General features: G+C 40.1%; 2 protein-coding genes across 3 annotated transcripts; one reads left to right on the top strand and one right to left on the bottom strand.

Moving 5' to 3' along the window:
• Positions 1 to 13,612: 13,612 nt before the first annotated feature.
• On the top strand, positions 13,613 to 18,438 carry LOC131685603 (scaffold attachment factor B2). Its single transcript, XM_058969455.1, has 8 exons — positions 13,613 to 13,859; positions 13,987 to 14,151; positions 14,216 to 14,372; positions 14,761 to 14,842; positions 14,899 to 14,927; positions 15,318 to 16,329; positions 17,260 to 17,388; positions 17,461 to 18,438. Exons 1-8 carry the CDS (start codon positions 13,734 to 13,736, stop codon positions 18,086 to 18,088), a joined length of 2,328 nt encoding a protein of 775 aa, XP_058825438.1. The 5' UTR covers positions 13,613 to 13,733; the 3' UTR covers positions 18,089 to 18,438.
• Positions 18,439 to 33,734: 15,296 nt separating this feature from the next.
• On the bottom strand, positions 33,735 to 119,816 carry LOC131685601 (E3 ubiquitin-protein ligase TRIP12). Of its 2 annotated transcripts, none has more exons than XM_058969454.1 (11): positions 118,987 to 119,816; positions 69,424 to 71,293; positions 65,959 to 69,348; positions 65,483 to 65,889; positions 65,085 to 65,424; positions 64,662 to 65,023; positions 37,014 to 37,310; positions 36,276 to 36,935; positions 36,019 to 36,207; positions 35,757 to 35,958; positions 33,735 to 35,696 (listed from the first exon to the last, which is right to left on the bottom strand). In XM_058969454.1, the coding sequence occupies exons 2-11, from the start codon at positions 70,970 to 70,972 to the stop codon at positions 35,233 to 35,235; spliced, it is 7,860 nt and encodes a 2,619-aa protein (XP_058825437.1). In that variant the 5' UTR covers positions 70,973 to 71,293; positions 118,987 to 119,816; the 3' UTR covers positions 33,735 to 35,232. The 2 variants fall into 2 exon arrangements, with proteins under 2 accessions (XP_058825437.1, XP_058825436.1); XM_058969453.1 differs by lacking the exon at positions 118,987 to 119,816 and adding an exon at positions 111,000 to 111,222.
• Between the last annotated feature and the right edge of the window lie 6,127 nt (positions 119,817 to 125,943).

Genomic DNA, 125,943 nt, shown 5'->3' with positions numbered 1-125,943 from the left:
TTTACAAAATAATTCCTCCAGGAGTCGCCCATTACTTCTTAAAAATAAATCGTTATGTGGTTTGTATAGGAAATTTAACAAAGAAAAAAAGTCTCGAAAACCACGAAACGATCTGATGCTTGAGAAAAAAGTTATTAAGCAGAAACCGATTGATGCTCTGACGATTGATAAAATATTCATTTTTTCTAGCACCACTGCTGTTGGTTGTCCAATTATACGCAATTTTGTTGTAATCCTCTGTTAACGTATCTAAATCATTTATCTATACTATTTAGCCACTTCGCAAGGTTTTGAGGGATAAATTGAGGCTCCTTTTGTACATAATAAGAGAAAGTTAAAATTTTTGTATATAATAAAACCGTCAGAAGCAGTGATGCTATGAAAAGTGAAATTTTCATCAATCTTCAGGTCATCAATTGGTTTTTGGTTAATAACTTTTTCCACTAGCATCAGATCGTTTTGCAGTATTCTAAACGTTGTTTCCTTGACAAATTTTCTATAATAATCAGACATCTGTTTATTTTTAGGAGATAACGGGCGACTCTTGCAAGAATTAATTTGCAAAAGACAATTTTCCCATATAAAATCCCATGTAAACTTTAAACCGTGGGCGCAAAAATATAGTTTCACCGATCGAGCTAAAAATTTGCAGAGTTGTTCTGGGAGCTAAATGGGACCCAAAAAGTTACTCGGAGCGAAGTTTTATTTTTTTCATATAACCATGTCCCACTCTAATGATCATGTCTACTTTATAGTTATTGTACATAAACGCTCGAATATTTCGATATTTTCATAAAATTCGGAGAAAAGATGCACGCGCCCTTTCATTTGCATTGGGTTTATATGCGCCCATTTGCTGAGCCCTATTAAAAAGTATACTGTCAAGCTAGCCCATTTACCCAGCCCAACCCAGCAAGACAAAGTCAGTTAGCCCATTTACCGCGCCCTTCTGAAAATTGTGTTCACGGTTTAGCCCTTTCGCAAATGGTGGTTGCTGAAAGGCGAAATCACGACTGGAATGCAAATTGGCGTAAGCATTTTTTTAGTTTCTACCCACTAAAAGTACATAGGAATTAAATTCTTTGTTATATTGTCATAAGGTTTAACCAAAGATGCTTCAGGGAAAACATGATCATAAAGTAATTTATACCTACAATAAAAACTGCATTTAGAAAAGCATCGCCGAATATTGAAACTGATTTTTCTCCATTTGAGTACATTGTGACTTAGGCCCTAATGAAAAATCTGTGTCGACTTATTTAGTTACCATTTTCAATATCTTCCACGTATCCTATATTGGAGATGTGTATACTACAGATACTTTTGTGCGCCATATTGCTCTGGAGGTTTTTGTTATACGTATATCGGTTTACGCTGCTCCAAAAACCTGTAGCTTAACATGATCAAAAATCCTCGTCTTACAATATTGCGGCGATAGCTCAAATAGATAAAGGGACAGTCCACTTAATGTCAACGAAGCTTACTCCAGAAGATTGCGTGTAACAAAATAAAACTTCATCAATCTATAGAATTGAAATGTGAACGGGAAGAAATTTTTTTCTCCACCTAATATTTTATGCATCTCTAGATCTAACATATGCATGTCACCATAACCTGTATATATAGGGGATGGGCGTAGCGTAGTTGGTAAATCGATTGCCTTGTACGCAGCGCACCTGGGTTCGAGTCCCGACCCCGCACATAGGGTTAGAAGAGATTTTTCTAACCCGAAGAGGCGAATGACCTTAAGGTTAAAACCTCTATAATCCAAATAATAAAAACCTGTTTTAATCCACCTAGAGGTGCAATTGTGCCTTTCTCATTTCTCCAAACTATGATTTAATAGCTGGTTCGTACAATATAACATTATGGAAATGTCTTTCATTCTTATTACACTTGGTAAGTATATATAAGAGCACCTTTTTGCATTCATCGCGGTATCGGTTTGAATCGGAGTTTTCTATGTGATCGCACTCCACAACCCGTAACTCCGGAGCCGGAAGTCGGATGGAGATGAAATTTAATATCAGTTTCCGGGGACGCAACACCTTTCATTTGAGACTAAGTTGATCAAATCGGTCTAGCCATTTTCGAGAAACCAATATAACCGTTATTCTGAATTGGGATGCTTCCGGATCCGTCGATGGTGGCCAGTGTGGCCAAAAAGACTTTGAACGACTGTTGGTGACCTAGATCTACAAATTCAACAGTTGTGTTTACATTTTGGAAAAAAATTCACCTTTTTACATTCATCGCAGAATTCGTTAGCATCGGGATTTGCTGCATGATCGTACGTATCACCCTGTAATGCAAGAACCAGAACTCGGATCCACACAAAATTCAACAGCAGCTGATGGATCTTTCATTTAAAATCAAGTTTGTCAAAATCGGTTCAGAAAATTCCGAGAAACCGATGTGGACAAATCAACAAATTTTGTTTTGTAACCATACACTTCAACTCGTAATCCGGAACAAAATGTCGGTTGAAAACGAAATTCAATAGAAACCTATGGGAATATTATACCTTTCATTTGAATCTTAGTTTGTAAAAATCGGTTCAGCCATCTCCGAGAAACCGATGTGGACATTTTGTTAACAAATCCGCACATACACATACATACATACATACATACATACACACATACATACACACAGATATTTTGCGATCTCGGCGAACTGAGTCGAATGTTATAGGAGACTGGGCCCTCCGGGCCTCGGTTAGAAAGTCGGTTTTTGGGGCAATTGCATAACCTTTCTATATGAGAAAGGCAAAAGAATAATATTTAATTAACTTAATCAGCATGAGTTCAATGTTATCTTCATGTAATTATATTTTGAAATGTTGGTGGAATGGGTTTGAAAGTGGAGGGAATGGGGGGTTAGTAGAGTGGGAGTGGAGGATGAGTCAGAAATACTTCATCTTATTTCGGTATACGCGGTGGATGAAGGAAATGCGGGCGTGAGGGCAAGGCTGGCAATAATCGGTTTTTTTCCTCATCGCTAAAAATGAGGCTCACTTACTGATGGACTTCACGCCCATCACTGAGCAATAGAAAATAACGATCATAGAGGGATAGAATTAATACATCGCTCACGCATCGCTTGTCGTGCCATCAGTAGATGAGTTGTAAATGTATGGCTCAGTGATAGAAAGATGAGCGATGCTATAAGATACTATTTTTGAGCATCTGATGTAGATCTGATTCTCATAATGATGGAATTTTATTATAGAATGAGATGTATGTACAATGGATGACGAAAAGAGAAGGGAAATAGATGTTTACCGCCATTTTCAAATTTAAGATGGCGACTTCGAGTTACGCAAAATCGCCAACAATCCTATTAATATGAATATTTTTGGAAAGGGGTTGATGAGTACACGACGGAAATCGACGTTTGGTGTCGTTTTGAAATTCAAGATGGCGACTTCCGGTTACGTAAAATCATCAACAACCCCATCAATATGGGTATTTTTGGAATGCGGTTGATGAGTACATGACGGAAATCGATGTTTAGTGTCGTTTTGAAATTCAAGATGACGACTTCTGGTTACGTAAAATCGTCAACAACCCCATCAATATGGGTATTTTTGGAATGGGGTTGATGAGTACACGACGGAAATCAAAGTTTGGTGTCGTTTTGAAATTCAAGATGGCGACTTCCGGTTACGTAAAATCATCAATAACCCCATCAATATGGGTATTTTTGGAATGGGGTTGATGAGTACACGACGGAAATCGAAGTTTAGTGTCGTTTTGAAATTCAAGATGGCGACTTCCGGTTGCGTAAAATCGTCAACAACCCCATCAATATGGGTATTTTTGGAATGCGGTTGATGAGTACACGGCGGAAATCAAAGTTTGGTGTCGTTTTGAAATTAAAGATGGCGACTTCCGGTTACGTAAAATCGTCAACAACCCCATCAATATGAACGGAAATCAAAGTTTGGTGTCGTTTTGAAATTCAAGATGGCGACTTCCGGTTACGTAAAATCATCAATAACCCCATCAATATGGGTATTTTTGGAATGCGGTTGATGAGTACACGACGGAAATCGATGTTTGGTGTCGTTTTGAAATTCAAGATGGCGACTTCCGGTTACGTAAAATCGTCAACAACCCCATCAATATGGGTATTTTTGGAATGCGGTTGATGAGTACATGACGGAAATCGATGTTTAGTGTCGTTTTGAAATTCAAGATGACGACTTCTGGTTACGTAAAATCGTCAACAACCCCATCAATATGGGTATTTTTGGAATGGGGTTGATGAGTACACGACGGAAATCAAAGTTTGGTGTCGTTTTGAAATTCAAGATGGCGACTTCCGGTTACGTAAAATCATCAATAACCCCATCAATATGGGTATTTTTGGAATGGGGTTGATGAGTACACGACGGAAATCGAAGTTTAGTGTCGTTTTGAAATTCAAGATGGCGACTTCCGGTTGCGTAAAATCGTCAACAACCCCATCAATATGGGTATTTTTGGAATGCGGTTGATGAGTACACGGCGGAAATCAAAGTTTGGTGTCGTTTTGAAATTAAAGATGGCGACTTCCGGTTGCGTAAAATCGTCAACAACCCCATCAATATGAACGGAAATCAAAGTTTGGTGTCGTTTTGAAATTCAAGATGGCGACTTCCGGTTACGTAAAATCATCAATAACCCCATCAATATGGGTATTTTTGGAATGCGGTTGATGAGTACACGACGGAAATCGATGTTTGGTGTCGTTTTGAAATTCAAGATGGCGACTTCCGGTTACGTAAAATCATCAATAACCCCATCAATATGGGTATTTTTGGAATGGGGTTGATGAGTACACGACGGAAATCGAAGTTTAGTGTCGTTTTGAAATTCAAGATGGCGACTTCCGGTTGCGTAAAATCGTCAACAACCCCATCAATATGGGTATTTTTGGAATGCGGTTGATGAGTACACGGCGGAAATCAAAGTTTGGTGTCGTTTTGAAATTAAAGATGGCGACTTCCGGTTGCGTAAAATCGTCAACAACCCCATCAATATGAACGGAAATCAAAGTTTGGTGTCGTTTTGAAATTCAAGATGGCGACTTCCGGTTACGTAAAATCATCAATAACCCCATCAATATGGGTATTTTTGGAATGCGGTTGATGAGTACACGACGGAAATCAAAGTTTGGTGTCGTTTTGAAATTCAAGATGGCGACTTCCGGTTGCGTAAAATCGTCAACAACCCCATCAATATGGGTATTTTTGGAATGCGGTTGATGAGTACACGACGGAAATCAAAGTTTGGTGTCGTTTTGAAATTCAAGATGGCGACTTCCGGTTACGTAAAATCATCAATAACCCCATCAATATGGGTATTTTTGGAATGCGGTTGATGAGTACACGACGGAAATCGATGTTTGGTGTCGTTTTGAAATTCAAGATGGCGACTTCCGGTTACGTAAAATCGTCAACAACCCCATCAATATGGGCATTTTTGGAATGCGGTTGATGAGTACATGACGGAAATCGATGTTTAGTGTCGTTTTGAAATTCAAGATGGCGACTTCCGGTTACGTAAAATCGTCAACAACCCCATCAATATGGGTATTTTTGGAATGCGGTTGATGAGTACACGACGGAAATCAAAGTTTGGTGTCGTTTTGAAATTCAAGATGGCGACTTCCGGTTACGTAAAATCATCAATAACCCCATCAATATGGGTATTATGGAATGCGGTTGATGAGTACACGACGGAAATCGATGTTTAGTGGCCATTTTCAAATTCAGATGGCGACTTCCGGTTACGTAAAATCGTCAACAACCCCATCAATATGGGTATTTTTGGAATGGGGTTGATGAGTACACGACGGATATCGATGTTCGGTGTCGTTTAGAAATTCAAGATGGCGACTTCCTAACCGGAAAATTCTCTATAACTTCATCAATATGGGTATTTTTGGAATGCGAATGATGAGTACACGACAGAAATCGAAGTTTGATGTCGTTTTGAAATTCAAGATGGCGACTTCCGGTTACGTGAAATCGTCAACAACCCCATCAACATGGGTATTTTTGGAATGCGGTTGATGAGTACACGACGGAAATCAATGTTTTGTGTCGTTTTGAAATTCAAAATGGCGACTTCCGGTTTCGCAACCTAAGATTCGGATTTATTTTGAAATTCAAGATGCAGTGAAGGCCCGATTTTATCAGCCCCAAATTTTGTCTACCCCCGGTTTTATCAGCATTTTGACCCGATTGTCAGCCTTATACAGTGTTGGGTAAAACATGTGTAACAAATACCGAGCTTTATTAGATCGCGTCAGTAAACTTAATCGTTCTTGAACCGAACCGAAGCAAAGTAAAGCTGCACAATTGGTGGTTCACAGTTCTAATTTGATTCCATATCGTTATATGGGCAAAAAATTCGATAACGACGGCACACTGAAAAAAATTATGCGAAGTGCATTTTTTCTTTGGACAAAACAAGTGTAACTTTTCCTTTGGCTATCTTTCTTTTCTTGTCTTAAAGATGCAAAATATGCAAAAATAAAAAAAGATCATTTTTTTAAATTTTGCGCAGGAATGGGGCAAAAAATAGATCATTTTTTTAAAATTTTGCACTGGAATACCCTCTTTAGAGAAATTTATACCAAATAATCAGAATAGTTTATAGAGGGTGCATCTTGGAACTATTGAAGAATATTTCAACATCTTTGGTTAATTAAAAGGATAGAAAAAAATGTGTCCCAATTTGTCCAATACATGTAATTTTCGATATCGGGGTATGTTACCCTCGATATAGCGTCACTCGATATAACGTACTTATTTTTTAATTTATTTTTCAGGTCCCAATTTCTCATCAATTACGCATGTATTCCATATTTTAAGAATTCAATATGTTACACACAATCTTAAAACGTATTAATTAGGCTTCTAATGAGCACGTTCGCAATTGGTTACTTCAGTGAAAGCTAAAAGAGCGATTTTTTTTCCAATTTCATTTGCGTATGATCGTAATTTATTAAAACCAACCACGTATCTCAATAAATAATACAAGATCAGTAAGTTCTAACTGAAAACTCAAATGAATAATATCAGATACAATCGCTTCCTGAATCTCCCGAATTCGGTTCTTCGGACTACAGAATCTTTTTATCATTCTCAACATTTGGGTCATCAAATTACTTCAACCACATGATCTACGAATCATATTGAAAGTAATGCGGACACATTTAACTCCGATTTCGGATATTCCTGAATTCAGTTCGCTGGACTCATGATTGTTTTGTCTGTTTTGCATTGATTTTGCCATCATGTGATGCATGAAATGACGTACCCTAGGAATCCAGTGATTTTTATCAAAATTTTACTGCTGGTTTTTGAAACTTCTGAATCTGGTTACTAGAATCGAAAAGTGTTTTTGAGTCCTATTATGTGTCACATCAAATTAATAAGAGTGAGAGATCATAATTTTAGTTACTGTGTACGTTTTACGACCGGTTTGGGGTATTTAGGAAACCGGTTAGCGGACTGAAATATGTTTTCAAAAATTCTTGAATCGTGGATACAAGTGGATCTTTATAGTCCATTATAATGATATAAGTTCATGTATTGCTTTTATTTGATGAGGTGCAAGCGGTGGGAATATTAATAAACACTTTACAAACCCAGAAATAATAATAATGACTAATGATTTAATTATTAGGAAATGAGTCAAAATAAGAAAATTTTCAATAAAGTTAATTCTTATAACTGGGGGTGGGTGTAGCGTAGTTGTTAAATCGATTGCCTTGTAAGCAGCGCACCTGGGTTCGACTCCCGACTCCGCACATAGGGTTAGAAATTTCTCATATGAGATTTTTCAGACCCGAAGAAGCGAATGACCTTAAGGTTAAAATACCTATAATCGAAATAAAAAAAAATATTGTAAGTAAGAAAAGTAATTGTGACATCTTTTTCATGGAATCACTATAATATTCTTAAGAGAAAAGTTGTTTCACACTGCTAGGTGGGAAAGATTTTCAAAATTAGTTACTCGTTATCAAAATTCTACAAAATAAAGTACCATAGATAATATTTCTGTGAGAATTTTGCATGCTTCGATATAACGTACAATTTTTAATCCGAGATGTATATCGAAGTTTAACTGTGTCCCCATTTCATCGGTCTAAAATAAACACAGCGGCTGATAAAACAAGTATTCGCTGTAGTGACTCTTAATGCTCAACATTTTTGGAATGGAGTCGATGAGTGTACGACTGAAATCGCTGTCTGATGCCATTTTGAAATTCAAGACTGCGGTTTTGCTTAAATCATATTCTTTCATTTGTAATAAACCGAAGCTGTTTTAATCCTGCTCTATTTCCTTGTCTCATAATTATTTCTTATTACTTTATTCTTAAGTTTTTTATGCAAAAGAAATTGTTTTAGAGTTGTAGACCATTTTTCTTAACCGGAAGTCGCCATCTTGAATTTCTAAACGACACCAAACATCGATTTCCGTCGTGTACTCACCAGCCCCATTCCAAAAATACCCATATTGATGGGGTTATAGAGGATTTTCAGTAACCGGAAGTCGCCATCTTGAATTTCAAAACGATACCAAATATCGATTTCCGTCGTGTACTTGTCAACCGCATTCCAAAAATACCCATACTGATGGAGTAATATGTAGAGGATATTGCGTAACAGGAAGTCGCCATCTTGAATTTCAAAACGACACCAAACGTCGATTTCCGTCGTGTACTCATCAACCCCTTTCCAAAAATATTCATATTAATAGGATTGTTGGCGATTTTGCGTAACTCGAAGTCGCCATCTTAAATTTGAAAATGGCGGTAAACATCTATTTCCCTTCTCTTTTCGTCATCCATTGTACATACATCTCATTCTATAATAAAATTCCATCATTATGAGAATCAGATCTACATCAGATGCTCAAAAATAGTATCTTATAACATCGCTCATCTTTCTATCACTGAGCCATACATTTACAACTCATCTACTGATGGCACGACAAGCGATGCGTGAGCGATGTATTAATTCTATCTCTCTATGATCGTTATTTTCTATCGTTCAGTGATGGGCGGGAAGTCCATCAGTAAGTGAGCCTCATTTTAGGGTTGAAGGAATCAGTCGATTATATCTGCTCTTGGAGGTGATCGAAATCGGAAAACGAGCCTCAGTATTGATTTTTTGCCACCCTTGCGTGAGGGTGGTCCAAGGGGAGGGGAGTGATGAAGGAGGGAGGTGTAAGGGCAAGGCGGGGGGGGGGGAGAGGGGCGGCGACGCAATACTCAACTACATATTTTGCCTTCCATTTGAGACTTGGTTTGAGAAAATCGGTTCAGTCATCACCGAAGAACCGATGTGACTTTAATTGTGGAATATGCCCGGAATTCCGGAATCGTCGATAGTGGACAATATATTCAGAGAATGTTTGATTGGCAATCAGTGATCTAGATCTGCGATTAGAAGTAATTTGGTGACCATTTCAATAGTTTTTAGCCTCTGAGGTATTACGATTGTACCGATTTATATGGAAAATTCCAGTGTATGCTTACCAACACCCCTGTAACTCCAGAAGGACCGAATGAAATTCAGCAGCAGTCAATGGTATTACTGTATCTTTCATTTGAAATCAAGTTTGTGAAAATCGGTAGAGAATTCGTTGGGGAATGAGTGTGATATTAGCTTAGGAACTTGGCGGGTTCCCCGGGGGCGTCATGAACCGTCATAGGTGGCCAATGTGGTCAACGCTGCTTTCATTGATCATTAGTGATCCAGACCCGCAAACTAGAGTAATGTTACATCAATTTTAATATGTTTTACATCATTTGAACATCATGGTGGTACCAGTTTATATGGGAATTTGCTGTGTGACCGCACTCTTCAACCCGTAACTCCGGAACCGGAAGTCGGATCAACTAAAAATTCAATAGCAGCTTATGGAAGCGTTATACCTTTCACATGAAACTAAGTTTGCGAAAATCGGTTCAGCCATCTCTGAGAAAATTGTGTGAGTTTAAATGACACACACACATACAAACACATACATACACACACAGACATTTGCCGATCTCGACGAACTGAATCGAATGGTGTATGACACTCGGCCCTCGTTTCAAAAGCCGATTTTTACAGTGATGGCATAGCCTTTCTTTATATGAGAAAGGCAAAAAATAAAAATAAAAATCTGTATAGTTCTTGAATAGTATGTTGTCCAAATGTGTATGGAAAACAGCATATTTTGGTATGGTGACTGTTCTTAACCCTTTCATGCTCAACTTTTTTCTAGTGCATGTAGGGTTTCAAAACTATTTTTCCTTGAAAACGGTTGGGTCAAGAAACACGAAAAGCCTATTTTCATAAAGATAGGTGCTTCCATGGCAGTGCTAGAAGCTGGTTAATTTTTACCTTGTAATGCTCAATGCAATTCTCCTAGAATAATTACAATAGTCCAATTACGTAGAAAACGTAGCCAACGACAGTCTAAATTGATAAGTTTTATCAGTTTTCAATATTGCACCATAACGAAGATATATGAAAAAATCATTTTCCGTCGTCAACGTAAACTATCCCTGGCAGCACTGCTCCATCGGAATCCAATCAGACTAATTGCAATAACTTCAGTTCTAGAGCTGATCCTTGTAACTGTTAATACTCAAATTAAAGGAAATAATCACATTAATGAGCATTACTTGTTTTTGTGAGCAAATCTCGCCTCAATCAAAAGTTATAGCTGTTTAAAAACGTTGTTGTCCACAAACAACATGGGCATGAATGGGTTAACGACCCGTTGTTTGTACGGTCGAGCATGGAAAAACGACACTGGTTCCCAGTAAACTAAAAGGCGGCTAGGCGGGTTAAACTAGATGCTAGCGATCGGTAGACTATTGAAACGTTGTTCTAGGCTATCCGCCGTAACTTGCAGTTTACTGTAAAAGTAGTGTGGGTTATGTTCGATAGGTTCAATCACATTCGCCCGAAAGTCATTTACCCGAATGACGTTCGCCCGAAAACCATTTACCAGAATGGACCATTTACCCGAATGTCATTAACCCGAATAAACCATTTACCCGAATGCCATCAACCCGAATGGACCACTCGCCCGAATGTCATTAACCCGAATACCACATTCACTCAAGCATAATATAAAATCGTTAATTGTCTAGATTAGTGACTTTAGTGATAGAATCCGAGCGGGAAATGTGAAATCTTTAGCCAAAGTTTGATAAACTGAACAATAACAAGTGAGCTTATACAGCGAAGCTAGTGTGATGCGGCTTGGCCGCATATCCGAGGCCAAGGATCCGAAGCGGCGCAAAGCCGCTGAGGTTCCGTTGGACGAGGCGTTGATCCACCCGTCGCCGGAGTTATAAGCAAACCATCCCTTGTTTGCCCGGTTTACTCAAACATAGAGTCTATGTAGATTACGACTGGTATATGGTGCTGGAAGAACGAAGTCGGCTGTCTCAGTCTAGATAATCAAAACAAGGGTTTCTTACTACCCTAGTAAGAAACCCTTGTTTTGATTATCTAGACTGAGACAGCCGACTTCGTTCTTCCATAGAGGCTATAGCTAGTTTAAAGCAGACTGAGCAGCAGCGAAGTCGGACAGTGCACCAGAAAGCGATGTGGCGTAGCCACATTAGTCAACCGTACACTGACCAATGTGGCTATGCGACATCGTTTTGAGGTGTACTATCCGACGTTACTGAGGTTCTGTTGCCAACGCTACAAATGCTCTTCAGGTGCAAACTGATGCATATAGGACGCAGTTGTCAGCTCGAGCGGTGAAATCTTGTGATAAACCGGACAAAATAATAAGAAGTCTTTCGGAAACACCATCGATCGAGATAAATATATATTAAGATGCTCCGTTAACGAATTGAATCAATTAAATTAGTATTTTTTTCCTTTTTTATTTCGACTATGTTAGTCACGTTTTCTTTTTTACATTTTAACGACATTCAATTAGCTAAAGATTACATATTTGTATTTGGTTATATTATGTATATTGGACCAAATATTTATCGAATACAATGGAAAACTATATATAGCTTAACGACCCAATTCACCCAATTTTGCCATTTAACATCGATATTCGATTCGCAAAGAAGACATAGATCTAGGGGCAGATCACTCTAGGAATGCATAACAAATTTGCATCAACTTAGAAAAAATGCATTTAATTTCTATTTTTACATCAACATTGCACTCCCTCGCAGAAAAGATTACTTAACAATCGTCCTACGCTGATCCACTTTGTTCGATGTTTTGTTGAATGTAGGGCTGTTTTTTGTAGGGTTTTGACGTCTTACACGCAACGCAAAATACATTGCACGCAACGCAAAATGCATTACGAATTTCTATTTTGATGGAAAGAAATGCATTTGCTGATTTTTAAAAATGCATCACAAGTGATCTGCCCCTAGACATAGATACTTATAATTCAATTGACCGATTGATATGCTGAGGAAAACAAATCGTCAATAACATCAGTCGAAACAAAAACGTCGGTTGAAATGCAACCCATTTCGTCCGTTAACGATGTAGCTGTCCATTATCAATTTTGTACGAGGTTGTTTTTTTATCACTTTTCCGTGTTGGATGGTAAACTTTGATCGAAAATCGCACGGATCTACAAAAATTTTCCTAATGCACTGTATTGCCAGAAGATGGTATGCTTTTCCGGGTGGTTCAACATTGAGTTTCATTGGGTTTTTACTGGTTATATCGTACATGATGAATTCAAGCAGAGCAACGAGAATAGGGAAAGAGACGAAGAGTGAAAATCAGTCAAAACGGCAACACTCTCTTTATGATGATTTTAACACTATAATTTTGGCAACCGCTTTCACCGGCAGCACTTTAAATGACTCCTATTATATTTTGAAAACAAACCGTACGTCGATCGTTGGATTTGTTTATCAAAAGATGTGCATTTCGAAACAAAGAGATGAAATAATTCTAAAGCTTGTTTTTACTCATACATATACTCTAGCATGCACCTTACAATCACGAAAACTCAAATTTCTTGATTAGATGTACAATACTTATCTCCTCTAACTCAGGCATGAGTAATGTTTATTTACATTGCACGAGTGGTCTGCCCAATAAGGTATTTTTGGCTTCACACTATTCGTCTCTTTCCCTATTCTCTTTGGAGCAGAGTATCGAATCCCTCATTTCTCTCGACACTCCTAGTAGCTGGTAAGCAGTTGCTAATATCTGATAAATTTATTAATAATCCTATTTGAGTTGAGAACGTAAATGTGCACGAGCAGGGTAGGTGAGAGTTGTGAAACTTGAGGTTGAAGGAACTACTCGTCAAAGTTGACCCTACTGACGAGTTGTCAAAATTGACTATGGACAGATTACTTGTCAAAGTGGAGTCAAATACAAATTTGTATTTGGTGGAGTGCACATTTGAAAACGCAACTACCTGCCAAAAGCTGAATTACAAGAATATAATTGAATGAAGACTGGGTACTTTTGATTCGTATTATTGGATATTTTATTTTAACCGTGTATATTAAGGGCTGCAAGCTGCAGGATTGCCAACATCATCAAAATTGGATAATCACAAAGAAGTTCTCTCTGGATAATCAAATCACCCGAAAAACGAATCCACTGTCATTTTGGTTTCACTACTTGAAGCGGTAGGTTGTGTAAAGTCGTTTTGTCCGTGTGAATATAGTAGGAAGAAATTACACGCATTCCAACTTTTGTGGTTCTAAACTAAAAGTGAATCATGTCGGACACGATGGAAAAACGAAAGATTCATGAACTGCGAGTCGTGGATCTCAAGCAGGAACTGGAAAAACGTGGCAAAGATGGAAATGGAGTGAAAAATGTGCTGCTCGAGAGACTGACTCAGGTAAGCGCAGACATTTTGATTTTTCTACAGCTGGTCGCCATATTGAATTGTTCGGTGAATCCGAAAATTTCCTCGCTCGGAGTGAAAAATGCCAATCACCTATATGGTCAAATTTTCGTTACATTAGGCTCTGAAGGATGAAAAACACAATCCTGAAACGTACGAGTTCGAGATTGCGATCACGGGAAAAACTCCTGCCAAGAAGGCTAAACCCGGAACTGGAAATGATGCCGATGCAAATGGCACCGACGACGCAGACGTGGTGATAGTGGAGGATGATATAAAAAAGGAGGTAAGCGAAATAATTGGTTTGTGTTAGGAAGAAAATGAGATAAACCAAGCGCATGTGTTCTTAGAAGGAGGAGCCGAAAAGCGAGCCTAAATCTGCGGCGACTACTAATGGCAAAGAGGACGCAAAGGAAGCGGACAATGAAGACTCGCTCAACTTGACCATCGGCGAAGAGGATGAGAAATTGCTTCACGACGATAGCAACATCGAGAGCGATAAGAAAGGTGAGGAATTAAAATTATCTTCGTTACGATGTCTGATCGATTAGAAAGTTTTAATGAAAGGGGTTTCACGCAAATAGGTTTTTTAGGGTACAAAAATTAGCGACGGCGTTAGCATAATTTGTTATGAATATTTGGGCGATGGGCTGAGAATTGATCTTTTTTTGAATATCGATAAGCTTTACTGTAGTTAATAAGGTTAAGTAGTTCGTTTTACAAGTAGACGAAACTAAATAGGATAGAATTTATGATGATAACTACACAACTGGTTGAGAAGCTTTAACTGGCTTTGTTGATGTCCAGAAATGTTTGGTTCATTCTGAATTTAAAGAAAACGTCTCGATGCAACGATTTTTTTTTATTTTTACATTAACGGTTTCCTTTGTTTCAGGAGCTGATGCTGAGAAAGGAACGGAAAATAAAAAATCTGAGGTTAAATCCACCAATGACGATAAAAAGGGTGACACTAAGAGGTAATTTTGAACTTGAAAAAAAAGTTGCGGATGAATTAATCGTTTTTCTTTTTCAGCGACAAGACGGCAACATCGAAGGATCAAGGTAATTTCTAACCATAACAATCTCAAAAAAGGTATATACGCTAAGTTACATACCGAGGCAGCTAAAGCTGTGTTTTGATGTTAAAAAAATGAGATTTTTATTTCGACGCTGTGTCAGACACTGCTTAATGTCGAATCAAAACTGTTTTCAAGTAGTGTGTAATTTAAAGTGCTAGTGGTAGTGTAATTTCATATCTTTCCATTTTTTCGGAAAACGGTTCAAGCGGAGCAGAAGAATTTCGTCGTAAATTGCCTGAAACAAAACGAATGAACTGTAGCGCGACAGTGACAAGACCAAAAACAAATCCTACAAATTTTGCCACTATCAAAAATAATGTATAATGTTTGTCTATATTTCTCGTTCGTTTGGATCCGGAATTTGTGTTTGCAGAGAGTGGCGGCAAGTCATCATCCAGTTCTGCAAAACCCATCGATTCCAAGTCAAAAACATCGCCGAGTTCAAGCGAAAAGTCCCCCTCAACGGTGTCCCGCAATCTCTGGGTATCAGGACTGTCATCGTTGACCCGGGCGACCGATCTGAAGTTGATTTTCTCTAAGTACGGTAAAGTGATCGGAGCAAAGGTGGTCACGAATACTCGTACCCCGGGAAGTCGCTGCTATGGTTACGTGACGATGGCATCAGCAAAAGACGCAACGGAGTGTATTACTAATCTACATCGAACCGAATTACATGGGGGTATGATCTCGGTCGAGCGAGCAAAGTCGGATCTAGGGCCAGCCAAACCCGCCGGAAGTAGCGGCGATGCCAAGACGTCACCAACAAAAGCAACCACCACTTTGGAGGGAGTTGCTGATAGTGGCAAAGTCAAGGAAAAAGACGAAAAGAAGAAGGACGACGACAACGGCAGATCGAATGGCGGCGACCGTCACAGGTCACATCACAGAAGCAGATCTCAGTACCGTGGCAGATCGCCTGCGCGAGGAAGGTCTCCGAATCGCGGTAAATCGCAGATTCGTGGAAGGAGTCAATTTAGAGATGAAAAAGCTAAAGATGACACTGAAAATGACAAAAATGCTATTGCTAAGAAAGACGAGCCACGTGATCGCCGTGAACGAGATGGAGATCGTCGAGATCCACAGCGCAGTCGCGATAGGGAGCGTGAGGTTCTATCCTTACAGAAAATACGCGAAGAACGCGACCGTCAACGGCTGCGGGAAAAGGAACGCCAGCTGCGTGAGGAGGACCGACGACGCCGGGAGATGCGTGCTCGCCAGCGCGAGGAAGAAGCGATGCTGCGACGCGAACGGGAGAAGCTAGCCATTGAACGGGCTCGCATTGAAAAGGAAAAGGCCGATCTGCTGCGTATTGAACGCGAGCGCCAGAAGCTGGAACGCGAGAAGATTGAACTCGAACGTCTGGAACTGAAGCGCCAGCAAAGGAAGTACGGTTGAAATTTATCTCTTTAAGATTAATCCATTTTCTTTCTCTATATATTTTACACGGCATTCAAACGCGAAGTCGGAATATGTGTACGCATCTGCTAAACTATCGATTGGTTTTGCAGTATACACTACGGCAAGCTTGTAGATTTTTATTTTTATGTTCCGTTTTGTTAAAATTCTGCCGGTTTCCTGAAAACGAAGTAAATCTTGCTGTGACAAAATATCTCCTGCTGGATCCATTAGATTTGCAGTAGTAGCTGTCAACAAATTAAAGGATCAACGAGTGTAACATCGCCTATAAGTACTATGGATTGACTGAACGAGTTGGACGACCGCGAGATGAGCATCGATTTGACGTGCCGTGTAGCTGATCATTATTGGCAAAGTTGTAGTGGTCAATTAACACATACATGATCAATAGAAGCAGTTTGTTATAAAGCTGTATAAATCCGACTAGCCGTTTTGGTAAATTCAACCTCTACCCAAAACGAACGGACGAATTGCATGTTCTCAGAGGACAACAGCAGCTATTTCGATGAACCCCTTGAAGACATCACGACTACTCTATACCACCTGCTGGAACGCATGCAGTAATGCCACATCCCACATATCAATTGGTTGTAGCAGGAGATATTTTGTCATCTAGTAGATTCATCGCTCATAGAATGTCGATCTGCAGAGTTAGGTAGAAACAAAAATGTTGTTAGGTGATTTATAGCCGAAACAAATTAGTCGTTGTCACGGTTCCAATGATTTTTAAAGCTATCAGGCAAAAACTATTGGTTCCAACCAGTCGTTCTACTCCTTCAGAAAACGTACAAGTTTTGGAAAATTCCCCACTCGAAAATTTACCAATTGAGACACTAATCGATTTCATGTTTTATTTGAAACTTTTCCTTTTGCTTTGTGAACGAATACATAAATCATAGGATTGAAGAGGCTAAACGGAACCTAAAGCGGCCATCCACAGACCATGCGCACTTTGATGAAGATCGAAAACGTTCGGCAACATCGGGACGGTTCGAAGCACCTCCGCCACCGTCAATTTCAGCTTCAGGGTGAGTAGTTTTTTTTTGCATTGATCGCATCAGTCAATAAAATAAAAAATTTCCCGTTCTGTCCTGTTCTAGTCGTGGATCCTACCCAGCAACTGGGGACAAAAAGCGTCCGGATGACTACCCCTCGAAACGGGATGATTACAAATCGCGCGATGACTACAAACCACGCGCGGTTGACGATTTTCGTCGAGCGGATAATTTCAAGCGTAACGGAGGTGGTGTGATCGATGATTATAAACGAGATCTTGATAGAGCGTTACCGGCGATAGACAGCCGCTATCAGGACCAGCGCACCAGCAGTTCCGGTAATGTTGGCGACTATCGTGGAAACGTTGGTCCTCGTGACGATCGAGATCGAAACGGGCCGACCCAGAAGTCACGCTATTTGGAGGCGGTTGACAGCCGTTACAATGACCGCTCCGGAGGCGGTGGTGGTGGTGGTAGTGGACCATGGCACAACAACGCCGCACCCCTTCAGATGAGCATGGCAGCGGCAATCAACAATGATGGCTGGCGTATGGATAATGGCCAGGACAGGTACGATCGCACCTACAATGAAAGGAAAGCTCCGCAAATGAACGCCGGCCCATTTATGGATCCCATCCGACAAAGTCAGTTCATGGGAGGTGGCGGCGGTGGACGTCCACAAGATCGGTACAACGCTGCTGTATCGGGACGCTTTGACAGTGGACGATACTAATAAGGAATACACTGCAACAGTGTATATTGAATCATGCTAATGCGTACCATGAGTAGTATGCTTGGCCGTTAGAACTGGACCTGAATAGTTCGCGCACGAACATACTTTAGCTTCAGTTCAAAGTAGTATAAGTTATATACAAAGCTAGGTCGAGAATGTGATGGTATTGGAAATTGCAACAGTACGGCTTGCTTAAAACGAGGAAATCCACAATAATTGTAGTCATCTACGATCATTACTATGGCCTCTCGACTGTCATTGATGTGTTGTTTGATTGATGTAATATTTCCCTTTAGTCATAATTATCATACTAAGACATGGTAGAAATTAATACAAGAGTAACAATAGAATATTGTTTGTGGTCATTGAGAGAAAGCCAAATCCAAAACTAATCAAATTTATTTGCAGCGTATATCTCTAGAAGACACAATAGATGGTCGGATTTCAGTTTGTTGTTCGCGAGAAGGATGGTGGTTACAGGGTTAACTGTAAATACCTATCGCTGTGTGTTATATTTCAATTTCTGCGTATTAGTCGCACTGCCGCTTCAATCTTCTGTCCCATGTTCCAATTCACTGAGTTGAGAGAAATACGATGAAAGTTAAAAACATGTTCGTTTGTCTAAAACAAAACTATATGTACTACTAGCAATCCGATCATTGTATTTCCATTAATAGGAATTTATTTCTGATGATCTATCGCGAAAAGCACTTTTAGCATTGTGAAATTCTTTTTTTTTGGCGTTGAAATTCCTTAGTCAGACGATTATGCTTGGAATATTGCAATATCAACAACCTATTTCTGCAACCTATGCCGGGATGTTATGCACCTCAGAGCAAATAAGATAGGGGAAACAAACGCTCTTTCCACTTTTCATGCGAACCACCGCTCTTCTCTATCACAATAAACCTCTTCACTCCGATGCGTGTGGCTCCCACACGTGTATTCTACTCCATGGCTGCAGACCAGAGAGTAGAAATAAAGAGGCTCTTTAGTGTGTATCTTGGTCCCACGCGCACGTAAGTAGAGAAGGCAACCATAAAACATTTTTAAAACGTTCTTCCGATCTAGCTTTATCTGAATTGTTGTTCAATGTGCTGAGCCCAACGGTCGAAGTCGGTGATACGGTATTTGTTGAACAGCGCTACCCCGTTGTTTTCCTCTTGTTTGTCTTCGGTGTGTTTGACCTTTTTCTTGCTGTTCCTGTATACGGTGATTGTTTCAGCGATATTTGTTGCATTCATCTCTCACTTGTTCTGTTTCTTGTACTGAAGTGTATCCTTCGCCTTGTAGTTACCAGCAGTCATCGTCGCATAGTTGCTTGACAGCGGAGGGAATTCGTCTACCTTTTCTAATAATTCATATCGGTTTTGTGTTCGCACTGGGTTCATTTCTCGAGCTTCTAAGTATGTCAAGTTTGTCTTAGCCATAATTAGTTTGATATTTGCCTTGTCCATTCTGGGCAAATCGCGTCCGTCGTTCGATGTTAATTTACAGATTTACAGTAGAGGCATTTAGAGGTTGTTACAATCGTCGCATTCCGTGTCGTCGTGCTGTAGTGAACAATCAGCGCATCTTTTCTTCGATCTGCGCGACTCTTCTTAAAGAATGGGCTTCTTAAAGAATGGTTGAACCTTGTTATAATGCTTATTCTGTTACTTGGGGTTTTTTGATTATCGACGTAACGGTTAAATCGGTATACATTGAGAATCGGGACTTCGCACTGCATATTGTCTCTGATTTCTTCCGTAGTCATTTCGACTGGTACACCTGCTACCACTCCTGTGACCGACACAAAGCAACGCGGAATATAGAATTAGTAGTTGAATCTTTCATTGTACTGTCTCTTTGTAGTTAGTTTGTTCGCCACTGCAAACAAAATCACGAATACCAGTAGCTTTTTCCGACCGAGCGGTCTCATGATGTTTACGATATTTTTGTATTCCTTTGTCTTCGATAGTATTTTCCCCAATGATAGTTTGTTGATCCGCATTTCTCCATTTTTATCGTCTACCAGCTTCGCAATAAGTCTGTACGGTGCAGCATCATTTGCGCGGTATTCGTAGGTTTCGAACGCGGTATTCGTAGGTTTTTCCATCTTCCGGATCCTCTGGTATTCCAATGTTGGGTGGGTCCTTTATCGTAATTTCGGTTAGGTCATACGCCTCCAATAACATTTCTTCGTAAAAAATGGTGACAATTCTACTTCCAAATAACTAAATCTCGTCAAATTCACGTGGTGTAAAACAAAACGATGTTATAACCTCCACAGTCTACGGTCGAATGATTTTGTTATTCGCGAGTGGAAAAAAATTGGATGCAGTAGGTTTGTTCCAGTACATGGAAGATACTCCCTGTTGCTCCGGAGCAAAAAATTCTTGCTCCTTTTCACTCCGGTTTGCCACCACAAGAAGAAAAGAGAGAAGAAGATAGTACAGGAACGATTTTCTCCCTGTTTGCTCCGGAGTACTTCCAGTTTCTCCTGGTACTGGAACAAACCTAGTGTTCGCCTACTGCTATGAAAGATTATAATCCGTAAACAGCTACAGTGCCGCCAGTATCGAAGTCTAAAGGGATTCGGCCTATTACACCGTCACAGATAAACTGTCCAAGAAAAATTCGTATGCACGTGTACAGCGATTTTGCACTAACGCAATTATATCTTTTAAAGAACAGAGAAAATGTTGCAATATTGATATGCCCTTTTCAGATTAAGTTTTAAACCATCTTCATATCGATATAGTTTTAGTGTGTAGCTATAAGATAACAGGAAGTGGAGTGTTCCACCATATTCATTCTCTTCGGTTACGATCGGGCACGGGTACGGATGGTTTTACGAGTGAAAAACACATCAGCTAAAAATTTTTCAGATTAATATCTAAAACACATTCCAATAGACAATCGTCGAACTAAGTTAATTTAGTTTCAAAGTGAAGTATTGAACAATAAAACAAAACCGCAGGAGAGGAAAATGAGTGCAAGTGACGGTGCCCCTGATGGGGTACCGATAATACAAAATGGCGGATATGGAAATAAAGAAACTAACATTCAGGGCAGTTCAAGCAATGGCGGCAACAAAATGGCCGAAAATTTCCAATACAAGCAGTGTGATAATGGACCGTATAAAGTGGTGGTAGAAAAAATGCACGAGGAAAAGATGGCGGAAAACGATGCACGAGTTGGCGGAATCAATAAAGTGGCAGTAGGCCTGCTGTTGAAACAAAATGGTTTCACAAAAGCAGTGATGGACGTCAAAAAGATTGGACGAGCAAAGGTGATCGTGTTCTTCAGCAACTGGAAGTATGCAAACAGGCTAGTGACGTGTCAAAACCTGATCCTGAAACGGTTCAAGGCGTATATACCGAAGAATTTTGTAACCGTCAAAGGAGTCATTGCAGGGATCCCAGAGGAACTACAACACGATGAGCTGGTCAACGATATTGAAACGGACAAGGAGATTTTAGAAGTATTTCGACTACAGCGCACCACAGCCACAGGAAAAAAAATACCGATTAGAAAGCTTGGAATAGTATTCCGAAGCAATAAGCTTCCAGGATACATTCGAATTTACTCAGTCATAACGAAGGTTGAACCGTATGTCATGCTTACGATACGGACATATCGCCGCGAATTGCAAAAGCCGAAAACGTTGTGGACACTGTGGAGAAACGCATGAAGAGCAGATCCAGGACCGGGATTGTCCAAATCAAACGAAATGTGTGCACTGCAAAGATAATCACAAATCAACAGACGTCGAGTGTCCCGAACGAAGCAAGCAGAATGATATGAAAAAACTAATGACGACAAAAAATCTTACCTTTCAAGAAGCTCGAGACGAATTTCGAGCAGCTGTGAGCAATGGATACAACATTCTGGAAAAAGCAGACGAGTTCCCATCGGTCTATGAGAGTTTTGCGAACATGTTGAAGAATTCCTGCAATACTGATGAAAGAATACAGTCAACCGCAAGACAAAACAAGCAAAACGGTAGAACCAAAAGGTAGGAACTTAGGAGCAATTAAAAAGTTACTACCGAAAAATAAAAAACCGGAAACCAGCAATGCAAAAGGTGTTGACCAGGGACTGGAGAATACACTATACTCTAGCAAGAAAAGGAAGACAGAAAACGAAAAAAAGCAGAGCAGGAAAAAACACCTACAGAACCCCAGATAATAACAATAGAACAACTCCTAGAGCTTAGGAGAAGATGGGAAGACAAAATGAAGGAAATTGCACAGCAAAAAGAAAAGCTGCAGTCAACGGTTGGTAAAACGTTTCAAACACTGTCGCAAGTCATTGAAGCAAAAGACGACAACGGGTATTTTATCGTCATGGAAGTAGTCAAGCAATTAGCAATTACTCTGGGGTATAACGTACAGAACGGAATACCTAATACCGATATCGAAAATGGCGACATTCAAGATATTACAGAGTAACATACAAAGCCTCACAAAGAATAAAAACCGGACCTAGTGGGCCGGAAACCGGTAGTAATAGCGGGAGACTTTAACGCTTGGGCAGTGGAGTGGGGCAGCCGCTGTACAAATAGCAGGGGTCAAGCGCTAATGAAAGCGCTTGCGAAACTCGATACTGTGCTAGCTAATAATGGCTCCGCTAGTACATTCCGTAGAAACGGAGTGGAGGCGTGGATTGATGTGACCTTTGCCAGCCCGAGTCTGGCTCCAGGCATGGAATGGAGGGTAGACGAAGGCTACACCCATAGCGATCATTTAGCAATCCGCTTTAAGATCAACTATGGTGTGCAGCATCCGAGGGCGGGAGATCCCTGTCAGGTACGCGGGTGGAAGTCCAATCAATTCGACAGCGAAGCTTTCACCGCGGCCCTGGGACTGGAGGCCAACACCGACAGTCTAAGCGGGGATGCGCTGGTAGCTGTTCTATCACTCGCGTGCGACGCCACTATGCCGAGAAAAACTGCCAAGAAACGGTAGATGCCCGGTATACTGGTGGAGTGCCGAGATTGCAGCTCTACGGTCAGCCTGTCTCAGAGCTAGACGTAGGATGCAAAGAGCTCGCACCGAGGATGCAAGAGAGAACCGCCGTGAAGTGTTTCGAGCTGCGAAATTGGCCCTTAACAAGGCTATTAAGAGCAGCAAGAGAGCGTGTTTCCACAACCTGTGTGAGAGTGCCAACGCGAATCCGTGGGGTGACGCCTACCGGATTGTGATGGCCAAGACCAAAGGGGGCTCCTCACCCCCAGAACGGTTTCCGGACCGGTTGGCAACGATTATCGAAGTACTCTTCCCGTCTCGAGCCACAAGCCCCTGGACACCTGCACTACGAGACAGTGCGGGCACGGTCGAAATGGTGGCTCCAGTGACGAATGAAGAACTACTCGCAGTGGCTAAATCCCTAGCAATGAACAAAGCTCCAGGGCTGGATGGAGTTTCAAACAACGCTCTCAAGGCAGCGATCATAGCGAACCCGAACATGTTCAGGCTAGCTATGCAGAGATGCCTTGACGAGTGCCGTTTCCCCGATAGATGGAAAAGGCAGAAACTGGTGCTGTTGCCGAAGCCCGGGAAGCCGCCAGGCGACCCATCGGCGTACAGACCAATCTGTCTGATAGACACGACCGGCAAACTGCTTGAGAGGATCATCCTCAACAGGCTCACCCCGTACGCGGAAGGTACGGACGGTCTGTCAAGCAACCAGTTTGGCTTTCGGAAGGGTAAGTCCACAGTGGACGCTCTCAACGCAGTGATAAATACTGCCGAGATAGCGATCCAACGAAAAAGGCGAGGTATTCGATACTGTGCGTTAGTGACACTTGACGTGAAGAACGCATTCAACAGCGCAAGCTGGGATGCCATCGCGCTCTCGTTACACCGGCTTAGCCTACCGGTGGGTCTGTACCGGATCCTGGAAAGTTACTTCCTGAACCGCGTACTGCTATACGAGACCGATGCCGGTCAGAAAAGGGTTCCGATTACCGCCGGAGTCCCGCAGGGCTCGATCCTAGGCCCGGTGCTATGGAACCTCATGTATGACGGGGTTCTGAGATTGAAGTTCCCTCCTGGGGTCAAGATCGTCGGCTTGGCCGACGACGTAACCTTGGAGGTCTACGGGGAGTCAATTCCTGAGGTAGAACTAACCGCAGAACACGCGATTAGCACGGTGGAGGAATGGATGAGCGCGAGAGGCCTGGAGCTCGCTCATCATAAGACGGAGGTAGTTATCGTCAACAACCGCAAGTCGGCACAACATGCAGTTATCCATGTGGGAGAAGTGGCGATCACTTCACAGCGAAGTCTGAAGTCTCACGGAGTCATTATAGACGACAAGCTGACCATCGGCAGCCATGTCGACTATACGTTGTAACCCGTCAGGGTAACAATTTAGCACTGGGTGGAAATATACCTTTTTTTACGTATACACTCCGTAGAGTGTATTGTTTACGTAAAATTATGCTCACCACTGTTCCATATGATCGTTCGCTTTTTACGTTAAATTTTGTTTATATTTTTGTTTGTGAACGATTTTGTTAGATCAGATAGGTGTAGTAATTTTTGTTAAATATTTGTATATTAATAACATAGGGTTTAGTCAGGTAACCGCTCTCCTCTCGCTGCGAAAAGTGTGCGGACTATGCTGTACCATAGCGATGACAGCTATGCGGGATGTGCGTTTTTTTGGTGTTGGTGATAGTGGAGTGCGGAAGGCGGCCATCGAGTTAGAAAGTGACGAACCACGAAGTTAAACAGACGTCCGTGAACAAGTTTTTTCGGGACAGTTTCCCGCCACGTTTAACCAGTGAGGTGAAGTGCGCGCGTGCGACAGATAAAAAAACCCGTCGAAAAGTGCCGGCTCGTGGTTCGGGCACAGTAGTAAGTGTGGTGCTGGATCGCCGTCGGGGGAAGCTAATTACCAAGGAGCTTTCGCTTCCCCGGCTAACCGCAAAGGATCCAGACGCACCAATCCGCCCTCGCTGGGAAGGATAAGCCGAACGAGCCTTGCTCTCCTTCCCAGCTAATAGCCAAGAAGGGCGAAGCAGGGTGGACAACGGCTCCCCCTGGGAAGAACACTGCGGTGTCTTCCGGGATTCTTTGCGGGGAGCAAAGAATCCGGTGATTCGTCACCACCGTCGCTAGGGAGGTTCCGACAAAGGAGCAAAGCTCACCTCCCTAGCTAATTGTTAAGGACCGCTGCCGGAGCAGCCAACGTAAACAAGGAGAACTCGGCCGTTGCTGTCCCGGCCGGTCGGGAAAAAACCTCCGCCTTCCCGCCATCGCCAGCAGCAGTGTATCTACAATCGACCAGCAGTGAAGGGAGAGTTGGTGGAAATAAACACGGTAAAATTAAATTTATTTATTTGTGTTCTATTAGTTTGTAGTGTTACGAAAATCCGAAATTCCGGTAGAAGCACCTAGGCCGCCCTGAAAGGAAGGGTCCGCCGGGCAATTAAGAACCCGAGTAGTGGGCAAACCCCTACTTACAACGTGCAAGAGAGCGTCGACTGCTGTTGCGACACTATCGAGAATGATGTCCAACAGCTCAAAGGTGTGCGCCAGTAGACGTAGGTTACTGGCAGGCGTTGCCGTATCTATCCTCAGGTACGGCGGCCCGTCATGGTCAAGAGCACTGAGGGTAACCAGTTACCTACAGAAACTGGAGAGCACCTACCGCGTGATGTGCCTCAGAGTGATATCTGCCTACCGCACGGTATCACACGATGCATCCTGCGTGATAGCGAGCATGATGCCAGTCGGGCTGGTCATTCGGGAAGATGAGGAGTGCTTTGAGCTACGTGGAAATAGGGGAGCCCGCGAGCGCACCAGGGTGACCTCGGTCGCCAGATGGCAGCGTGAGTGGGACAACTCCTCGAAAGGTAGGTGGACCCACCGGCTGATACCTAGCATATCGAGCTGGGTGGGAAGACCCCATGGGGAAGTTCACTTCCACCTGACACAATTCCTGTCAGGCCATGGCTGTTTCCGTCAGTACCGCCACAGGTTTGGGCACGCGGAGGTCCCAGTCTGCCCGGACTGCCCAGGTGTAGATGAAACTGCCGAACACATACTGTTCGTATGTCATCGGTTCGACGTCGAAAGAAGAGCAATGCTTGACGTCTGTGGCTGGGACACAACCCCTGATACCCTTATTCAGCGGATGTGTCAATCGGTGGAGAAGTGGAACGCAGTCTCGGCTGCAACCATCCAGATTGCCAGTAGGCTACAGGGAATCTGGCGAACCGAGCAACAGACGACGGGCACGGCTAACTAGTGATGGGTTAGCTGGAGCGAAAAAGGCCAAGCGCAAAAAAGAGAATGAATGGTCTGTTCATGCCGAGGCAGGTTGGCGCAGCGAATGGCAACCGCGTAAGGGGTAAACCCAGCCACCCCGAAGCAAGACAGAAGAGTGAGTGTATAGGCGTATACAAGGGTGGCAATAATCGGTTTTTTTCCTCATCGCTAAAAATGAGGCTCACTTACTGATGGACTTCCCGCCCATCACTGAACGATAGAAAATAACGATCATAGAGGGATAGAATTAATACATCGCACACGCATCGCTTGTCGTGCCATCAGTAGATGAGTTGTAAATGTATGGCTCAGTGATAGAAAGATGAGCGATGTTATAAGATACTATTTTTGAGCATCTGATGTAGATATGATTCTCATAATGATGGAGTTTTATTATAGAATGAGATGTATGTACAATGGATGACGAAAAGAGAAGGGAAATAGATGTTTACCGCCATTTTCAAATTCAAGATGGCGACTTCCAGTTACGCAAAATCGCCAACAATCCTATTAATATGAATATTTTTGGAATGGGGTTGATGAGTACACGACGGAAATCGAAGTTTGGTGTCGTTTTGAAATTCAAGATGGCGACTTCCGGTTACGCAAAATCCTCTATAATCCCATCAATATGGGTATTTTTGGAATGCGGTTGATGAGTACACGACGGAAATCGATGTTTGGTGTCGTTTTGAAATTCAAGATGGCGACTTCCGGTTACGCTAAATCCTCTATAATCCCATCAATATGGGTATTTTTGGAATGGGGTTGATGAGTACACGACGGAAATCGATGTTTTGTGTCGTTTTGAAATTCAAGATGGCGACTTCCGGTTACGTAAAATCGTCAACAGCCCCATCAATATGGGTATTTTTGGAATGGGGTTGATGAGTACACGACGGAAATCGATGTTTGGTGTCGTTTTGAAATTCAAGATGGCGACTTCCGGTTGCGTAAAATCGTCAACAACCCCATCAATATGGGTATTTTAGGAATGCGGTTGATGAGTACACGACGGAAATCGATGTTTAGTGGCCATTTTGAAATTCAAGATGGCGACTTCCGGTTACGTAAAATCGTCAACAACCCCATCAATATGGGTATTTTTGGAATGGGGTTGATGAGTACACGACGGAAATCGATGTTTGGTGTCGTTTTGAAATTCAAGATGGCGACTTCCGGTTGCGTAAAATCGTCAACAACCCCATCAATATGGGTATTTTAGGAATGCGGTTGATGAGTACACGACGGAAATCGATGATTAGTGGCCATTTTGAAATTCAAGATGGTGACTTCCGGTTACGTAAAATCGTCAACAACCCCATCAATATGGGTATTTTTGAAATGGGGTTGATGAGTACACGACGGAAATCGATGTTTGGTGTCGTTTTGAGATTCAAGATGGCGATTTCCGGTTGCGTAAAATCGTCAACAACCCCATCAATATGGGTATTTTTGGAATGGGGTTGATGAGTACACGACGGAAATCAATGGTTAGTGTCGTTTTGAAATTCAAGATGGCGACTTCCGGTTACGTAAAATCGTCAACAACCCCATCAATATGGGTATTTTTGGAATGGGGTTGATGAGTACATGACGGATATCGATGTTTGGTGTCGTTTTGAAATTCAAGATGGCGACCTCCGGTTACGCAAAATCCTCTATAACTTCATCAATATTGGTATTTTTGGAATGCGGTTGATGAGTACACGACGGAAATCGATGTTTGGTGTCGTTTTGAAATTCAAGATGGCGACATCCGGTTACGTGAAATCGTCAACAACCCCATCAACATGGGTATTTTTGGAATGCGGTTGATGAGAACACGACGGAAATCGATGTTTTGTGTCGTTTTGAAATTCAAAATTGCGACTTCCGGTTTTGCAACCTAAGATTCGGATTTATTTTGAAATTCAAGATGCAGTGAAGGCCCGATTTTATCAGCCCCAAATTTTGTCTACCTCCGGTTTTATCAGCGTTCTGACCCGATTGTCAGCCTTATACAGTGTTGGGTGAAACATGTGTAACAAATACCGAACTTTATTAGATCGCGTCAGTTAACTTAATCGTTCTTGAACCGAACCGAAGCAAAGTAAAGCTGCACAATTGGTGCTTCAGAGTTCTAATTTGATTCCATATCGTTATATGGGCAAAAAATTCGTTAACGACGGCACACTGAAAAAAATTATGCGAAGTGCATTTTTTCTTTGGACAAAACAAGTGTAACTGTTCCTTTCCGTTTGGGTTTTTTTGTGAAATAGTACAAAAACATACGGAAAAGATTATGTTTCACAACAAAAAGTTTTAAACAAATGTTATTCTGCCATCATGACGCTAATAACACATACAATTCCTTAAAAACTACAAATAGTTATAATATTAATTATAATTATAGTTATGACATTAAAGTACATGTTTGCACATGTTTTACCCAACACTGTATAGAAAAAATTATGAGCTCTAAGAGCCTAACTAGATTAAATTCAAGTAAACCTTTTTCTGAATCTTTCTTTTCTTGTTTTAAAGATGCAAAATATGCAAAAATAAAAAGATCATTTTTTTAAATTTTGCACTGGAATACCCCCTTTAGAGAAATGTATACCAAATAATCAGAATCGGTTATATGGTTAATGAAAAGGATAGAAAAAATGTGTCCCAATTTGTCCAATACAGGTAATTTTCGATATCGGGGTATGTTACCCTCGATATAGCGTCACTCGATATAACGTACTTATTTTATAATTTATTTTTCAGGTCCCAATTTCTCATCAATTACGCATGTATTCCATATTTTAAGAATTCAATATGTTACACACAATCTTAAAACGTATTAATTTGGCTTCTAATGAGCATGTTCGCAATTGGTTACTTCAGTGAAAGCTAAAAGAGCGATTTTTTCCAATTTCATTTGCGTATGATCGTAATTTATTAAAACCAACCACGTATCTCAATAAATAATACAAGATCAGTAAGTTCTAACTGAAAACTCAAATGAATAATATCAGATACAATCGCTTCCTGAATCTCCCGAATTCGGTTTTTCGGACTACAGAATCTTTTTATCATTCTCAACATTTGGGTCATCAAATTACTTCAACCACATGATCTACGAATCATATTGAAAGTAATGCGGACACATTTAACTCCGATTTCGGATATTCCTGAATTCAGTTCGCTGGACTCATGATTGTTTTGTCTGTTTTGCATTGATTTTGCCATGATGTGACGCATGAAATGACGTACCCTAGGAATCCAGCGATTTTTATCAAAATTTTACTGCTGGTTTTTGAAACTCCTGAATCTGGTTACTAGAATCGAAAAGTGTTTTCGAATCCTATTATGTGCCACATCAAATTAATAAGCGTGAGAGATCATAATTTTAGTTACTGTGTACGTTTTACGACCGGTTTGGGGTATTTAAGAAACCGGTTAGCGGACTGAAATATATTTTCAAAATTTCTTGAATCGTGGATACAAGTGGATCTTTATAGTTTATTCTAATGATATAAGTTCATGTATTGCTTTTACTTGATGAGGTGCAAGCGGTGGGAATATTAAGAAACACTTTACAAACTCAGACATAATAATAATGACTAATGATTTAATTATTAGGAAATGAGTCAAAATAAGAAAATTTTCAATAAAGATTAACTTATAACTGGGGGTGGGCGTAGCGTAGTTGGTAAATCGATTCTCTTGTAAGCAGCGCACCTGGGTTCGATTCTCGACTCCGCACATAGGGTTAGAAATTTCTAATATGAGAATTTTCAAACCCGAAGAAGCGAATGACCTTAAGGTTAAAATCTCTATAATCAAAATAAAAAAAAATATTGTAAGTAAGAAATGTAATTGTGACATCTTTTTCATGGAACCACTATAATATTCTTAAGAGAAAAGCTGTTTCACACTGCTAGGTGGGTAAGATTTTCAAAATTAGTTACTCGTTATCAAAATTCTACAAAATAAAGTACCATAGATAACAATTCTGTGAGAATTTTGCATGCTTCGATATAACGTACAATTTTTAAACCGAGATGTATATCGAAGTTTAACTGTGTCCCCATTTCGTCGGTCTAAAATAAACACAGCGGCTGATAAAACAAATATTCGCTGTAGTGACTCTTAATGCTCAACATTTTTGGAATGGAGTCAATGAGTGTACGACAGAAATCGCTGTCTGGCGCCATTTTGAAATTCAAGATTGCGGTTTTGCTTAAATCATATTCTTTATTTATTTCCTTTTAGTTCCTTGTCTCATAATTATTTCTTATTACTCTATTCTTAAGTTTTTTATGCAAAAGAAATTGTTTTAGAGTTGTAGACCATTTTTCTTAACCAGAAGTCGCCATCTTGAATTTCTAAACGACACCAAACATCGATTTCCGTCGTGTACTCACCAGCCCCATTCCAAAAATACCCATATTGATGGGATTATAGAGGATTTTGCGTAATCGGAAGTCGCCATCTTGAATTTCAAAACGACACCAAACATCGATTTCCGTCGTGTACTCCTCAACCGCATTCCGAAAATACCCATATTGAAGGGGTTGTTGACGATTTTACGTAACCGGAAGTCGCCATCTTAAATTTCAAAACGACACCAAACATCGATTTCCGTCGTGTACTCATCAACCCCATTCCAAAAATACCCATATTGATGGGATTATAGAGGATTTTACGTAACCGGAAGTCGCCATCTTCAATTTCAAAACGACACCAAACTTCGATTTCCGTCGTGTACTCATTAACCCCATTCCAAAAATACCCATATTGATGGGATTATAGAAGATTTAGCGTAACCGGAAGTCGCCATCTTGAATTTCAAAACGACACCAAACATCGATTTCCGTCGTGTACTCATCAACCCCATTCCAAAAATACCCATATTGATGGGATTATAGAGGATTTAGCGTAACCGGAAGTCGCCATCTTGAATTTCAAAACGACACCAAACATCGATTTCCGTCGTGTACTCATCAACCCCATTCCAAAAATACCCATATTGATGGGATTATAGAGGATTTTACGTAACCGGAAGTCGCCATCTTCAATTTCAAAACGACACCAAACTTCGATTTCCGTCGTCTACTCATCAACCGCATTCCAAAAATACCCATATTGATGGGATTATAAAGGATTTAGCGTAACCGGAAGTCGCCATCTTGAATTTCAAAACGACACCAAACATCGATTTCCGTCGTGTACTCATCAACCGCATTCCAAAAATACCCATATTGATGGGATTATAGAGGATTTTGCGTAACCGGAAGTCGCCATCTTGAATTTCAAAACGACACCAAACATCGATTTCCGTCGTGTACTCATCAACCCCATTCCAAAAATATTCATATTAATAGGATTGTTGGCGATTTTGCGTAACTGGAAGTCGCCATCTTGAATTTGAAAATGGCGGTAAACATCTATTTCCCTTCTCTTTTCGTCATCCATTGTACATACATCTCATTCTATAATAAAACTCCATCATTATGAGAATCATATCTACATCAGATGCTCAAAAATAGTATCTTATAACATCGCTCATCTTTCTATCACTGAGCCATACATTTACAACTCATCTACTGATGGCACGACAAGCGATGCGTGTGCGATGTATTAATTCTATCCCTCTATGATCGTTATTTTCTATCGTTCAGTGATGGGCGGGAAGTCCATCAGTAAGTGAGCCTCACTTTAGGGTTGAAGGAATCAGTCGATTATATCTGCTCTTGGAGCCGATCGAAATCGGAAAACGAGCCTCAGTATTGATTTTTTCCCACCCTTGGGCGTATAAGAGGACTGCCTCATGCCAAGACGGGAGGGTCGTAGCGTAGTATGTTGGAACTAAGCTATCGATGCCTCATGGCGTGGCAGAGGAGTGAAAGGGTGAGCATCCAAGTCAGTCTCACACTGCATGTTAAGGGTGAGCATAAAAGTCAGCCTCACAGGTTGGTAGAGGCTAGCATAAAAGTCAGCCTAGCAAGGAATGAAAAAGGTGAGCACACAAGTCAGCCTCGCATGGAACGTAAAAGGTGAGCACAAAAGTGAGCCTCATGTGGGAGTGTTTGAGAGTGAATCAAAGTGCGATTGAAAGAGCACCCAAGTAAGCCTCATACAGGATGTATGAACGCGTGAGTGAGAGTGAATGAGTACATTTAGTACAGCCATCCCCCCAGAAGTAATACCGAGAGGTAGTTCCTGGGAGGAATGATGGCGGAGCCCAATGGAGTTTAGTCGGTATTAATGGCTGGTCACCATTCGAGTCCGACACGCCCCCAGTGCACCCCGTGCGGTAGATTGGACCCTACCAATAGCACGCGTACTGGGCTAGGACATAAAGGTCTTCTCCATTGTAAAAAAAATACCAAGTACCTCACCCGCAAAGGAATTACTCAACCTAGAACAATGGAATCGCATCATTCAAAAAAAGAAAGCCAGGTCAGCTCCAGGAACAGACCAGCTTACTTATGAGATCCTGAGGAACCTGAACACAGGGACTAAGAAAAAAATTGTTCATGAAATTAATACATACTACACCGCTGGAAACTTGCCGGAACGATTCAAGGAGATTAAAATAAAACCAATTGCAAAGCCTGGTCGGGAAACAACAGTAGTATCATCATACAGACCGATAGCATGCCTGCCGACGGTTGTTAAATCAGCAAACACAGCAGTACTACATCGAATACAACAACACGAAAAGAACGAACAGCTCCAACCGGCATTGTCGTTCGGATTCAGACAAGGAAAATCCACAGAGGACAGTCTGGAGTTCGTTACAAATCACCTAATGGCAGCAAAAAGAAACAACATGATCAGCGTAGCAGTTTTCTTCGACTTTTCTAACGCCTTCAATGCTGTTGACATAGACATTCTTATTGTAACTTTGACCAGAATGAAATTTGCAGAGGACATCAGAGTATGGACCGAGAATTTCCTCAAAAATCGACAGCTAGTAATGCGGACAGAACAGGGATTGGTATCAACCATAATCTCGCGAGGGTTACCGCAGGGTGACGTATTATCGCCTACGCTTTTTAATATTTATACGACGGAGTTACACAAAACCGACCAGGACGAGGATAATGTGGTTACAGTACAATACGCGGACGATTTCGTTAAAATAATCAGCGGACAAAACCTAAAAGAAGTCAAAGACACAGCGCAGCACTTATCGGTGTAAATTCGGTCGGTGTACTGTCCTAAAAAAGGAGTGAGATTCGCGGTAGCTGTAATGGACTCGTCGGCAAAAAAAAACCTTATAAATTGTGTTACATGCAGACGTTGATGCTCTGTTCCGTTGACGGAAGCTGATGCACTCTGGGGGAAAGAGATGAATCATTTATATAGGAACTTTTCTTTCCATTACAAAAAAAGCAGCAAGCTTCAGATATTCAATTAATTCATACTGATTATTGTTATTATCATTATCGTTATCAATATTGTACTCGTAACACTTCTGACCACAATCACTACTAACACACTTATCATGCAAACCTGTTGCTCACACACAAGTTTTGAAACTATAAGATTTATGTGCCTCACATCTCAAAAAAAAAAGGTTATTATTTTTCTCCACACTCCTATCTTGCGAACGAAAGCACTCACGCACGCTAGTTGTAATGCCTACCAACCGTTTTTGTTTGTCGTTTGTTTTGTTACAATAAATGGTTATAAACCTTTGTTATTTACCATACATTTCTATTAAATATTGTTTTTTTTGTATTACTTTGCTTTGCTTGTTTTGTATTGGTTCGTGGTATGTCCAGAACGAATAATGTACAATCGAGTCGGGACCATAATAGTCATCGTCATCTGTCGACTGATTTTGCGACTGCGTTACCGAGTCCGAAAGCATGTCTGATAATTTTTGTAGTTCTTATAGGATGTCCCGTTATAAACTGGATTGTTTAATAACTCCACTATAATTTGTAAGAATGTCGAAAAAAAGGATCACCGCTGTCACATCACCAGATTAGTTATAGCTAGTTGATATTTTTTTTCCAAACAAACAAATATTGTAGCTAGAAGGTAAGCTAGAACGTACACTGAAAAGTTTGAGTTACGTCATTTGTTAAACTTGTCACTTGTTTCTGTTTGTATGTGATTATAGGTTACTTTTCCTTTCGCCGTCCTGCGTAGTATGTTTGATGTAGCTACTGGAGAGGGGAAATATGGGGCGTACCATAAGTATTTCTTTATTAGTTTTATACATTGCACTGTGGCGTTTCTTTGCTATCTCTCACTGTCGTGCGGCTAGACTTATTGCCACACTATCCCTTAGCGAAAAAAAATGAAATTAGAACTAAAAAAGAAAGTATTCATTACAGTTTAAAAATAAACAAACAAAAAATAAACAGCCTGATGATAATGATCGAGTCAAGGAAAAATGTCCTAATAAAGTTAAGAATTTCTGCTCTACCGGTGGGACATGGCGTTTTATTATCATTTTCCTCTTCATAAACATCACCCGCCAGGTTTATTTGCTCTAAATTTCACATTTGCAATAGTTATGCATAAACCGTGAACAACCGAAAGGTTTTCCATTGAAGGAATCCTTTTCAAAAATAAAGAACAGTCAGACTTCAAAAATAACATAACCTCTCTTTCCTATATATACACTTTCTCGTTCAGTATGAATTCACTTCACTAGTTTTATTTGGTTAAAACGAACGGTATTGCGCATTTCTGTTTGTGTAAGTGCTAACCTCGATGACCCTAACTCGAACCACCATATTCATTATTCAACTCATTCGAAAAACAAAACTAATGAAAGCGAAAAACACGCATTGCGACTAGCATTAAATCCATTCTGTCCATCGTTTTTTCCTCTTTCTCTTCTTCTGTGGTATCCGTGATTGTATACTCTACACACCGAAGCGTCTAGGATAGATGGAAACTCATGCTACCCTCGCTAGCCGCCACTTTCAACTTCTGCCTCATTGCCTCCCGACTAGAGTATTCCGGCAGTTTGAGATAGTTTACACAGGTCATAACCGACGGCAGATAGTCATCTGGGTTCTGATTACCGTCCATCTTTTTGCGTACGATAGTCAACGCTGGGGTAAGGGCTTTGAAGCCACCCGTCGGCAGCCGTGGACTACCAGTGACAAACTGTAGGAACAAGCGCTGCTCCTCTCTATTGTAGGTGCTAAGAATGTCGTAGAAGAACTGAATGGCTTGCGAGTCTTGCGTGAACCCGTGATCCGTCCGGCAGCATTCGACCAGCATACGGACATCCCAACGGTTGTGAGTTGCTGCGTTCAATCCGGAACCACAGAATACACTTTCCAGTTCCTCCGGGTAGAACATGCGTAGCCGATTAACCGGGAAGACCGAATCGAATCCTGTTGTTGAAAAGGATGGTTAATAATTTTCGACGAAAACACCAAATCACGTTTACGAACCTTCTCTCAGAGCTTCAAATTGCCGCGAAACGCCCTCCAGCAGGAACCAGTGCGATACCAACGAAATATACTGATGTAGATTGTGAATAGTGACAGGCATATCTCGACCACCACGACGCAGTTCAATGTTGGGATGGCCCGGTAAAACAAAGTCCAGGCCGAGGTCAGCAATCGGGCAACCGTCCAGGTCGAGGGCTTCAATCTGAATGTAAACGAAGGAGATTTATTATTATGTTCTGGTGATAGAAAGTCCCGTACTCACCTTTTCAGTCTTCTCCATGGCATCCAGGGTGGGATCACTTTGAACCTGGTCGCGCAGTTTCACAATCTCATTCAGACGTAGCAAAGTTCCCTGTACTTCAGGTGCAACCTGGCCGAGATCGGGTAGACCAAGTGAGTTCTCCTCTGCCAACAACCACCGGTAAAATGGTATCGAGTACGGTAAATCAAGCTGTTGAATATAGGAGAATTTTAGTATACCTGAGCTTAGAACGATTTAAAGTTAAGAATTTCACTTACCATTCTGCTATCCATCACAGCTTTAGCCATAAATTTGCCTAAAAATTTGAACTTGTACTTTAAGCGTGAGATCTGCGAAGTTTTCGCCGTTTTGCTAAGCGGAATCGGGAACAACCCGTGGGGTGCATTGACATAGGACAGGCTCGCACTGCTACCAGCGGATGTGGGCGATAGCAGTGACATGTGCTGATGGTTCGGTGGAGGTGGCGTCTGATTGTTCTCCAGCTCAGCTTGCTGGGGATTGTTGATCAACAGATTGTCCGATTGCTCAATCAGCATGTTCAATGAGTTGTCGTTGCTAATCACGAAACTGCTATCACTGACATTGTGATCACTATCCTGCTGATTGTGCGTTCCCGTCGGCGATAGCGACGATCGATTCGTAGTCGTAGTTGCGCTACTGTTAAACGTGGCAGTCGTAGTGTTGGTCGTGGTCGTATCATCGTCGATCTGATTCAGTGACGACTTGACAATATTATCCGCAATCGAGCTCGATTGCTGGTTGTTGTTCTTGTAGCTGTCACTGTCATTCCATAATCCTAGATCACAGCGTTGTAGCTCCGTTGAGACCAGAGCGTAAAACTCCAGCGTAGGACCAAGACCGGTACCGACTTCGTTCTCGTACTGAATTTCCAGTAGAGCCTTCGAATGGCCAAAGTCCTGTAAAAAACAAATATCACACCTTAGTGCTTCCGTGTGCTATCAACACCTGGATCGTTTGGCTGAACAAACACAAACCTGGAAGATCGATTCTGCCTGTTTGAGAATATCCTCACGCGATATGGCACGTTTGCGCCGATCTAAACGGGGCGTGACCCGCTCGCTGGTGTCTGCCGAATTCAGATCCGGTGTGGTATCGAGAAGACGCTGTAACGCCCGATCACGATCGAACGAGACTGCGTAGAATAGCAGATGGCGTGTTTCGAATGGGAACAGGAATGGACAGGCAGCTGCAATCTGCTGCAGCCACTGGGGCAGATTGCCAGTCATGATTACCAACGGGTCCTGCAGCTGGCGGCTAGCTTTGGCAGCAATCTGTGGGGAAGATTAGTAGTTGAGTTAGTTGAATGTAACTTAATTATTTATACAATTTACTTGGAATAGTATATTAATTGTTTGGAAGATAAAAAACATGTTTATAAAAATAATGTGCTTCTGAAATTAGTTATATGGGTGAATGACATTTAAGGTCAAAGACCCAAATAAACAAATTAGTTATGGAATTTGCGTTTCGACTTGATCTCATCAGAATCCGAAACTAACTTAGTGACAGAACTAAGCTATCGCCGGATTTAAGCTAGCTCAAAAACGAAAACACTATTTGTGTTTTTGAGCAAGTCCTGCGTAATGTCCCGCAAGAAAACGAGTTCTGATTAAGATTATGACAATAAATAAAGTCGTTACATTTCTTGCGGGACTACACGCAGCACTAGGGGTTTGCTTAGAAACAGTTCGATTCTGATGAGACGAAGTCGAAAGGCAAAAAAAACTTCATAACTAAATTAGTTATAGGCGTTGCGTCCTTAACGGAAAAATCTAGATTAAAACAAAATTAATATTTTTTTAATAAAACAACTGCAATAGAAATTTATTCCAATTTCTTTTTTTCCGTGAGCCCTACTGGAGCTGTAGAGCTAGCTTCTCGGAAGGCTTCCCCATAAGAATCACACAGACAGGCTAAAACACTGCTTAAGGCCAATTGCAGCGGGCCGTGCTTCCTAATGTGCTATTCATTGTACGTTTCAGATATGTGCGGGCGTAAGGTCTTCGCGATGACGTTTATTATCGCTAAGGGCTCGAGCATTTGTACGTTAACGTGTTCGATCGCGTGTGCGTTTGTATGTCGCGTGTGCTAACGTGTAGGTAACCTCGCGTGTATAAATTCGCATATTCGCGTGTGTTATGATGGTTAATAATGATAACTGCGCTAGTTATAAAGTGTGTTCTTTATTCTTCTCTCGTTCATACTACTGTTCCTCTCTCATTGTAGGTAGCCCTATTGTAAAGCAGGACGAATCATTATAGTTTACTGATTCTATGTGGTCATGACAATTCCCCTCTACCCTCGTAAAAATAAGTCATTTGCTGCGAGCAAATAAAATAAAAATAATTCATTTCATAATCGGCATATTGCTTAGGTTTCGCTGTTACTCGTCTTGGTCGTCCAACTTCTGTTGCTAGTTTGCCGTCACCGTGTCCAGAACAATGGAAGTCCGTTTCTGACGTGTTCGTATCGCCAACCTCCTTTTCGGTGTCTGCTATAACTTCTCCAAAATCCCCTGTTTCAATTGGCTTTAAGTGAGCCGAATTCCTTCTGTATGTTTGTCCTTCCGGCATTTGCACTGTTATTGAACTTCCTTCAACGTCTATCACCCTAGCCGGTGTTGGGTCAAAACAAGGTGTGAGTTTATGTCCCAGTGTCATATTTTTCGTGAGAACCATACTGCCAACCTTTAAGTTCGAATCTTTTGCTCCATGCTTACGATCATAGTAGTCCTTGCTGTATTGCTTTGCCATTTTGTCCCGATCGTGTATTTCGTCGTCGAGTAGTTTGTCTTAATCGAAGTGCGGGAAAACGTCTTTGAATCGCCTACCAAACATTAGTTCCGCTGGGGAGACTCCTGTGACCGAATGAGGTGTTGCTGAGTACATATAGATATTTTCTTGAAGATCTGTCACCCAGTTACTACCTTTCAGATGACTGATTCGCATTGTTTTGAAAAAGGTTTTGTTTTGTCGCTCCACCTCGCCGTTTGCTCTTGGCCAATAGGGTGTTGTTTTCCTCAGCTTCACGCCCTTGTCAACGAAGAAATCCTTGAACTCAGTACTACAGAAATAGGTGGCATTGTCGGTTGCCAAGATATCTGGTCGAGCCATTTTGGTGAATATTCTTTGGAACCAATTGATGAGTTCAGTTGATGTCACCTTGGTGAGAATCTCGACTACTTGGTAACGACTGTAGTAGTCTACCACTACCAAGACAGATTTACCACAAGGCAACGGCCCAAGAATATCTGCACAAAGATAGCTCCACGGTTTCGATGGAAGCTCTCGTACTCTAAGGGGTTCTGGAGTAGGACCCTGACCCACAGCTTGACATTCCAAACACGCTTTACAGAATTTTTCAACTTCCCAATCGACGCCTGGCCACTACAATGAGGCTCGAATTCGTCTTTTCATTTTTTCTACTCCTGGGTGACCACTGTGCCCCAATTCCAAAACTCGTGCTCTTAGTTTCACAGGAACCACGATTTTATTGACACGCAAGAGGATGTCGCGAATGCAACTAAGCTCATTTTTGAATACCCTATACTTTTGTGAGTTTGCGCTACAATCCCCAGAATAGAGCTTTTCTTACACTGGCAATTTCTTCGTCCGTTTCCGAGGCCTCAATGTCAGTGCTGTGAGGCGACCGGTTTCAACTATAGCACAAAGCGATTAATCAATTTCTTGATCAAACGTTTTGCTAGGAATGCTTCGGCATAGCCTTGACAAAGGATCCGCAATGTTAAGTATACCTGGCACATAGACAACTGAATATCGAAATGACTGTAATCTTAGCACCCAACGTTCTATTCTGGCACTAGGAATAGATCGTTCTCCAAATAATACTTCCAACGGTTGATGATCGGTGACTAGGGTAAACTTCAAACCTCTCAAGTACATAGCAAATTTATCCAGAATCCACACTATTGCCAGGGCCTCTCGTTCAAGCGGAAAATAACGCTGTTCCGAAGGACTCAAACTTTTGCTCGCGTAACAAATCGCACGTGGTATTTGCTTGTCTAGTTGCACCAGGACAGCTCCTAGCGCTACACTGCTGGCATCCATTATTACCAATGTGGGTTTATTTGGGTTGTAGTATCCCACATACTGAGGTTCTAACATCGTGGCCTTTACCTTATTAAACGCTTCTTTTCGCTCCGGTGACCATTGGAATTTGGATCCCTTCTTGATCATCTGACGCGGTGGATCGGTTAGTGCGGACAAGTTGGGAATAAACTTTCCGACATACGTGACAAGTCCAAGAAAAGAGCGCATCTCTGAAGTATTCTCTGGTTTCCGAAAAGATCTAATTGCACCTAGTTTGTCCTCCATGGGAAGAATTCCATCAGGAGACTATTTGTGCCCCATAAAGGTCACGTTCTGTTTTCGAATCTGACACTTTAATTCGTTCAATATAATTCCATGCTCATCGAACCTGCGACGTACTGCAGCTAGACGGCGATCGTGTTCTTCCACCGTTCTACCGTATACTAACACAACGTCAATGAAATTTCTTACTCCTTCCAGGCCTTTCAAGACACGCTCCAACTCCCGCTGAAAGATTTCCGAGGAGCAGTTCATCCCAAACATGAGCCTTTTGTATCAGTAAAAAGCTGAGAGTCACGAACGTTGTAATTTCCCGTGATTCTGGAGCTAGTTCAATTTGGTGGAATGCCTTACACAGATCAAGTTTCGAAAACACACGACATCCATTCAAGTGTGGCATGATGTCGTCAAATGTCGGCAAAGGGTGACGATCTGGAATGATTGCTTTGTTCGTCATTCGCATATCCACACAAATGCGAACTTCTTCACCTCCATTCTTAGGTCTTACCACGAGATGAGAAACCCACGAAACTTTCGAGGGGGCAATTTCGATAACATCTTGCTGTAATAATGTTTTCAACTCATTCTCTACTAGCGTTTGCAATGGGATTGGAATACGTCGACATGATTGTTGAACTGGTTGATTTTTTCGTTGATATTGATTTTAACCTGCAAGTCTTTGAATTTCCCTAGTGGCACAACAGGCTTCGATCGAACCTCCGAAATCTCAGTTTTGATTTCCAGAATACCAAGCTCCATGGCAGTCTTTCTTCCTAACAGGTTGCTTCCAGCTCCTTGGATTACATAAATCTCGTCGTGGATCGTTTTAGAATTTGCCGTGAAATCAGCTTTAAACATCCCTTTTACATTAAGCTTCTATTTTTCGCTGGACATTTCAGATTACTAGCAAAATGTCCCTCTTTGCCGCATCCAAAACAAACACCGTTACTGCTTGTGCCTTCTTTAACACGGTTAACATCCGACTGATTGCGTCGAATGCTCTCGCGATTTTTGCTTAATGTTTCAAGTAGTCGTGCTTCGTCAATAATTTCATTTAATGTTAGCAGTTTCTTTTTCAGCGTTGATTCACGAAGGCTTTCTAGCGCACAATTATCAAATATTTGCTCCGTTATACGTAGATCTGTGCACTCTCCGTAATCGCACGTTCTGCCTTGCTCCCGCAGACGAGAAACAAATTCATCGAACGTTTCGGTTTCATGTTGCCGAATTTGACGGAACAAATCCGTATCAACTTTTGAATAGGGCTAATAAGATTTGTAAACAAACTTTTATTTTGCTGATATCTCTTATTTTGTTATAATTTCAACACAGAATTTGAAATCGATTCTACCAAGGGTAAATGTGTTGATTCAAGTGTATTTTTCAAGAAATTCAACTGGGCAGCAGAGTAATGAGCGAAAGAAGTTTGTTTACAAAAATCTCATTAGCCCTTTTGAAGAATTAATATTGAAATAACGCTCGTATGGAATGGAAGTTAATGGGGTAAAATGTGCATCTAGCAGCCCCACAGCATAATTGTAGGCATTCGTTCCTGGTGCAAGTTCAGCATCATGTCCAGAGAGGCTATAGTAAATATCTTGTACATCAGGACCGGCGAAATGAAGCAGATAAACCTTTTTCCGAGTTGGAAGAACGACATTGTTTACCTCCATAAATTGTCTAATCCACGATGACGTCATCAGTTTTAACTTTGACAGTAGCTGCGGGTGGAACTGTGTTCGATGTTTTTCTTCTTCTTGTGTTGTGTTTATTTTTGTTTGAAAATTGACAATCACTGCTTTTGTTTACCAAACTGTATTTGGATAGTTGTTGTGATTTTTATTTAAAATGACTCACGACTGTGTAGTAGGTAACTGTAAGTCGACTGAAAAGACGTTGGAAGTTCGTTTGTGTTAATTCCTGCTGTAGGTAAAGCAGCGGAACTGTGATACACATCGATTGGGTACTCTCACATAAGTTGTTTAGATTCTGAGAGCAGCGATGTCCCTGAAAACATGAAAATATACAATCTTCCTGTAGAAGATTGTAGCGATAGAAAAAAGCGGATTTCATGATAATGCAATACAGTAGGATTCCGTTTTTGGCAATTTTATTTTTTTCAGGTGCCAAAACCGGAATCGTGCCAAAAATGGAACATTTTTTTAAACTTTAGATGTTCAATTCACGATTTCAAAAATGATTCAAGGATTTTTAATCATATGTTAAATGGAATGAGATGAAACAAAAAATAAGCAAATTCAATTTTATTCATGTTTTTATCAAATTCAGACGTCGTACGGTGGGGCACGTGCTACTTTCGACGCTCAAAACCTCTAGCGCCTTGGGTATATATCCTGGAGGATTAGTGTCTTTAGAAAAGTATCTTAGATGGAACTGATAATTATTTTGACAACGTTGGTTTTGGTCTAGATAAGTAGGAACTGATCTAGATCAGTTCTATCTTTTGACAGGCGTGTTCTATCAAAAAACTTTCTTCGGCAAAGTTGTTTGTTTGATATTTTTAACACATGTACTGAAGACATTTATACTTTATAACTTATATAGATGGCGCTACATGACGTTAAAAAATACTTGAGAAAATGAATTTAACCATTTTTTTTATGAAAAATATATCTAGAAATAAATGTTTTATTCCTAAATCTTCGAAAATATACAATAATTAAAAAAAAGCTTCAAAGTGTGATAAATGTTATCATAACATTCGCTCCTGGGATTGTTATCTTTTCTTTCGTGAAGATTAATGAACAATTTTGTTAAAAAACATTGCTCTTTTAACAAAAAACATAAATTTTGTTCTCTATAACTAACCAATCGTCGATATTCCGGTCGGAATTAATAGATTGAAAATCAAATTGCAATGTTTGAAGATAGTTAGGTTTAAAGAAAACCTGTATAAATCACTTGCAACTATCCAAACAAAAGGGATTGAAACATCAGTGCTACTGTGAAAATGTGCTCCAATAAAATTTCCAAAAATCTCTAGAACAATGCATTTGCGAGAAATTAACACATCAAAAGATAATATAAGCAACCCTATTTTTCAAGAGCCACCCTACCTTAAATCTTTAAATAAAAATCATAACAGATTAACCATTATAGATAGCCTTGTTTATTTAGCAAACTTGCTTCAATTGATTTGTGTTATTATATTGTAGGGCATTTCGCAGGTAAAATTCACACATCTAAACAGTCGATACTTTGAACACCTCAACCACTAGGACCACCCCAATTCCATTCATTTGAAAAAAATCGCCAAAAAAACTAACAAATGTTCCAAAGCTAAACCAAACTATTTGGGGGCCATCAGTTTTGTATTTTCAAATACGGCCTTGGGACGCACCATGGTCAGCTTTCGATATGTACTGAAAATTTAGTGCCAAGTTTTGTATTGACGTCGTAATAATCCAAAGAGAAAGAGGCTCGCAATGTTATTAAGGTTCTATTGAAAATTTTCTCCAGAACTAGTCTTATTATGCAGTGTAGCGCATTCCTCTGTACTTGACTCTTAAAGTGCTCTGGGTCTTACTATAAAAATTGATTCCTTCAGACACTAGTTATACTGTTACCAGTTATATTATACATAAATAATACATTTCTATACTTTTCTATACTTATTGTGATCATTAAACACAACACGTATAGTTAACCCTTAAATGCATAAAACTGTTTCAAAACAACATTACGAAAAATATTTCAAAATTATCACAGTAATAAATTGAAACCTAGGGGCAGATCACTTGTGATGCATTTTTAAAAATCAGCTAAATTAAATGCATTTCTTTCCATCAAAATATAAATTCGGAATGTATTTTGCGTTGCGTGTAAGACGTAAAAACCCTACAAAAAATTAGCTCTACATTCAACAAAACGTCGAACAAAGTGAATCAGCGTAAGACGTTTGTTAAACAAACTTTTCTGCGAGGGAGTGCAAAGTTGATGCAAAAATGGAAATTAAATGCATTTTTCTAATTTGATACATATTTGTTATACATTTCTAGAGTGATCTGCCCCTAGATTGAAACTATGAGACAATTTTAACAAAATTTAAAAAAAATGATTTGCCCCTTTGAGGAAAAAAGTATAATGTGATTTCAATTGATATAAAAAAATATTTATTGCGCAGTTTTAAGAGATTTATTATGTACAACAAGAATGTTGCCAAAAACGGAACCCATTTGTTGCCAAAATCGGAGTGTACCAAAATGGGAGCATGCCAAAAACGGAACGTGCGAAAAACGGAATCTTACTGTACATGCCAGCTCTAAGAGCAGTACACATTAGGTTTGTTCCAGTACACGGAAGTCACTCCGGAGTAAACAGGAGCAACAAATTCTTGCTCCCTTTTACTCCGGTTTGCTACCAGAAGAAGAAAAAAGAGAAGATGAGAGTACAGGAACGACTTTCTCCGGAGTACTTCCAGTTTCTCCTGGTACTGGAACAAACCTATTATTATTCTGATAGGGGCTTTTTCGAAGATCTGAAAAAATCATCGAACTAGAAAAACGGTACATCGTGATGCATGAAAATCGCAACTCTCCACCAAATTATCAAAAAATTAGTTCAGACAGATTCCCGATGCAATCAACTGCATCCGGGCGCTTTTCGTCTTCATGTAAATAGTTGTACCTTAGAGTGACAGAAAAAAATGACCCCCATCGGCCCACCCCTGAGTCGATTCCTAGTCCCACCAGGAGTGTCTGCTCCAAATTTGAGCCAAATCGAACAAGTCTAGCTACCGGACCAACGTGCTTGAAGTTTGTATGGGATTTTTCGACAATTTACATGGAGAAAACCCTCTTGCTCACATTTTCGCCACTAGGTGGCACTGTATACATCAGATTATCACCAAAAGTGAAACTTAAGAAGATAATTTTATTATCTACAACTTTGTTGAAGACTGCAAAGCGATGCGACTCCAATAGGTAAAGTTATTAAACTTTTAACGAAGTGATGTCTGAGTCAGTTTTGCATGGGGCCTAGCAGTGCATGGTGTTGTGTCAGTACTAGGTTCTAACAAACTAAACATTTTTATGGAATAATGGTTAGATTTAGCTGAATAGTATGTTCGGAAGAATTGTAGTACATAATACGAGTTATGTTTTGGTTAGAAAAATGTAGTTCCACATCTGACCGCATAGATGGCGCCAACACTAACTTTTCAACGAAGAGAGATAGAAATTAGGTGTCTTCTACAAAGTTGTAGAACAAGAATATTGCAGTAATTCTTACAAACATCTCAATATTCTATCTCTCTCCGTTGAAAAGTTAGTGTTGGCGCCATCTATGCGCTCACAGATTGAACTAAAATTTTCTAACCAAAACATAACTCGTATTATGTACTGCAATTGTTCCGAACATACTATTCAGCTAAATCTAACCATCAATCCACAAAAATGTTTAGTTTGTTAGAACCTAGTACTGATACACTATCATGCACTGCTAGGCCCCATGCAAAACTGACTCAGACATCACTTCGTTAAAAGTTTAATAACTTTTCCTATTGGAGTCGGATCGCTTTGCAGTCTTCAACAAAGTTGTAGATAATAAAATTATCTTCTTAAGTTTCACTTTTGGTGATAATCTGATGTATACAGTGCCACATAGCGGCGAAATTATGAGCAAGAGGGTTTTCTCCATGTAAATTGTCGAAAAATCCCATACAAACTTCAAGCACGTTGGTCCGGTAGCTAGACTTGTCCGATTTGCTTCAAATTTGGAGCAAATACTCCTGGTGGGACTAGGAATCGACTCAGGGGTGGGCCGATTGAGTTTTCAAAAATTCATTATTTTTCTGGGCAGTCTATTGTACCTGTATGGAAATTTCTAGTATATCCTTACAGTGGAAATATGAAAAGTAACTGATTTAGTGCCGATTTCTTCACCCACACTGAACTTTTAAAAATAATGCGTGGGTAAAGAAAGCGGACCTTAGTTTATTTAGTCACTATTTTTGAGTAATTATTCTCTGGAAAGAATCTGAGTATGTTTAACAAGATTTGTTTTCATTTCAGGTGAAACACCAAATGTAGAGAATTCAAAAACGGATCATTCCGAGTCCATTCCGATGAAAATCGCGAGTGTCGATTATTAAAACAACGATATCGTTTGCAATTGGCACGGTTGCAACAACGTGTTGACTTTCTAGAAACGATACTACGATAATTAAAACGACTGTTTATTGGCTGAAAAATGACTGGCATTAGCAAATATTCAACGTATTTACAATTTTGTAGAAAGTAGCCAAACCTTACTGTGTAATGACAAAGAATGAAGTCTTCCGGCCCTATTCTGCGCTGCGTGTGACGTGAGACGACTAATCTCACCTCACTCTACGTGACTTTTCTCACCCGATTCTGAAGAGTCCTTTCGGGTGACGTGAGACGCCCATTTAACCGCAATGGGGAATCTCACCTCACCCGACTCGACTCTCAGAATAGGGTGAGAAAAGTCACGTAAAGTGAGGTGAGGTTAGTCGTCTCACGTTACACGCCGCGCAGAATAGGACCCTTCGTAATGATATTGCAAAATCTTCTAAGTAACGTTTCATTTGATGAATATTACTCATTGTGTGCTACAACAATTTCGAAGCATTTTTACCGAACAGTATTCGCAATGTGCGAGTGCTTAAAGTATGCAATCAAAATCGTATCAAAAGATACAATCGAGAAGCATACGCCGCGATCGGTCAAATAACAGTATGGAGATAGAAAGATATTTATTATTGGCAGTTTCGAGATTAGTACAGAGAGACGATCGAATCCTGAAGCTAAAAATCATCAAAGCGCTTACAAACTTATGCAAACTACAAAATTTCTAATCGGCCCGGCGGCAAATGGAACGCTTGTGTTCATCTGTTGCTTGTACGGGACGATGCTCTGATCAGTTCATCATCAAAAAAGTCCGAATTTCTCGATATTCTCGAATGCTAGTTCTTGCTGACAAAGGATTTGATATCCCCAATATAATCACATGTAAAGAAACTACTTCCTTAGTAAAGGGACTGAATTAAATTCGTTAAATATTGATAGAGGTAAACGAATCACGTCGCTTAGAGTCCACGTGAATAATTAATGTTCTGAAATTCAAATTTACTTCTCTTAAAGGAACAATTCAAGTCGACTCTTGGAGATGGAATTAATGCCGCTGATTTGATTGTATGTTTGGCTTGTATTTTAGGTTTTTTTTTCCTTGAACATTACCATCGCAATAAAGCGTCGAAGACTTCTAATGGGATTTTTGATTAATGTGCAACGGTGTAGTGGAGTGCACTGTGCAAAAATGGTGCAAAACCAGTGCACTCCATTACACCAGTGTCAATCAATCGAAAATGCCATAAGTGTAGCAAGTACGTTTCGATAACAACCCAGTGAAGTTTAGCCTGAATCCTACCGGTTTCTAACTCGCACTCCGGTTCCAGTGTCCCTGGTGCCGGAATACTATTTAGAACCAGGTTCATTTTTCGGTATAAATTACTGGGAAATACTATGAAGCTCCAGATCAAACCATTCGGAATTTGATTCGAAATCCTAAATGGATTCATTATGGCATCCAGCTCATCCAGAATCCTTGACTTACTGGACACAACTTTCTGGAGACACTATCTTCCAAAATGTTCAGTCTCGCATCAAGTCAAACCATTTTAACCCGTAAGGTTTAGATTGTTGCAATGTAGCTGAAAACCATACAGGACCCATTCAGGATTCCGATCATCGGGTGCCATTGAACTTTGAACCCATTGAACGATAAGTGACATTTATAACTAAATTTTTTGCAAATCCGTCTGTCCGTCGACTGTGCATGCAAATTTGCCAAGGAGCAGATTATGGCATTCAAATGGGAGCAAGGAACACCATGGCAGTGTGAGGTCGGGACATTTTCTCGTTCATCCGCATTGAACAAAGAATTTTCGAATGTTTTCTATAACTATAGAACTAGCAAGTGAAACTATTTTATTGGTTAAACTTACTTTTCCCACAATTACCCTATTTTCCTCTACTATCATGTCTTCGACTGTATGTACAAACCAGTTTATTTTTTATTGTAGCGATCCAAACTACGTTTTTTTATTATATTGCCAAAATACGACAAAAGTTCATTAAAAAGTCAACAACAAGTCAGTCGTCACGGATGTTGATAGCTCGCATAGTCGAAATACAATATAGTATGGATCAATGTTTCTAATAACTTTTGTTTTATTGATGTACCATGATGTATCAATCGATAAATAAACTTCTGGTTAGCTATTGTTAGATATTACACATCGGAGGACAAAGATGTACCAAGAACCGTAATATTAATTTCACCCACAAATAACAAAATGCTCTAAATAAAAACTCTAACCAAAGTTACTCTTCGTTGACTTGATATTCAGTGCAAACTAGCAGATTGTCGCATTTAATAAGATTTCAAAATTTTATAAAGTTACGAAAAATTACTACAAATCGTATAACCAAATGTAAAAAATCGAACAAAACGTTGGTCGCAGTGTAAAATGTTCCCAACAAGCAAAAACAACAGCTGTCATTCCACCCGCAGCAAACGTCAAAACGGCCGGGGAGTTGAAATCATGGATTGGACTATAGCTCCAAAGATCTCTTCCATTTGGTCCAACGAGTACCGATTGACTGACGAAATTTCACTGATGTCGAATGCTTTGATGTTACCGCTCTCCATCTTTTTTCCCACTTGTTTATAATATTCCGAAAGATTAAACTGCTTTGCGCACTTTTAAAACCATTTAAAATCGACTCTTTTTGGTTTCCAACTCAATCTGGTCGATGCTTTCAAACTGGCAACTCTGTTTCCGGCAGCCGCCTCGCTGCTCCACTAGGAGAAAATTATTATTCCGTTTTCCTGTAAATTCTGGTATTCTGCAGCATTTACTCGACTATCCATCCATCAAGCGTATCAACATTCATTAAATCATCCGAAAATGGACCATCCTCGTCGCCAAATTGTTATGATGGTTAATAATAATAACTGCGCTAGTTACAAAGTGTGTTTTTTATTCTTCTCTCGTTCATACTACTGTTCCTCTCTCATTGTAGGTAGCGCTATTGTAAGGCAGGATGAATGATTATAGTTTACTGATTCTATGTTGTCATGACAGCGTGTATTCTGGAATGATCGCGCGCGGGCCGTTAATCTGATACTTAATTTTTGGGGCACGGTTCAGATATTCGAAGTGGATTCTGCCATATCACTATAGTTCTCGGTCGCCATGGTGTTGTCTAGTGGATATGAGCGTTATTTTTTTATTGGTCCAACTGAATGTATGGACCTAAATTGCTAGGAGGATTTCCGGAAGTGACCGATTCATGATCGCGCGAACACGGGCGTTTGTGTGTTCGCGTTAGAGACCGCGTTTGTAACTTCGTAAGCACTAAAATGTTCATCTTACCGAGGTGTTATAAAGTTTGCGCGATCGGGGGCTTAGGTGTGCGTAAAAGATCGCGAAGGGCTCAAGCATTGGTATGTTAACGTGTTTGTCCCGTGTATGTGACTTCACGTGTATAAATACGATATTATAACCATGTGTCCATTCGCACATAAGCGTATGTTTTTGGAGGATTGCGCGGACTGTGAATCTGATACTTAATTTTCAGTGTACGGTTCGGATAGAAGAGTGCGTTCTCCCATATTACTAGAGTTCCCGGTCATGTTGCCGTCCTCCATCAAAGAAATGCTGAATGCCCTCAGTTGCAAGAGATGGCAAGTTGGCTTTTCACTCGTTGTCAACGGGAATACTATGACTGACACGCAGGAAATTGCTGACGAACTCGGTAGACTTTTCTGCACTGTCCGTCGCACGGACAAACTGCTGGATTCGATGAGGTCCGGTTCCCCTTTACTGCGACACGCTCCACCAGCCGGGAAGTTTTACTGGAATGTCTCAACCGTAACTGGGACGGCCATTCTGTTCCATCATCTTGGAAAGTGGTCTTTATAATTCCTATCCGCAAGGGAGGGGAGGATCCCAAACTCTGTGCAACTTCCACCCCATAATCCTACTTCCGTGCCTCGGGAAGATTATGGAACGGATGGTTAATAAACGCCTTATGCCCTTCTTGGGGGAGAACCACCACCTAGACCAGCGCCAGTTTGCCTTCCGCAAAGGAGCTGGACAGTCGATCCGATGTTTCCGAGGATATCTGGGGAGGACATCGGACAACGACTGCGCCCTATTACAGTCCACACAAAACATATTTCGGGAGTACACTGGTACGGAACATCCTCAACTGACACGTCTCTATAGAACCTGGGACCGCCCCTAGTACGAAAGTCGACCGTGCACGAACACCAGCTAATCTAGGTCATTTGGTGGTGGACCCTCCCCAGAGGTAACCCGAGCTAAGTTCTACTAGCTAATGAAAGATCGGCTCACAAACCACGCCCAATTCTTCACAGGGAGTCCAGGGGATAAATACAGGCCTCGCCTTCAGTTCCGTTTTCTCAGCAGAAGCCGCAGTGATTAGCCTTGTGCTGGCCAACAAAACAGATGACATCTCGATCTTACTCACTGTCGGTAATCAACGTCCTGGAAACTGGTACATCCCGCCACCTGTACATACAGGCTATCGAGACGCAACTGCGATGCGTTGGCTGCAATTTATTGGGTTCCTGGTGATTGTGGGATCAGCGGAAATGAAGAAACCGTTGCATTGGCAGCGCGTGGGAGACTTGCCGTGGAACTGTTTACCAAATTGGTACCCTCTTCGGGTATAATCACTGAATTTCGAAGTAAAACAAGAGAACATTTCACCACCCATGGAGGAACCAATACGGTTACCCCCAGCAGGTTAAAGGGGAGGTGGCTTGCTGGATTAACTGCCCAGAAGATTCGAGCCGAGAACCCTTTCCCGATTGCAAGCTGGTCACACAAAGGTCACCCACGAACAAACTATCACCAGGAATACAGGACATCCTAGCAAGCGATTCAGTGAGCGAAGAAACCCTAATCTCCATTTTAAGAGATGCAAAGCTCCTCGAACGCGTATTTAGAACACGAACACCGAACGCACTAAACATATCTTGTAGGCGAACTAATTTGTGCAATCCCATGGGCCCTCCGCACCACTCGACCGGTGATCACTCGGAGTAAACAAACATCATAGCTGCACGCCATCCAAACCGTGGGCTCTTTGTCTCACCCTTAGTAGGTGCAACGGAGCTTTCCTGCTACCCATTAAGGCTCAAGTTACCTTTTTTGAGCATGTGTTAGAATTGAACGCTTGGTAGTATGCGTAAGAAAAATCGTGTTCAGCTTTGCCACCGGATTATACATTTAAACCTTTTCAAAACTCTAAAAGAAGAATATCAGTCGATTTATTAGATTATAACGACTCAAATCATGCAAAATAGCTACTAGAAAAACCATCGGCTTGCCTGAATGGTGCTTTTGAAAAAGTGTGTGGTTGATCCTCTCCTCCGTGTACCTGTCGGATTAGCTTTGGGAGCCATTTTTACCGGGTTATGATGACTAGCCCAGCCCACCACAGCCGCTCAATTTTTCCTGTGGGAACGATGGGTGGCTCCCTAAGTAACAGTTGCAGTAACTGTTCTACACATTCCGTCTTCCATCTGCACCCCATTTCCATCTGCACGGGAAAACGAAGAAACGTCTCTGAACTTCTCTGCTGGTCTCATCAACCAGCTCGATATAATTCGATATACTCGGTGGTAAGCGTAAGGTTTTCTTCCTTCGAACCTACTGTTGTGTTCATGAAAGGGCTTAGCTAAGGCTAAACCTCGTCGGCAGTTTTCTTATATACTGTATCCAGTAAAGATGAAATGTAAACAAATACTAATAAGGTCATCTCGAATAAATACCGCTCAGCTGGACTCGAGCGGCATAAGTTTATTGAACCTTCAAACAGTGCGTTCTGTTTAAAGCCGAAATTCCCTCAACAGTTCAGTGACCCGTTTGTCCGGTAAAAGAATATAAAAAGTGACGACGAGGATAAAAGTTTCGGTACGCGTGTGATAAGTGAAGTGATTGCCGGTTGGATTTTGTGGTGCAAAGGCACACGGCAGCAAAAAAATCACGCTTAGTGAAACGGCAAAGATCGTTTATAATACAGCGGGTGGTTAAGCCACAAAAATTGTGCAAAAAGTTACGGTGATAGTGATAGAGCGACAAAGGTCGTCAGTGATTTTGCTAAAGCCACAAAAAGGTGAAAAAATAGAGCGCTAAGGTGCTGGTAGTGTCACCAAGGCTAATCATAATTAACCGTTTGTGAGGAGAACAAAGGTCCCACAGTTGCACAAAAAGCAAAGGCTTGGTGATGCGGAAAAAAGAGCAATAGTGAATACAAATTTTTTTTATCTTTCGTTAGGCCGCAAAGGTGGTGTTGCGCGATTTTGTCGCATCCTCTCTGAACAGTAGAGAGCCAGCATCGGTAGTCTGCAGCATCGGAGCGAGAGGGATTCTACGAGAAGTTCGTCGGTACTCCGCAGCATAGCTCACGTACATCGTTGTGTGGGGCGTGTAGGAAGATTTCGTTCGCTCGTTTGGTAGTATACATCGACGGCGGTAAGCGACTTTTATTTACTTTCTACATTCATTAGAGTGACCGTATTTTTTTGATAGCGCGGATAAATTTTGAAATGGCATCAAATATTGTCGGTTCGATTGAGCCCTACGTACCAGGTGCTTCTTTTGCCAATTATGTAGAGCGCTTGGGGTTTGTTTTTGCATATAATAAAGTGCCGGAAAATTCCCAGAAAGCTTTGTTTATAACGCTTAGCGGACCAGCAGTGTTTGAGGAACTCAAACTGTTGTATCCGGCTAAAGATTTATCCACTTTGCAATACTCGGAAATCATTAAAAAGTTGAAGGAACGGTTTGATAAGAAGGAGTCGGATTTGATACAACGGTTCAAGTTTTATAATCGCGTCCAAGGGGCGGATGAGTCAGCGGAAAATTTTGTCTTAGCTATAAAGCTACAGGCAGAATATTGCGAGTTCGGGGAATTTAAAGACACGGCAATTAGGGACAAGCTTTTAATGGGAGTTTTTGATAAAGATTTACAGCAGAAGATGTTAGGCGAGGAAAATCTTACTTTAGCATCGGCGGAGCGCATGTTGGTAAATTGGGAGTTGGCAGGATCGAGAGCTAGAATGTTAGGTGGAAAAGCTGAGCAGGTGGCTTCAGTAAAAACGAGATTGGGAAGACGAGATGAAATGCGTGGAAGAAATAGAAGCAGGAGTAGAAGTAGAAGCAGGTCAGGTTTCGTGTTGAGGAATAGAAGTATGAGTGGTAACAGAGATAGGAATAACAGCAAATCAAAACCGGGAAGATACGACAATAACAAACGAAGCATGGTTTGTTATTATTGCGGGAAACCAGGCCATGTTTTGAAAAAATGCTTTAGGTACATCAACAGCCAACGGAAGCCAACTGTAAAATTTGCGGATGAGCAGTATCCAAGTTCCAGCTCCGGTACTAATTTAGAGCACTTGTTCAACAGATTGAAGCCAGCCTTAGACGATTCTTCGGATGATTCAGGTGAATTTACTTGTATGATGGTTTCCAGCAAAACAAAATTAAATGATCCGTGTTTAGTTGACGTATTAATTCAGGGTCGTCCGATCAAAATGGAGGTGGATTGTGGATCATCAATCACTCTAGTAGGGAAACGGTTATACAATAATTTTTTTGATTTTCCGATAGAAAAATGCGGAAAGAAATTGGTTGTTGTTAATGGGGCTGAGCTATCAATTTTAGGAAAAGGTACGGTGGATGTTGTTCTAAATGGTATTTACAAACGTGTAGAGTTGATTGTTTTAGACAGCAAAAATGACTTTTTACCTTTGTTAGGGCGTAGCTGGTTGGATGTTTTTTATGTTGGTTGGAGAAAAGCTTTCGCAAATCCTTCTATGGTCAACAATATGGTTATTAGCAATGCAAATGATAAAACGATTTTAGGAATCAAGGAGCGATTTTCGAAGGTTTTTCATAAAGATTTTTCTTCTCCAATTGTTGGGTATGAGGCTGATTTGGTGTTGAAAGAAGATTCTCCAGTGTTTAGAAGGGCTTACGACGTTCCGTATAGATTACAGGAAAAAGTTATAGAGCATTTGGAGATGCTAGAAAGAGAAAAAGTTATAACACCAATCAAGACTAGTGAGTGGGCCTCCCCTGTAGTTGTAGTAATGAAGAAGAATCAGGAGATTAGGATGGTTATTGATTGTAAAGTTTCCATAAACAAGTTGATTATTCCCAATACGTATCCCCTTCCTGTTGCGCAGGACCTGTTCGCTAAATTATCTGGTTGTAAGGTATTCTGTTCGCTGGATCTAGAAGGTGCTTATACACAGTTAGCTTTGTCTAAAAAATCTAGGAAATTTATGGTAATTAATACCATAAAGGGTCTGTTTACATACAACCGTTTACCCCAAGGTGCATCTTCTAGTGCGGCTATTTTTCAACAGGTAATGGAGCAGGTTTTGGCTGGTTTAGAGAACGTTTGTGTTTATTTAGACGATGTTTTGATTGCAGGAGTTAATATGGAAGATTGTCGTAGGAAACTTGACATGGTTTTGGAACGTTTGACCAATGCTAACATCAAGGTTAATTGGAAGAAGTGTTCATTTTTTGTGTCAAGTTTACCTTATTTAGGCCATGTTATAACTGATAAAGGGTTGCTTCCAAGTCCTGAAAAAGTTTTAACAATAAGTAAAGCATCTACCCCTAATAGTGTAACGGAATTGAAGGCATATTTAGGACTCGTTAACTATTATGGTAAATTTGTTCCACACCTGTCCTCTAAACTGTTTTGTTTGTATCAACTGCTCAAGAAAGATGTAAGATTTGAATGGAACAGCAAATGTGACGAAGCTTTTGCTGATAGCAAGGAGGCTTTATTGGATGCAAACATTTTAGAATATTATGATCCTAAAAAGCCAATTGTAGTTGTTTCAGATGCGTCAGGTTATGGATTGGGTGGTGTCATTGCACATATTGTTAACGGTGTTGAAAAACCAATTAGCTTCACTTCGTTTTCGTTGAATAAGGCACAGCGTTCTTATCCCATTTTGCACTTAGAAGCATTGGCTTTAGTGAGCACTATTAAAAAATTTCATAAATTTCTATATGGTCAAAGGTTTACGGCTTATACCGACCATAAACCCCTTGTAGGTATTTTTGGCAAATCAGGCAAAAACTCAATTTATGTTACGAGATTGCAGCGGTACATTTTAGAATTATCTATTTATGACTTCGACATTTGTTACAGACCATCAGCTCAAATGGCTAACGCAGATTTTTGCTCGCGTTTTCCGCTTGAGCAGGGTGTTCCAGAAGAGTACGACAAAGAGATCGTAAATAGTATTAATTTTACACAGGAAGTTCCCATAGATTATTCTAATATTGCCAGAGAAACTAATCAAGATGCGTTTTTACAAAGGTTAATAGCTTATTACCAGAATGGTTGGCCTGAGAAAATTGACAAGGATTTAGTGAATGTCCACTCTAATCGATACGACTTAGAGGTGATTGACGGGTGTTTAATTTTCCAGGATAGAGTTGTGATTCCAAAGTCCATGCAAAGAAACATTTTGAAATTATTGCATGTGAATCATTCTGGTATTGTAAAAATGAAGCAGATGGCTCGTAGGTCGGTGTACTGGTTCGGCATTAATGCAGCAATTGAAGCTTTTGTCCACTCATGTGAATCATGTAATAGAATGGCAGTAGTTCCTAAAGATAATTCGCGATCGCATTGGATTCCCTCGACTCGTCCATTTAGTAGAATTCACGCTGATTTCTTTTATTTTGGCCAAAAGGTGTTTCTATTAATAATAGACAGTTTTTCCAAATGGATTGAGGTAGAGTGGATGAGGTTTGGTACGGATGCAAGCAAGGTGATAAGGAAATTTGTTTCTGTTTTTGCCAGATTTGGTCTTCCAGATGTGGTGGTTACGGATGGTGGTCCACCCTTTAATTCGTCTGTTTTTATTTCATTTCTAAAAAGGCAAGGAATAATAGTAATGAAAAGCCCTCCTTACAATCCCTCTAGTAATGGGCAAGCCGAAAGGTCGGTCAGGATTGTAAAGGATGTGTTCAAAAAGTTCCTTTTTGATCAAGAAGTTAGACAGATGGATACGGAGGATCAGATTAACTTATTTCTGATAAATTATAGAAATTCCTGTTTGCCTAAGGATGGAAGTTTTCCATCTGAGAGGATTTTTACCTATACACCAAAAATCCTATTGGATCTTATTAACCCTAAAAAAGTAACCAAACCAAAGATTATTGACGATTCCATAGATGGAAGTAAATTGAAAATCTGTGATATTCCTAGTATTAAGGCGACAATTTCGATTGACCCAATTACTAAACTGACTGTAGGAGATACCATTTGGTACAAAAACCATAACATCAAAGACTGTTCTAGGTGGGTACAAGGAAAGTTTGTAAAACAGTATTCTCCTACAATCTTTCAGATCAGTATTGGAAGCGTGGTCGTAAGAGCGCATCGCTCGCAATTGAGGGTCCCGAAGGCGAGTAGTAGGCGTCAGAATTTAGCTGCTCCGTGCAAGAGACACTGTAAGCGTAACAGGCATCATTCAGAAGACGAATTCTTCGGCTTCTCTAACATTGAAGTAGAGTCGGACAAGAAGAAAATACGGGCGAATGACAATTCGAGTTACGCAGCAGGATCGCCGGCACTGAAGCGGTCAGAACGAATAAGGTTACGCCGCGAAAACATGAAATTGAAAAAGTGAAGTGCGAACAAATTTTTATTATTGAAATGAAATTATAAGTTAAAAATATATATGTAATTTAATTGTAATCAAGTGATTAATTTAAGGTATCAATGGATACAAAATGAAAAGCTTTCGAGCGTTTAAGGACGCAGTCAGAAATCTAATATATAATTAGAGTGTCTAAGGACACAATCAAGTGTTTAATCAAAAATAGGGTTGGCTTAAAAGCATAGCATCAAAGGATGCATTCAAATCTAAAAGAGGAAGAATTGTTGTGTTCATGAAAGGGCTTAGCTAAGGCTAAACCCCGTCGGCAGTTTTCTTATATACTGTATCCAGTAAAGATGAAATGTAAACAAATACTAATAAGGTCATCTCGAATAAATACCGCTCAGCTGGACTCGAGCGGCATAAGTTTATTGAACCTTCAAACAGTGCGTTCTGTTTAAAGCCGAAATTCCCTCAACAGTTCAGTGACCCGTTTGTCCGGTAAAAGAATATAAAACCTACTTCCCTCATGTATTTATGATCAGTCGAATTCGCTTTGCTTCAGTCGGATGTATGTCTCTCCACCATCGTTCCAAAATTACGTGCCACAATGATTTAGCATCAAAAGGCTGAAAATCAAAAGGCCGAAAAACATAAGGCGAAATTTCAAAAGGCGAAAATTTGAAAGGCCTAATACTAAAAAGGTCGAAAAATCAAATGGCCGAAAACTTAAAAGGCGAAAACTCAAAAAGCCGAAAACCCAAAAGGCTGAATCTCATAAGGCAAACTTTTTTTTATTATTCACATTGTGTTGTTCCTGATTGATTAATCGCCCCATGTTTGAGTAAATCGGGAGGATCGCACGTTTACGTACGAAACCTTTCCAATACAAAAGAATTAATGCTCTAAAAATCCACCAAACCCTTTGTCAAATTGTGCATTCATTGCGATTTTAATTGAGATTCAAAGAATGCTCGAAAGAAGGAATCATCCCCTATGTTTGAGTAAACTGGGTAGCCGAAGTGATCACAAGTGTGCGTGCAAGAGTTATTTGGCATACAGATTCCAAGAACTGCTCATATTTGAAAGAAGGAATCAATCCCTATGTTCTAGTAAACCGGGAATACGAACAGTTGTGCAGTTGTAAGCAGCTGGCATGTAGCTCAAATGTTTGAGCATAACGGCAACTACCTAAACATTTAAATAACTTTAAATGAGTTTGTTTACTAATAGTACTAATATTGTACTTGAACCAAAATTATTCTTCTTTACCAATTAATTAAAAAAAAACATTTACGCCTAATGTGGCTACGCCACATGGATTCAAGTCGCGTGCTGTCCGACATCGCTGTCGCTCCGTCGGACCTAAACTAATTTATAGTTTGAGTAATCCGGGCAAACGAGTGGTTCACAGGTTTGCTTGCGAGGGGCCGCCGCTTCCGACGGCGGCCACCTCGCCCAGCGGATCCTCAGCGGTTATGCGGCTCCTTGGTCTCGGTTATGCGGCAAAACCGCATTACACTGGCTTCGCCCCAAGTGCTAGAGCAGTGTAACAATAGATGGTTGAATATATGTAAGTTCATTCCATAAATCATCGTTTGAAAAACTTAGCGAAATTCACAAATGATGAAGTATATAATTCGAAGGAACAGCTCATGATATAAAGAAAGATAATAAGGATAATTTAAATTATTGAAACGCTGTATGGAAAACTAAAACCCACTGGCGATCATAATAATAACGGTCAAAACAAAACATACGTCTGGTGGACCGCAGTTTTACATTATACTATACTAAAACGTAAGTCATAGCCAAGTATTCATAATTGCAACAGTGAACAAGCATAAAAATTTCCAAAATGAAACTAAAAAGAACTGCCCATATTTTAAAGAAGGCAAAATCAATTATAAAATGTATTCACTCGAAATATAATCAATATCAGGTAATGGATAATAGCACATTATTATCATTGCTTTGTTTGTTTTGTTTCGTCCTTTAAAAAGGTTTGCCTTTCAAAATTCTGCCTTCTGAAAAGTTTGCCTTTTGAAAGTCCGCCTTTTGAATTCGGCCTTATGATTTTCAGTCTTACGGCCTCGACCCGATGTATAAACATTCGCTGAACGACCGCACCACGGGGCACCTAGCGATAAAACGTTGACTTTGAGTAGGTCAGTCTTCAGCAAGCAGTCCGACCGAAGAATCAAATTACAGCATGTGGCCGTTCGGAAATGACGAATTTGTTAACACCAACGTCAGTGCGCATGACGTGGTGTCCTACTCAATGGACGGCGCCTTTATCATAGTCATCATCTTCGTCATATGGAGGTGGCGGCGTATTACGAAGCGCTGGAGCCAGTAGCACGTCGATCGCACATAGAAACTCTGTAAAATGAAATGAAATAAAAACGACTCCAGTCTGTAGTCAACAGCGAACGGTTAAGCTTATCCATTTTTATCACAGTTCCCGGGTGCGTGATAGCATTCGGGCTATCACTGTCCGGTCTTAATTCGCTAAAACCATCTTCCAACAGACTAAAAATATTTATCACTGTTCGCCATGGTATATGAAAGTCCAAGTGACCAACGGTGACCGGCGGGCGCGCTCCGAGAAAGTGTATAACTAGGGTTTCTACGCCCTAACTCATCTTTTTTTTTAAGCTGTGGAGCCTTGATTTCCACTGCGACCATTTAAAGGAATATTGTGGTACTATAACTCATCTTAGCTGCTCTATTCATCCTACCCATTTGAACACATTAGTTAGAGAAGTGTCTGCCATATCTATTCAACGCAATAGCTCAAATGGTATGATGAATAAGGATATGTTGTACTCGACATTTCGATTCGCTCAAACGCGTGCATTTTACATTTTCCAAGCTAAAACTTTAAGACATTTAACCGCAATCCAGTCACTCTAAGTCGATCTATCAACGAATTAGTGTGATATCCTGACTAATGAGATGAATAAGGGTTCGTCTACTCTATTAGAAAAACTTGCAGGTTCCTGTGTGTCGTATATTCGTATAGAATTCTTCATTCCAGCCTGATCGATGTACATATTTTCCACGCATCTACCATCACCTCGATCGCCTCCCCGATTGATGATATCGTTGCTTATGGCGACCTAATCCTACCTGACTTGACCTGGCGCTCGGTAAGTAATAGATTTTTATGACTGGATATCGAAAATCATGCATTTATCATAAACGCCAGTTGTACGAGCGTGGATCCAATATTAACCGATATCTGCTGACTATAATTTATATATGTCACTGATCAAAATACCATTTCGTGGAATTTCGACTGCCAGAGTTAACTGCTCGACAATTGTCGAACGCTTGAATCATCCAGCCCGCATTCGAGCTCTCGCAACGAACTCAGCAGCGGTTCTCGTGATCCTACTCCATCGGGAAAGTTGGTCTAACCGGTACAAAACCAACAAAGCAAAGTTCGCAGAACCTACACCCCCGACGCAGATTTCAACCGGATTATTTTATCAGATGGAACTTCGCAGGTCCGACAGAATGACGGACAGGGAGACTAACGTCGATCCTCTGAGAAAATCCCGCTGTCCCAACCAGAAATACGAACATCTGCTTTCTGTCGATTCGAACCACATGAAAGTAAGCCTTCGTTGGTCAGGTCTAGCTCCATAAGTTCCCTTAGCATGTTCAGCAAAGAGATCAGCTCAGACACATTAATACAATCCATAAATCGAGTAAAACCTGATCGAGAACAACAGCACTTTCAATAGTTCAAAGGAGAAATCACGCAGCCCCCAGAGAAGTAAAACCCTCCTGTACAATATAGAAAACAGACGACTGCCCGTCAGTTTTATAGCAAAATTGTCAACGCACATGAAGAACAAATCTCCAACAACTACCTTGGTACAACCCGGCCGATCCAAATGCAGAAAGCTCTATCGCAAATTTCTCCACAAGTTTCGGCAGGTACCCCTGCTGAAAGAACCTAACTAACAGCAACTCCAGGGCACGAGGCCCTACCCGCATCATCCGCAGGCAAAAAATTAGTGACAATTACGACTTCATCACTAGAGAAGAAACGAATCACTCTCGCTCTAGAGTGGAATTGAACGGTCTTAGAGGCAGTTTAGGGGACCTACAGCTGCTGCTCGCCCAGCCTCTGCCAATCTGTTTGCCCTGCAAGAAACGCACATACGAAACAGCATTGATCCTGGTCTATGGTTGGGAAACCGCTACTCCTGGGATGCCAAATTGGAAGCAACATATTCCAACACGCAGACTTCGCTATTTTAGACATCGCCAAAGTATACAACACGTGTCATAAAGGACTATCTCACATTCCGTGTAGGAAACGGCGATCAACAATCCGAAATCTTCGCTGAAGAAAACAGATTCCCTCAAGGAGCTGTGCTTGCTGTTTCACTGTTGTTGGTCAGCATGAGCTCGCTCTTCGCCACCAAAAAGGTTCCCATATTTTTATCTACGCTGATGACATCATTATTGGAGTAGTAGGGAAGTCAACGTCCCGAGTGATAATAAAGTTGCAGACTGCGGTGAATGTTGTCGGTCGATGCGCCGAAACAGTGGGTTTTAACGTGGTAAATTCTAAGTGCTCCATCCCTACTATTTTGATTCGCACCACGTTGCCAATAATCTACCAGTCAAACTAAATGGCACACGGTGTCTTTTTTAACAACTTTATGCAAAAAAATTCAGCATCTCTGAAACTTCAGGATATGAAAGAATGGGCTTTCCCCTTTCATTTGAAACCAACATCAAAATAATCCGTCGGGGGGTCTAGAGCAACTTTTTTTTTGAAGTTTTTTTGGTGAAAACATAGATTTTACAATAGAACTAGTTCATATTTCTGTCCCTAGATGGTGCTTTAGACATTCGAACAACAGTAAAAGTGAGAATCTGATGGATATTTTAATTGTCTACAACTTTGTTAACAACTAAAAACCGATTTGAAATTATCCGGAAAAGTTGTTCAATATTTTAACGAAGTCTAAGTCTAAGTCTAAGTCACAGAAACCCTAGTTGTTTGTAAGTCAATTCACACGCACTTTTTTCATTTGCCAAATACCTGTGTTTAGTTGAACAGTTCATTCTGCGGAATTTGAGAGCTTGGAAAGTCTCATCTTTTAGCTGAAAATTATAATTCCAGATTCCACCTGATAAAGGGCACCATTAATATTTTTGGGATGGAAAGTCTTAGATAAGTGTTGACCAAACTAGTATGATATTAATATTCTTTTCCAAGATGGTGAGTGATTCCTCCCGCAGAAACAGCTTTTTCAATGATGTATGCCTTCTTTTTCATTTTTTAGATTGTTCTCGGCGATGACTGATAACTATTCTTGCATGAGCCTCCTACTTTGTTAGCATCTTCGTATAAAATTCACTTGTCCTGAACTTCAACCTTTATATTTGAAAAAACTCAATGAAACTGTTAACACCATTGCAATATTTTGCGAATTTCATTGCAATGCTTGGTTAAAAACGCTGATTATCTTTTTCAAAATTAATTCAATGTGACAAACAGTAAACAAAAAACTTTGAATTTTTAGATCAAGATAATTTTTTTTGGGATATATTTGTGGATTTGTATGTATATAAGGTTTTTCTTGTTCTCAAATCATATTTTGTTTTCAGAAGTAATACATTTCGCATAGTCTAGGATCAATTTATTAACGATTTCTCGCATAATTGATAGGAAATGGCCGTAAAATCCAACTGCCACAATATACTTTGCGGAAAAATTTGAATAAATCGTTTCACGCTAACCACTAATTTGGATAGTTACTTCTGTGGTGTGCGTTCAATTATAAACTGTATGTCCCAACATTTCGTCTTGAACAGAATTATAATAGCTGACTTAAACGATCATAACCTTAATTATGCGACGTATGGTTCTTTCTAAAACATAAATGTAAGCAAACCCTTGTAACCAAGCAATACCTTCCGATGAATGGTAGTTCCTTCAAACCTATCGGGAAAGATTACAAACTTGAACCAAATAGTTCTCTGTCTCTGTCAAACATCCTAATTTTCAGAAGGTCAATAGGAATTGTCAACAAAGATGTTGTAATGAATCCCGTCAAATATTTTCATGTCACTAAACCCAATTATTTTTTTGGTAGTGAAATAAGTGCGCGAAAATATATTTCCAAACCACTAGGCCTCGTGTGAAACTATCTTAGATATAACTTCGTTAAAATCTTAAACAATTTTCCGGGTGATTTCAGATCAATTTTTAGTTGTCAACAAACTTGTAGACAATTGAATTTTCTATCAAATTCTCACATTTAGTGTTTTTTGAATGTCTAAAGCACCATCTAGGGACAGAAAAATGAACTAGCTCGAGTAGTAAAACCAATATTGTTACGAAAAAAAACTTAAAAAAAAAAAAAGTTGCTCTGGACCCCCCGACGGATCATTTTGATCTTAGTTTCAAATGAAAGGGGAAAGTCCATTCTTTCATATTCCGAAGTTTCAGAGATGCTGAATTTTTTTGCATAAAGTTGTTCTAACAAATACACCGTGGGCACACTGATTACCTTCCGTCGAGAATCGAAGGTCCTCGGCATCACACTGGATCGCCGCCTCACCTTCATACCGCACTTTCGATTCCTCAATCAAGATTGTGAAAGCAGGGAACGATTAATCCGGACCATGAGCTACCGGCATCCGATTTGGAACAGGGAGACCGCCCTTAGCCTCGGAGGGGCTCTTATTCATAGCAAGATCTACTATGGATGTGCTGGAAACTAGTACATCCCACCATCTGTACATACAGGCTATCGTGAACAACTGCGATGCGTTGGCTGCAATTTATTGGGTTCCTGGTCATTGTGGGATCAGCGGAAATGAAGAAACCGTTGCACTTGCAGCGCGTGGGAGACTTGCCGTGGAACTGCTTACCAAACTGGTACCCTCCTCGGATAAAATCACTGAATCACCGATTGCAAGCTGGTCACCCAAAGATCACCCATTCGATACCAAGTTCTCCACACCTTCTGTCCCGTTCATCCATGTCCCAGTAGTGTTACGACGTTGAATTGACTAGTTCGTGGCTTATCGTGTAGCAAGCGGTCGCACTGTCGAAGGAAAATTATTTGCAGTTTCGTGATCCATGTTTCCAATCGTAATCCTTTTTCGTCGTGCGTGCCTTTATCAATTGTTCTTTTCTATTTGACATAACGCAATATTTGCGGGCAGCTTGAAAGACTTGCACCCCCTGTTTCTTCGAATGACAGTCGGGTAAGGTTCTTTTCATATCAATCACCCTGCCAATGGTGGGATTATATCACGTCCAAGTTATCAATAAATTGGTAGAGATTCGCATTCTTTCAGAATAGTGTCAACCACAACGAAAGAAAAACAAACGAATTTGGATTTTCGATTGAGAATTCGTGGAAACCGATCAAAATCCGGTTAACAAATATGACTTCGAAGCATGAATTGAATCTTAAAATTTCACGATGAAATTAATATCAAATAAATTAGATCACCGTAAAGGACAACTCGACACAGCTGCATTTTCAAGGCTATCATCATATTTCGTACACAGCTTACAAGATTAAACCTTACCTTCGAATGAATAAACTCCGTCTGGGAAACGATATGGACCTGCGGTACCGAGAAGTATAACGTAGCCCAATGTCGATTGAGGGCGTTTATGATTCGCAGCATACAAAGTGCATCGAGGGAAGCATCCTGCACGGTAACCACATCGGGCAGCTTCGACGCCAGGAACGGCGTCAGAGAGGACACAAGCGCCGGGGCAACGCCATCATTCCAAAACTCTGGCTTTCTACGCATAATTTTCGACTGCGAGTTTTTGCTGTTTTTCCTGGACGAACTGGAGGCTCCGCTTTTGGACGTTCCGGTTGCATCTTCTTCCACCGGACGGTAGAAGATTGTGTGTTGCTGTACCCAAATACTGGCGCTTCCTAAAAATGTGCAAATATTTAGTAACATAGTTGACGGATACGAGCAGAATCGATAACTAACCAATTGGTGTCTCGGTATCGGTATCCGTTTCGGATTGATCGTTCACCAAAGGCGAATACTGACGAATGGCCTGATAGACCGTCATGTTATACGGCAGCACGTGCTCCCCGATTAGAAACTGCAGTTTGTGTTTCAATCCTCCCATCGATATCATCGCAGCTGCATCGATGTTGTCGATATCCTCCTCGGAATCTTCCTCACTATCCACCCGTATACCACCGTAACCACGAACAACCAAATAGCGCTCGATTGCCTGAACCAAAGCAAGGGGATCTATTTTCACGGTGCCACCCTTCCACTGTCGTAGATTCGTACACTCTGGATGACGCTGGAGATTGCACTGTCGAAAAAATATAATTGTTGATTACGATCAATTCATAGAAGATCCGCTAACAAACCTTTAGTTGATGCGTGTTGAAAAATTTAAGAGCACTTGTATTCGATCTGCCACCCACACCGGCGGGGAAATCGTGCACCTTAACCGGAAATTGCTCCAACTGCGTGACGCACCCATTCAACTTGGCTACGAACGCACTGAACGGTGCGCTGTTGATCGACGGAGCAACGCTGCTGTAATAGCCGGCATCCAACGGAAGGTTGGCGAACACGTGCAAAAACATCCGCAGTCGAACCGCCCGTTCGACCAGTTGATTCGCGTCGTTGGCCATATAGTTTAGCATTGCACGGATCAATCCTGAGTGATTCACCTCGAACGGAGATATGTCGCTCTGTATCAGAATGTCGCGCAGCTCTTTGAGTGCGGCTAGACAATCGTTTTGATGACCTTCCAGCTTCTGAATGGCTCCTGTTCCAAGAAAAAAAAAAAAAACAAATCAAACGTCGTTTATCTAACAAGAAATAATTAAATATTCACCTGTTAAACGAGACAAAATCGAACACGCCGGATGCTGAGAACCACCCGCAGCGCTAATTCCATCCGTGGAGTATCTATTCACGAAATTGATTGACTGCTCGCGTATCCATTGGCGGGCCTTTTCGCGATTTCCTGCAGCAATCAGGTTGGAATTGGATTGGCTTTTAGCCAACGCGTTGGACCCGTCTTTCCCGAAAGTAGTTCCGGAATGATGTGACGACGAGGACGAGGACTGTCGGCCCCAACGAGCAGGGTTCAGTGATGCCAGGAAGGATGTTGTCTTTGACGAAGCACCGGAAAATCGTGAGCGGGAGCTGGATGATGGTGTGTTCCTGCCGGAAGAAGATCCCAACGTGGTAGCCTTGTTAATTAGTTCCTGCATCACGGATGAAGTTGTAGACGATGTGGATGTTGACGTTAAGGTGGATCCACTTGTCAGTGCATGGGCAGTGCCAGTGGTTGAACTTCCGGGATCATCATGACGAGATTTGGACTTTGAACTGCTCTGCGATTTTCGTTTGGGTGGAACTTTACGCTTCAGAATATCGGAAACCTTCAGCTGGCCTGGACTATGAGATCGAGTGTCGTGATGGGAGGCTGCTACCGTTGAGGCAACAAGCGTAGCTCCAGCACCGGATGCTACCGAGAGTGGAGATGTGAGAATGCCCTGTTCGGCATTGTATGCAAAGGTATCTGGGAAATGGTGAGTTTGATAAAGGTGCGTTTGTTTGCTGGATCCAGCCTCCGGTTGGTGGTGGTGCGTTGGCGGTTGATTGATTGGAATAGCTGAATTGTAAATAGCGTTCAGGAGAATGTTTCCATTGTTGGGAGATGCGATCGCTCCCGGGATGTTGTTGGGCTGCATATTAGTAGCCAACGATTCCAGATGCAGTGTGCTAGTAGTCATCTGCTGCTGTTGATGGTGGTGATGATTGTGATGAAGTGCTTTGGTGGATGCGTTCAAATTAATCGCAGTGAAACTACCGGATGTGCCGGGCAGATTGGCGGTTGTTGGTGAGTGTAGCAGCGTAGAACTGGTCGATGGCATCGACATGCTCATCTTGCTAGCCATCATCATTGCAGAATTAAGGTTTTTCACGTGGGAACCGGCCCCACCGACGATGGCTATCGCTTGGGAGCTGGTCTTTGAACTTGAGGCAATGGCACTATCAAAGTCGAACGTTGTGTGTGGGTGAATCGTGGCTGAAGAGGGAGCACTTTGGGCTCCCGATTTTGGAGACGGAGCTGCACAGATTGGAATCGATGGGTCTGTTAACTGATTAATCTGATGCATAACACCTTCCCGCCGAAAATGCATCCCGAACACTTCGGGAAGCTTCTGCATCAAAATTTCTGCCATCTGCAGCGCTCCAACCACAATTCTGAGATCGTTAGAAGCCATCATACCAGCAATATGCGACGACACGAGCTGATTTTTCAAAACTTCTCGCAGCAAATCCCCGTTTGCAAAGTAGACCATCCGTAGCAGAGCACGTAGACATTTATATCTAACCGAGGGTCCTGCTGAAGAACTATAAACTTCGTACAAAACGGAGAAAAGATTTTTTATGAATTCCGCGGCAAGTCCGCGCTCTTCCTTCAGGCAAGCTATCCGAGCATCACGGGTGGCATTCGGGGGTCGCGTTGCCAGATTCACACAACCAGTCCCGCTGGCATTCACCAAAGCTGTTGCAACTGACCCGCTTTCGCCAGTTTCATTCGACGTGACGGAAGCAACGGTAGCCATCGGTCCAGCTGTTATAATCATCGTTCCTTGCTGTTGCGATAACAATGTATGATTAATTTTACGCTGAACAGCCCGAGTTGTGCCGGTGTCTTCGTTGATTTGTTGCATTGAGTGAAAGTCGATGGTGTAAGTGCGTCCCAGTGTGCTCAAACTAATTTCATCGTCGGTATTTAAATGAGCCGCTTCGATCATTCGGGAATCGATCGAAGAATACGGACGCCACACACCGCGGTCATCCTTCCACTGCCATTGGACAGCGTCCTGCACATTAGCTTGGGTACGTTCCAAAAGCGAATCAACTGCAAAGATTCCATCTGTCGGAAGTCTTGGCATCAGCTCTCCAATCAGGCAGGTAATTTCATACAGCTCCGAAGGGCTACGTGGTACCAATTCAACGTCTGCGGTAACGGGTTCAGCGGAACCGGTCAACAAATAGAGCAGTGTTGAAGCAATATCGTTCTTTAGCAGTGTGATTGCCAAATCCGGACAATTAGCACACATCACACTCAACATTCGAACTACGTTGGTGAATGTACCGGAGTTCAACACCGATGGGGTGACCACCAATAATTGTTGACAATTCTTCAGTAGCTCCATACTTGCAATCTCCTGTAAAACCGTCGGATCATGCTGGAAGCTGTCAACCAGACGATAAAATGCTGTACATATACTTTCAACGCTTTTCTTGTCGTGTTGCGACAACAGCCTTGCCAAAAGTGGCAGTGATTCCTTAACAAAGTGAAACTCCTCCGAGTGCAGATTGAGGCAGCAATTTGCGGTGATGGCAAGTGCTGCACGTTGAGCATTGATCGAGAAGAAATCCAAATAGGTCAGGCAAGCGGAGACACCGTTGGCCTGCAGAATACTTTTGTTGTGACGACGCGAAAGTATTTCCAAAGCTGTTAGACTCTGTTCTGCCACATCCATACACTGAATAACCTGAAGTTTTTCCAAAAAAGCTGGGATTGCATCAACCACTGTTCCGGATGATCGTGGCAAGGCTTCCAGCATGTACGCAAGCGCACGACACGCATTGTTCATGATGTCGAAATTATGTTCCATGCGCAGCAGTGTAATCAAAGCCGGAACTACCTGTTTGATCGGAAATCCGGCCAGTGTGTCTTCGTTACCCATCACCAACATTTGGCACATTTCGATAGCGGCTTGCAGCTGTTGGCTCTCGTCCTGACACTGTAGTCCTTGTAGCAGCTGTTGAGCTTTTGAGCTGCTATTTGCACCCATCGTACGATGCAGCAAGTGATGCATTCTCGGACCCAGAGCACCGAACAAATGTGGCGGAAGGCCTCTGGCCTCTAGCAGAGCCTGTAGTCGGCCAACTTCGCTATCATCACTCTCGGAATCCGGGTGTGGGACGACAGTGGTGGTCGTTGTCAAGCCGGACGAATTCGAGGTACTACCAGCAGCGGAAGCACCGGCATTGGCCACATTTATCATATTCACATCGATCGGAGCCGACGAGCTGGCCGTGGATGATCCAAGACTGGTGGTCTTATGCAGCTTGATGAACGGGTGTGACGAACCGGACGAGCTCTGCTGATGGTGGTGCTGATGATCACTGCTGCTGTTGTTGTTATTGCTGCTGCTGCGCGAGCCATCATTGGCCATTGCTGTGTTCGAAGGACCTCGGAAAGGGAAAAGATGGTTGAATGGAATCGTAAAATTTAAATGTTTTGCACCGTTATGAAAGTAAGCCTTACCTGGAACCGCTGTGGATGGATCGTACCCGGTTGCACTTCCTCCGGCTACGGACCCGAACAGGTTAGAATTGTTATTGTTGGCCGCCACCGAGGAGAAAGAGCCGCTTTTCGAAGACGAACCCTTGGCAGTTGCACCAGAAGTTCCAGCCCCGCCGTGACTGTTGGCCGAAGCGTTACCGGAACCACCACCACGATGGCTGCCCGAGCGTGAAGATTGCGACGATTGTGGCTGTTGCTGGCTCTGGTTGGGATTGGCGGTGTTCGAACTGACACAAGAACCCGTTGTTGCGGATTGATGAGAACCTTTGCCACGAGAACTGCGTCTTAGCAGGCCGCTAGGTAGGTGCCCCTGTGTGCTGTTGTGACTACCACTACTGCTACTACCACTACTGGCGCTACCAAGGTGACTACCGGAATGATGTTGCTGATGGTGATTATGGGGCTCCCTACCTCCGCTGCTACGAGCTAGACGTGCCCCCAGGTTCGGGGCTTTATGGCTGCTGCCCGAACTGTCCGGATGTTGGTCCCCCACTTTCTGTCGCTTTTTCGGAACTACTGCCGCTGTTACTACTACACTTGTTTCCGCTTCCGGATACTGGTGGTGATGGGAGCGCAAATTTCGTCCCTCTTCCACCGTATTTACCGACTGCTGACCTGTAGACTTACTCTTCCGTGAGCAACTTCTACCAGGCCTGTATTCGTCTAATGTTGGCTCCTGTTTGAAAAGTTGCTCTACTACTTTTTTCGACAGTTTCGAGCCGCTACCCTTCTTGCGCTTGGTTTTTTTGATCGAACGTGACGAGGAGGCGACGGAACTGATACTAGCTCCACGGCTGCTACTGTCACTGCTGCGACCACAGTCCACTTGATCCTGTTGCCTGGTTTGTGTCGATGGAGTTGAACAGGAGCCAATCACTCCCGTTAGCGAAGATAGAGATGAACTGGCCGAAAGCGTTGACAGCAGTGACGACGTGTATGAAAGCGTCGACGCACTAGGTGACGTAGTTAATATCGATCTGACCGAGTTCTTTGTACTATCATGAACGGATGAATCGGGGATTAGACGTGTTACCTTCTGTAACCTATTCCGGAAATCAACCGGTGGTTGTTGTGCCTTACTATTACTACTACTTCTACTTCTGTTGCCACCTAGTGGTATTTCCTTCGATACGGTTCTTGAACGTGTTCTAAAAGCTATCGGAGATGGCGTCGTACTATGTTCCCTCGTCAACACGTGACTCAAGTGCTGTTTAGATCTGTCGTCTTCCACGTGTTTTCGCTTTCTACTACCACTGGTCTGTCGGGTATCCGTGTCGGAGCGATGACTGATATTACCTCGTGATTCTAACTGTTTTTCCTGCTTGTAAGCTTGCTTCTGCGAAGATCTAACCTTAGACCTTCGGCTACCACTATTACTACTACTGCTGGCGCCTGCCGCTGCTGCTGTTGACTGTTGATGACTCCGATGATGTTGCTGCTGCTGCTGTTGGTGATTATGATGCCCCTCCGTCACTGCAGAGAGCACTTGCTTACCAACGGATTCGGCCATAGACGACACTTTGGCGTCCCCTTGTGTCCATTAAATAGCATACCCGTCGAATTTTGGCGTTTCGCTGGTGCGGGCGGCTGTAGGCTGAATTAAATTTATCTAGATCTGTGCTGGCTGGGTGGGTGGTGTGTTTTGTATTATGGGTACACACTGCACCGTGTTTTTTTCAGTAAGCTCCCACCGCGTCGACGGGTTGGAGAAATGCGCTATAGTGCTGAGATGCTTGATGCGAGAGCTGCTGGGCTCAACGTAGATGATTTTCTTCACTCACTATTATTAGAACTTGTACTCTGAGCGTGTGTGGTTGTGTATTTCACTGATCTGAAAGGAAAATATGAGAACATTGGAAGAAAATTAGTACTTTGTTGGAAGGTTCAATGAGTGAATGTGATGAGCTGTAGCTCTACCGTGGAAGTACCATACTTGACACGGTTAACACAACTTCGAATTCAAATACGATTAAAAAATTGAAAGTTCATTTAATTCCATAAATATTTCACACATCAATACTGCCCATGATCGCATGTTTGTCACTTTTTCTATGGGATTTCCTATCTTTAAGAAACTGACTTCGATCATAGATCTTTGACCTGACGGACGAAGCTATGGTCCTTTGAGCACAGACAACGCAGATACAAGGTCATCATTTAAATGATAAGTTGCACTTCCCCCGGTTGCCAGACGAATTATTGCGTGTGGTTTTGTATGTAGAAGTCTAATCGTGAGTCCTGTGGTTGTGTGTGCGTGGAAGGTGTGAGTTTTAGCGTTCGCGTCCAGGGGCATATCTGTCTGGGTTGGCGTGAGTGTTTACTAATTGTGTAATAGTGTGATCGCGAAGGACTCGAGCGTTTATATGTTAACGTGTATACTTCGCGTGCAAAAATACGATTTTGTAATCGTGTTGCCATTCGCACATTCACGTGTATTCTTGAATGGTCGTGCTCGGACCGTGAATCTGATGCTTAATTTTTAATGTATGGTATAGATGCTAGAAGAGAGTCAGCCATATCACCAGAGTTCCGGGCCATGTCGCCATGGAACGGTTTGCATAGTTAATACGAGCGATATTTTTTGATTTGTCCAACTGAAGGCATGAGTCTAGGCAGCTGTAACCAAGGGCAGAGACTTCCGGACGTGACTGATTCATGATCGCATAAGCGATGAGTTAATGCTTGAGACCGCGTTTGTAAATTTATAGGTGCTACAACTTTAACTTAATTACCGTGGTGCTTTACTGTTCACTGGGCAAGGGACCAGAAATCGACAGTCTTCAGTAGATCTGTCACCCACCGAAGTACGATGGGTAATGAACTAAAAATTAGACATCAGACGATTATAAAAACCCGGGCCTTGGTATCTAGCGGGGAAATTAAATAGATCAAATATGTTGGGGTGATCAGCTGCCGTTGTGTGTGATTCCTCACTTTGCAGGCAGGGTACGATCACCGTCGCCAGTGGGATAATCATATGTTCTTTCTGGGATGTCACCATACCCAGGGATAGCATAAGGGTTAGTGCATTGGGCCGGAGTCTCAAAGGTTGCGAGTTCGAGTCTCGCCTCTGGGTGGGGAATTTTTTTTTCACATGATTGCTTAGCTTCACTCACCATTTCCGATCGTTTTCCCCGTTGGATACCACCAGTCCTTAATTACCGTGGTGCTTTAATGTTGGCGAGATCGCGAGCGTAAGTATGTGTAGATGATTGCAATTTCATGTTCGTGGTTGTGACCACGTTTGTGTTATCGCGAAGGCCACGAGTGTTTGTACGTTTGTAATGGGAATGTTTTTGAGTGTATATAGGAGTATATGTAATTAATTGTGTTAGTAAGTGTTAGTATGAATCTGATTTAGTATATAGTAACAAGAGGATACATGATATGCCGAAAAAAAGAACAAAGATACAAAGAGATTAAATGGAAGTGTATAAATTGACCGATATCATTTTTGGTATACACCAGTAGTGGAAAAGCAAACTAATAGAAGTACAGACCAATGGAGTAGAAGAAAGGAGCACATGTACCATGCACTCAAACTACTTGAACTCGTCTAAATGCCAGGAAATGATGCTTATTTACGGTCAAGAATTCATCATCGACATAACATTCTGCAGTCCTTCGCTGATGGATAACATTAAGTAGTGAACAGTACACACATAACGACCACCAAGCGATACACTACACCATTGGTCGGCGAAATTGCAGGGTGTACTGGTGGAACGAAAGGCTAAGCATCCTCCGGGCTGCCTATCTGAAAGCCAGAAGACGCGCTCAGAGAGCAATTATATGAGGCAGTCAGAGAAGAGTGTGAGGTAACATTCCCCGCGACCAGGGCTGTATTAAACGCGAGATAGCGCTAAGCAAATCCACCTGCTACAAGGAGCTGTGCAGAAAAGTAAACGCTAACCCCTGGGACAATGGTTACTGTGTCGTTATGGCCAGGATCAAGCGTCCAATGACGCCAGTCCAAATGTGCGCTGACAAACTGAATATTATCGCGGATGGTCTTGTCCCGAAGCACGACCCTACCGCATGCCGTACTGAGCGACTGAAGACCGCGATCCTGGCGTTTCCGGACATGTTCAGGATAGTTCTACAGAAATGCTTGGACGAAGGCTAATTTCCAGACAGATGGAACATCCAAAAGCTGTTGTTGCTACCAAACAAGGGAAACCACCGCGAGATCCAGCATCGTATCGTCCTATATGCCTGCTGGATATTCTTGGTAAACTTCGGGAAAGGGCCATCCTCAAGAAGGGGTACTCGCTACTGTGACATGGTAACGATTGACGTGAAGAACGCGTTCAACAGCGCCAGCTGGGCTGCCATCGCCGTAGCGCTGCACAGAATGCGGGTCCAGGACTATTTGGGCAAGGCTCTAAATAATTTCTTTCACAACCGAGTACTGCTCTACGAGACAAAGATGGGGCAGAGGTCTATAAGAGTTACGGAGGGAGCACCTCAGGGCTTCATACTGGGTCCAACGCTCTGGAATATACTGTACAACGGAGCGTTAACAGTGGAGCTGTCCAATGGAGTCGAGACCGCCGGGGACTAGCTCGAGTAGATCGCTTCGTACACCAGCAGGTCGTAGGAGCGCCGATTTCCGCACCTACTGGCTGGCCCACTGAGTAGGCTATAGGTCCACCGCCGGGAACTAGACATATCGGTACCCAAAGAAATTCCGCTGCCGGGGAGCTCACATTCAGAATGGCGGATCCAATATGGCGACTGTGCTTGGCCAAATTACATGTTTTTTCGATATGCCTGAAACGTCTTGCAATGGGGTTTTCGGGTCGCTGATTCGGATTCTGACGTCGAAAATGTGAAATTCAAAATGACGGATCCAATATGGCGACTGTGCCTGGTAAAATTTCATATTTTTATATTGGCCTAAAGTATCTTACAAAGAATCTGATTGACATCAAAAATGTAAAATTTAAAATGGCGGATCCAATATGCCGACTGTGCTTGGCAAAATTTCATTTTTTTTTATATTGACCTGAAGCGTCTTACAAGGGGGTTCTGATTCTTACATGTTTTTTGATATATGCTTAAAATGTCTTGCAACGGGATTTTCGGATCGCTGGTTCTGATTCTGATGTCGAAAATGTAAAATTCAAAATGGCGGATCCGCTATGGCGACTGCTTCGCCAAATTTCATGTTTTTTATATTGGCCTAAAACGACTATCAAGGGGATTTTGAGGGTCGCTGATGCTGATTCTGACGTCGAAAATGTAAAATTCAAAATATCGGATCCAATATGGCGACTGTGCTTGTCTAAATTTCATGATTTTTATATTGGTCTAAAACTTCCTTCATGGACGTCTCAAGGTTGCTGATTCCGAGTCTGACATCAGAATCGTAATCAGCGACCCCGAAAACTCGTAAATCGAGTGTTATGCTCATTGTAACAAAATTCACAAATTTCATGAAAAATGGCTGCCATTATGTACATTCTGTTATCAGAATCGTAATCAGCGACCTCAAAAACCACAAAATCTATCTTTATGCTAGTTGAGAAGTTATCCCTGTTTCTCAGAATCTTTTATAGACCAACATAGTAATAAACTCCAATTTTTGCATATTTTCATAATTTTTTTCGAAAAAAATCCATTATTTAGTTCAATGTTTGAAATACTTGCAAAAAATGTTTTAGATCTCTAGGGCTTTTAGTCCAGACACAGCCGAATTTATTGTAAAAAACGAGATTTTCGAGTTTTAATTGATTATAACTAATAAGTAATTAACAAATTCACATTTTTTTACATATTTGTACTCCTTACATCCCTAAGAGTTGATTAAAAGTAAGAATCGTATTAATATGTTAAAGCTAACTAGAAATCCAATAAAAATTTAGGAGAAGTGGGACATACGTCCCACTGTGCCGCAAAGGGTTAATGCTTCACATGAATCTACTGACGTTGAAAGTGAACAAAGTTGTCATGAATTAAGACATGCCTCAATTTGAACTAGCATAGTTGCACGAAGATGTTTTGACATTGAAAATGTCTTACTGCACTATCTGGGGCAGGGTGTCATTCTAAAATCTAAAATCAAACGATGTCACGTTTTTGCGTCACTATTTTGAACGCTAATAACTTCATTTATGAACATATTTCCGTTTGGTTATCACCAAACAACAATTCGAATTTAACTGAAATCATGTTTTATTGCTATAGTGTTTTTGTATTTCAATAGCACGCTATTGAAAAACAATCAAAAATGAATAGATTTCGGAAAACGTGAAAACTCCCATACATCAATCAATCTATTCCCGGCAGAGCCGTCAATAGAGAGCACCTTAGTGACTCAAACGAACGCTAAAATTTATAAAAAAAAATGTGCCGCGTTCCTGTTTGAATCAGTTATTGCTCTTTTGTCAGACAAGTAACATCGTACCTATAGAGTCTCGTACGACAGATTTGAGCACCCAGCACACTACGCTTCTATGAATAACGTCATCCTCGACTATTTAAAGAATATCATTCCTCGAGCGAGTTCATTCTCCCGTCGAACATCGGGCCATGAAGAACAGCAGTAGCAATCAGGCATTTTGACAAGGCGCTGCGATGAGTGCTGTATTTGATCACTGCTACTGCTGGGGTGGGGACGACGACAGGTCTAGGCATCCAGCGGCCAAGCGCTAGTGATGTTGATGTCTTCTTTCCCTGGCTCTTCTGATTGGCTGTATTGATTTTGCCGAAGACGTCATCCTCGGATATATAATTTTCAGCATTGCTCGGGAGAGCTCATTCTCTGGACGAACGTCGGAGCGGAGACGATAGCAGTAGCCGACAGATATATTTAAATTATGCAATGCGCTGTGTACTGCTTTGCACACCATAACCTGAGAGTTACGGCACTCAGGGCTAGTTGAGAACATGCCGTTGCGATGAATCTAGTACTGCGTTGCTTTTTGCGACACTAGGGTTTGTAAACTGATAAAAAACAAATCGACGGCTCTCAAATTTGGAAAGCCGATTGTTTTGAGCTTCGTGGAACACCTTAAAGCTCGGTGTATTTATACAGGCACACTCTCTTGCTCATTTTGATTTATTTAGGCATTCGTTCCGCATAAAAGATTAAAATTTGTGCGCATCGAAAATGTTGAGCCCTAGTTAGTTCGACCCATAACCCCACCCATTGGGGCCGTACACGAATGACGTAGCTTTTTTCCCTTCCCCTCGTAGCATTTTGCCATAATATTCCACCTCGTCCCACATCGTCACAAATTTGCTACACCCCTCTACCCCCTAAAGCGCTACGTCATTTATACATGGCCCTTGGCACCGTACTGGCTGTCGTTTAAAACGGTATGCATTGATGGAAATGGTAAAGCTAAAATCGAAGTGTGACTAAAATATTCGCTAATTTTAAGTTTTTAAAAGAAAACGAAAGAAATATATTGTAATTTAACTCGAAATTGAACCTTAGGGGACATGCATAAATGACGTAGCATTTTGGGGGGTAGGGGGTGGGGAGTATACTAAATTTGTGACGAAGTGTGACGAGGAGGAGGGTAGGGTCGGAAGTTGCGCGACGTAGCATTAAGATTTTTTTACGTGAATAAAAACCCATTGATTAGAAAAAACAATTTTATGTTTCTCCATTCCCAAGAGAAATAAATTTAAATTCACACAAGTTACTTTTCATGAAATTTTTAATGTGGTAATTAGTAGACTTAGTTTGTTAGCTGAATTAAGTTTTCTCTTCGGATTCAACCAAACAAAATTTAGTAATTTTATTGAATGTATGCTTTTTAGAATCATGGGCAGCTGCAGCATCATGAACTGAGAGATCTTTTGTTCATGTTCCATGACATATAAAATTCAAAACAAAGTTATTAACGTGATATTTGTCATGAAATGGGCTTATTTTGTTCGCAATTTGCTATTAAAATGAAAAACATATTGTAAATACATGTATTTAAAAGAATTGTAAAACATATTTAATTTTTTTTTCATCCCCCGGTCGCGTTGGGATGGTGGGGGGGGGGTGTCAGAAATGCTACGTTATTTACAAGGGGGAGGTTAGAGTTTTGTGACAAAATGCTACGAGGGGGGAGGGAGGGGTCGAAAAACGTCGAAAAAAATGAATACTTTGTCCGGCCGTATTCGTGAAAAGCGCAAACGTGCGATATTTCGATTATTGTATCGATTTTGTGAGCTGTTTTTTGAAAATTTAAGGCCAAGAGAAATAAAAGCAATGAAATTGAAAGATAGGTATTCTAGAGCGAATCAGTTATAAACATAGCATGGAAAACTAGGACTAGGCAGGCTCATATGGCCACGATCTAAAGGAAATGCGAAGAATCCATTGCCTTCTGCTGGTAGGAGTTGGACTTTCCACCCAAGTTTACCGCATGGTCGTTGATAGAACATAACTCATCATCATGTTTTACCGCCGACGCCGCGAATTATATTGCACACTACATTGTCAATGTCACCGTGGTCGTGTCCTGCACACAACCCTTTAAATTTTTCGTACCTTTAACGGGTGCCGTCCAATGAATGAACATCTGATTTCTAATCAGTGCGCATTAGTGAGATTCTTCCGATCGACAGGTGTTTCCTGTTACCTCTGAAAATTAGTAGACTGCATCTGGTAGCTGTGTATCTATTGGTTCAGCATGTTTTCCCAGGAACTGAACAACTAACTCCTCTACCGACATTGAAGTTGCAGCTTGTTTGGTGAGTAATGATTTCTGTGTTTCAATCAGTACCCGTATTGCTTCCCTCAAATAGTTCGCCGGATAAGCCATAGATCCATAAAATAGTTTTTCGAAAATCTGGTGTTGTGACCTTTTCAATTTCGCTTTGAGTCCTGCTTTTCTAAATCCGCTGAAGTGTGAATAGTAGCATTTGAAGTATATGAAAGAATATTGGAGTCCCCGCCCGCACGGTACTAAACCGAAACTGAAACGGAACAGAACGGTGTAAATGATACTTAAGAATCGCAAATGCTATAAGACTCTTGATTTTTTCGATAAAGATTGACACTGTGTGTTAGGGTTTCGATTAATGAGGCCAATTTACATTTAATCACCGATAATTTTAATTCCTTAATAGCACTGTTTAATCAATATTGGTCGACATCGAGGAATTTCTTGGGCCAAGTGAACATCTGATAGTAATATTAAATTGTAATTTTTCTCAAATTGATCAAACCACGTCGTAATTCCTTTCCATATACATATCCGTAGGCGACTGTCATTCATACCCCTCCACATGAATCACAACATACTTGATCACAGAATTGACCTGACCCAATTTATGAGTAGGAAAACAATGCTAACTATTACGGTACGGTATATGTGCACCAAACCCCCGCACCTATTCGATCTCAGCAAAGAAAAAACCAACAACACAAACAACCAATGTATGTGCCTTGAATTTCCCATAATTCGGTTTTCCCACCGTCGTATACATTTCAGAGGTTTCTCTGTCCCCCCTCAATTGAACAGGAAATGGTCGAAATGTGTAATGGCTTTTCTCGAAACAGCTCTATATTAATTAAACCTGTACCAATACTCGCAGAACGAATTAGAATCTTTTACCTTCGCACCCGAAAATCTCAGAAATTGCAGATTTTGTATATGCTCCCTGGTGGTACGTACAGAACAGACATTTTGATTTGCGTGTATATAAGCCTACATCTACAGAGCAGCGAGTAAGTGGAGGAACGGGTAATCGCAAAACTCACTCGCACTCTCCCGCAGCCACATATACATCAAAATGGGACAACAGACAGTAGGAAACAGCTGATCGCGAAGAGGTTCACTTTTAAGTCGTCATTGGCATTCGCTCGCTGGCCATGCTGCACATACATCAGCGAAAGCAACTAAACTAACACATCGGAACGGTGCCACCAACCGATTGACGACTGGGTGCAGAGGCACAGTGTTGTTGTTTTTAATAATGCCATTACATACATACACCGACCGACCGAGTGAGTGAGGTTACATTACTAGAGTCGGGCAGCATAATTTTAAAGAAGGAAGTGTGTGCCAGTCAAGCATACCGCTGCGGAAGGGGGGGAGCAGTCAAGCAGATGTTACGACGGTTAACCTATGAGTAGGCACGTCTTCAGGGTCGTCCGTGAATGGCGTCGTAGCTGGCTGATGTGAGGTATGGTACAACAGCATATATGTCGAGCGATGAAGTTTGATTTCGAGGATTGCTCATTTACCATAATAGCAGACAGCAAGTTACGAAGGATGGAGTAACTAACAGAAAGAACGAACGACAAGATCATGAGAGAGAGAGACGTAGAAGCAAATAAAGCAGAGATAAAACAGGTTTCACATAATAGCAATGTTTGATTTCTGCTACGTCGGATTTAGTGATACGAAATGTGAGACAGGGTATTGATCATATTATCAGCCTGTGGAGCAACATTGAATTGTGATTGTAACTGTACAGTGATTTTGAAAGTTTATTTATCTATGTACATTGAAGTCTATATAATGTTACGCAGCAATACAAAAATAATCAATTTTAAGTTTATAAAAGAAATTTATATGAAAATGAGCTTTAAGAGTAAAATACAAGAAGGATAAGAAGGTAGTTATTTATCTCAATATAAAACAATCTATGAAGTCATGCATAAATGATGTAGGTTATTTGTCGGTGCTTTTTTTAATTAGAAGATATTAACAATTCTCTTATTGAAAGGCACTGCAATCGCTAGGAAAATCGATTTTAAAACCATGGCTCGGAGAGCGGAGTCTATTATACCATTCTCTTAATGTTCTGCATGAACAACAGCTTCTCCAAAGTTCTGATCAATGGGAAGCTAGGAAGCGAAATCAAAATCCAAAGGTCAGTGCGTCAAGGTGATCCCATTTCAATGATCCTGTTTGTTATATATATATACAACCCTTGCTCGATAAACTGCGAAGACATTTTCCTCATGCGGTACTTAACGCATATGCGGATGACATATCTATGTTCGTCGGAAGTGAATCTCAGCTACTTGCAATTCGAAATATCTTTGCCGATTTCACAACTGTTTCTGGAGCAATACTCAACACGCAGAAAACCAACGCCCTAAAGATCGCCACTTTAAACTTAATACCACGTAGCGAGTGGTTACAAATGCAGTCATCGGTGAAAATCCTCGGAATCCATTTTGCCGAAGATTTCTCAAGAACTGTTGAGCAAAACTGGATTGCGGTTCTACGAGGAGTTCAAACAGGCATGTGGATGAACAACTCGCGAAATCTTAATATCATTCAGAAAATAACTTTATTGAACACGTTCATTACGTCAAAAATATGGTACACAGCATCAGTAATCCCTCTACCAAACAAATACGGCGGGAAATTTATTTCGCGAATCGGCTCGTTTCTATGGTATGGGAAGAATATGACCCGAATTGCTTTCGAAACATTAATTCTACCTAAACGTCTAGGAGGATTAAACCTACACTCGCCGTCTATTAAAGCCAAGGCCCTACTAACAAACCGCATGATGAAAATCGGTTCGGATCTACCCTTTTTGTGGGGGTTTCTAGAGCACAACGCAAACCCTCCAAATCTCTCATGCATTCCATGAAATTATCCGCACATTCGTACGGTGGTCAAGGAGACAGCATTCCTAACGGACGAAATAGCTAGGCCACCTTCTTCTAGTGTAATATACAACTACTTTTTGAAACAGCTGAAGGAGCCCAAAATAGACAGGGAAAATCCACAACGCGATTGGAGGAGAATTTTCAAAAACATACACTCGAAGCAATTAAGCTCACGCCAACGGTCAGTGTGGTTTTCGGTGGCGCATCGTAAAATTTTTAACCAACGAGCTTCTACATAGGATGAACAGGAGAGCGGACTCCAACTGCAGCCAGTGCCCCGGCCAGACAGACACCATCGAGCATCACATATTCCAATGCAGCGAAAACAGGACCATTTCAACGTAGCGCTTTCCTGGCTCTGGATCGACGGATATACCCGGCTTTCCAAAATCAATCCAGACATACTCGCCAGCATATTCTCCAAGCATTCTCTACAATGTTATTGTATATGACAAGTGTTCAAGCAAACGAAAAGAACATAGCTAATTATAAGTTTTATGTGACATGTAACTAATTTGTAATAATCAGGACAGTAAATGTTTTATAAAAAAAATACCATTCGACTCAGTTCGTCGAGTTCAGCAAATGCCTCTGTGTGTGTATGTGACCAACAAATCAACATTGATTACTCGGAGATAGCCGAACCGATTTTATTAAACTTAGTCTCAAATGAAAGGTACAACGTTCCCATAGGCTGCTATTGAATTTCACCTGATTCCGAATTCCGGTTCCGAAGTAACGGGTTGAAGAGTGCGGTCATGCATGAAATCTGAAAATTGCACAGACCCGTAGTTGCTTAGATCACATTGGCCACCTAGGTCGGTCTTGATGCCCCGGTGAACTTGCCAATGTTCAGAGTTAAGGGACCATTCATAAATTACGTAACGCGAAAATTGTCCAAAATTGACTCCCACCTCCACCCATGTAACAAATTGTCACAAATTTCTCTGTTTCCCGCTCCCCTATTACGTAACAAACTCATCGAATTTTTTTTATCAGTAAAAACGTGTTACGTAACGATCTAGCTTACTCCCCTTCCCCATATGTCACAACAAGTCACAACTTCTCGTACCCCCTCCCCCTCTTAAACGCGTTACGTAATTTATGAATGGTCCCTAATTTCACATTTCCACCATCTTTCAAATTTGAAATGATTGATGCAATGCTTCAACTGGCTGCTATTCAATTTCATCCCGATTTACTTTCGGTTCCGGAGTTTAGAGCTGCAAATTTTCAACAGGTTGTTTTGAACTTGAAGGAGGAAAAAATCTCAAATCAAGCCGTACTATGTTCAATTCGTAGTTGTTCGTTTGCATCATTCATTCAAACAGTTGAGCTGCTCAATCATATTCCATTCATTTTCAATTTCATTGACAATGTGAATATCTTTCTACTGGGGTCTTGACTAAGTTTTTTCAAGCGAAGCTACTCTGAATATACTTCTTACTGCTCATGTAAGCATGAAAATGCAAAACTTGTCAACATTTAACCCAAACTGGCCTCTACAGAGCAGATGACAACTTTGGTTGGTGAATTTAAAAGCATCAATTTGAAATGAAGACATACTGTTTAGTTATGAACATCCCGTCAACTTGAAAGTGAATGATTACGGGAGGCTTTCAATTTGAATCATGGTTGTTTTTGATTGAACTGAAAGTTGGCATTTGAAAACGAAAATTTGCACCACTGCCGGAGTTACAGGTTGGTTAGTGCGATCACAAAAAAATTTCCCATATACTTGTACCGTTGAGACATGCTGGTAGACTTGAGCAATTCGTAGTAATGCTGCCTTAGCTCGACTCCTATTAGCAGAAGACAAAAGATTAGTCAGTAAGATTTTAGCTTGCTTCTAATGATCCTACCACTACTAGTTTTCCGATCTGTATATTTCATATCCTTGCTCTCACCTGAGTACTATGGCTCTAAATTTTCATAACTTTCCTTGCTCAGTAATTTCTAGCTAATTGATTGTCGTTAAAAAGTAAAAAAGGACCATTATACTACTTAATTTTTACCTGTCATAGAGAAAGCTTTTGTCATTACTCTGAAAATCGTCAACCGAATCCAGGCCATTTTTTTTTACTTAAATAGATATTTTGGATTTTAACAGGAGCGTGGTTTGATGGGCTTTAGCAGACGAACCAAGTTGAATTCGAGTAAATCCTTTCTTGAGCATATTTTGCTTATCTTAGAGATCCGAAATTTTTTAATTTTTTTTATTTTGCACTGTCATACCCTCAAGGGGAATTTAAGATTAATAATCAGGAAAATTTATGAGGTTATATCTAGGGACTAAAGAAAAAGAGCTTCGGTTTCTTAAAAATAAAGAAAAATATATGTCCCGATTTTGTCAATGTGCCGGTTTTATCAGACTAAAATTCACCAAGGGGCTGATAAAAACGGGTCTTTACAATTCACCAAGGGGCTGATAAAAACGGGTCTTAACAATATCGGGATACATTTTTTTCTTTTCTTGATTAACCAAAGCAGTTAAAATATTCTTCTATAGTCCCTAGATTAGTGTTCCTAGTACCGACCGTTTTTGGCTGGAACCGGAATTGCGGTACTGGAATCCTCACGACTGGGTAAAATACCGGTACTCGAATATTTTTTCAATAATTTCGAGAAACGAGTCAACGTAAATCGGATGCTCAAACTGATGATATTTTTCTCAAATGATTTCTTTAGTCTGATCAAAAACGCATGTAAATTGTTTTCATTGCTTTGGAATGGTATCTTTTATTTAAGCAGAATTTTTTTCCATATGCGACATCTTCATTTATTCTGAGATCTGCGGCATATGTTAAAACGATTCTGTCACGTTCGCCCGAATGACATTCGCCCGAAAGCCATTTACCCGAAGGACATTTGCCCGAATGTCATTCACCCGAATGCCACGAACACCCGAAAGACATTCGCCCGAATGCAACATAAACCCGAATGCCATTCGCCCGAATTCCATATACCCGAAAAACATCGAAATGTCAACCGAAAAAATTTAATTTATTAAGATGAAATACAAATTTTATTACATTTAATGATATGAAGAAATTAACACTAAAGCTATACCAGTCAAATAGTTAATCCAATCACCTGGTTTGTATGATTTAACTAGGGTTTCCAGTTTTAAGTCCTTTCGTGAGTTCTTTTTAGACTTTTTAGCTGTTGGCACCGCTTGTAGTGTACGTAAAACATACGTACTAGGGTTTTTCTCTTCAAGCTGCAACTGCTTCAACACACCATAGAATTTCCACGGCTTAACAAACCGTTCCATTTATTGCGCTAGTCTTCCACATTATTGGTGGTTCTAGGAAACTTTGTCGATACATTTTCGAAAACTGACCGCGGAGCGGGGGGCAAAGAAGGGTTATCGAGAAACTTTTTGATTAGTTTCCTTCCTACCAAAAATACAATTTTTACTAATGTAATCCAAAAAATCGTCGAGAGCCTTTGGGCAACTTTTCCGGAATACCTTGATGGGGCAAGAAAGCCAAGGCAACAACTTGTTTGTAAATTAGTTGTATTCGGTGATCTTCCGAATATTTTGTCTGACGACCAAGTTGTTTTATTTTTCTGAAAAAACTGTCTCCAAATCCAATATTACGTAGAGAGCTATTGGGTATATAGATTTAAGAAATTGCTCTTGTTTTGAAAGAAGGAATCAACCCTTATGTTTGAGTATACCAGGCAGACGAGTGGATCAACAGTTTCTTTGCAGACTTATTTGGCGTGCAGATCCAAGGATTTGTCATGTTTGAAAGAAGCAATCAACCCCTAATTGTGGGAAAAGAGCTGCTCATGTTTAAAAGAAGAAATCAATCCCTAAGTGTGAGTAAATCGGGCAAACGAGTGGATCACCGGTTTGATTGCGAGGGCTATTTGGTATGCAAACTCAAAGAACTGCTCATATTTAAAGAAGGAATCTACCCCTATATTTCAGTAAACCAAGCATACCAATGGATCACAGGATTGCCGAGTAGGGACCTCCGCTTCGGTTCCTCGACCTCGGTAATTGTGGCAAAGCCGCATCACACTAGCTTCGCCACATAACATTTATGAGCTACTATTTACTAACGGTGTAGTGCCAAATGGACTCCCACCATGCAAGATATAATTACTAATTTAATTGATTCAATTCGTTAACGGAACATCTTAATATATATTTACCTCGATCGGTCGTGTTTCCGAAAGATTTCTTATTATTTTGTCCGGTTTATCACAAGATTTCACCGCTCGAGCTGACAACTACGTCCTATATGCATCAGTTTGCACCTGAAGAGCATTTGTGGCGTTGGCAACAGAACCTCAGTGACGTCGGATAGTACACCTAAAAGCGATGTCGCATAGCCACATTGGTCAGTGTACGGTTGACTACGCCACATCGCTTTCTGATGCACTGTCCGACTTCGCTGCCGCTCAGTCGGCTTTAAACTAGATATAGCCCCTATGTTTGAGTAAACCGGGCAAACAAGAGGATCACAGGTTTGCTTATAACTCCGGCGACGGGTGGATCAACGCCTCGTCCAACGGAACCTCAGCGGCTTTGCGCCGCTTCGGATCCTTGGCCTCGGATATGCGACCAAGCCGCATCACACTAGCTCAGCTGTATAAGCTCACTTGTTATTGTTCAGTTTATCAACCTTTAGTTAAAGATTTCACATTTTCCGCTCGGATTTGGTTTATTTAGGTTAAAATACATCCTTTTGGCAAAAAAACCGCATTAAAGTCGGACTTCTATCACAAAAGTCACTAAACTAGACAATTACCGATTTTATATTATGCTTGAGTGAATGTGGTATTCGGGTTAATGACATTCGGGCGAGTGGTCCATTCGGGTTGATGGCATTCGGGTAAATGGTCCATTCGGGTTAATAACATTCGGGTAAATGGTCCATTCTGGTAAATGGTTTTCGGACGAACGTCATTCGGGTAAATGACTTTCGGGTGAATGTCATTCGGGCGAATGTGATAGAACCGTTAAAACAGCTATTACAAATAGCGCTATTCTGTCTCGACAACTAATAAATGCGAGAAAACCCATTATCAAAATAAATCAAAACGAGAATGGCAGTAAAACCGAGCGGATTGCACGGATTTCTTCTTGATATGCTCGCTTTGCTGTAAATTGGTTTCGCACATATTGCGGTGCCTATCCTGTAAATTATGGAATTTTGCTGGTTCCTTCCTCTTCTGTTCACAAAAAATCTCCATTCTTTGTAATCCATTTCTCTCCATTCGAAGCAATTAACGAACTGTAAAATAGTTATTAAGTCTTCGTTCGTTCTTTTATAGATAAAGATTCAAGATCTAACCAAATACAGACGTGACTTAGTGCACAGTCTTATTACGAGGCTACCCAATGAATAATGGAAGTCAATCAGAATGTCGCTAATAAAGAAGTCAAAACGTTTTTTCGTCATTTACTCTAGCAGTGAATATTTCAAAATTTAATACACGATCGCTTAAATCATTTTCGACCAAATAGTGCAAGAATAAAAACATGCCGTTCAGTTCAACGGGAGTCAGTAATGTTAAACTTCTATGATGGCGACCTCATACCCCAATAAAAAGGCGTGAGCTGAACGATTTTTCTAAAAGATAAGTAATATAATTAAAGGCCACTTTGTTGGGCGACGTTTTGAAACGGGTTCCACATATTCTTCATAAAAAGTATCGAAAATACCGGTACTTGCTTTCATTCAGTGCCGGTATTTTGGTAACAACAATGGGTCGGTACTCCCCGGACTTTCTAATTATTTGATATAAATTTCCCTTGAGGGGGTATTCCAAAGTAAAATTTAAAACAAGATTCTTTTGCATATTTTGAATCTTTAAGGTAAGAAAAGTTGCTGCCGAAAGGGTTTACTCGAATTTAATTTGGTTTGTCTACTAGAGCGCATAAAATATTTTTTTCATATGATGCTGACAAAATCGAGTCAAAAAGCATATAAAATCAGAAGCAAACAAAATCGGAGGCTGAACAAATCGGGCCTTCACTGTGCGCAATAAATTTTCTGTTATATTTAGCGTTGACGCCCAATTAGGCTACGCCACATCGCTTTAATTTGGTGTTGTTGGACATTGCTCCGCTCTGTCGGTCTTAAATTAGTCAATGGCACCTATGTTGGAGTAATCCGGACAAACGAGTGGATTACAGGTTTGCTTGCGAGGGGCCGCCGCTTGCAACGGCGGCTCGGTGGCAACCTCGCCCGGCGGATCCTCGTCGGATCCAGCGCTGCTTCGAATCCTTGGTGTCGACAAATTCAAGGGCTATTTGGTATATAGATTCACAGAACTGCTCGTTTAAAATAAGAATCAACCCTTGCGATGAAGTAAACCGGGCAAACTAGCAGATCTGTTTACTTGCGAACTTATTTGGCATGCAGATTTAAAGAACTGCGCATATTTGAAAGAGGGATTGAAAGTTTGAGTAGACCGCGCAAACAAGTGGATCATCAGTTTACTTGCGAGGGCGATTTGGTATACAAACTCAAAGAACTGCTCATGTTTGAAATAAGGAATACCCCCCTCAATTTCTGACAGACGGCTGTTGATGTCGATGCCGCGAACAAATGTTGTCAAAAGACGACGGATCTGGTGGTGTGGTCTTTTGCCTTTCAGCCGACAGCAACCGGGAAGTCACACATACCCACACTCTGCGACGGGACATTGCGGAATCCTGGTCTTATAAGTATGCCAAATTATATGCTCCCGCCTTCGCTCTACCGCAAAGGTTCAGGATGCTTTGCCATTTTTATAAAAAGCGAATCACCTTGGTTTGCGGCTTTTTCGGGCAAGCGTAAAGTGAATTAGCATCTTATGCTGTCGGATCCGGTAGATCGTAGTTGGTAAGTCGTTTGCTTTATACGCAGCTCACCTGGGTTTGATTCTCAACTCAGCACATAGTTTCTAACACGGAAGAGGCGACTAAATCCAAGAATAAAACAGCTATGATCAAAATAAAAAAATCAGTTATTTGTAGGGTAAGGTGGGACAAATCCGACCTAGCAAATGGTTTTCGCTGTAAAATGCTCACTTTACATTGGATCGAGTCGTTTTATACACCAAATTAATGGTTCTGCGCAACTTTCTGTGTATAGTATTTTATTCACATCTTGGAAAAATTTTGAGATGCAATCGTTTTACGAAAAAGTTCATTTTTGCTGTTATCAAAAATGGTGGGGTAAACCCGACCGCGTATGTTTTTGGGTGATTTAGTACAGAAATTACCCAAATTTAATGGATTTTCAATGATAAATCAATGAATGTTATGTTATTGAATGGTAATAAAAGAATATGGAATTCAATGTAAATCTTGGAATGGAAAAAACACGAGCAGTAGCACGTAGATATTTGTATCGGAGCAATTGCTCGACGAATACTATATTGATTACGTTTTCATTTGTAATTATGAACCATTGCGAAAAAAATAAATAAAAGCACATTACCATTGCGCTAAAAAAATAATAAAAATATATTTCAATTTGGGAAATAAACATTTTCTTAGCAAAAAAGCGGTCGGATTTACCCCACTATTTAGAGGTCGGATTTGCCCCACCGCGTATTTTTTTATTACGATGCAATTACTTTGTAGAACTTTAATCAAAGAATTTAAATCCACTTCCATTTTTTATGCAATCACTTCAACAATCAAGATTATCCTGTAGTCAATGATGCACAAAAATCAAATCAAAAGTTGTAAAAATACACTTAATGTCGTTTGAGCATCTCAATGTAGACTAATAAAATACTGTTTTGGCACTATTATGATTATTTTCGATGCTCTACACGACAACACTGATATTAGTTTGCGTAGTGCTTCTGTTTTTCGATAACAGAGGAGGGTCGGGTTTACCCAACGGTCGGATTTGCCCCACCTTACCCCATGTTTTTGTCGTGTTTGTGTCCGAAAATACGAGTAATAGACGCATCAAAGCCGCCCTGCCATCATGGGTCTGCCGGGCAAGTAAATTGAGAACGGAAGTCGTAGTAGCCCGGCTATATACAGGGTCATTTAATGTATGTTTGTCTCTAAAAGCCCATCAAATATCGCCATAAATACGGGTGTTCGGTATAAAATTTATGAGAGCCTTTAAGCAATTGATGATAAGTATAATCCAGTTCTGTGATCCAAACTCTCTAATATTGATTATTTTCAAGATCTTCTGTGGGTGCAGATAGCGTAGTTGGTAAATCAATTGCCTTGTACGCAGATCACCTGGGTTCAAATCCCAACCCCGCACATAGGGTTAGAGATTTTTCTAAAGAGATTTCTCTAACCCGACAAAGAGGCGAATGACCCTAAGGTTAAAGCCTCTATAATTAAAAAAAAATGTAAGGGTTGTGTACAGGACACGACCACGGTGACATTAAAAATGTAGCTTTTTTCAAGAGCGTGCAAATGAATTTTATCTATCACACATATCGACTCACGTTCTTGTTCACTCGCCTGTTTTCATATGTTACAATTTGCTATATACCCTCCCCATCAAAACATAATTTATTGAAGGTCTTTTAACGGTAATCTATTAATTAATCAAGTATCTCACTAGGTGATTGGCATTATTTGGCTGATCCATCTAGTAAAAATAGGCTGGTCTGTCTAGAAAATATATTCAAAAGAAAAGTTCCATATTGAGAGCTGTGATGAGGAAGCCCACGCCCGCCAACGGAAATATACAGATTCTCCATGAAATATGAAATTCCATTTTCCATTTAAATTTTCAATAATGTACTAATAAACTTAGGTAAACAATCTTAAGTTTAAGTATTTCTTGATCGTTCGCACTACCAGTTAAAACGGGTTTTTATGCTATCTTGGTGACATTTTTCTTGTTGCTAATTATTAACACGTGTTATAACTCTGTAGTGTAAACATTGTATTATTAAACCAATTCTGCAGCGTTTTGTTATATAGGTGTTTTATGTGGTAATAGGACTGACATAATTATATCTTCAGTACAGCAGTTTGTTTCATAATTTAAAACAGATTTATTTTTAAATTTAAATTAGTATATCAAACCGTTCTATTTGTTGTATACTTTAAAACGCAATTAGAACTGTGTTTTAAATACATAGGGTAGGACAGATATTCTGACTGGATAAACTGGGAAAACAATTTTAAGTCCAGTAACGCTTAAGACATGGCTTGAATTTAGTTCTGTTTTAAAATTTTCCGTTGTGTGCAGTACGAAACAAAAGTGTTTGAAATTAGAAAACAAAAAGTTCTGCTGGGAATGTGATTGTTTCCGATGCAATTACACTCAGATTTTTCACGCAGAGAATACAGGCCGTGTAAATGAAAACCTTGTAAATTTAAAAAAACGCGTTAATGAAAACCGCGTAAATTTCAAAATCCGCGTAAAAAAACTGAGTGTACTCTCCTATCCTCCTACGCTGCTGAACGGTGCAATAACTACAGAAGCACGTTGTCAGATGCCTTACTGATAAAAAACATATAACCGAAATTTGAAAAATGAAAACCAATAGGCTCTACGCAGCTACAAAGCGCCGTAAACATGGATTAACAAGTTACAACGCACACGCATGCATAAAAATAAATATATTTTTTTCAAACGCAACACTCTTAAGCAGCACACACCGTATTGAATTAAATCCAAACCACCCCGCCCACCCACTTTGCAAATCATTCTGTGACACCGCGCTGGTAGCCGAAAAATCCGCACACGGTCACCGCTGCCGAAAATGCATAGCGTCTACCGCTTATTGTAGTGCCCAGACGCTGCAACCATGATCTTACCCGTTCGACATAAGAACAAAAACTGATTCAAACGGGTACGTGTCACCTCTATTTATAAACTAACTGTATATGGTTTAGTCACTTAGGTGCGAGTGTGTGCAAATGCCAACGTTACCGAAAATCGATAGCGCTTATTGCATCGCCCGGAGACGATGTTGCTCGTATGGGATAAGAGCAACAACTGATTTAAACGGACATGCGTTGCTTCTATTTATGACTTTTCGTGTTTCATTAAGCAACTAAGCTGCCCTCTCTTGACGGCTGTGTCTGAGAAATCTGCCTCACGAATGGTAATTTTCCCGTTTTTCGTGAACTTTTTAATTTTACCATTTTCCAAAAGTCTATTAGAGGGAGATATTAAATTATTACCAATATTTAAGTTAGGTGTTTCTGAATCGGTTGGTGTATGAATGATTAGAATCCATCTAGTAATATCGGAGTTATAAGCGTGCAAACCTTACATAGTTTCGTTACATGGGAGATAGTTTAGATTTTAGAATGACACCTAGCCCCAGATAGTGGAGTAAGACATTTTTAATGTCAAAAGATCTTCTGTCGTGGCTACGACTTATCTTTCAATATAGTGTTAGGTGTATGGTTTTGAATGTTAGTGACGTATATTGTATTGATCGGAATTACACCATAATGTTCACTAAATTTTGAAATAATTAGCGAAGTTTGTATGACTTCTATAAACAACGCAAATTTGGAATCATTCGGAAATATCCTAACCTATTTCAGATAGAGCCGCCAACATAGAAGTTATGCAACTCCCGCATGTATTTTGTTTTATCTCATTCGTCGATCGGTAGTCAAACGAGGAGCATCTGGATGAGCGTTCAGAGGGTGCCGTAAGAAGAGAGTACTCTGGACTTTCGTCGTCTATATATAGTTTCGCGTATAATTATTGTTCATCTTTGCGGGTTGTTAAATTATGAATATATTATCCCAGCAAACCAGGGTAATAAAACTTTGGTCGGACATTTCCTCAGTCGGTTTTTTTGCAATGCAATGTTTAATATAAGTCCAACTCACCGCTTGTCTGCCTTAAACCTGCAAGTATGTTTTACATTTAACATGCTTGCCAGTCGATCTTTTTTTTTCGAGAGTTGTCCTACTGGAGCTGTAGAGCTAGGTTCTCGGAAGGGCTCCCCGTCAGAATCACATACTACAATTTGCAGACGAGACAGGCAATGTCGCCCAATAAAACACTGCATTAGGCCAATTGTAGCGGGCCGTGATTCTGAATGTGATATTCATTGTACGGTTCAGGTATGTGCGGGCGTAGGGACTCGCAATCGCGTGTATCATTGCGAAGGGCTCGAACATTTGTACGTTAACGTGCTCGATCGCGTGTGCGTTTGTATGTCGCGTGCGCGTTTGTATGTCGCGTGTGCTAACGTGTATGAACTTCGCGTGTATACATTCTATTTCATAACCGTGTGCCTTTCGCATATTCGCGTATGTTCTAGAATGATAGCGCGCGGACCGTGAATCTGATACTTAATTTTTGATTTTTGATGTACGGTTCAGATTCCGAAAGAAAGTGGGTTCTTACATATCATTAGAATTCCCATTCATGTCGCCGTAGAACGTATGGTCTAGTGGATATGAGCCTTATTTTTTCTTTTTTTTTTTGATTGGTCCAACTGAATGTATGGACATAAATTGCTAGAATGAAGGCTAAAGATTTCCGGACGTGACCGATTCATGATCGCGCGCGTTTGCGGGTTCGTGTTTGAGACCGCGTTTGTAACGTCGTAAGTACTAAAACGTTCACACAATTGCCGGAGTGTTATCAAGTTTACGCGATCTCGGGCATAGGTGTGCGTAGATGATCGCGAAGGGCTTAAGCGTTCGTATGTTGACGTGTTTGTCGCGTGTGACTTCGCGTGTATAAATTCGATTTTGAAATTCATATATTCGCTGACCGTCATTCTGATCTTTAGCTTTCGGTTTACGGATCACATTCTGACAGGGAGAGAGTTACCCCATATCACTAGAGTTTCCGGTCATGTCGCCATGGAACGTTTTGTCTAGTGTATATGGGAGTTATTATTCAATTCTATTATTTTTTTATTAATTAACAAGGACCTAGATTGTTGGTACCGAGGATAGACTTCCGGACGATCCCGATTCATGATGGCGCGAGCGCGGGAGTTTGTAGGCTGACGCTTGAGATCGTGTTGCTAAGTTTATGAGTGCTGAGATTTTCACCTTATCACCGGGGTGTTATCATGTTTGCGAGTTCGTGGGCGTAGGTTGCTTGGAAAATAGCGAGGGGCTCTAACGTTTGTGCGCTGACGTGATTTTGTAACGTGTGTTCTTGAATGGTCGCGCGAACCGTGAGTCTGATATTAAATTTTCAGTGCGCGGTTAGAATTCTGGCAGAGAGTGGGCTCGTTTATATCGATAGGGTTCCCGGTCATGTCGCCATGAGACGTGTTGTCTAATAGGTATGGGCGTATTTTCTTAATTGGTCCAGCTGAAGGCATGGACCTAGTCTTCTAGGATCAAGGATAGACTTTCGGACGTGACCGATTCGTAATCGCGTGCACGATGGCATTTTTGTAGGTTCCCGCTGAGACCGCGTTTGAGAGTGTGTGAGTGTTAAGACGTTCACTATCACCATCTTTGTTGACCCAGCTGAAGGCGGGTGTATAATGGAAGAAATAAAAGACAATATATGAGAGACGTAATAGATTAGATAGGTACAAGATAGAACTGAAGTTATGATCATCACATGAGACATACATTAGTACTTCAAACACTACTAATACTTGAATAGCCAATCACCACACATAGCACATCCTTTCTCAATTATCTATTTGTTACTGGTTGATTGTTGGTTATGAGCTGGTAAATAGAGGAAAGGTATAGAACAGAAAAAAGGCTCATATCAGCCCTCCCGGCCTCCTCGACACACCACTATCAAGGCGTATTGTAATCAACATCGTGAAGCGGGCTTCTTATATAAATCAAATACTCAGTAGTCTTAATGTTTGGTGGATTATTAACATGAGAACTAATTAACCTCTAGTAGTAGAACTTGGTGCAAATAAAAACTAAAAAGAGCGAAGGTCCTTATATTTAGATAACTCTATTGAATCTGTTGTGGCTTGATGATGTTTACAATACCGTCAATCCCATCAACCTGCGAGAGGGATTTAACATGCTTGCCAGTCGATTTAAAAAAAATATCTAAAACTTTGCATAATAAACTAAACAAATCTTCTCTCGCAGGATTCTTTTAAAAATGAACAGTATACGACAGAAATGACAGAAAGATACACATTCATTTATCTTTCCCACCTAAATCTACACTAAACTATAGAGAAACGTCTTGAGTTGAGCTCTCGCTACTTAAATTCAAAATCTTCCAAGATTTCGGTTTGCTTTTCTTAAGTTTAAGACGGGTTTTTTAAATTGAAAACTCTCGGGATTGAGATAAAAAATAAATAACAAGTAATCGGCTCTAAGCCATCAATACATTTAATATTCGTAGGAATACTGTTAAAATGTTGGATATTATCTGTATCTTCATTTGAACGGAATCAAAGCGGCTGATTTGAAATAATGAGCATTAAAAATTCTTTACCGTGTAACTTTACCGTATTTGTGTTTGAATTGACATCTGAATTTCATTTTTGAGAATTAATGCCGAGCTTTCGATTAAATTTCTACATATACGTATCATTTAATCCGGGTTGCCCATCATTCCCACTTTAAGAAACGTAGATTCTAAGGGTCAATTTCTTGCATTTAAAGTATTCTTGCAATTTCTAGATTTTGGGGAAACATTTGAGTATATTGTTAAGGAACTGTAATAGAAAACACGAAAAATAGCTATAATTGCTGAAAAAATATTCCATGAGACCTGGATTTTCCCAGAAAGTTTATTTCGCCTTAAATCCATGCGATGTATCATAACTAGTCAAATCAGAAGTGGAAAATCCAAAAATAACCTTCTCACCACCTTGTTTTCACTTATCAACCTAAATTAGTAGTAAAAGGCTCTAAATACCGTTTAGGCTAGAAGATCCATTCGCACAAACTAAAATTCTGAATAAAGGCGTAAGTATGCCTAAATTTAACGTGAACATCCAGACCAGTTAACGACGTCTTCTTGTGCACAAATATCGTTAACGACATTGTCTGGTGCACAAATTGCCGAAAATATGACGGCAAACCTTAATCACTGGCGAAACCGTCTGAAGAATAAGGCATCTTTTGTTTTTTTCTTTTTCTGTTTATGATGGCGAATCATTCGCAACAATACCAACAGGTTCCGTGCCTTCTGCGTCATGGGAACTGCTACATGAGTGAATCAAAGGCATTAGATACAACTGCACAAGGGAACAGAGAGAAGTGAAAACAAGGAAAATAAGCTTAACTACACGGAGACGAGCGGGCGTAAAGAGGAAACCTTGCAGGTCATACACTCACGTTTCGTAACCCTCGAAAGTTCCCTTCGGTTGATTATGTCTGAGCCACACCTCCAACCAGTCGATCTGCAGGACTTTCTGGCTATATACCTACTTCCTACTGATACCCGTTTTATAATTATTACACACATATACAACACTGAATTCAACATTCAGGTTTGAAGGCGCTCTTCTCCATTCAAGCTTTTTTTTGTTTGTCCTTCACATCTATATCCATTCCGTACGCGCAGTGTGCTGCTCGGTTCTCGTCGAGACTTGTGAGCCAGGAATAAAAATATACACAAATGTGAATAAAGGTTATTGTCCAGTTCAATAACATACATACATACACACACAGACCGTAGCGCGATCCGTAGACCGACTTAATTCATCATCTACCGTACGGGGCAGCAGCATAACATGAATATGTACATATCCGATCCCCTTTCGTAATAATATAAACTCTAATTAAATTCCGTATAATATCTACTACCGGATACTGGGTTTTGAATGTGAGTTTGGGATAGATGGGTGTTCATACAAACTTGTTGCCAAACCGTAATAGCATGCGCATTCTTGAGCAGATTTTGCAAACAGATCGTTTTATGATTCTTCGATGTAGAATACATTTAACCCTTCAATAGAGGGTTTTCATGTGAACATTTTGGCATGAAATAAGATTTTGATCGGTAGTCACTCCCGTTCCTTTAAACGGGATGGACTTATTTTGTACACTATTTGTTCAGAACAGTAACAACAATATTGTATTATTTTAACAATGTTTTTGTCGCCATCATGCAAAACATAAAATTGGTTTTTAATTCCAAACTTTATACATAGCTACATATATAAACTGCGTACCTCACGTGACTTCGGTAGCTTTTGATGTCCCTACTAAAGCAGGCATAAGACACCGAAATCAAATTAGATAAACAGCAGATGGGTGCGTAGGCAATTAATCTGTCTGATTGAAGTAATAAGCTTGACTAGAGTCGGTGTTGTTGGTTATTGTAATGTTATAGAGTAACATTGCATTGGATCGGCATGACCGAATGTGATTTTCATTGCTAGTTCTCGGTATTCGAGGCAATACAAGATATGTATAACATTATAAAAAGTCATTATTGGTCGCGAAGCATTTTCAGAAGTGGCTCGTACTTTATCTCAAACCTGTTCTTGAAAAATTCATTCGTAAAAAACCCCTCTAATAGAAATATGTTTACGTCACTCCGGATTCTTTTTAAATTACCCATCAAATATTGGACCGTGAACATAATTGGAAATACCTTTGAAATTTTAGTATTGTTAAATAATGAATTGAATCACTTACAACCCGTGACGCCATTCCAAAACATTGCCGAAAAAAAGCAAAACACAGAATCAGCAGTCTCGAACTCATACAAAGGACGAAATGTTTACGCATATGTGAACCTGAGTAAGCAGTCATGGAAGTTCACTCACCCTATATATCTGAGTAGTTGGATTGTGTGCCACGGAAACCACAGCCTGTTCTCGCTCATCGTGTGACGACGGCTGTGGCTTGATGATGATAGTCCCCTATCGGGGCAGAGTCAGCAGCGTTGAGAGCACACCACCAGCATAGTGTGTGAATCAAAGCGAAACATTTGAACTTGAGGTAAAAATATGTCCGTTCAATGTTGTCAAAAATAATAAGCAACATGCTTCAACATGACGTCCGATGACGAATGAATATTTTAGCTGGCACATGTTGTTTATGCGTAACAGGTAGTTTCATCCATGCTTTGTTCCGCTTTTATGTATCACCCGAACCACATAGTATCGCCTAGTAGCACGAATATGTACAATAAAACCAGCTCCGTACCAAGGCGGCCAACTCTGCCATTTATGTTCGTGAGAATCTCCCGGAAGGATACTCGACTAGTTCACTCTCCGTCGAATGAAAAGTATCGTACAGTGAAACGTTCGCTAGTACGACCGTGAGCTTCGGCCATACGCAACTCGATATTATGCATGGTCTATGATAATTATGCTGCTTCCCAACCCACTTAGCAGTAAACCGAACCGAGGCCAATCGCTGAAGCCACAACGCATAACGAAAGTAGAGCCAGACAATAGCGATCATTTGACCTCGGGTGCGGACTCAACGTCGTCGTAATGATCGCTAGGCGAGGTGCTATATTAGCTTTTCGTGTTTGTGTGTTGTACGTACAGTATGCGCCATGAAAAAAATGCGTCACCGTAGTTTTGGTGCGTTTTTAAAGCCATTTTCTCTGCATTTTAATTTAATATGATATCTTTAATAATTCCAAATTCATCATGTAACGATTGATCAAACATGACATACGAAAGGTCTAAAGCCAGAGTAAAGTGCTACCTGATACTGAAAAAATTACATTGTGGATTGGGACTTCGAAGTTGTTTGTTACAAATAAATATTAAGAAAAGAACACAGTTTTTAGTTCCTAACGACCAGATATTAGGATACGTTAGGTCCAATGAAATAAAAAAGACGTTTTCAAAGAAGCATTAGTTAAAACTCAAATACAAACGTTTATCACTGAGGAAGAATCCACGCTCAGTTTGAATAATCCTGGAGACCCCTCATTGTTTACTTTTTTTTGATTATTACGACATCATTATAACACTTCACTAGAATATTATGCAAAGAATTGAGTACTAAATGTTGAAGCGACCGAATAATGAACAGAAGAGAAAGACCTCAAAGAGAATCTCTCATTGTTACTTACATCCTATTTTAAATTTTCTCTAGAATTTGTTTAATTATAGAATGTTACATCCATCAGTGACGGAAAGTTCTGCTCAAGCTTTTAGACTAAATAATGAAATCTTACAAGAAATACTCTTTCATGTGCATCAATATCAATTTCGATGAACTCCAGGTGTTATTTCCAGCAGATGTTCGTCTAAGAGAATTCGGTGCATTTGAAGCACATGTTTAGTTGGGAGAATCAGGACTTGATGACTGTTCTGATTTGCATTATCTTGATTTTGTTTCATAGGAGGCCAATGTTCAGAAATGTTGGTACTATCAGCGTATGTTCAGAAGTATCTTCCCTTACTTCGGTTCTGAGGTCGTATATTCCAAGAGTGACTGGACTCCGTCACGAGCAAGTAATCGAAAACCGTAGTGGACATACTTCATAATGTGACGTAAATATATCTGAAATAAATACGGTTTAACATGAAACACAAGATTAATTCATTTTATCATGACGCACACTGTACACACTACCAACGACGACAATGATGATGGTGTAGTGATGTTGACTGTGTAAGGGGAGAAATAGAACGGACCAGCATACAGTACGAGACCGTAACCGATTTCACTCTCGCTTGTTCTCCTAAGCGGGGAGCAAACCTTTCATTGGTAAATACACACAGGGAAAATATTCAGGAAATCGACGCTAGTGTGTCTACTTTTCTTTCCATTATGAGTGATTTGCTATGAGAAAATATTGAGATGTAAAAATACATGGGAACAAAATCGAATGATATAGATTTCAGCTACCCTACAATGAAATTTTGCTTTGGAGCAAGATGGCCTACAAACGACGACGACCAAGCTAGGGTAGGCAATGAAAAATGAATAATAACTAGAAGGGTAAACTGTGGTTTTATAAACCATCACACCACTACAGTGCTTGACTCGCTACGCTGTGTTATGCTTGCGTTGATGATATTGGTTATGCACGAAAAAACCGGACCTATTAAAATAATATTTAACATTTGTCCCAATTTGCATTCGTAGACTAATGACGATGTTTTCCAAATTGTGGTGCATTTCGGTATTAATACCAGTTGCAACAAAAGCTGGACAATATCGGCCATTAGAAATTTAGTAATATTCAAAATTTAAAAATTAAATCGACACACAAATTGTGCATAAGCTGATTCGGCAAGCATTTTTATCATGAACCTACGAGTTTCAATGAAATTGAATTATTAAGTTTTGTTTCAATTGTACAGTCATATTGTTGTTTTCACTCCCAACATATAGATTAACTGATAAATTTTAGAATGTCATTCGATGACCTTCCCTATAATAGGCGGCTTCCCACAAGGAAGCCACTTCGGCCTTTATTTATTTTGATTATAGAGGTTTTTTTTAATCTCTAACCCTTTGGGCGGGGTTTGAGAATCAAGCTCAGTTGAGCTGCGTACAAGGAAGGCAATCGAATTACCACAACTACGCTATGCTCGCCCCATTCGGCCTTTTTGTCTTTCTGCATTATTTTAATGATGTTAATAAAAAAAACTTCTACACTAAACCCTTTTTTCCAACTCAGGAAAACAAATTTTGCCCTCGGCACGTCCCAGTCGGATGTTACATCATTAAGCTGAGGATTCGTATCGGACCATTATAATACTTCTAAATAATATTTTTAAAAGAAACTGATCGACCTGGAAAATAAGGTTTTTACTAATGGTAGTGGGTTTTAAGGGAGGGGGGGGGTGGAGGGGGTGTATAAAAAAAAAATCGCAGTGTTTTTCTCACATTGAAACCCTACACCCTCTAAACCGCCGCACCAGGGCAGGGTCCACTAAAATCATAAAATTCTCATTTCACTAAATATGCCATAACATCAACATTTTCCATCCGATGTTAGTGGTATTAGGCTTAAAATTAACGTAAACATATTATTTGTCATCTTAGATTCTAAAAGGCCCGAAAAAAAAATATGTTTTTCGGTAAAAAATCATTTAAAAATGAGTAACTTTTAAAAATGATCAAAAATGCACTTTTTTAAACTTTGGTCGCTTGCAGCACTAAAAATTTTACATATGATCGACACATATTATATGTTTTTGGAAAGGGCATCTTGGCACCTTTCAATCTGCATATTGACTAAATTAATTGAACAATTTTGACACGAAATATTGACTAAAAACTACAAAGTGCTCAAAAAAGAAAATTGCTTCTTTGAACAAAAAAATGAATATTGTTTTCGTGTTCAGCGACCCAAAATTAGTCCAAAAATACTTTTTCTTGAAGCTTCATTTTTCTTGTAAACTAGTGTAATCGTCTATCTGCCATTAACGAAAATCACGGAAAATTTTGTAATATGCTAAATATTTGAATAAATGTTTCCTGTGTTAGTGACTAGAATCCTGATCCGTTTGACCTTACATTTTAAGAGATGGATTAAAAAAAAACAACATCGAACAACAAATTCCCAAAAAATCATAATAAACTATTCGAATCCAAAAGACTCATCCCATTCCCATAAATGGTTCTCTTACAATCCATTCTGAAAAGTGTTAAACAAACGCTATTTGTAGACAACCCCTTTAAATTTCGTTAGTCACCTTTATACATCTCCATCATATTCAAAATTATGTACCGATAACATTCAATAGCTTAGCTGATGACGTTTAATTTCCTTTTCATTTTGCAGCGTTTGGTGGGGCATTGAGAGCGCAAGTCAGTCTACCGCCGCACAGTGGCGTAACTATACCAAATCCATGGTCGAAATTATTTCACATGTTTTTAAGCTTTTTTATACGATAACAAGTGATGAAAAATGGTTTTTCATGATTTTAGACAATTTTTTTTTTTTTCGAGAGTTGTCCTACTGGAGCTGTAGAGCTAGGTTCTCGGAAGGGCTCCCCGTCAGAATCACATACTACAATTTGCAGACGAGACAGGCAATGTCGCCCAATAAAACACTGCAATAGGCCAATTGTAGCGGGCCGTGATTCTGAATGTGATATTCATTGTACGGTTCAGGCATGTGCGGGCGTAGGGAATCGCGTGTATCATCGCGAAGGGCTCGAACATTTGTACGTTAATGTGCTCGATCGCGTGTGCGTTTGTATGTCGCGTGTGCTAACGTGTAACTTCGCGTGCATAAATTCTATTTCATAACCGTGTGCCTTTCGCATATTCGCGTGTGTTCTAGAATAATCGCGCGCGGACCGTGAATCTGATACTTAATTTTTTGTGTACGGTTCAGATTCCAGAAGGAAGTGGGTTCTTCCATATCATTAGAGTTCCCAATCATGTCGTCGTAGAACGCGTGGTCTAGTGGATATGAGCTTTATTTTTTTTTTTTGATTGGTCCAACTGAATGTATAGACCTAAATTGCTAGAATGAAGGTTAAAGATTTCCGGACGTGACCGATTCATGATCGCGCATTTGCGGGTTGGCGTTTGAGATCGCGTTTGTAACTTCGTAAGTACTAAAACGTACACACAATTGCCGCAGTGTTATCAAGTTTACGCGATCGCGGACATAGGTGTGCGTAGATGATCGCGAAGGGCTTAAGCGTTCGTATGTTGATGTGTTTGTCGCGTGTATGTGACTTCGCATGTATAAATTCGATTTTGAAACCCTGCGGCGATTCATATATTCGCGGACCGTCATTCTGATCTTTAGTTTTCGGTGTACGGATCACATTCTGACAGGGAGAGAGTTACCCCATATCACTAGAGTTTCCGGTCATGTCGCCATGGAACGTTTTGTCTAGTGGATATGGTAGTTATTTTTCAATTTTATTATTTTTTAATAATTAACAAGGACCTAGATTGTTTGTACCGAGGATAGATACTTCCGGACCCGATTCATGATGGCGCGAGCGCGGGAGTTTGTAGGTTGACACTTGAGATCGTGTTGGTAAGTTTATGAGTGCTGAGATTTTCACCTTATCACCGGGGTGTAATCATGTTTGCGAGTTCGTATGTTGCTTGGAAAATCGCGAGGGGCTCTAACGTTTGTGCGCTGACGTGATTTTGTAACGTATGTTCTTGAATGGTTGCGCGAACCGTGAGTCTGATATTAAATTTTCAGTGCGCGGTTTGAATTCTGGCAGAGAGTGGGATCGTTTATATCGATAGGGTTCCCGGTCATGTCGCCATGAGACGTGTTGTCTAATAGGTATGGGCGTATTTTCTTAAATGGTCCAGCTGAAGGCATGGACCTAGGCTTCTAGGATCAAGGATAGACTTTCGGACATGACCGATTCGTAATCGCGTGCACGATGGCATTTTTGTAGGTTCCCGCTGAGACCGCGTTTGAGAATGTGTGAGTGTTAAGACGTTCACTATCACCATCTTTGTTGACCCAGCTGAAAGTGGGTGTAGAATGGCAGTATAGGACTCGAAAAGAAGAAATAAAAGACAATATATGAGAGACGTAATAGATTAGATAGGTACAAGATACAGCTGAAGTTATGATCATCACATGAGACATACATTAGTACTTCAAACACTACTAATACTTGAATAGCCAATCACCACACATAGCACATCCTTTCTCAATTATCTATTTGTTACTGGTTGATTGTTGGTTATGAGCTGGTGAATAGAGGAAAGGTATAGAACAGACAAAAGGCTCATATCAGCCCTCCCGGCCTCCCCGACACACCACTATCGAGGCGTATTGTAATCAACATCTTGAAGCGGGCTTCTTATATAAATCAAATCCTCAGTAGTCATAATGTTTGGTGGAATATTAACATGAGAACTAATTAACCTCTAGTAGTAGAACTTGGTGCAAATAAAAACTAAAAAGAGCGAAGGTCCTTATATTTAGATAACTCTATTGAATATATTGTGGCTTGATGATGTTTACAATACCGTCAATCCCATCAACCTGCGAGAGGGTTTTTCATGATTTTAGACAATTTATGACCAAAATATGAAAATATTAAACCTCCTTGCAGTGTGATTCAAATTCAAATTCCACGAGCATTACTATTTTTCAATGTAAACGTGTTTTTAGAGTAATCTATCAGTTTGAGGAAACTTCGCATTGAGATTTAGTCTGTTTCAACTGTTTTCATAAATTAAAACATTTTGTGTCAAGTTCATATGTTTATTTTGCTTTTCTGGTTTTCTTATAGTAGAAAAAATATTCAAGGTTTTGTAAATTCGGTAATAGAAATCTATCCATTCAATCTGGATTATTCGTATTCAATCTGGATTATTCACGTTAACACTTGCAATTCGGAGACAAGGAACTTCATATAGCAAGGTTAGTGGAAGTTATATTTCACACTCTTTTATATGACTATCGTCATAATAGCTCAATTTGGTTGATGGACGCAATCTAACAAAAAATAATATGGGGGACTCAAATCATTCGTCATATAAGCTTGAGCTTGTGCGACCACCCCTGGCCGCTACTCTGTTATCGATCTGGACTAGCTGAAGTTGCACAGGGAATAAGTAGATAATTATTATATTTGGGAGTAGCGAAACATCATTTAATGTGAAACTCCTGGTAATCCTAAATTGTTACGTAGATCGCGGGAGGAAAGTGAAGGAATGGTTAGTCCGATTTGCTAGAGGCCACACTACTGCACACTCCACAAGTATCACGGGAGGAGGATATTTGTTAGTAAGTATAGACGTTGGATACTACTTCTTCTTTACCGATGCCAGAGAGGTGACTTCACTTCTGGACTAGATATCGATCCATCAATTCATGGATCGGGGACCAACCGTTTTACTTCCCTTTCGAAGAAAGACGTCACCACAGAATTTTTCACCTCAGAAAAATCTCAATGACCTTGGCTGAAATTGAACCTAGGTCAACTGGAATGAGTGGCGGTCACGCTTACCACTCAACCACCAGCGCCGCCTCAAATTATTCTTTTCATACAAGATCTTTTAAATAGCCCCAATACTGATTTTTTTAATTTTCTTTTAAATTTGACCAAAAAACCCCACATTTTCAAACTGCTGTAAAAACCGAATGGGATTAATCGGGAATGTTTTCTTCGTGGAACAGTAAGAGGACACTCCAACCCAGTAAAGTTCAGCCGGAAATGAACTGGAATTCTGGCTGGTTCCAGTTCGTATTCCGGCTCCGGTGCAACAACCGATTCTAACTAGAATCGGTTGTGTCACTGGAGCCGGAATACGAACTGGAACCAGCCAGAATTCCGGTTCATTTCCGGCTGAGCTTAACTGGGAAATAATCTTCTCCTTTTAACAGATTTCTTGAGCGTTTTTTCAAAACGTCATATCTGCAATGAGTTACTCTCTTTGTTTACTTTCTCTTTCGATTTTTACGGCGTCACTATAACACTATTCACTTATTTTACAGTACAGATCGAAAGACGGTGGTTTTAACTAGTATATTAGGCAAAGAGTTGAGGGATAGATGTTAAAGTGATCGAATTATTAACAGAAGAGAAAGTAAACAAAGAGAGTAACTCATTGCAGATATGTCGTTTTGAAAAAACGCTCAAGATTTACCCGACATTGCCCGACAAGGTACTTTTTTTTACTAATGAATATGTGGAAAATTGAAAAAGTGAGCACTTTTATAAAACCTACCCAAAAATGAAAAAGAAAAGATAAAATTGACCCCAATTGATTGTAGTTGCTGGAGTTTGCTATGAAAAGTACGATTTTGATTTATATATTGACTTTGGGTAATTAGTTTTTGAGCAATCTAAAAAAATGGAATAATGGCTTTCAAGCTAATAAAATGTGTAAAAAAATCACTGATTTCAAATAATTGCATACAAAAATTATCAAATGAACATGCTTTTCTTTTTAAGCAAAACGTTAGAGTATGTTTCGAAGAACAATTTAAGCTGAAAATATGGACAAATAAACAAAAACAATTTTTTTTCTCTATTTTGTCCAGGATTTGAAGTTAGTTACGCTTCTGTGCGCCGATGATAGAAGGGGTAATGGCTGAATGGTCCACGCATAACACAATAACACGATGAAAGAGGATCATGGATTGGGGTAGAGTTAAAGAATTTATGTATACTTAAGCTGACCAACTGTGACGAAAAAATCCGTACACCATACCGCAACGAAGCGAAATCGTTCATCACGCTCAGGCAAACGGTTTTCATAGTGTACGGATTTTTTCGTCAGAGTTGGTCAGCTTATGTATACTTGACGAATAATTGCGCTGCAGAATGTGATGAAAAGGTAAATTGAACAGTACATACTACTCTTGGCTGTTCAGAAACAAAAAAAATGTTTCTCCATAAGGTTTGACATCAAATATTTGTAGTTTGTGATTATGTGATATCAATTTATAAGCGCTGAAAAGTTCACTTTAGCACCGTGGTATTATCAAAATTTCGTGATCGTGCGCGTAGGTGCGTGTATGATCACGAAGGGTTCAAACGTTTGTATGTTCACATGTTTGTCGCGTATCCCAGCACGTATGTGACTTCTCGTGTATAAATTGAATTTTTCTTAACCGTGTGATCATTTGAAAAAGATGGGCAGGTAATGTCAGAGATATAACCAAAGTGAAGTAGAATACACTTAGGCTGTTAATTCGAATGCTGCAATTTTTACTATCTTCTGCATGGTTGCATGAAAATAAGCTATTTCGATATTTGTTGTAATGCCCCCGAAGTTGGGGTGCATTTTACTCTCTCACACTCTCACAGGTGCGTTTTGCTCCGCCTATTTTTCAAAGATCAATTTATGATTTTGAAAAATTGAAAATTTTTCATGCTTCTGAATGTTTTGGAAAGCGATTGTGATTTCAGTGTAAAATGTTAGCTAAATGATAGCTAAGTTATGATTATATTTTCTTAGGGGTGTATTTTACCCCATCTACCCCTACATACGCTTGCATTACCTTCACATAAATCACTTGAGATGCGTTTGTGCAAATGGAATCTCCTCGAATATTTTAAAAGTGCACCCGAAACACATGCGTGGCAAAATTCAAATGTTAGGTTTGTTCCAAAGCTTTAAGTGGGTAATTACCAACTCGGTTATTCGCAAGTGGAGGTACCCACATTACCCACTGGCCCTGATTATTGAATATTTCATTACACATATGTATAGTGGGATCAAAATGCATTCGTCTAGCTGAATATTTTTAGAAATAGGCCAATTTAAAGTATGGCATGTATAAATAAAGTAGATTAACGGTCAAATCGCATAACAAATCTTGATCGATTTTTCAAAAAGACATATCTACAATGAGTGACTCTCTTTGTTCACTTTCCCTTTCGATTTTTACGGCGCCACTATAGCACTTTTCACTTATTTTACAGTACAGATCGAAAGACGGTGGTTTGGACTAGCATATTATGTAGAGTTGAGGGATAAATGTAAAGGCGACCGAATTATTAACAGAAGAGAAAGTAAACAAAGAGAGTCACTCATTGTAGATATGTCGTTTTGAATAAAAGGTCTAGAAATAGCTTTTGGACTTACTGTAAGTAACTCACTTTACAGTTAAGAGCCAACAGAAGGGCTTGCGCATGGAATGTCAGCATTAGAGTTAAGGTTCAAATCTTCACCAAGCAGGTTTCGTAGTGTGGAGTTTTCGTAATAACCCTGCAATCGCCACACATGATAATAACCGACAACGAATGTAGTGCCAGGACATTGCATTTAATGAAGCATTTCACTACTTGATCCGCGAAATAAGGAAAATCATTTAGCCGAACATAAAATAAACCGGTCTTACTGTGGATGTACAAATTTCGTCATACATGCAGTAGTTATACAATTAATCTGATTCTACGGATCGCTATAAAACTGTGTTTATAGGAGCATATACGATGATATACAAAAATTTGTCCCAGTTTGCCCCGAGTATCAAATCATCAGCAGAAACCTATTATATCAACATCATCTCCTTCACACAACACAACAACCAATGCAAATCATATCGTCAATCGCACTACCGCTTGCCAACAGAAAATTATCCAAAGAGCACACTCCAGTGTACATACCAACCACAGTGCAGCAGTTCACTCTGGAGCGCTCACCGTGAAAAATTTATCTGAGCCCACCACACATCATTAATGAGCAAGAGAGCGGGGTTTCTCGCACCCAACCATCGCTTCGCACGGACACGCTTGAAATTCGCAAAAAGAACGTTCTGCTTTTTGTGTGATGTGTGCTGATCATTGTATGCATGAAACTGCACACGCCTGTGCATCATTCAATGGAATGATGTCTGGCGGTAGTCATTGAATATATTTCAAACCGCAAACTGACGAATTTTTTCTTATGTGCGGTTTTAATACGTGGCGAAGTTCATTGGATAACAGAGGGGCAGGGGCGGAATTGCACGGACCAATCAGCGCAGATAATTACCACTTTCACAAAATACATTATTTTTATCTATAGATGTACATTTTACGAAATCAAATACAATATACCTGCACATTTTGCAGATCAGATAGCGCACAAATATAGCGATTTCGATCAGCACAATGGAAGTTATTCACATTTGAAGACTGGGAAAATATCTCATCAGAAATTTTTGAAAAGGGACCCCCGTATTGAAACGTAAGAAGTATTCTATTTCAAAATCCGCGTGTGTTCATGAATCATTGCGCAGATCGTGAAGACGATACTTAATTGTCAGTGTGCAGCTCATACTCTAGAAGAGAGTGAGCTCCCTAATACCACCAGAGTTCTCGGTCATTTCACTATGAAACATGCTGTCTAATGATCGCGCGAACACCGGCATTTGTGTGTGCACGTCTTAGCAGACGAAGCTTTATTTTTTCCCGCTGCAATTGGCCTAAAGCAGTGTTTTAGTGGGCGCCAATGTCTGTTTCGTTTGCAATTGTAGTGTGTGATTCTGACGGTGAATCCTTCCGAGAACCTAGCTTTGATAAATTTGCTTAACGCAAGATCTAAAAAAATTCGCAAGTTTTTTTTTCGAACTGAAATCTTTAACCCCTCCCCCCCCCCCCCTATTTTTGGATCTAGTGCATAGCTAGCGGCCGTCAGCTACTTGTCAGCCGTTAGCTACTGATGAGGAGAATTCGAAACACAAAAAATATTACTTAATTTGAGTTAGGTTATATGCACCTATGCATAAATACAGGGGTTTACTCCAATTTAGATTCTGCAGGTTACATGCATTTGAACTGGGAACAATGCATATATTTTTCCATGATTTTTTCTGGTATACATAGCCCAAGACTTACTCTAGTTGCTGCTAAAGAATGTTCATATTTTCATGACCGCTGCCCCAAAGCATTTCTTTACTATAGCTTTTATGGTGCGCATTATATCTCCGCGTCGGTGAACCAAATGATCTGAATTTTTAGAAGTTTCAAGATACACAGGCCTTATCTTAAAAAAAAAAAAATTAAAATTTTTATATCTGCGTTTTTGAAAATACCCATATGGAAGCGCCCTGTATCTCAAAAATCTTACAAATTGGTTGCCTAATCAACATCATATTGCTGAAAAAATAGTGATTTTTACTAGTTTTGTCAACCATTTCTGCTATTCAATGTGGTTCGGGTATATTAACCCTTTAACGATCAACACCTTGAAATGGTTTTGCATAAAAATAGCCCAAAACAAGAATTATGGAATTTCAAAGCTGATAACTGAAATGGATTCAGCCATCCAAAATTAGATAAATCTCCAATTTTTTGCCACATGCACCCATTTTTCATAATTTTGTCGCAACTTTATATGGAGAGGTGCCACTGTGCGTTGGTCTAATAAGCTACTCATTATATGTTCGTGCTACAGTTAGGGAGGATTCTTAGTGTTCTGTACGATCGTAGTGTCGAATCCTTTGCTCATGTCCGTCTCCATCCAGAACTTAAATGTCCAAATTTCAAAGGATGTCCGTTATCGTCCAAGAACGTCTTAAAATTGACTCTAGTTTCAGAACCATTCAGTCAAGACCTTCTTTGTTCATATCCTGGAACGGTAGGCTAGATAACGGAACCCGTCGCACTCTCGCACGAACATTCGTGATCTAAAGCAACCATTCGCTGATACACACTCACCTCACATTTTCTGGAGTGTTTCTGATCGCCAGACTATGACGACTCTTTCGTTCATGTGTGCTCGATTCAACATATCAACGCTAAATTTTATCAATATTATACGACAGGGGACAATAAACAGCACTGTTATGACTCATCTGTTGTAGTATTTTAGCTAGCATTGAAACAAATCGTTCCCTTCATTTATTTTTTTTGGCTTGTCACATTTCCTACACGTTGTCCTAGCCCTGAAGTTGTCCTTTAAATTTAATAGTCTGGCGAAGTTCTGTAGTACCAAGACTTTGCTTTACTTTTGCGAAACCGCTAAATCATGTCCAATTCTTCTTAAATTGTGCGTAAGACCTTTATTGTAAAAATATATATTTTCTGTATCGTTGGCTTTATAGGTAGGTACCCACTGTTACATAAGAGATCTTATCCATTTGGGAAAAACAAAAAGAACCCCAAATAATAGAGCAACAAGGAAAATATCCCATGTGTAAGTAAGCACCCGTTTTCAAAACAACGGTTAGTAATAGGGTTACCAACTCTGAAGAACCTAAGGGCCCGGAGATATTTATTGATCTGCATATACTTCAAAAGAATCCGAATAAACGTTGAAACCGGATATAAATTCGAATCAGAGCGATCGCTCTTCCTTTTTGCCTAATGAGTGAAAAAAAGTCAAGTATGCACTGTTTTGTTCCTTCTGTAACTCGTATCGAATATCAATTTTGTGCTGCTTGGAAAATTACCATGATTGCCGCATATCCACTGAGTACTTTGTATTGGCAAAGCTTAATACGCATCACTGTTCTGCGAGCTAACATTGAGGCACCAGCCACTCTCGCTGTGGAGGATAACCCGAACGAGCACTGGAAATAAGTCCGATTTTTACGCGAGAAATTGATATCCGACTATTACATTCTCATGCATTTCAAATCGGTTTTACGATGCATGTTCTGTCCTTCCGACATCCATTTTATGGTAGCTAAATTTGAAATTCAATCGTTTCTACGATAACAAACAAATCTATCATAATTTAGCGAGTAGATGCGACGCTACATTTATAATTAGATGAAAATAAATCAGTTTATTACCAGTAGCCTTATTACAATCAGTTGAACTCTTGATTATTAATATCAATTAGGCTCTTTGAAAATTTGTGATACATAGAAGTTTTATGGAAATGCTTAATTTTTAATTGGTTAGTTTTGTAATGACAACATACAAATTGTATTTTACATTTTGCAGTTAGACCCTATTTCAATGTTTGGCATAAAATACTATATTTGCACAGTTTCCATCTAAGAACATAAGTACTATCTTTTTCGTGAACGAATTTGTCTGATACTAAAAACTAAATACCAGTTGTCTAACTCAACTCTGAACAGTCAAGGATTTTTATATTAACGGGACCCGATGAGAATTTCCGATATAATCGGGTATCGCAAATATTCCCATGCCGTAGATTTTGCATGCGTAGAAAATCTGGGAGGTCCAGAATTAATCGGAAGAATATGTGACTAATGAAAAGTTAGCAGTTTATTTTCCCATCAGCTCAAATTTGTTCTCCCAACTTCCACCAAGTCGAGAATCGAGATTATGACCAATCGTCAACTTCTCTTGCTATATACCTACGTAGGTATCAGCAGCAGCAGAAGCAGTCCGGATCAAAGGAGAAAAACGTATATACGTAGCACTAGCGCTCCCTCATTCACTGCTGTATGTATGATGACGATAGTCAGCTCAGCAGCACAAAATGGCCATACTTTTCCGAGCTCGAGCAATTTTTTCACGGCTCGTTTTTCTTATGTTCACTGAAAATCCGCCCAGTTCTAGCTGTTTTCTATTTAATTGAACTGTGCACTACAAATTTCAACTGCCAGCACCCCGAAAACGGACAGAAATTATTAATTCCGTCGCATTTTTCTGCTACGTTGGAGGTTGATTTTTTTCACCTCTGCCCAGACTTCGGCCATTATTGTGCTGCTGCAGAAAACTTTTCGGTCGTCGAAAATTATATAATTAGCACTTCAGTACAGCCCAAACTGGTCGCTACAAAGCAAGCTCTACTTACGGTTTCACTTCCGGTCAAGGGTCGGGACGGCTAACGCACGAAAATCTGGAAAATTATCGATTTCGGTTCACCACTTTTCTCATTCGCGGAACAAAGAAAAGAATAAAAATGTCGCAATGCACAGAGAGCACTGTGACGGACGACGGTGACGGGAAGAATAACCTGCTCGTTCGCTCCTGCTTGTGCCTGCGCTCGTGCTCTGTGTCTGGTAGACTGACGTTTCTGCTGAGGCGAAGGTTCGTCTACGCGTTCGGCTGGTTTCGGGTCCGGTTGTTCGACAGGGTTGCCGGTTTTGGGTGCGTGATGGCAAATGGTGCTTTGCTTTCATTTTTTATATTAGTTTTTATTGCGCCTTTGTATAATGCACATTGAAACAAAACTGTTTCTTCTAAAAAACCTTGAACAATTAGCTAAATTAAGGTTTGGGCTATTATGGAATAAATGCTTTTTAACAAACATTTTCCTGCAATTATATAAAATACACAACAGACAGCTATGGATATCTGTGCTATGGTCAGAATATGGTGTAATCATAACACAATAATAATTTTACCATACATTTCTACGCGCCAATAAATTGCGCCGTTCATACCAAACTGATACAGTAAATTAACAGTAAATGTCACAAATTCGGCAAGAAAAATAACTGCAAACTGTGGCTTTATTTAAATGTTTAATCAAAAACGAGTTTTACCCTGAAATTTATTGCAGATACATTGAAAGTTTTTTTTTGCTTCATATAGGATTTCCTCAAAATTATTCGGAAATTAGTTTTATTACATTGAAATTATTGATTTTTTATTATATGTTTCTTTGAGAGGGTTTCCAACCTATAATTATAAGTAACATTAATATTACTTTTTCCTTTTTCTTTAAATACAACCAAATCTGGCATCGCTGGAAATCTTCGGGGCATGGTAGCCGTGGTAGCCTGCACACAATCGTAAAGTCCTGAATGTATGCGTAATGTTGTCACTGGGCCCTCGTGCAGCACAGCTGTGTGAGTGTTCTCTTGTTTTCAATCTAACTTCGCACAGTGTCCGCTGGTGATGGCGAAGATGGCGCTGCGAATGATTGGGAGAATTACGTATACCACTCTCCGCATATAGTGAGGGCACGTTCACTGATTTGCCAACAACGAAGTGAGGAGATAGATTCTGATGTGTCCTTTGCTAGTAAGGTTGTGGTATGTTTTTCTACGAAATTTCTGGAAACGACTCGACTTGTACTTTTTGTAAAAGGGCGATAATCATTTCATCAGTCACAGTTACTATCTTTAGACAAAGAACATCTGTATCTGGCAAGAATTTGATTTTTTTTTGTAATTAGCTGCTTGCGAAAAAAACTGATGTTATAATCACAGATAAACTCGTACTCAAACTTCCATTTTAAATGACGTAAGAGACTATCAGTAATTTCACCATCCGAATGCTGAATTTCGAATATCTTTCAAAGAATTTAGCATGACTTTTTCAGTAGATGCACAGAGAACAGACGTCCATCTTCAGCATTCAACTTGTGTAAAATCTCTAACGGTTTCGAAGGTAGTTTGGATATCTAAACCAGGTGCGCTACTGTCGTCATGTTTTTTTTGTGGCTGAGTTCGACAGAATTGACAGCGGTTATTCCTCTACCCAGTCAAACTAGTCCGGAATCGATTCGGACTTCCAGCATGAATTCCAGCTCAAATGCGTCAACCGATAGAGTCGGAATCGGTTGTTTTCTTTGAGCTAGATTCCATGCTGAATCCATCCAGGATTTCGAACCGGTTCCGGAATGGATTTGACGGATGGTTGGGATAGGTTGGTGTGGCGGCGCTAGTGTTTATCGTATATTAATTCAAATGTTTACACACGTTTTTTAAATATTTTTGTTCGATCATGGATGTCTGTTCTCTGTGGTAGATGTATTTTATCTAAAAATGTTTACTGATTCATTAGCAAAAATCCAAAATTTATCAAATTACAAAACTAGTATAGAAAACCGCTTGTCATGTCTTCAATTTCCCTATAAATTCTTGATGCGATATGCTGTCACATTGTGAACAGTTCTTCGAATAGCAAAATTTTTTTTTCGTTGATTTCTTTGAATTTTAAACAGCACTTCGTGGCAGTGACATTATGATGATATAAGTGCTCTTTTACGTTGGATTGTTATTTTATTTGAGGAGCGAAAATTCCAAAGTGTCCAGCAGTGAAAAAGATTTACTAACCTTGAATGCGCAATGTTGTTTTAAAACATTGCGAAGAATATTTAAAAATGATCGTAGTGTATATCCTGACTGAAAAGTGGATGAATTTCGAATTGTTTCTGAGAGGGCAAGTAGGTGGAGAATCTGATGGATCTGGATCATTAAATCAATTAAAAATAACATTGTTTTATTCTATAAACAGATTGAGCTCATCCCTCTGAATGTAACAATATACATGTTCAACCTTTAAAACTTCAGAATGAGTTTTTATTGATATTCTAAATAAATATAAACACGACACGTAAACCCGCTTGACACTATCGGTCTTCCTTGACAATGAATGTAGCCACATGGGTTAGAATTTTTGACATTTATCCCAGCAAAAGGATAGGGGTCAAGGTAGTTCAATGGAAGGTCTTGTCGTATTTTTCAATTTTACAAAATAATTATCTTTTGTCATTTTGAGTACAAAAAGTGAAAAAATGTTCGACTACGTATGTTTACCATCGGCTGCATCGGAAAAATACAAAAAGAGCATATGACTTAGTGACAGAATTCCGTTGCCAAAATCTGTGATTAAATTTCCGTGCTCCAAAGTTGCTTTTAACTAGAAATAACTGCGTCTCAGGCACTAAGACAATCAACATTAGCATTCCTGCACTTCCAAACCAATCTAACATTTGCGGGATATACTATATTATTAGGATCTATTATAACCAGCCCAGTGACAACTTGACAGCTCCCATATATTGAATTCATAAGCAAATTTTGTGGTGATTTGGTGATGTCATGGCGGCTCGAATGGAGCAAAATTTGAAAAAGGCGCATCCGATTTATTATTTTTCACTAAATTTATTTCGCAGTTCAAATTAAAAGCTGTCCTGGTTTCACCATACCTAAACAGAAACATAGATTCCATTTTGAATCTAAAAAATCCAAAAAAAATCGATTTTCGGAAATACAAGAAGATGACTTTCAAAATCGAGCCACTTCCACTTATATTGTAATTTCCGAAAATTTTCGGGATGGAACCAACATCTCCCGAGACATGAAATCCTCCGGTAGAAGCCCCTAGCAATATGCTATATTCCTACATAAGGAAGAAAAATCGGTAAGCATCAAACTTTCTCCCTAGTGATAAAATTTTCGGTGAAACCACTCTTTTGTACATAAATGGGCACGAATCCTAACTAACATCGTTCAGATAGGTTTCTGTCCGATTGAAGCCGAGTGAAATGCGAGAAGAATTCTGAAGGGATCCGTACCAAAACCATCGCTATATCTTCCGGACAGAATTATTGTAAAAGTCGAACAAATCTCTGGCAGGAGTCAAGCAAAATTGTACATTCTTGGCAGCATTCTTCCTAAAACCGGGCACTACCGGTTTGCTACCGGAATTCTGGTAAAAGCACACAAATTCTATCCAAAACCAATTTTGCTAAATGTGTAGAAAATCCTACATATCTTGTTTATATCCCGACCAAAATACTAAAATTGTTTACGTTCTTGATTAATTTGAAACAAGATGTTTACGAATTGTTAAGCTTGGTGATTTGCTTTCATTAGCCAAAATGTTTTTCATTTATATTTCTCGTGAAAACAGTTCCAATGATTTTCCGATTACACACTTCACACAACAAGAAAACCAAAACATGTTCAGCAAGAAAGAAAGCCGGTTGCTAAAAAAACAATTTCCAGCTAAATTTATAAGATTTATGTAACTTTACTGACGGTTTCCAGTCACGGATACAAATACAAATACAATTTATTTATTCACATTTTGGAATACGCTTTTTCTAAATGTTGTTCTTGGTGCATTGACGGCGTTCGTAACACACGTAACGAAACACACTTTTCTCTTGAAACTATTTCGTTTCGTTGTTCGTGGTACTCGTATGGAGAAGGTATACTAGCGCCACTATCAAATCAGTGGTACATATATGAAACAAGCACTATCTGTCAAGTTGTCCCCGGGTTGATTATAACAAACGGGATTCACTATAAAAAGAAACCATAACTTTTGAATCAAATTTTTCTGTATAATCTGTTTTTATGTCGGAAAGAAATATTTTTTGCGGATAATTCTTTAAATTTGAATATCAAACTAGTTTACTATCATAAAATTTTACGTTTTTTTCTGGAGAATTCGGGTAGATTGCCGAACTGTTTTGCTCATAACAACTCTAATAAAATTTTATTATGTCCAAATATTCAACCCTGGTCATCGGTTCTATGCGATGTAATACTTGTAGTTAAAGAAAACAGGGTCTAGACTAAGCTGACCAACTCTGACGAAAAAATCCGTACACCATACCGCAACGAAGCGTAATCGTTCACCACGCTCAGGCAAACAGTTCGCAAAGCGTACGGATTTTTTCGTCAGAGTTGGTCAGCTTAGTCTAGACCTAGGGGCAGATCACTCTAGAAATGTATAACAAATTTGCATCAAATAAGAAAAAATGCATTTAATTTCCATTTTTGCATCAACTTTGCACTTCCTCGCAGAAAAGTTTGTTTAACAAACGTCCTACGCTGATTCACTTTGTTCGACGTTTTGTTGAATGTAGGGCTAATTTTTTGTAGGGTTTTGACGGCTTACGCGCAACGCAAAATACATTACGAATTTCTATTTTGATGGAAAGAAATTCATTTAATTTAGCTGATTTTTAAAAATGCATCACAAGTGATCTGCCCCTAGGTCTAGACCAACTAGCTCTAATAGTTTTCATTACTCCAACACGCAAATCTTCGCGAAATATCGACATTTCATTTGCAAAAAAGAAACTTGACTAGAAACAAAAATTTCTTTTTTTTCAGTTTGTTTATGTGATTGGTGAAAATTTTAGTTGAGGGTAATAATTTTATCTGGATTCAACTTCTACCAAAATAATTAAAAATAGTTTAAGCGGAATAAAGATACGAAGTGAACATGGATCTCGGATAAACACAACAAAAATATTCCATCCCCAGCGAGGAAAATATTTCGTTTGGAAAAACTTCTCCAAAGAAAAGAAAATAGTGTTAGAAAATTTAGGACGTTAGAGGCAAATACATATTTGTATTTGGTTAGAGGAGTTGTATTCGAACCACAGACTAACAGACACAACACTCGAAAACAATACTTCGCCCGCTTTAAAGGTCATTTTAAATATATTTATAGTAAACCGTAGTTGGTAAATCGCCTTGCACGCAGCTCACCTGGGCTCGATTCCAAACCCCGCGCATAGAGTTAGACATTTTTCCAAAAGAGATTTCTCTAACCCGAAAAGAGGCGAATAACCCTAAGGTTAAAACCTCTATAATCAACATAAAAATTCTCCCGACTATGGTGGCGATTGTTTGGAAGTTCGAGTAGGGGTCCAGAAAAAAAGCGTTTGCAATAACTCAGCCATTTTACGTTGCCATCCTGTACATAACAGAACAAGAAACTGACGATGTGGTAGATTTGGTTTGGTTACATATAAAATACAAGATTTATCTATTAAAAAAATCTGTCGTTCTCCACCTTGTTCACCACCACAGTACCTTTACTTCTGGTAAATAGTCGTTAATCAATTAGAAGTCAGTGCCAATGAGCTAAAAAAATCCGGATAGAGGACAATTATAATTATAATCCATGAATATATTCTTCAAATGATTAAGCATAACCAAGATTCTTCTGAATCGAAGCCATTTGGGCTTTCAAATGAAATCTGAGAATATCCAAAAGAGAATATATGCAACAATGAATGTGTAAACGATTGGAATTGCCAATAAGGGATTTCGAAACCATTTGTATCGACATTCGATATGCTGGCCGCCGGAAAATAAGAATCGGTTGTATCATTGCAAGCGGATACTAACTAGAACCAGCCAGAATTCCTTGTCCGTAAAACTGCGCCTGTGAATGATGATCTAGTTGCTCCATGACTCGTGAAATACTTTTATGCGCAGAGGATGCGCGAGAAATGACGGAAATAGTTAGTTCCCTTCACTAGCAATCCAAAATATTTCAAACTGTCTGAAAACTAACAAATTCTACAGTACAACTAGTTTCATCCAAATACACCGTCACTTTTAAAGTCTATCCTACCAGGGTACTCAAAAATGCGTCCTCGAAAAACCGTCAGGGCATTTCGCATTAACATAATTGTATTTATTTAAAGTCATTCCAATTTATTACCAATAGCATGTTAACCAAGCTATTGTAGTCTGCGGCGTTTTCAAAATCGTAGACGTTAGAACTTGTGGCATCTTCTAAGTTTATGCCTATGTTCTTATCGAGCACAAGATGTAGTGGAGATGGAGACCGAATACTACCGAATATTTTTGAACCGTTAACCGTCATATCCAATCCCATGAGACTAGTACGATTTTATAGGTTGCCTCATCAGATCTACTATAGTTTACAAATAAAACTTTGCATTGCAAGCTGCTAGCGGATTGCAAAAGTATCATGCTGTCTCCCAGTAATGTTCAGTCGGATATGAGCCGGGATTCCGGTCAATTTACAATTGATTTGAATTATGTTCTAAAAGGTTTCTGAATTGTATCTGAATCTAATTTATTGAATTTAATTTGCTTTGCAGTTACCAGTAGTTTTGCTCCCGTCGTTTAATGTTCTGAAAAACGCTGTTGATTGATTGTAATATATTAGTAAATCTCAAACTCGGAAATGTTAACCTGACATTTCTCTCAGTATCTTTTAATCACTTCAGTGATTATTCAAATCCTATAATATACTAAACTATTCAGCTTTTCACGTTCCATAATGGCGACCAACATAGACCAATAGTCGTTGCTGGTATCTGCGCAGTAAGCACAAAGCACCCTACCTTAGTTTATTACATTGGAAATTTGTCCAACGAACGATCAACATTTTCAATGTCAGACTATCGTAAGCAACCTTTGTCAAAATAGAAGCTACATTCATATTATGAGCAAGACTAAATTGAAAACTTTTATGGCATGTCATTAGCTGGATATCATTTGTTTTCTAAAGAGATGCTAGCCACACTATTTTTTATTGTGTGTTAAACGTTGTACTGCCGGTGGCTCTTGCGATTATTGTAATATTTCTGCGCGCAACCGTCGTTTCTATGAGAAATTCGATCTCTGGGAGCCGACGTAATCAATGTTCTCTGTTTTTGTTTTTATTGTAACGAGATGAATTCTGTCATGAAATTGATTTTATGTGTTGATAAGTATGTGTAACCTAGATTAAGTTGTAATCTGTAGACGCATAGCGTCAAAGATGAAATAAAAAACGGCAAGTTACGGCGGGTAACCTATAAGAAAGTTTCAATAGCCTACCACTCGCCAGTATTTATTTGAACCGACCTAGGCGCCATTTCATGTACTGTGGAACATTTCATTTGTCGCTGTACAGTAAATTGTAAAATTTGTATCATCGAAAGAAATGAGTGTTCATGTGAAAAACTGAATCATCTGTTAGTCGACTCAATTAACAAATCGAATTCGTTTGTATAGTTGAAATGTCTGACTCATTTAATGTGTAGCTTGAAAGTTTGTTTTGCTATTAGCAGACGTCTATATTGAGTCCTTCGACAGCGAATAGATTATGTTAAGTTTTAAGCTTATGCAAAGTATAGACATGAATCAATGTGTTTGAAAAAGAATGACATAATAATGAGCTTGAAAATACACAAACAGGAACAAACATATTCAGACGAAAAATCAGCTCAGGTAGAGATTACCCATTTAGCTCAACCATATTATACACCTAACAACGGACAAATTTAGACTGCGATCTTCAAAAAGCTATCAAGGCGCATTGCCATACAGCGAATAGCTTACCTGATGGATGTGTTATTTTTCTGTTATCACCCACTTAACACACTACACCAACCAACCTGCACTGTTTATTTTATGTATACACAGCTGTTTTTGATTCATCATCACTGTTCTCTTTTGAGAGGCGAACATCACTCACCAACACATTCGATTCACCCTCAATGTTTATTTCCACTTTTCCTCTACCACAAAGCAACAGAGCATTTCATGGGGGTAGACGTATGATTGAACAAAGTTAAATCTTCGGGAAAGCTCATTTACGATGCACGACGACCACACAGACTTCTGTCGAGCCGAGATAATGAAGAAACATGCCAATTTTCTTATCTCCACCAAATATTGCGTTCACTGCTAAAATTATCTCCTTTTAACGTTTTACTGTTTGTCCTCATTCATACGATGGAGTATTAGCACACTTGAGTCAGAAAACTTCAACATTTACCTTGATTCACCAACGCCATATGCGACAAGTTTCTCAGCTTTGAACATAAAATTATACCATCAGGAGAAAATGAAAAATCAATACTGGGCTTGGAACTAGTGCATCCAAGTTTTCCACCAATAGAGCACAAACGATGCATTAATTGTTCACTTTTCGCCATCAGCACAGGTTTTCACCATTTTTGAATGTTTTCTCACTATCTAAACTGAATTTGCTTGCCTTATTCGACAATATAAATTTTTCTACGCATGAAGCTTTTCAAAATGTCTGTTCACCACACACCGAGAGAGCAAAAGGTTTTTCCTCACAGTGCTGAGCCACTTGAGGAAACGAACCCGTATATGTACGCCTATCGCCACCGAAGTCTGTTCACCGTATGACGACGACTGCGAAACACTCCATCGAGCTGTGCCTGTGAGCGGTGTGCTGTGCACCCCCTACTCTACAGCTGGCCCGGGTGGGATGGGGTCATGAATTACTCATCAACGGTAAATGTTATAGAGAATCTAATGCAAACGATTAGATTTGACAAAATCAAATGCAATGCAGTCAGGTTACAGCGAACCCTACGCTCCCCATTGGTGACGAATTTTATGGAAGCTCCCGAAAAAAGTACGTTCACGCGACAGTATCAGCTGGAGTGGAGGACCGTTCACAGTGTAATATGCTGCGGTATCAGATCAATGTATGTTTGGTTTAGAAAGGTTATCTTTTTTTGGGTTCCATACTTTGGACATTCCAATCATGAGGGTTGAGCAACAGTAGGTTTGTGATTTCGACGAGAACATTTCAAATGGGCCGATAAACAAAACGTAAACAATTCTGTTTAATACTGACTTCAAATGGACACTAACAAAGCTTTATATATACCTTAAATAAGCCGATTCTGAAGCCTGGCTGTTGGCGAAATAATGAATAGTCGAAAAGGCACATAAGCAAAATAACTTGTTTTGCTTATGTTCCCTTTCACTTCCCCTCAAAAATTAACGGTTTATACACACCAAACAACAAAACGGAAAAATTTGTTTATGGACCCTTTTCTTAATGAAAAAGACTATACTTGAAAAGGGAACAAAAACATCGCAACACCAAGAAAGGGATCAAAATAAACGTCACATAGGGTGAAGTGCCTATTTTCACTATACTAAGCAAGGTGCCTCACTAATTTGTTAATTTCTCGCCCTACAATCAATGGAATACGTAAAAATTGACATCAACAGCTTTGCTTCGTTGTTAAGAACCAATATAATAACACAAATGCACTGAAAACAGTGAAATTCTCGTGTTTGACCGCAACGAAAACTCGAATCGGGTGCCCCTATTGTTGCGCTACCATTTGACTCAATTCGTTGAACAAAGATGGCAGACACTGCTCTAACCAACGGCTTCAAATGGGTAGGGTGATAATAGACACATGGCGCAAATGGGCTCATCACCCTATTCATTTGCTGTAAACAAAAGGGCTCACCCGCACGCACTATAAGCTAACGTGTGTCCGAAAAGGGATTATGGGAGAGGGCACAAAACCAGTGCGATGTTTCAAAAGGGACCAAAACATGTATCTGCAAAAATAGTTCAAAATACATTTTTTTATAAATCTAGTATATTATTCGGGAGAAATGGTTAATTTAACACGGCATTGAGTTGTTTGGTCCTTAAATCAAGCTCCTGTTCATAAATGGGAATATAAAGTACGAGGTAATTTTTCAGACGCCATTTTCTCAACATGAGCATATTGTATATAATGCCTTATGAAATGTTGACGTCGATTTGTTCCATTTGTGGAAGAGGCAGTAAGTACTCCGGAGCAAACAGAGAAAATTGTACTCGTAATCATGTAGTGGCGGCTATTTTTGCCTTGGGAATCGCGTTTTTTTTGCACGGGATATTGCATAGAAATTTAATCAGGGAAATTTTTACGCCACAATCGCACAATTGTCAAAATAAATACTCTGCTGCTTCTAAAAATTACCAGCACTTTTACCATTGAACAGATTTTGTTTGATATTGATAAAGATACATTTTATCATCGGATCTACACGCAGAAAAAAGAATTGTAGGATCAATAACAATATGGATTAAATTCAATAAATCAAATGATTGGTCGGGAGACAATAAATTTATTGATTTCAATAAAATTTATTGCTTCAAAAAAAAATTATTCTATTTTTTTAATAAATATTTTATTGGAATTAAAACAATAACTGATAAAAACTGTGTTTATTGATAGCAAAAATTTATTGTTGCTCTAATAAAAAAAATGCTTTTAGATCAATAAGCTTGTTGTTCGAAGTAATAAACAATAAATGATTGGATTCAATAACACATTTTTCGTTTAAATATGCTTAATTTTTCTGCATGTAGATGTCTCGTGATCATACAATAAGCCGTTCATCACATTGGCCATATGAAAAATATTGCTAAAAGTTATATTGTCCAACTCGACCGCTTCTACCGGGAATACAGAAACAACCCCTAATACATTATGTGGCCTGTTACACTGACAGCTCTCTAATGGAGGGACGGGCTGGAGCTGGTGTCTACTATAGTGAAATGAGATTGGAACAGTCTCACTCGCTAGATAGATAACGTACTATATTCCAAGCAGAAATAATGTGCGGGGTACAATCGGCCCTTCAACAGAACTTGTCCGGCAAAGTTACAAACTTCTCCGATAGTCAGGCTGCAATTAAGGCTCTTAGCTCGGACAAATCACGGTCCAAGCTAATGATCGCGTGCCAAACCCAAATCGAAGAACTAAGTATTTACAACTCTATCTACCTTGTCTGGATGTGGAGACCTCGGTCCAGACATTCCGGAATTATTGGATATAAATGGGCTGACGAATAGTACGTATCGCCAAATGACGACGTTTCTAGAACAACCCTACATTTTTCGAAACTGCATTGCGACATGCTGACCTGGGCTTAATTATCACATGGCAACTATTCGGCGCGCTGAGTATTTTTCATGTGATCTTTGTGAATCCGACTACGGAACCTCATATCATCTGATATGCAACTGTCCAGCAGTAGCACAATTGCGATTTCGAGTTTTCGGCCGTCCTTACATAGACGACATCATGTTTTGACGACTGAAACTCAAAGACATACCAAAGTTTCTTATTCAATGTGGTAAAGAGCTTTAGGCTTACTCGCAGGCGAGTTGAACCACTTGTGGGATTAACTTACCTGCCGTTTATTTTTGTTTTTGCGCTGTTATTTTTCCCACTCTTCCAATTTTACTTCCCCATACCTCCTTCTCCATTCCTTCCGCTCGGGAATAGATGAAAACACACGGCAAGGTACAAATCCCTGAATACATACGGGGAACGTGCCATTTAACCCAATATATTCTGATTCCTGATAGGACTTTTAACCGACAAATTCTTTCACATCTATCCACTTAAAAGGGCGATTTGCTCAGGTAGGTCCGAATAGCCTCGGGCTTCCCTATAGAGAAAAATGTTAAATTATAAACAATACAAAATAAAATTCTTAGGTTTTGTCCTGCTAGGGGACATTGTGCAATGTGATAAAGCTAATGGATATTAGCGTAGTTTGCACCAACATCGTTATAATATGACGCACGCCCCAGATCAGGAAGTTTCAAAGGGGTGCACCATAAAATCCAGGACACTACGACTCACAAAGGGTATATCATAACATGCGGAAACAGACATTCATCAAACATTCCCGGATTTTAAGGCGCATAAAGACTGTTTTTAGAAATATGCTATTCTCATTTGATTTGTTGATGTAGAAAAGCTTGTTGTTCGTCCGACATGTCGGAAACAACACTTTTATTCAATTTGTTGCCCAATCCGCCATATACCAAATATCTGCAGATCGAGTCGTTCCCTATCTTGTTTTACTAGTACGGAACGAGCTTCGAGCAAAACGAACAGATCAATCTAAACTGTGAGTGTGGCCCATAATTTGTGTACTAGCAGATGTCAGTTCAATGCAAATGGAATAAGGGTGCCAACAGGCGACTCCAGTCGGGGGGGGTACACACTATCTGACAAAAAATGTCAAATTTTGGAATGTTTCTTCGTAACACGGTTCGTGTATAGAGATTAGACTGCCCAGAAAAATGATGAATTTTTGAAAACTCAATCGGCCCACCCCTGAATCGATTCCTAGTCCCACCAGGAGTACTTGCACCAAATTTGAAGCAAATCGGACAAGTCTTACTACCGGACCAACGTGCCTGAAGTTTGCATGGAATTTTTCAACAATTTACATGGAGAAAACTCACTAGTTCGTATTTCCGCCACTAGGGGGCACTGTATGCATCGTATTATAACTGTAAGAGAAAATAAGAAAGATAATTTAATTGTCTACAACTTTGTCAAAGACTGCTAGTAAATCCGGCTTTGATAAAAGAAGTTATTAAACTTTTAACGAAGTGATGTCTGAGTCAGTTTTGCATGGGGCCTAGCAGTGCATGGTTGTGTATCAGTACTCGAGTCCCGCGAACTATACATTTTTGTGAAATAATGGTTAGATTTAGCTGAATAGTATGTTTACAATACTTCTATTAAATAATACGAGCTATTTTTTGGTTAGAAAATTTTAGTTCTACCTGTGACCGCATAGAGGGCGCCACCACTAACTTTTCATAGAAGTGAGATAGAGTATCAAGATGTTCGGATGAAATACTGAAAAATACCTGCTCTATAACTTTGTAGAAGACACCAAATTTCTATCTCTCTCCGTTGAAAAGTTAATGTTGGCGCCCTCTATGCGGTAACAGGAGGAACTAAACTTTTCTAACCAAAGCATGACTCTTATTATTTACTATAATTCTTGTAAACATACCATTGAGCTAAACGTAACGATTATTTCACAAAAATGTTTAGTTCGTGTGACTCGAGTACCGATACACAACCATGCACTGTTAGGCCCCATGCAAAACTGACTCAGACATCACTTCGTTAAAAGTTTAATAACTTCTTTTAACAAAGCCGGATTGACTAGCAGTCTTCGACAAAGTTGTAGACAACTAAATTATCTTTCTTATTTTCACTTACTGTGATAATACGATGCATACAGTGCCACCTAGCGGCGAAAATGCGAGCTGGTGGGATTTCTCCATGTAAATTGTTGAAAATTCCCATACAAACTTCAACCACGTTGGTCCGGTAATTAGACTTGTCCGATTTGCTTCAAATTTGGTGCAAGTACTCCTGGCGGGACTAGGAATCGACTCAGAGGTGGGCCGATAGGGGTCATTTTTTTCCTGTCACTCTAATAGAGATAAGGAAATAGTTAGACAAATCGCATCAACCTTGACTACAAACACTATTCTTTTCTCTCTACTAATCGTCAGGGAGTTCACTTCGCCAGTGATTTTGTTAACATAATCAATACGTGGTGAATGTTTTTGTTTTCCAGATAGTCAAGCCCAATTTTGCGAAATCGATCAGGATACAATTTTATATGAAGGGTTTCACAATAGTAGGTCTGTTAGCGATACAAAACCAGAAAGCGTTTACACTTTACAGAAAAGCAAAATAATATTTTAATATTAGCTTCAAATTTAAATATTAATTTAATTTTAGGTTATGATTGACAAATAAAATATCAAAGTTTGTTCTCATTTTGTTACGCTTTTTCGTGTATTTATTTTTCCTCGGTAAAACATCAAATTGAATAACACTAGTTTACAAATTTTGGGTTAATTGCATGAAGTTAAGAAAAAATGTGTTTTCTAAGTCAATTTTGGGTCGCTGAGCACGAAAATCATACCCATTTTCTTTTTCAAAGAACCATTTTTGTGATTTTTTGACAAAGGTGTTTTTGAGCACTTTTTGCAGTTTTTGGTCAATATCTCAAAAACAATAAAAAAAATATCATCAATTTAGGGTTAAGAGCAACCGAAGTAAAAAAAAAGTAGTGTTTGGTAAAATTACTAATTTTTGGTTGATTTTTCATAAAAAAATTAATCAGCAAAAAAAATCTTTTAAAATCTGATGTGACAGGCAAACTTCTCACGTAAATTTTAAGCCTAAGATCACGAAAATCCGACAAAAACTGGTGATGTTATTAGGCACCGAGTGAAAATTGCTCTGTTTTTCACATATCTCTTATGGTCTTAAATAAGATTACACTAGTTTACAAGAAAAATGAAGTTACGAGAAAAAGTGTTTTCTAGATTAATTTTTGGTCGCTGAATACGAAAATAATACTTTATTTTTCTTTCAAAGAAGTTCGAGTTTAAAAAAACGTTTTTCTTTTGCTTCCGCTTTTTTGTTTTTGCTCTATTTTTTATTACATAAAAATAATTTTTCATATTTTCAGAATCTAATGTAACAGATTTTAACAATTTTAAGGTAATCCCGATAAGCTAAATAGAAAGGCGCTCAGTTAATTTTGGATCGCTGAATACGAAAACCAAGTCCATTTTTTTTAAAGAAGCATTTTCAAGATTTTTTTGAAAAAGGTGTTTTGGGCACTATTTTAGTTATTTGTCAATAATTGTTCAAAAAGGATCCGATTGAAACAGTTCGAAAG

This window comes from Topomyia yanbarensis, chromosome 2 (assembly GCF_030247195.1).
Source record: "Topomyia yanbarensis strain Yona2022 chromosome 2, ASM3024719v1, whole genome shotgun sequence".
Classification (NCBI taxonomy): domain Eukaryota; kingdom Metazoa; phylum Arthropoda; class Insecta; order Diptera; family Culicidae; genus Topomyia; species Topomyia yanbarensis.
The sequence above is the reverse complement of the archived record's forward strand: the minus strand, read 5'-3'. Positions and strand labels throughout refer to the sequence as shown.

What these genes read in the sequence shown, in the direction of transcription:
- LOC131685603 (XM_058969455.1), top strand. Translation starts at nt 13,734, where the DNA reads ATGTCGGACACGATGGAAAAACGAAAGATTCATGAACTGCGAGTCGTG. An exon ending in GGCAACATCGAAGGATCAAG is followed by an intron (nt 14,928 to 15,317) that starts GTAATTTCTAAC and finishes TTGTGTTTGCAG; the next exon opens with AGAGTGGCGGCAAGTCATCA. An exon ending in CCGTCAATTTCAGCTTCAGG is followed by an intron (nt 17,389 to 17,460) that starts GTGAGTAGTTTT and finishes GTCCTGTTCTAG; the next exon opens with TCGTGGATCCTACCCAGCAA.
- LOC131685601 (XM_058969454.1), bottom strand. Translation starts at nt 70,972, where the DNA reads ATGGCCGAATCCGTTGGTAAGCAAGTGCTCTCTGCAGTGACGGAGGGG. An exon ending in GATTTTGTCTCGTTTAACAG is followed by an intron (nt 65,890 to 65,958) that starts GTGAATATTTAA and finishes TTCTTGGAACAG; the next exon opens with GAGCCATTCAGAAGCTGGAA. An exon ending in CCATGGAGAAGACTGAAAAG is followed by an intron (nt 35,959 to 36,018) that starts GTGAGTACGGGA and finishes GTTTACATTCAG; the next exon opens with ATTGAAGCCCTCGACCTGGA.